The following is a 144,179-nucleotide window of genomic DNA, read 5'->3' as shown; positions in this document are numbered from 1 at the left end:
GGGAAGCTGCTGTTGTGATGGTAAGGTTGCCTACAGATCCACAGTTCCTGACCCTAACAATTCACACAATACCGTTTTTTGGTTCTGCTTCATTATATTTGCAGAACTGAAAGGGTGTCACTCAAAATGAACCCGATAAAATTTTTTTGATGAATTCAACTTGATAAAATAGCTCTTGGTTTCTAACAAGAGAGGCTTGGGAAGGTCACGTATTGGGGGTACTTTGGGCAGCAGTAAGTTTTGGAATTGGATGTTGTCATTTGACCACTGTTTAGCATCAAATGAGTTTCAAGCAAGTGCTTGGACAAACAGTACCCCTGGCACATGCTTCTCTGTTTTCTGGCAGACTGCTTTCTTCTTTGTGTCAATGGAGACAATATTTTCTGCCTTGTTTTCATTTGTGAAACTCCAGTCTAAGACTCAGAAACTCTTTGCCACAACTGTAAAACTTAATAAGCTGAATTTCCATTGCTATTATTTATGTTCCTAGTCTCTGCTGCCTAAACTACACATAGATCAGTGGAGAAGTGTTACTCTTGGGCTCCCTTTGAGTGCAAAAGCTTTCCAAGAGGGATTTTGAATACAGTCTGCACTGCGCCTCTGAGGCTGTAGTCAGAGCCCACAAATCTGTCTCACAGTCAAGCTTCCTGAAGGATCTTGCAATATAATGCTAGGTTTCTGGGGGCTTTGTTGTTTAACTGTTTTCATATCTACTAAGTATTGATAATTCTTGTTGGTTTATGACTGCTGTGTCAATACAAAAATGCCACACAAACCTTATCTGGAATAGTTCTGTAAGTGTAATTGATGGCTATGTAAATAGGATTGTAGTTCCATTGTGCATGAGTCCTTCACCTCCACAGCTTGACGGGTTACAGCAAAAGGTGCACCTCCTTCCACGTGGGGATGGGCTTCTGGCTTTTTGCATCTCACAAGTCTCCATGTGGTGAGTGAAGTGCCCCTGTGCTCCCGAAGGCTCGCACTGCAATCGCTGCCTGGGTGTTTTAATTAAGAGGCTGTGCTGTGATGTGGGATATATAACAAATCATTTAACAGCTCTCCTCTCACTATTGCCCTAGTGAATATAGGACCTGAGTTCATCTCACCCAAAATATCTTCTGCTCAGGTGGCAACTGACATTAGCCACCAAACGGCTGCAGAGGGAAAGGCTAAGAAGATACTCAGCTCTTGAGTCTAAAATTGAACTGTTTGGCAAAACAATAGCCTGGTAAAGTCAGCTATTGTCTTAAGAATGGATTTTCCATATTCATTTATTTCCACTTTTGCCATGTTAACAACTGGGCTTGGAGACCCTGCTTGATAGAACACTCCCTTTGCTGTTTAGAAAAGCCGTGAAGGCTTATCTGGAGACAAGAAGAAGGCAGGATGTAAGAGAAATAAAAGAAAGGTCTCTTCATGTTTGCGGCAGGAGAGAAAGCGGGCAGAGGGAAGCATAGTAAGCAGTGCAGTGTGGCCCAAGTTTCTTCCTTCTCTCAGCTCAGCTTGGGCCTGCAGTGGGGCAGCAGGTGCCATGTTGAACCACCACCACCGCAACAAAACCCTGGGATCCCTGGACTGAGAGACTCAAGGCCTTCCTGGCCCGATGTTTCCAAGTTAGTGTCTCCTATCGGTGCCTCATAAAAGCTTTTTGACAATGATAAAATCAAACTTAGGTATTGTCTTCAAGCAGAACAAGATTAGGACCCTTTGACAATGTATTAACCGTGATATACGTTTTGGTGATTTTCCAGAATAAATGAAACAAGCTAACTTCAGGTTCAGTCTCTTCGCTGTATTGGCACCTCGACATCTACCTTATTTAGCTGGTAACCTGTGGCTGCCTTAAAAAGAAACCTGATGTCACAAAATGAAGAGTAACATTAATTTTTTAACTGATTGTTACAAGCCACCAGGGCCACAGCAGGACATAGAGTTGAGCTCAGAACTGATGATGAGGCTTTAATCATTTAAACTGAGAGCAGGTGGTAGGAGTGTGAGTTAAGGAACCGACAGAGGATGTTGAGATCCCCAGAGACCATCAATAGCGGGTGGCGTCCTGAGCTCTAGGGCTGAGGAGGCGGGTGAGGAAATGGGTCACAGCAGGAAGCCTGAGGACAGCCCTAAGCCTTCTGTAGTTGCAGAGAAAGGCCCACATTGCTGGAGGCTGACAAACTTGAACTTTACCCAAGCCCTGGGATTCTGGAAAACAGGAAACGTTAAGAAATCTTCTACCCTTCGCATTCTGGGAAACTGCTTACTGCAAGCAACTACCCTTCCCCGCATGACCTAGATAAGAATCAAGGGAGTCCCTCCTGCCCCAGCCACCACCTTGTTTGCCTGTGACAAGGCCAGACACAGACCCCCCAAATTCCCATTGTTGGCCTCATAAATGATTAGCCGAACTACTTGTCCTCACTGATCAATGAGAATAAAACGTTTGTTAATCAAACTTTGGTTAAGCTTTTCCCTTCCCCCAGGTACCTGAACATTGGCCCACCCTCTGTCTGAGCCAGTCTTCAGCCCCTCCAGGGACAAGGCTGGCCTTGGAGGAGAGCATCCGTGAGTCACTGCCCGTCACGTCACCCCTTCATCCCACTCTCCCGTGCTTGTTTTTTCCTAGCCTTGTTTCCTCCTCCCTATACAAGAAAATCTCCTTTTGCCCAACTCCGGTGATACTTGGCGGATGTTATCATCAGAGCTTTCTGACGTTATCATCAGAGATTTCTCCCAGTGCGATAGTCTCCCCACCCCGCAATACTTCTTTAGAATAAAATCTTTCCTTACTGAACCTGATTTTTACAAGACACAGCGCTAAGACAGTAAGGAAGAAGGGAAGAAAGACCCTGACCCCTCTCTTCTGCTGTTCAGTTCCCTGCCAGTGCCCCATTGACTGAAGCCAACAGAGATCTACAGGGAAGCCTTTCAGGGAAGGCCAGGATAGGGCTGCACGGAGAAGGGGTGGCATGTGGTGAGGGCTGGGGTGGTACAGGGAGAGGAGACGGCACGCTGTTACTTAGGTCTCTTTTATTTTTTGTTTTTATTTACTTATACTAGGTTGGTGCCTCTAACTGTTTTTACCATCCTGGATTGGTTCTTCCAGTTCACACTGCCTATTTCTATGCCTCAGCTCCTCCTGAAATTTCCTCATACTTTTCATATTCAGAAGTCATCACTGTAAAGAGTGATGAATTTTCCTTCAGATATGTGTGCATGTATGCTGCATGGACATATATACCTAGGCATATAAATAGTTTCTTAAGAAAAATAGTATCATGTATCTAGTTTGGCAACTATCTTTTGTAGACTTAATAATAATAATGTCTTGAATGTCTTTCCATGTCAACATATTTAATTTTAATTTTTCTTCGTTGATAAAACTTTAATTGGTGCTTTTTTTTTTTTTTTTTTTTTTTTGAGATAGAGTCTCACTTTGTTGCCCAAGCTGGAGTGCAGTGGTGTGATCTCGGCTCACGGCACCTCCAGAGTTCAAGCGATTCTCCTGTCTCAGCCTCCCGAGTAGCTGGGATTACAGGCGCGGGTCATCACACCCAGTTAATTTTTGTGTTTTTAGTAGAGACAGGATTTGACCGTGTTGTCCAGGCTAGTCTTGAACTCCTGACCTCAGGGGATCGGCCCCGCCTAGGCCTCCCAAAATGCTAGGATTACAGGTGTGAGCCACTGGGCGCAGCTATCAGTTCCTAATTTTTTCATCATTATAAACCATGAGGCAAAAAAATGTTATCATTCACATTTCTTTGCATATTTGTGTGTGGAAAAGTTCTTAGATGTGAAATTGTTAAAGAATATGAATATTAAACATTTTAATAGATGTTTCCATTTTTCCTTCCAAAAAATCAGCCCAATTTTACACTCCCACTCACAGCACATGACAGAACTTGTTTTCCCATGTTCTTGCCAATATCGGGTATTATTAACCTTTTGACCACTACCAATTTGATAGTTGAAAAATGATGTTTTATTGTTATCTGAGTTTAATTATTTGTGAGTTTGGTCAGCGTTTCCAATGATTAATGGCCACTCGTCTTGTGTCCTCCGTGAAATGAATCCTAACACTCCTTGCCCAATTAAAAATGAATCTGATACCTTTCCTTGTTGACTGAGAAGAAAATGTCATCGTATCAAGGAGATTTACCTATTGTCATATAGGCTATAAATATTTATTTAGTTTTTTCTTTTACTTCTTAAAGTTTACTTATTTTCTGATGTAGGTGTTAATTTTCTATTTATAATATTATATGTCTATGTATTACATATCTTTGTGTACAATAGTTATGTTTTTCTCTTTCTATGTGTACATTTACCTTTTACTTTATAATTTTTGCTTTGAGCTGAGAAAAGCTGTTGTTGTATTTTTTCTTTTGAAACAGTGTCTTGCTCTGTTACCCAGGTTAAAGTGCAGTGGCATGATCACTGCAGCCTCAACCTGTGGAGCTCAAGTGATCTTCCCTCCTCAGCCTCCCGAGTAGCTGGGACTACAGGTGTATACCACCACTCAGCTAATAACTTTTTGTTTTAATGCGTTGCTGGTCTCAAACTCTTGGGCTTCAAGCAAGCTTCCCACTTCAGCCTCCCAAAATGCTGGAATTATAGGCGTGAGCCACCATGCCCAGTCAGGAAACATGCACTGTGGCTAAAATTATACAAATATGTAAGTGATTTTTTTCCCCATTATCTTAATGTTTTACCTTTAAGTGCTTGTTCCATTTGGACTTGATGTTAGTGTTAGAAGCGTGGTAAAAATACAGATTTATTTATTTATTTTTCAAATGGCCGGTGAGTTCTGCCAACACTGTTAATAATAAATGTCTTTCCTCCCATTCATTCGCAGTCCTGTCTTTATTATGTGCTATATCTACCTATGTAGTTGTTTCTGATGTGAGCTCTATTTTCTTCCAGCACTGTTTCTCTGCATCATCACCCTGTCACTTTAATTATTATTTTAAATGTTGCTGTTCTCTTTGTTCCTTAAAAATTTTCTGAGCATTTGAAAATATACCCTTCTAAATAAACTCTGGAACAATTTTACTAAATTCTAAAAATGTTATTTTAGAAATGTGATTCTATTCACACTTAACCCAGGTATTAATTAATGGAGAATTTTAATCTTTTATAACACTGAGTGCTCCCACTGTAAACAAGTCATAACCCCGTATGTCATGCAGTAACATTGTATCATGTGTTTCTCATAGTTTCTTTAACTTCCTCATAACCCGAGACTGGGGCGATTTATAGAAAGTATTCGGACATGGCAGCAGAATTGAAACGGACTTGAAGATTTCACTTCTAGCAGTTTGCAATATTTTCTTTGTATAAGGTGGTTCCAAGATGATTTAGAAACGATGATTTTCATAGGTGGGTCCACTGTATGGTTTGACATAGAGTTTATCTTGCGTAGGAGTGGTTCCTAGGTGCACTCCTCACCAGATCAAGCAGAACGGTTGCCATGGACTCATCAATGTGTTAGCCATATCCAGCAACACAACTTTCTCCCATCCATCATGCCCAGGCATGAAGGGAAGGGTAAGGATAGCGATCCTCTAGGGAGAAGGGGTTTACTCGGTGGCAAGCTGAGAGATGTGCTAACTATTCCTAATGTAGAATGGAAAGCAGAGAGAAGTTCAATACATAGGAAAATGGAGACAGGAGGTCACTTTTCCAGCTACTCAAGACTTAGTGGTCCTTGAAACAGAGATCTGTAATTCTGTTCAAATGTTACGAATCACAAGAACCTCAGACACATGCACATTAAAATGTAAGAGTGAATTTCCATTCCAAATTCAGTTATATTTTGGATTATCCACTGTCTTTAAATATTTCCACAACTTCACTCCACTTCCAGCTCCTTCATTCCCATTTCCCTACCTATAATTCTCTTTCATACACAAACATTAAAATATGTGCTCTTTCTCAGAAAAAAAGTTGGCTTAAAAAGGGTGAGTGAATAATTTTTCTTTTCAAGCTGCTCCTAAATTTCTATTGGATTACCCTTGTGTATCTGTGCCAACCATTTACCAGTCTATCTACACTGCAAAATCCAGTACCATTAAAAAGGAAATTACTTTGAAAATTCATTATAAATTAGACATATTTTGTGCTGTCTTCTTTTAGTGTGTGATGATGTAGCAGTTCATCTGCTCTTGCTAGGTTGTTAATTCCAAGCCAAAATATCTTGTGATGAGAAGGAAAAACAAGATCATACAAAATATGAGAGATCACTTGAAAGGGTTTCCACACTCCTCTGAACCACTACCCTTTTTTGTTGCCAATAACTTTCTTTGCCAAAATAGACTCTGATTATGGCAGTAAATTTGGATAACTTATGTTGTATTTTTTGGAGGAGAGAAAATTCACAAAAAAATAGTTTACAAAATTAAGAATGACTTGGAAACCACAATATGAAAAATATCAGAAAGCCTACAAGTGCTATATTTTATATCACTTGCCATTGGTTCTTGAGAGATTAGTTCCTACAATTTTATCTCCATAATATAGTTTGTGGTTTACTAGCTTACACATTGCCTATAAAGTAATTCAATAATTGTCAAATAAGAAGGATGTTTTAAAAGTAGAAAAAAAAAAGAAAATAATGATTTTAAAATTTTGGTGTGTCATTAATACAGAATAACATAGGCAATGATCTGATATTAATGCCTGTTTTTTTGTATTTGTATGTATCATCTTTTCTTTGAAATAATTTTTAAAAATACTGTTTTTCCTTAAAACATGCATTTGGATCCGGATCTTTAAAAAATTGACAGACTAAACTCTTTTATTATAAGAATTTTGTTGCATTCAGAAGGAGAGAAAATTACAATAAATCCTCAGAAAAACATGTGTTAGTTTCCTCTAGATGTTATAACAAATCACCAAAAACATGGTGGCCTAAAACAGCAGAGGTTTATTCTTTTACTGCTCTGGACCTGGCTGAAGTCAGTGTGTTACCAGGACTGCACTTGCTGCTAAGACCCTCGGAGATAATTTGTTTCTAGCTTCTTCCATTTTCAGGTGGTTGGTGGTACTACTCGGCTTGTGACCACACCACTCTGATTTTCTTTCTTTATTTTATTTCATTTTATTATACTTTAAGTTCCAGGGTACATGTGTACAACGTGCAGGCTTGATACATAGGTATACATGAGGCATGTTGGTTTGCTGCACCCATCAACTCATCATTTACATTAGGTATTTCTAATGCTAGCCCTCTCCCAGCCCCCTACCCCATGACAGGCCCTGGTGTGTGATGTTCCCAGACCTGTGTCCAAGTGATTTCATTGTTCAATTCCCACCTATGAGTGAGAACATGCGGTGTTTGGTTTTCTGTCCTTGTGATAGTTTGCTGGAAATGATGGTTTCCAGCTTCATTCATGTCCCTGCAAAGGACATGAACTCATCATTTTTTATGGCTGCATAATATTCCATGGTGTATATGTGCCACATTTTCTTAATCAAGTCTATCATTGATGGACATTTGGTTCCAAGTCTTTGCTATTGTGAATAGTGCCACAATAAACATATGTGTGCATGATTTATAATCCTTTGAGTTTGCTGGATTATACATCCAGGGATTGCTGGGTCAAATGGTATTTCTAGTTCTAGATCCTTGAGGTATCACTACACTGTCTCCCACAATGGTTGAACTAGTTTACACTCTCACCAGCAGTGTAAAAACATTCCTATTTCTCCACATCTTCTCCAGCATCTGTTGTTTCCTGACTTTTTCATGATTGCCATTCTAACTGGTGTGAGATGGTATCTCATTGTGGTTTTGATTTGCATTTCTCTGATTACCAGCAATGATGAGCATTTTTTCATTTGTCTGTTGGCTGCATAGATGTCTTCTTTGAGAAGTGTCTGTTCATATCATTTGCCCGTTTTTTGATGGGGTTGTTTGTGTTTTTTTTCTTATAAATTTGTTTGAGTTCTTTGTAGATTCTGGATATTAGCCCTTTGTCAGATGGGTAGATGACAAAAATTTTCTCCCATTCTGTAGGTTGCCTGTTCACTCTGACGGTAGTTTCTTTTGCTGTGCAGAAGCTCTTTAGTTTGATTAAATCCCATTTGTCTATTTTGGCTTTTCTTGCTGTTGCTTTTGGTGTTTTAGTCATGAAGTCCTTGCCCAAGCCTATGTCCTGAATGGTATTGCCTCAGTTTTCTTCTAGGGTTTTTATGGTTTTAGGTCTAACATTTAAGTCTCTAATCCATCTTGAATTAATTTTTGCATAAGGTATAAGGAGTGAATCCAGTTTCAGCTTTCTACTTATGGCTAGCCAGTTTTCCCAGCACCATTTATTAAATAGGGAATCCTTTCCCCATTTCTTGGTTTTGTCAGATTTGTCAAAGATCAGATGGTTGTAGATGTGTGGTGTTATTTCTGAGGGCCTCTGTTCTGTTCCATTGGTGTACATATCTGTTTTGGTACCAGTACTATGCTGTTTTGGTTTGGTTACTGTAGCCTTGTAGTGTAGTTTGAAGTCACGTAGCATGATGCCTCCAGTTTTGTTCTTTTTGCTTATGATTGTCTTGGCAATGGGGGCTCTCTTTTGGTTCCATATGAACTTTAAAGTATTTTTTTCCAATTATGTGAAGAAAGTCATTGGTAGCTTGATGGGGATGGCATTGAATCTATAAATTACCTTGGGTCATTTTCATGATATTGATTCTACCTATCCGTGAGCATGGAATGTTCTTCCATTTGTTTGTGTCCTCTTTTATTTCACTGAGCAGTGGTTTGTAGTTCTCTTTGGAAAGGTCCTTCACATTCCTTATAAGTCGGATTCCTAGTATTTTGTTTTCTTTGAAGCAATTGTGAATGTGAGTTCACTCATGATTTGGCTGTCTGTCTGTTATTGGTATATAGGAATGCTTGTGATTTTTGCACACTGATTTTGTACCTGAGACTTTGCTGAATTTGCTTATCAGCTTAAGGAGATTTTGGGCTAAGACAGTGGGGTTTTCTAAATGTGCAATCATGTCATCTGTGAACAGGCACAATTTGACTTCCTCTTTTCCTAATTGAATACCCTTTATTTCTGTCTCCTCCCTGATTGCCCTGGCCAGAACTTCCAACACTGTGTTGAATAGGTGTACCACTCCAGTTTTCAAGACCAGCATCTTCAACTCTCTCTTCTCTATTTTCCCATCACTTTCTCCACTGTGTGTGTTTAATATCCCTCCGCCTGTCCTATCAGGATACATGTGATTGCATTTAGGGCTGACCAGATAATCCAGGATAATCTCCCATGTCAAGATCCTTAAACTAATCACATCTTCAAAGACCTCTTTTTTTGGGTACATAAGGTAACATTCACAGGTCCCAGGAATGGCATGTGGATATATTTTGGGGCACCAACCATTTTTGAGCCTACTATAATACTACTACCTAGATCTAATTGAGGCAGGAGAATAGGGTCTGGAGGTAGGGTCTGTAAGGCTGATTCACACTGACTTTCTAGAACTGAATCCAAAGAAACCGCCCTCCTCCATGCCTAAGTATGGATCAGAGGATCAGAGGCTACTCCCTTTGCAGTCATCCCCCTACTTTCCACTGTGTGGCAGAGGAAAAATGGAAAGTATTTCTCATTGGTCTCCTCCTGCAACCAGTCAGAGTGGTCTCAGGCCACTCGTTCATTTACATAGGGTATAGCCAGGTAACCAATGGGAAACCTCTAGGGGGTATTTAAACCCTAGAAAATTGCTTAACCAGCACTCTTGACCCACCTGATTGAGCTCGCTCCCGTTCTGTGGAGTGTACTTTTGTTTCAATAAAGCTCTGCTTTTATTACTTCATTCTTTCATTGCTTTGTTTGTGCGTTTGGTCCAATTCTTTGTTCAAAATGCCAAGAAGTTGAACAACTTGTAGTCAAGACCCTCCACAGGTAACATAATTTTTGACCAATTGTTTTGCTTTGTAAGTTAAGTTATCGATAGCTTGGCATTTACCCCTGAATATTTCAGGTGTATTGCAGAGAAACAAGAATATGTACCTCATAGTCATAATCCACAATGTGGAATTAACACTAATTTCTTAGAGTATCTAATATTCAATCCATAACCACCTTTCCCTAATTTGCTCTTGAAATGTCTTTTACAGGTTTTATATCACATTGGAAGTGGATTCCTCTGTGCCTCCTTTTTCCCCTTTGACATTGATATGATGAAGAGATCTAAAAGATTACCTGTGTCCTCCTTCTGGATTTGGATGATCAATTCTTCATGGTAATGTTTAACTTGTTAAACACTTGCTTTTCTGTCCCCCATATATTCAATCGATTGGAAGTAGGTCTACGAGTTTGATTGCATTCACGCTGATCATTTTGGCAAGAGTGTTTCATAGATGATGGTGTGTATCCCATACTACATCGTGTAGGAGGCATATAGTGATAGTGGCTCAGCATTAATGATGCAAAGATTAGTCATTCCATCTGATGGATTTGTTTTAACTGTATTTCAGTCTCTTCCTTATCTAAGACTAATGAATAGAATATTATCCTTGGCATCATCTGATTAAAAGATACTTATCCAGTTGACTTTAAAAAATAAGTTATTTTGATTGTAAAAGTAATAATAGTTGCAAACATTCAGAGACAGAAAGGATGTGAAGAAGCCATTGGAAGTTCCATGTAATTCCACCATTCACACTGTTAGTGTTTATTAACCACTGTGTGTGTGTATTTCCCATAAAGTGGGTGGTTAAATTGTCAAAATTTTTGAACTACCAGCTAACTATGAGTTTGAATCTCATGGATTAGTTCTTAAACATTGTTGACATCAAACATATAAATAATACTTGATATTAATTAGAAGAAGGTTTTTCTTGGTGATACATATGGAAATACATTAATATTAATATTAAAATTCACTCAGTTTTTTTTCTGGACTCAAAAATCCCTTTGGGGTTGTTGCTCTGTCACTTGGAAAAGAGCACGGATTCGAAGGGAAACATGGTCCCATTAATTTAGAATAATAAGAACCATTGGAAGCAGATGCTAATTATGCTAGGGGAAGAATGAGTACATGACAGAATAAAGGAGACAAGAAGAAGTGCCGTTTGAGACAGAGCATAAGGTGAGAGAAATGGTGTGTCAAACTTTAAATGAGAGAATGGCTGAAAAGGTCTTTTAGTTAGAAAAAAGTTATGTACAAAGGCAGAAAGATTTTTACCTTTTAAAAATGTTTTTATTAGAAAGAATTCTAAAAAGAAAACAATGTATCCAGCTCCAGTGTATCCATCTCTCAACTTCAACAGTCATCAACCCTTGCTCAGTCTGGTTTCATATATATCCCATCCACTACTAACTCTCCTCATGCTATTTAGAAGCCAGTCCCAAACATTAGCTCATTTCATCCTTCAATCTTTAAAATGTTTCTCTAAAAGATAATAAAATAAAAAACAAAGCATTATTACTCAGCTAGAGCAAATAACAATTTCTTAATGTCATCAAATATTTAAGACTATTTCCATTTTTATATATACCAATATATAAGGTTTTAAAAAAATTAACTCAGGATCTAAATAAACTCTATCCACTGCTATTAGTCAATATGTCTTTAAGAGCCTTCCTCTTTTTTAATCTGAGAAATAATTACATACAGCGAAATGAACAAATCTTGAATGTGTGATTTGGTTAGTTTTACAAATATATTCACCCTCCTAACCTACACCTGATCAAGATATAGAACCCTTTCTTCAACCGAGAAAGTTCCCTTATTCATATCTGTCTCTTGCCTTCACAGGCAACTACTGCAGAAAATGGAAAAAACAAATCTTTCCAAAAAAATGAGACAGGAAAAACTCCATACATTTATAGATAAACAGTGCCTCAACTCCTACTTCACAGAAACTTTCTAGGATTAGTGTCTGCATGGTGTGTTAGTCCCATGATTCTACTTTTAACCTGTGTCTTCATGTTAAAGCGTGTCTCTTACAGATAGAAAATGATTGGTTTTTGTGCATTCCACCTCCCTCCTCCACAGTCTGCAAATCTTTGCCTTTCAGTTGAGTGTTTAGTTCCTTTACATTTAATGTAACTATTCATATAGTTGGATTTATGTCTATGTTGTGATGTGCTTTCTAATTTTTGTAACCGTTCTTGATTTTCCTGTTTCTTCTCCCTGTCTTCTTTTGGGTTAACTAAATATTTTTTAGCACTAATTGTTAATTTCTCTAATAATTTTTAAGCTGTGTCTTTTAATGTTATTTTTTAGTGCTTGCTCTTGGGATTATAATATTTATATTTAATACAGTCTAGAGTTAATATTGTAACATTTCACAAAAAAAATGTAATTTTTTTACAACTATAGAGTATTATTTGTTTATACCATAGTTCCCTTTGTTGTTTAGTCTGTTGTCATATGTCTTACACTGAAATACATTAAAAGTGCACAGTGCAATGTTAATATTTTTGCTTTTAACAATCAGTTGTTCTACAAGGAGTGGGGGCTTAAAAAACCAATTGTCTGTGGAAACAACTAAGAGAAAAAAGTAGTCTTTTATATTTACCCATGGTATTTACATATTTTAGTGTCTTCATCTTTTAGTGCAGATTCAAGTTTCGCCTAAGCCTGAAAGACTTCCTTTAGCAATTCAGGTTTCTTGGTGATACATTTTGCCAGATTATGTTTATCTGAAAATGTGTTTATTTTATCCTCATTTTTAAGGGTTTTTTTTTTTTTTTCTGGATATAGAATTCTGAATTGATAAGTTTTCCCCAATACCTTAAAGATGCCTTTTCATTATCTTCTGGCTTTCTTTCTTTTTTTTTTTTTTTTTTTGGATGAAAGTCAGTTGCCATTTGTATTATTATTCTTCCGTTAGTTAGGCATTGTTTTTCTCTGAGTGCTTTCAAAATAACTACACTGTTTGTTAGTTTGCTGTGGCTGCTGTAACAAAATACCAGAGACTAGGTGTCTTAAACAATAGAAGTTTTCTCACAGTTTTGGAGGCTAGAAGTCAAACTCAAGCTGTCAGCACGGTGGGTTTCTTCTTTTTTGAAATTTGTATAAGTATATGGGGTACAAGTGCAATTTTGCTATATGCATAGATTGCATGGTGGCCAAGTCAGTGCTTTTAGAGTATCCATTACCCAAATTACCTACAATGTACCCATTAAGTAAGTTCTCATCATCCGCCCCCTCCACCCACTCAGTCTTCCAAGCCTTCACCCTCTGTATCATTAGGGTGAGTTTGCTCCAAGACCACTCTCAGTGGCTTACAGATGGCCATCTTGTGGTTGTGTTCTTACATCGTCTTCCCTCTGTGTGTGCACATGTCTGGTGTCTTTTTTGTGTCAAAATTGCTTCTTGTTTTAAGGACACCAGTCATAGTAGATTAGGGCTACCCTGCAGATCTCATTATACTTTACCTCTTAAGATGCTCTGTCTCCAAATACAGTCACATTCTGGAGTACTGAAAAGTAGGACTTCAGTATATAAATTTTAGAAGACAGCGGATACAGTTTAGCTCAAAACACACACGTAGGCATATTTAGACGGGAGTCTTTCTGTTGTTCCCCTTTGTCACTATTAAGAATGCAAAAAACTCATGCCAATAAGAAATGCTTATAAAACTTTTAAAAGAGCCACACAAATGTAATTTTGTTTGTGCAATGTCATGATAAAGGAATGAAGAATGAATAATTTAATACTTCACCCCCAATCTGTTTCACTTACATAACACCAAACATCACTGCGTTTCAGATTTCTCTATCCTTCCCTTTCTCCTCTTTCATATTTATGTGTCGACCAAACATCAAACTGACAGAATATATTTTTTCTTTCGAGATGTTTTGACAACGGACATACACGTCACCAAAACGGGCTCAAATATTAACACGAGACCCTTTTCTCATTGTAATTGTGTTCAGTGATGGTATCAATGAGTGAGTAAATTTCTAATTATCTGGAAGCTTGACCGTGTGTATTCCAGGGGACTGCACTCTTACAGGAATAGGTGTTCTGTTAGAAAGTCTGTTCTGCATACTGAATAGGTCAGAAATGGGGGGGGGGGAAAGGTCCATAATTTGTTTTCAGTATGCCACAGTAGTGGACATTTAACTGGGTTTGTAAATTCTCTTTTTGAAATGCAACGGTCCTAGGAGGGTTAATCTCACTAGTAATTTACATCTTAAGACATCTACTCTAAAAAGACAGCTTTCCTCCAAAGAACCTTACTGAGCACAATTGCCCTGAGCAGAAAAGTTGAGGAAAAGGTGTTGCCAAGAACTGAGTCACTTGCAGGTTCTTGGAAGAAGGCAGGTGTGTGAGCGACAATGTACTGGGCTTTGTGTATCCAGATGCAAATATGATGGTTCTGAGTATTTGGAGAAGAAGCAAAGAAATGATTCAGGAAATACTTTTGCCCAGGATCCCACTGTATCTGAAAATCATATTTTGTGTCACTATTATTTGAGACACACCAAGCATCTGAATAATTGAATGAGTACTGGAGTTTCCATTGATATGTCTGGCTGTTTGGAGTTTCCTATTGTTCAGAAAGCACTATGGAAAAAGCACTATGGAAAGAAAACAAATGAAATATTTGATTCCTACTCTTCAGGAACTTTGCCTATGCTAAAAAATGGAATCTGGGAAGTTTGTAGAAAGGTTTAACAAATTCAACTGGTTTTTTTGTTGTTGTTGTTGTTTGTTTGTTTGTTTTTGAGACAGCATCTCACTCTGCAGCCCAGACTGGAGTGTAGTGACACCATTATGGCTCACTGCAGCCTCAACCTTCCTGGGTCAGGTGATCCTCCCACTTCAGCCTCCCAAGTAGCTGGGACCACAGATATATGCACCACCATGCCCAGCTAATTTTTTGTATGATTTTTTAGACACGGGGCTTTGCCATGTTGCTCAGGCTGATCTCAAACTCCTGGGCTTGAGAGATCCTCCTACCTCAGCCTCTCAAAGTGCTGGCACTACAGGTGTCAGCCACTGTGCCAGGCCACATTCAACAAGTTTTGATCTAGCTCCTTTTATGTGTAGTCACTATTTTATACTCTGGAGATGAATTGACAAATAGATAAACATTCCTACCTTTGCAACTCCTATTCTAGTGGGTGAAATAGATTATAAACAATAAATAACTAGAATACACAGCATGTTAGAAATTGTCATTTCTATTTAGTATGTTAAAAACTATGTACTCTGGTAGGTGTTGTTAAGTGCTATCAACAGCGTAAGGGTAACGGGAATATGTGGTGAAGGTGAGATTCTGTTATTAAGCAGGAGTCATGAAGGGGCTCACTGAAGGAGTGTCATTGAAGCTAAGACCTGATGGAGGTGGGGGAACAAGTGGTATAGATTTGGTGTGAGTGTAAAGAGCATTCCAGGCAAAAGGAACATGCAAGAAAGAGCAAAGGTTGAAGTATGCCCAACCACAGTAGGACAAGCAAGTTGGCTGATGCTGTGGAGTTGGGTAAGGAGGGAGATAGTTAAGAAGAGGTGGTAGCAAGATAATGGGGATAGACTGGGTAGGGCTTTGTGGGTCATTGAAAAGAATTTGGAGTATTCTCTGAATTAAATGAGAAACCCCTGGATGGTTTTAAGCAGAGGAATTACAGCAGTGGTCACCAACCCCTTTATGACACCAGGTGCCAGTTTCGTGGAAGACAGTTTTTCCACTGACTCAGCTGTGGGGGCGGATGGTTTCTGGAGGATTCAAGTGCATTGTGTTTATTGTGCACTTTATTTCTATTATTGTTACACTGCAATATATAATGAAATAACTATATAACTTACCATAATGTAAAATCAGTGGGAGCCCTGAACTTGTTTTCCTGCAGCTAGATGGTCCCATTTGGGGGTGATGGGAGACAGTGAGAGATCATCAGGCATGAGATTCTCATAAGGAGCATGCAACCCAGATCCTAGATTCCAACCTAGATCCACAGTTCCCACTAGGGTTTAAGCTCCTATGAGAATCTAATGCCATGCTGATCTGACAGCAGACGGAGCTCAGGTGGTAAATTCAAGCCATGGGGAGGGGCTGTAAATACAGATAAAGCTTAGCTGGCTCCCTGGCTGCTTACCTCCTGCTGTGCAGCCAGGTTCCTAACTGGACATGGACTGTGACCCAGGGCTCAGGGACCCCTGAATTACAAGATCTGACGTGTTTTATGAGGCTCTCTCTGGCTGCCTCATGGAGAACAGAGTGTGAGGAGACAATGACTGGAGGCAGGGAGACATTAGTTGAAGGCCATTGCACTAATCCTTGTCAGAGACTATGGCACCCAAGGATTGCGGCAATGAGAGAGAAGACAAGTGATCGCATTTGGATATATTTTCAAAGTGAATTCAACAGAATTTTGTTTGGTTTTGGCTGTAAAATAGGAAAGGAATTGTGTAGTCAGTGGTGATTCCAAGGAAGCTGAGGAGATGGAGTTACTGTAAATTGAGAGGGAACGTTCGGGGAAGCAGGACTGGAGGTCAAAATCGATGTCACATTAATTTTGTTTTTAATATCCGTGTAAGAAGTGATTTGGAAACAATCTCAAAAGAACTAAAATTAAGGAAAATGTGGCCCTGTTTGGACAAGCAAACACATCTGTGTTTGGGATATAGTGAGCTATCTTTTGATGCATCTTGATCTGTGGTATTCTCTGCCTAAAACCTCAGAGTGACGCTAAGGTCTTTGTGGTCAGTTATGAAATGTTTGCGCTTGTCGGATTTATTTATCCCAAGAAAACACAAAAACATATTAAATTGAAGGTTATCCATTCAGTGGTAATAATTCACGAACTGAAATTTTAAATTTCAGTATTTCAACACTGTATAATCTCTATGAGGTCACGGCAATCTGTTGAGTTCTGATAGATTTTGTAATATCTGCATTTATTTCTGTTTCAGGAATACCTCAGAGCCCTAATTTTGTGCCCAGTTCCTGTAACTCTCCTTATACTCACCATCTGCTATCATCTTTCATTATCTGCTCCATGGCCTCTAATTTCCATCTTTACCATTCAGAAGATTATATATGCACATTTGAATTTCAGCCATTTCCAATCCTTTGGAAAAGTCGGGTTAAGTTGAATAAGAAAAGTTGACAGTGTATCCAACATATATTATGAATAACAGACTATTTGGAGTTTTTGCATGCTTATTATCATTATTTTGGTATGATTAAATTCTATTTTCAAATCAGGGACCAAACTATACATTGAGATAAATTTCTAACTGTGGAAACACCACATTCCCCGGGCTCCTCAGGATGTGGTGCTGGACGGGCAAAGGGACTCAGGTATGGGGAGCAAGAAAAAGGGGGTGGATTCGTTTTCTAAGGGCTAGCATAATGAATACTACAGACTTGGTGGCTTTGATGATAGAAATTGACTTCTTCATCATCCTTGCGTGTCAGTGGGGTTGTTTCTCCTGAGGTCTGTCTCCTTGGTTTGTGAGTGGCCTCTTCTAGAGTTTTCACAGGGTCTCTTCTGTGTGTGTCTCTGTCCTTACCTTCTCTTCTTATAAGAGCAGCAGTCACATTGGATTAGGGTCCATGCATATGCCCTCATTTTAACTTAATTATCTCCATAAATATCGTGTGTTCAAATACAGTCACATTCACAGGTTCTGTGAGGTTAGGACTTCAACATGTACATTTTGAGGGGACATAATTCGGCCCATAATATAGGGGATAGGCGTGAAACCTTTCAGCTTCAGTGAAAAAGAGCCCTCGGAAATGAAAGCCCACAGCTCCAAAGAGGAGCGCATGACTTTAGGATTGTCAGGACGTGTCCCCTGCCCTCTAACGCCTTCTGACACCAATTCTGAAACCAGCAAATCAGGGCACTTCAGTCCATTTTTGAGGGACCTCTTTTGTGTTTAGAGATCAGAAAGCACAAAAAAAATTCAGTAACAAATGAAACTAAGGGATGACCTTGTATTGATGCCAATAACGAAAATTCATAATTGGTGAAAAATGTGTTTTGTTTTGACAGTTTGGCATTATATCTGTGATTCCTCCTTCAACATTAGCCGTACATACATTGTCACTGTTTATACTTTCCCCACGATTCAAGTAATATGATATTTTTAAGGGTATAATAATCTATCTTAATGAAAAAACTACTTCCTAAAACAAAAAATTCATAAGAAGAAGGGCATTTTTTACATTTCTGCACAACTTTGTGATATTGGGCTTCATTAAAAGGCTGCTGAATTCCCACATGTGCTTCTTCAATTTGTTGCAGTGTGTTGCTTTGGTTAAAGTGAATGAAGAAAATCCAGCCTTACAAATGTGTGTTGGGAAGGAGGATTACAATGCCTTTCCTGGTAGTTAGGGATTGTCCACTTTGATACTACACCAAAACTCAACAAGTGGTTGTTATAAAGATTAGTTACAATGTGGAATCTGAAACTATACGAAAGGACTTTTGGGGGGGTTACATCAAAATCCACTGGTCTATCTTGTACTGTGAATGAATCTTTGACCCAATTTAAAAGTAAAAGTTATTTTCCACAAAGAATACTAAGTTAGTCCACTGCTTTTTCTTGAGACAACCATTGTGTTTGGATATGCAACAAAAGTACTGTGTGCACACTTCCCATTTTGCCATATGGAATATTTAAAAAGGCAGAACCAAGGGTCGAGATTTAGAAAATTAATAGTTGTGTTACTCGATTAAGGCTATCTTAAAATGAAACTGGTGTTTTTCTTTTATTGCCAAAGCATGCTGGTGAGGAACGCCGTGTCTGCTAGCACTCTAGCTCTAGGTAGGTCCCACTGGCTTAATTCAGGCCAAGATGTTAGCAGTTTTATCCATCATTGTTTTTGGTTCATCAGAGCAAATACCAACACAATGTATATTAGTCTGTGCTTTTATTGCTATAAAGAAATTTATAAAGTAAAGAGGTTTAACTGGCTCCCAGTTCTGCAGGCTGTACAGGAAGCATGGGTAGCATCTGCTTGACTTTAATCATGGCAGAAGGCAAAGGGCAAGCTGGTACTCCTTACATAGCTGCAGCGGGAGGAAGAGAGAGAGAAGGGAAGTGCTACACACTTATAAACAACCACACCTTGTGAGAACTCTGTCAGGAGAACAGCACTAGGAGGATGGTGCTAAACCATTAGAAACTGTCAATCACCTCCCACCAGACCCCACCTCCGACAATGGGGATTACAATTCAACGTGAGATTTGGGTGGGGACACAGATCCAAACCATAGCACAGTGGAAAAGATAAATGATACATTAGTATTATTATGAAGACAGTTTTATCTCCTGACTCCCCTAAAAGCATTCCCTGAGCGATGTCCAGGGATCACACTGATTTCTGTAATACTGGTTTACATCAGACTCGATATGTGCAAGGTAAGTGTTGTGCATAGATCACATTATCGAACCTTCAAGACAAACCCAGGAGTCTTCTGCTCTTATGACTTTGCAGATGAGGAATCTCAGGCATAGAGAGAATCTCAGGCATTAGATTGCAGGGCTCAGGCAAGGGTGCACGGCTGGTAAGCGTAACATGTGCACCTGGGATTGGAGTCAGCCCTCTGGTTTCAGCGCATGTGGTTTGCATCTACACTGTCCTTATCTGCCTTTTGCTTATCTCCCATTAACTAATAACAGCTTATGTTCAATTATGATGATACATTCTCTCTCTCAAGCATTATTTTAAAATGACACCTCTTTTCAAAGAAATGAGAATGCTGTATTCACAACGTAGCTTTTAAAAATTGTGTCCAGGTTTTCTAACCACAATTACTAAGTTTTGATCTTTTTAATACCTAGTTAACCATGCTCTTTGTATTAATATATTTAGAGAGAACATGTGTTGAACCATTTGCTTTATGGCAAACTACATTTAAATGTATTTGTAAACAGATCACACAAACCCATGAAGAGAAGGTTTGGAATTCCTCATTCCACCTGGAATGAAAGCATTTCACCTGGATGTGAGATAAAAATAAAGGGAACAAGGATCCTGGTGGGAGGCCTGGGTTGCAGCACTCCCTCAGCAGAGAGTTAAATGCACGTCTCAGCAGAAAAGGTGACTATCTTGGCACGGTCTTTTAATTACACATTTCTGTTTTTCAAAGGCTTAAAGATTTTATTTTATTTTTTCCCTTTGGCAGTGGACAGTTCCTGAAATCAAAGTGCTCAACCCAAGATCAGGAGTATTAGAGGTTCTTCCTCCTTCAACCGGGGAAGGAACACTGGGCTGAGGGAGGTTTTCGTTGCTTCCTTCCTCTAAGGAGCATCAACAAGGGTGCCCACTAATCCTCCAGCCCTGCAGCCTAATGCGTCACCAAGGTGCTATTGTGCCTGCCGTGCCAGCTTAGGAGGATTGGGCAATGGGGCTCTAGGCTGCCTGGACTCTGGGGAATAATAGCTGCAAATCCTCCTCCAGTGAACTCAGCTTTCAGACATCCTTTAAAAATCTCATTGCATCTTCACTGCCATGCAGGAGTCCTGTGCTGAGAGACACCTTCATTTTAAGGACTCAGGTTATCCCTTTAAGTCAGTTACTAAATCCTGCTGCCTGGCGCGATGAGTTTCTCAACTTACAATGAGGACATGCCCTGGAGCTCCTCTGCCCACATCTGCGGAGGAGAGTCAGCTGAAATACTATCCTTGGGCAGGCAGCATGGAAGCAGATGGGTGGTGTGGCCCCGTTTTCTGCCTGGCTCTCTTCTGTACACTCTCTTCACCGCTGCTGTGCCCTGCAACCCAATGACTTCTGCTCTCATGCATGGCCTTGACTCCAGTAAACCTTGAGATCTGGCTGCTGGGTCTTCACCTTGATGGTGCCTGGAGCAGCCATCATCTCCTTGACTCCTGGCTGCATCACCCGCTCTGTCAATACGGATTATGGTGCTGATGTGTACATAGCTTTTCTCCTGTCTCATTCTTTTATTTGACGATCCCCTCTTGCTGCTAATCATCCACCAGGGTGACACTTAGCAAAATAAAATATGGCAGCATTTTCTGTTAGAAAGCCTGAGGGTATAATGCTAGTGATTCTAATGTCAGTGATACTGATTTTGGTAGGGACAGAAAACACTTTTACCCTTTCCAGTTCTTCTGAGATAAGCATATAGCAGGATGTGTCTGCTCTCACTTTAGGTACACACATATACACACGTGTGCACACACTCACACGCATATCACTCGTTCTATCATTATTGGTAATTATAACTCATCACATCCAATAGAATTTTAACCTGTGATTCAACGTAGTTCCTTATATCTTATGGATAAAAAAATAAAACAGATTAAATAAGGAAAACAAAAGATCTCTGATCAAAAAGAGTTGATTAATACTGGCATTCTAAATAAGCAAATGAACTTACATAGAAACATGATGGATCTTATCTTCATTTAATCAGGAATCCTTTCAGTCTCGTTTTCCTTTATGACACAAATTCATTTTTGCATTTTATGAGATGTCAAACTTCCTCGAGTGGTGTGAGAAATAGCTAGAAGGTTTTGAGTAAAAGATTTCGGGCCATGATTGACACAGTGCAGTGAGGGCATGCGCTTTCCTGACAAGCTGTAAATTTGGCAGTGAGTTACAGTATACAGGTGCTCCTTAGGAAGGCTCTGACTAGATAATTTGTGAATATCAGTCTATATCTCAACGGTGGGAGCTTGCAAATGGCCTCGGTATTGGATGCAGGAACATCTTTTCTTTGAGAAGATGTGTGTGTGGTTGTGACAATGAATTATAGCAGCCAATGGGAGGGAGGATTATGGATTATGCTGATGAAAAGTGCAACCATCACTCAAGCCAGCTTTGACAGAGCCTTCCAATCAAGATTCCACTTCCTGGCCCTGGTGGATTAAGCTTTTAAAAAAGTGCTTGAAGTTCCATTGAGAAGCAAGTCACATCTTCATAAATAAACCTTGACAACAAAGGTGCTTCAAAATATATGCTCTTCAAATTTAACAATGTAAATCACCAGAGAAATATCTCTCTGTGGACTGCAGTGTCCTGTCTGAATGCTGTCTTCTTTTTGTTGATAAGAACTTGTTCTGTTTTATTTTCTTGTTAAATATAATATTTCTTGCCTTACCAGGATTTAAAATAAGACTGGGTTTCAAATCAAAGAAAGGTGGGGGAGTGAGGCGAGTGGCTTTATTAATAATATGATTCTAAAAATATTTTCAGTAACTTTTTATTTTAACCATTCATATGACAATCTAGTCAAGGTTCTTCCTCCACCTCCCCCAGGTACTTAATTGTATTGTTTATTTCTGTCAATTCTTTGTGGTTTGGATTAGAACCTTTAAAGACATAGTCTATTTTCTCAGATTCTTATGCTATATGTGAAAACTTATGACTATTTCCTTGTGATTTTCTTTTCATAATTGCTTTCCTGGAATCATATCTAATGACTTTACAACAAGCAAAGAAGATATGCGTTAAAAAAAAAAAAGAAAAATTCCAAGGCTGAGTGAGGTGGCATGTGCCTGTAGTCCCAGCTACTAGGGAGGCTAAGGTAGGAGGATCCCTCAAGCCAAGAAGTTGGAGGGCGCAGTGAGATATGATTGTATCTGTAAATAGCTGCCACACCCCAGTCTGGGCAACATATTGTGACCTCATCTCTAAAAAAACAAAAATTTCCAAAGATATATTATTAGTTGAATTCCCCTTCCTGCTCCCAAGAGGCATACAACATCAGATTTTTTCCATGAAGTATATACATCCCCATATGATACATTAACATACAGTGTGGAGGCAATTAATATTTTATTTTTTCTTAAATAAAAGCCATTATCATTAAACTGAGTTCCTTTTGAAAGGCTAATTAAATGCAGGCAAATAACTAAAAAATTAAATAGAAGTTTCCATTATTAAATAACAAGAAGGAAAATATGGTAAACTGTTGATGTATTAGAAAAAGTCATTTTTATATAACTGATTAGTTGCATCATTTTAGAATAAAATCGTAAAGAAAAAGAAAAAATGATACACGGCAAAATCAAACTGTTCAAAATGTACTTAGTAATTTTTATTTCTCTCTTGGATTTTTATATTAAGAAAATATAATGTGGCTCATAAATTTATTTGTTCTCTTTGTATGCATTATGCTTTATATAAAACAAGTCTACAAAATAAATGAGGAATATTTAACATGAAACTTTAAATATATCTGGGAACATCATTTATGAGGTTAGTCATGCTCTGTTACCAATTTTCTCTGAGCATTTATTAAAGAATATCTTTTGTTTTAATTTGGCCCAGTCAAAGCAGTTTAGAGACATTTACAGTGATGAGGAGGGAGCTTCAATTAACTTTCATTGCTGAGATATTTTATGTGCATGTATTATAATACAACAGGGCAATTACCTAATACCTTTTGTGAAAGAATTCTAATAAAGAAAGAAATTGATTTATACATAATAAAATTCAAGCTCTTCATTTCATTTCTTATCTAATTTTTATTATTACAATAATTGTAAACTCTTATTTTGAGAGCAGTGGAAAAAGCTTCTAACTTACATATAACATTGAAAAAATTTCATTATAATAATTTATTTTAAGATGAATTTATAGGCAAGCTACAGTTATAAAATTACATACTCTTCAAAGATATTATATACAATGTAGTGCTGAGTTTAATTTATTTTCTAAAGAGATTAGATGAAAGGTTTTAAAGTTGATTTATATATGTCTAATTCTAAATACTATTGAATCAATGGGAAGATATTTTCTGGACTTTTCTGTTTACTAAATATTAATTTTTAATCTGCCATTTTAAATTATAATCAATGAGCTGCTTTTAGTTTAGTAGGAAATATGTATTTCTTCCTGAAAGTAACTGATGAAAAAATAAAGTGAATGCTTTTAAAATCACTTGAAAGTTTGGAAACCTCAAAAGTTGTTTTGAATTTACGAGAAGTTAAAGTTACTCTCAAGTTGTTCTTCCTTTTCTTCTCTGGCTCAGGGAAGAGCCAATTAATGTCAACAGTGTTGGCTGTATTTGCAGCATGGACTGTTGTCTTCTTGGAGCCGATGTGAAGTGAAGGCTACTTTAAGTCAAGACTGTGAAAGAAAAGAGATTTGAACATATTTGCTCTCTCCTCATGGATTTGTTTCTACCTCCACCCCCTCAAGCTTCAAGGAAGGTGTGAAGAAAAAGTATATTGTTTATACCGGATACTTCAGAGCAAGAAGGGAAGCTGAAAATAGCAGCTTAAAAAATTGTGACAGTTTTCCCTTAATGTAGATATTTAAAACTAAAATTTCCTCATCAGATTTTTATCCTCCCCCTATTAATTAAGGTAGAATAATTATTCTTTGTGTTTATTTAATGCTAACAAATCACAATATGAACACGCATGCACACACACACATTCCACACACACATTCCACATCTAAAATACGTAATAATAATGATGAAAATATATTATTTTTCAACAAAACTTCCGTTTCCTAAGCGCTTATATATAATCAACATATACAGTGTTATATGTATATAACGTGTGTGTGTTATATGCATATGTTTTCATTTGGTAATTTGGCAATTGTATGAGTAAAACCTTAATGGGAGATTCTAAAAATAATACTTGGAGTAAAATTAACATCTGGTTAGGGTTTTTCCACACTATCTTTTCACATTGGCAGTACAGCTAAGAATCTGCATGGACTAGAAGCAAAAGGAATGCCATGACGTGTAGTATAATGATCAACGGCAAAGAAAGTGGGCATTGGTGCTGACGAAGGTGGCAGAGAAAGCCCCTTCAAAGGGATCAGAGGTGACATCCTCTCATCGTGGCTCCCCTGGCAGACCAGCAAACACCATTGTACTGATTCTTTCTTTTCCTCTCCCTCATCACCTAAAATACCCCTCTCTTTTTCTGTCTTCTGGATACCAAGGTTTTGTTTTACTTCTTCCCTCTCTGGGCACTCTTTTTCAGTCCCTTTCATTAGTTCCACTTCCATTGTTCATCTCTGGAATGCTGGGAGTTATTAACTATTTTTCTGAGAGTTCTTCCATTACCCAGCTATACTTTCTCCATGGACAATTCATTTGCTCCATGAATATCTGTAGCAAACAACCCCCAGCTCTAAACCTTCAGTCCAGACTTTTTGTCTCAGTTCTAGGCTCTTGTGCTTGAGGGTGAGCTGAACATCTTCACTTGGCTGTGTCCCTGAATGTGTCATTCTTCATCCTTCTCACCTCCCCTTCTCTCATATAGTGATGCTCACCACTTCCTGTTGGTTTTCTCTCCTAAACAATTCTTGAATCCGTTCCTGAGTTTTTATTCCCCTAGATGAGCTGTCAGTAAACCCTGACCTGAAGATCAGATTTGACCTGCTTGGCACCTGTTTTTGTGAATAAAGTCTCACTGTAATATGGCCGCATCCATTTGCTTATGTATTGCCTATTGCTGTTTTCTTTCTTTCTTTCTTTCTTTCTCCTTCTTTCTTTCTTTCTTTCTTTCTTTCTTTCTTTCTTTCTTTCTTTCTTTCTTTCTTTCTTTCTTTTTCTTTCCTTCTTTCTTTCTTTCTTTCTTTCTTTCTTTCTTTCTTTCTTTCTTTCTTTCTTTCCCTTCCTTCCTTTCTTTCCTTTCTTTCTTTCTTTTCCTTCCTTTCCCCCCTCTCTTCCCTCCCTTCCCTCCCTCCCTTCCCTTCCCCTTCCCCTTCCCTTTCCCCTTCTCCTTCCTTCCTTCCTTCTTTCCTTCTTTCTTTCCTTCCTTCCTTCCTTTTCTTCTTCTTCCTTTCTTTCTTTTTTCTTTCTTTCTCTCTTTCTCTCTCTTTCTTTCTTTCATTCTTTCTTTCTTTTCTTTTCTTTCCTTTCTTTCCTTCTTTTCCTTCCTTTCCTTCCTTTCCCCCCTCTCTTCCCTCCCTTCCCTCCCTCCCTTCCCTTCCCTTCCCCTTCTCCTTCCCCTTCCCCTTCTCCTTCCTTCCTTCCTTCCTTCCTTCCTTCCTTCCTTCCTTCCTTCCTTCTTCTTCTTTCTTTCTTTCTTTCTCTCTCTTTCCTTCCTTCCTTCCTTCCTTCCTTTCCTCTTTCTTTCTTTCTTTCCTTCTTTCTTTCTTTCTTTCCTTCTTTCTTTCTTTCTTTCCTTCTTTCCTTCTTTCCTTCTTTCTTTCTTTCCTTCTTTCCTTCTTTCCTTCTTTCCTTCCTTCCTTCCTTCTTTCTTTTCTTTTCTTTTCTTTTCTTTTCTTTTCTTTTCTTTTCTTTTCTTTTCTTTTCTTTTCTTTTCTTTTCTTTTCTTTTCTTTTCTTTTCACTCTGTTGCCCAGGCTAGCCTGGGCTTATTGCAATCTCTGCCTCCCAGGTTCAAGTGATTGTCCTGCCTCAGCCTCCCTAGTGGTTGAGATTACAGGTGCCTGCCACCTTGCCAGGATAATTTGTATTTTTAGTAGAAATGGGGTTTTGCCATGTTGGCCAGGATGGTCTTAAACTCCTAGCCTCAAGTGATCCACCCACTTCGGTCTTTCAAAGTGCTGGGTTTACAGGCGTGAGCCACTGCGCCTGGCTCTATTGCTGTTTTATTGCTACAACCACTGAGCTGAATTTTGGTGATAGAGAACATGTGGCTCACAGAGCCTAAAATACTTACTCTCTTGCCTTTTAAAGAAAATCAGGCTTGCTGCATTCTGATATGGAGAATGCTCACACACAGGGTCACCACAGGGACTCACCTTAGTGATTTCAACGCCCTCCTAGAGAGACTCCCTGCTTACCTTCCCAAATTCAGTTCTCCACAACACAAAGAGAGTCATTATATCTAATTTTCACCATGTCACTCATTAGCCCTTCAATGACTCCCCCTTTCCTTTGGGATAAATATCCAGACTTCTCAGCATGGTCCATAGACCCTTGTAGGAGCTAGTCCTTGCCCTGCTTCTTGCGCACCTCACTGTTCCAACTGCATCAGGCCGCTTACCTCTGGACTACAGCCACATATTTCTTTGCTCCAACAGAGCCCCTAGATCAGATATCATGCCTCTAGAAACCTCCCATGAACACCAACATCTGAGATCGGGGCTTCTCTTCTGTGCTTGGACAGCTCTGTGTGGTTTCTTCAGTAGGCCCTTCGCTCTGAATGGAAAATGCCTGCTTGCCACTTGTGATGGTTTATCTAATGTGTCAACTTGGTTAAAAGCACTTGGTTAAACACAGATACTTGGTTAAACACCAGTCTAGGTGTTGCTGTGAAGGTATTTTTCAGATGAGATTTACACTGAAATCAGTAAACTTTGAGTAAAGCAGCTTACCCTCCCCAATGTGTATGTGTGTGTGCCTCATCCAATCTGCTGAATGTCTTCAAAGAAAATAGGTTGGCCTCCCCTGAGGAAGAGGGAATTCTGTCTCCAGATTGTTTTGAAACTCCAACGGCAACATCAACAACATCAACTCTTCCCTGGGTCTTCAGCCTGCCAACTTACCCTGCAGACTGTAGACTTACCAGTCTCTAGAATCGTATAAGTCAATTTCTAAGTATCTATTTCTCTCACTCACTCTCTCCATCCTGTTGCTTCCTATTCTCTGGAAAACCTTCACTAGTCCCCCCTCTACGCATGTAGAGTATATATTTCATGCAAGCAGGGGCATGTCTGTCTTGCACATTACTAATGCATGCAAAACTACCATGGTGCCTAGAATATAGTAAATCCATTTTCTATAGGGACATAGTAACAGAAAACATATGGTAAAGAAGGAAAATGGATACAATGAGAAAAAAAAATGGATTTATATGTAATCTCAGAGCCACTAAAGACAGGTCTCTGTGGAGGCAAACTGGGGTCCCTGAATAGACTGCAGATCCCTGGTGAGAGAGGTGCTCCACCAACACCATTTCTCAGGATACAGCCTGAGCGTTGGGCCCATGACAGTGAGGAACCATGAATGAAAATCTTTCTATCTCTCACAATAGCACGAATGAGAGAAACAGACCTATAAGACGTGGGTTTTGCTCACTGCATGCACTAATGTGCACAGTGAGGTGGAGGTTTTTTTTAAAAAAAATACAAATGGGTCTTGCTATGTTGCCCAGGCCTCAATCAATCATAAACTCCTGGCCTCAAGCAATCCTCCTGCCTCAGCCTTCCAAAGTACTGGGATTACTGGCCTGAGCCACCACGCCTGGATGTGATGGAGTGTTTTATTGCTGCAGTTATTGTTATTAGTAAAAATGATTGCTCTAACACCACGGTAGGAACATTCGTTGGCAGGTCAACTACTCTCAGAAGCGTTAGTGACGGGCTCCACTGACAATGGCCATATTCCAAGAAGCTGATCACCTGGCGAACTGGATTAAATACACTGACATGATGTTAAATTCACATGGTGCCATCGTAATTGTAATTTCCATCATGACGTGGAAGGGACGTACGTTAATAGGGACACTATATTGAACAAAACATATTCACAGTGTCCCTGTGAACATAGTGTGCCTTCCACGCCATGATGGAAATTACAATGAGCATGTGGTCTCTAAAATAAGCTCCCAATTTATACACACTTTTCTGTTTGTTTGATTTTCCATATCTGCTCAAATCTGACCTGCCCAGGTCCTCTTAACAGCTATTTTCCACCCAAGAATTTAACCAGGGTATTTGCCATAAGAGACGCATTCTCTGGGGCTCCATTGCCGTAGAGATCATTCTTTCAGACTTTTGCTCATCTGATTTAATCACTTACTTCATTTAATACACACTTATGCATGGTATTTATTACGTACCAGGCATCGTTCCAAGTATTTTACTAAAGATTAATCAATATTATTTATTACTTAGCAACACCACTAGATAAACACCACAATTATTCACATATAAAAGAGAAAAGTGAGGCACATAAAAGTCAGGTAAGTGGTCCAGATTCCTGCAGCCAGTAAGCAGGAGAAGCTGCATTCATCCCATGGCTGGGAACCAGAGTCCAGGCTCTAAGGAAGCCCCCTAGGCTGCCTCTTTGTCATTTGGCTTCAGCTCTATGCCTCCTTCCAGCTAAACTGCAGCAGATCACCCTTCTAGCTTTGTCTGGGCTGGACTCTATGGACCTTTGTGGCATGCCCAGTAGCCTTAGGCCAAGTCGTCTCATTTCTAGGCCTTTCCATTTAGACCTAGTCCTGGCTCTCCTACTTGGCTCACTGGTCAACCCAACCAGCTGGCCACACTCCAAGATAGGGAGAATGGTCCTGTGGGTAGTACTTGGCCATGTCAAAGAAAGTAAGTTATTCTCAAGAAAGACAGAGGGACATGTGATGAAGGAAAATCACCAGAACTTACGTTGAATATCTTGAGTCACATCATTGAATGAAATGGGGTTCATTTGGAAGTTGAAGTATTTGACAAATCAGGCTGAACAATCACTTTCACGTCTAAGAAAGAGACAGAGCCAGGATATCTCTGTTAATGGGTGTTTAATGTCACAAAGACAGAAAAAATCTCAGCTGATGTAGTGACCCAGTGACCATCAGTGTCCTGCCAGGCTCATGACTCAGACCCACTAAGGGACCCTGACCGCCTTCCTTTCCTCCCGGCGCTGCCAGCAAATCTGTGGCTGCTCGGCCTCCGTGACTCCTGGATCCTCCCCACCCTCCCTACCTCCTGCTTTCTGTTTCCTGATGTCTTCCACTTTCCCAGGCTTCACATGAAATGTTAAATTGGCTTCTGTTAGGGGAATGAGACTCTGAGTCACTCATTTTTTCTACTTCTCTCAACATTCTGCACTTTATTAGGGGAACATATATTCTATTTTATAATTACAGAACCATTGGAACACGGCAGGGGCGGTTCAATAAGTACGCTTATTCTTTGCATCAGGCTGTGTACGTGACCGTTCCCAAATATTTTCAGAAGGAATTCTAGATTATAGATTTCATTGCTAATACTTGGAACTGAAAAAAGTGGAATCTGACCAGTTTCACCAGATTGAACCTTATTTATCTCCCCTGTCCTGAGCGTTAACTATCTTTCCTCCAGGTTTCTAGGCTTCCCTTGAGAGAGCCTGGAGGAGGGGCTCTCTGACCCTGAGACAAAATCCATCGCAGCAGTGCACTGTGCAGATCGCAACATTGCAAACACAGCGCTGTGGTGAAATGAGGCGGCTCTGAAGAACTCCACTGTTCGTTTCAGTTTCTCCTGCCGCTTTCAAGAATCCACAGTTTCCTTAGGCTTTATAGCAAAAGAGTGCTGCAGGCAACATACTGTGGTTTTTTTAAAATATAAAAGAGTATGCCCACAGAAACATTTTCATGCACTTTATATTTTTTATTCTTAAAATCAGTACTGGGATGTGTTATGTATTTATTGGTTTGCTTGCTGTGTGTGTGTCTTACCAAAATGAGAATGAGGCCTTTTTTCACTATTGTGTGCCTGGCACATAGTAAGGGCTCAATAAACACGCGTGTATGTGTGTGTTGGGGGGGAATTAGCTAATGAGTATAGATAGGCATCAAATCAGCGCACATTCTCAACGAGATAGTATCAGTTCTTGGGAGGGGAAAATCGTCTGTTGACGTAGAAAGTACAGATATACATACAGTAAATAAATACACAGCATATCTGTGGCATTAACATTTCATGGTGGAAAATGATTAGGAAAAAAATACCTGAAATGGCTCCTTGGGGAGGGGGAGTGGCGATAATGACAAAGCGGTTGAGAAAAACATTGAAATAGAAATTGAGATGAATGTATTCTAATGGCTTTCTTTTCTTGTTAACCTGCAGATGCATTCATACCATATACAGTCTTATTGTGGAAGTAAGAACTTGATTGCAATTTTTAACCAAAAAGTTTGGAACTTTATATTTTCTTTAAATGTGGAGAAGTAATTTTCATTTCAAGGACAAATTAATTATAGACCTGCTATAATTTTCAGGGAGGAGCTTTATTTTCCTTGCAAAGCTCTGGCATGAATTATACCTAGCAATATCAGGATTTTAAAGTGTAACTTAAAAGGATGAAAGAGGGGTGTTTTGGTGGCTTCTCTTTCCCTTATGTATCTCTCTCATGTACCACATTCCTATTAAGCACAGTATTCTGAAGATCACTCACTGTTTTCTATTGCAACCTGCAGTTTGAGAGTTAAGAAAACGTCCTGTTAATTAATTTCCTAAGCGCCTCTTATCAGTACACAGGCAAACTGTCAAGCTCATTTTAAAGAAATATTTTTGTTTCAGGTATTAGTCACTTCATTGATTTCCCAGTGTATCTTAGGGAATGGTGGAGTATGATAACTCTAGTTCTGGTAGATATCTAAGAGGCAAGAAAGTGGATTAGGCAAAAGTGATGAATAAAAAAAGAGAAGACAAGTTGTATGATTCTAATTTCATATGTGCACAGAGAAAGAATAGGCTTTCAAAATGGAAATGGAAATGCAAATTAAGTAATGTCGTAGGAAATAGGTTCTAGTAGCTTTCTGGAGTCTATAATTTACTTAGAGTGCAATGTCCACACGTGTGTGAGTGTGTGTGTGTGTGTACACAGGCCTGCGTACAATCAAATGCCTCAGAAGACTTCTCAGGTATCGATAACTCATAAACAGGTGATCTTGCGGTGGGGAATATTGTTCTTGCAGTATGCTCTGGCTTATTGATAGCTTCTACTTTTTGTAACTGGGGTAGTTAGAATACTCCCCAAAGATGCTCAGGCTCTGCTTCCTGGAATGTGTAAATATGTCAGGTTACAAGGCCAGGGGACGTGTAGACTGTAGATGAAATTAAGCATGTTAAGGGGCTGATCAGGAGGATAATCTTATCCTAGCATATCTTAGATTATTCAAGTGGGCCCAATGTAACTGCAAGGTCCTTATCAGTGAACGAGGGAGTAGGAAGAAAGAAGCAGAAGGAGGCTGGAGCTTAGTCATCTGGTGGTAGCGCCAATGGAGCCAAGAATCACAATAAGGAGATGGGAAGATGCGACTGGCCATGCTGCCCTAAGGATGGAAGGGGCCTTGAAGCAAGGATCCGCAAACATGACAGGTGGGAAAACAAATTCTTCCCCAGGCCCTCCAGAAAGCAATGCAGCCCTGCCAACTCCTTGCTTCCAGCTCAGCAAGAGCTGTGCTAACCTACATAGTTTTCTCAGTGATTCTTCCCGCAAGAATTATGGCAAGAATTATGATGTCCACTTTACAAATGTGGAACCTGAGACAGAGATTTTAAGTTGCTTGTCCAAATACTCAGAGCTGATGTCAGTGCCGCACTGAAACTCAGGTGTGCCTGACTTGTGGAATCTGCCTTCTCTCCTCTGTAGGGCAAGCTTTCTTAGATGAAGAAGCCAGACATGGAAGACACCATTGGAAGTATTTGATACACACATGCCTTTCTTTGAGACCAGTTAACAGATTTGTTGAGTTGTTTCTTTATTAATTTATTTTTCAATGCCAGTTTATAGGGTACTTAAATACAATAGTTGCTCAATACATGACTATCGGAAGAATGAAAATATAAATAAGTCAGTGAGTACATTTGGTTGCTTCTCCAAAGAGATAAGGTCTTATAGCCAGAATCTCTGTGATTCTCAAGAATCACAGAGAACAAAATGATTGGATCTATGAGTCACCAACTTTCTGAAATTTCCTGAGTTATTCACTCATGTATGTTATGATAGTTCTGAAATTTGCTGAGTTATTTCTGAAATTTCTTGGGTTGTTCACTCATGTATGTTACAATATCTCTGAAATTTCCTGAGTTGTTCACTTATGTACGTTATGATACTATATTTTAATGCTTCTGAGGGAGCTTTGGCTAAACACATATATGTGTGTCTCTCCTAGATTTTGAATTCCTTGAGGAACTGGACCACTTCTTCCTTATTGCTGGGTACCAGGTACCTCGTATGCATAATATGAGGCAGCATTACAGCAAAGCCTTCAGGAGTTATCCTTTGCTCTGAATAACACCAGAAAGAGCATCCAGTGGAAAGATGTTGTGTGACTCTTGGAGTCAAAGGAAGGACTGACCAACCAGGCCATGGGAAGCCAGCCAGAGCAGCTTGGAAATCTCGCCACAGGGGTTCTTTGGCTCTGTTGATGCTACCACCGGATGATGAAGCTCCAGCTTCTTCCTTACCCCATGGTCTTTGCTCAGCATTCAAATTCCCAGGAGAACACGGCTCTTGCAGCTTGGGTTACAAGATACCTCTGGGACCATTGGCTCTATCATGTGGAAGGCGGAAGACATAATTTTCCACGGAAAGTGGGGATACCAGAAGAAAAGGCAAATAAGTCCTGGATAGATCAAAATTATAAATGTTTATTGGAGTATGGGAAATACAGATTCAAACTGTACCTTTTCTATCCATTATTTGTGTAACTTTAATTTACTTGAGATTACTTTCTCCCACTCTAAAATGAAAATTATATTAGTTTCTTCCTTATAGTGTTGTTGTGAGAATTAAATGAGATAATAGAGGCAAATCTTGGAGGTACTGTGGGTTCAGTTCAAGACCACTGCAATAAAGGGAATATTGCAATAAAATGAGTCACACAACTTTTTTTTGGTTTCCTAGTGTGTGGAAAAGTTTGTTTATACTATACAGGAGTCCAATAAGTGTGCAATAGCATTATGTCTAAAAAACCCAATGTACATACCTTAACTAAACAATATTGCTAAACAATGCTAATAATCATCTAAGTCTTCAATAAGTCATAATCTTTTGGCTGGTGGAGGGTCTTGCTTCAATGTGATGACTGCTGACTGATTGATGTGGTGTGTGCTGAAGGTTGTGGCAGTTTCTTAAAGTAAGAAAATAACAAAGTTTGCTGCATACATTGACTCTTCATTTCACAAAAAAATTTATCTTAGTGTGTGATACTGGTTGATAGCATTTTAGGCACATAGAACTTCTTTCAAAATTGGAGTCAGTCCTCTCAAATCCTGCTGTTGCTTTATCAACTATTATACACTTGTGTAATAGAAATTCTTGGTTGTCATTTCAACAATGTCTACAGTATTTTGACCAGGAGCAGATTCTATCTCAAGAAATCCCTTTCTTTGCACATCCATAAGGAGCAACATCTCATCCATTTATATTTGATCATGAGATTACAGCAGTTTAATTGCATCTTCAGGCTTCACTTCTGCTTCTACTTTTCTTGCTATTTGTACCACATCGGCAGTGACTTGCTCCACTGCAGTCTTGAACTCCTGAAAGGCATCCATGAGTTGGAATAAACTCTCAAAATCCTGTTAATGTTGATATTTTTACCTTCTCCCATAAATCATGAATATTCCTAAGAACATCTAGAGAGGTGAATCCTTTCCAGAAGGCTTTCAATATACTTTGCCCAGCTCCATCAGAGGAATCACTATCTATGGCAGCTAACGTCTTATGAAACATGTGTCTTAAATAGGAAGACTTGAAAGGTGAAATTATTCCTTAATCTATGGGCTGCAGAAAGGATGTTTTCTTAGCAGGTATGAAAACAACATTAATCTCCATGTACATGTCCATCAGAGCTCTTGGGTGACTAGGTGCATTGTCAATGAGCAGTGGTATTTTAAAAGAAATCTGTTTCGTAGCAGTATGTCTCAACAGTAGGCTTAAAATATTCAGTAAAATGTACTGTAAACAGATATGCTGTCATCCAGGCTTTGTTGTTTCACTTCTAGAGCACAGGGGGAGTAGATTTAGCATAATTCTAAAGGGTCCTAAGATTTTTGAAATGTTCAGTGAGTGTTGGCTTTAACTTCAAGTCACCTGCTGTGTTAGCTCCCAACAAGAGGGTCAGCCTGTCCTTTGAAACTTTGAAGCCAGGCACTGATTTCTGCTCTCCAGCTATGACAGTGCTAGATGGCATTTTCTTCCAATATTAGGCTATTTCATCTACATTGAAAATCTGTTGTTTAGGGTGGCCACCTTCATCAGTGATCTTAGCTGGATTTGGATAACTTGCTGTAGCTTCTACCTCAGCATTTGGCTGCTTTACCTTGCAGTTATATGTTGTGGAGATGGCCTCTTTTCTTTTTTGAGATGGAGTTGCACTCTTGTTGCCCAGGCTGGAGTGCAGTGGCTCAGTCTCGGCTCACTGCAACCTCTGTCTCCTAGGTTCAAGTGATTCTCCTGCCTCAGACTCCCAAGTAGCTGGGATTACAGGCGTCTGCCACCACATCCAGCTAATGTTTTTTTTTTGTTTTTTGTTTTTTGGGGTTTTTTTCATATTTTTAGTAGAGATGGGGTATTACTGTGTTGACCAGGCTGATCTTGAACTCCTGACCTCAGGTGAGCCACTCACCTTGGCCTCCCAAAGCACTGGGATTATAGGTGTGAGGCACCATGCCCAGCTGACTTCTTTTCTTAGATCCTATTAACCTACCTCTGCCTGCTTCAAACTTTTTTCCTGCAGCTGCTTCTTCTCTCTAAGCCTGCTTAGAATTGAAGAAAGTTAGAGCCTTGTTCTGGACTGGGCTTTGGCTTAAGGGAATGTTGGATGATATGATCTTTTCTCTAGATCACTCAAACTTTCTCCGTATCAGCAATCATGCTGTTTCACTTTCTTATCATTCATGTGCTCCCTGGCATGACACTTTTAATGTCCTTCAAGAACTTTTTCTTTGCATTTGCAACCTGGCTAACTGTTTGGTGCAAGAGGGTCGGCTTTCATTCCACCTGGCTTTTGATATATTTTCCTCACTAAGCTTAACTGTATCTAGCTTTCGATTTAAAGTGAGAGATGTACAACCCTTTCTTCCACCTGAACACTTAGAGGTCATTGTAGGGCTATTAATTCTCCTAGTTTCAATATTATTTTGTCTCAGGGAACAGGGAGGCCTGAGGAGATGGGAGAAGGAGATAAGAACAGCCAGTTGTTGGAGCAGTCAGAACACACACATTTATTAATGAAGTTTACTGTCTTATATGGGTGTGGTTCATGGTACTCCAAAATGATTACAATAGGCACATCCAAGAACACTGATCACAGATCACTGTGCCAGATATCATAATAATGAAAAAGTCCAAAGTATTGTGAGAATTACCAAAATGTGACCCAGAAGAACAAAGCGAGCACATCCCTTTGGAAAAATGGCACCAATAGACGTGATGGACGCAGGACGTCACAAATCTTCTATTTGTAAAAATGCAATGTCTGTGAAGTGCCATAAAGTGAAGGTCGGTAGGACAAGGTCCCCGCATGCCTATGTCCTCGGCAAAGCGCCTGACACTAAGTGTGTGAGCGATGGCATTTGTAAAAAGAGGAGCGTCATCTGTTAGGACGCAGGGAATCATGTCCTTGACGATGAATTGGGGAAAATGACTTCATTCTTTTCACTGTGGTGACTGGTCCTGTGGTTTTCAGTTGGTATGAATAGCCAGTGTTGCCCAGTATGGGGACAGAGGTAGGGTTTTCTAGTAGCCCCAGGTGGCCTGGGATTTCAGAACCACACAAAAGCTGACGGTGGGTAAAAGATCAGATGGCACTGCTAACCCACAAGTTGGTAAATCTGCCCACAGATAAAATCAAGTTGACTGTATTTGCTTTTCATCAGTCTCTTTTTAGTTACTAAAATTTGCTAGCTAAACACAGGCCAGTTTCAACCTGCTTAATTTATGAAAATTGATAAGATCACAGACCATTATTCAGTGGCTTCAGTGGTGCAATTTTCTTTTCCCATATTCATTCAAGTTGTTTGAATACCATGTTATTCTTGTCTTCATCTTCCTTTTCATTTTTTTCTATTGCTTTGTTGAAAAACCAAAGCAAAAGCTTTTAGTTAGCTGATCTTATTCTGTAGAGTTGACAGTCTCATAAGGTTAGAATTGTTTTATTACAAAAGCAAACATTTGAAACCCCAGATATACAGCTAAGAATGTTTGACAGAGCAGGTGACTTCAAAGATGAATAACTAGATATATGTCTACAGTTTTCAGGTTTTATGAAATGAAGTGGAACCTTTTTTTAAAGAGTTTTTTTAAATGTTTTTTTTTCTTTTCCCTGATGATAGGATCAGTATTGCATATCAAAGAACTTGATTTCAAATAGGCACAACTACACATATACCACAATCACTTGTTTTAGTTCCTTTATTCTTTTTGAAGAAGCAAATATTTTATGAGTCTTAAAAGATCAATTCTCCGTGCTCTTGAACCACATCAAGTTGCCCAAGTGGAAGGGGAGTCTCATTGAAGGGTTTATGCAAGGAGGCGGAGATGTTGATTTCAAGGCCTCACCTCGCTAACCATCTTAATTGTGTTGATGCTTTTGTACCTAGGCAACAAATAGAGAACATTTTAAAAGTCTGACTTCTTAATTAGAGGAATACCAGACTAGATACTTATTACAAAAGAAAAAAAGCTACATTATGATTTTTTTTTTTTTGCTAAAATATCAAGTCCTACATTTGATTAGCTGCAAGGATGAGATTCATTATCTCCACCATGAAAACAAACTCTTGAATAACAGAGGCAGTGGGAAGACATTGTCAATGATCTCCACACCATTGATGGCAGCTGATTGTTCTCTAACAATTATTAGAAATAGTGTGATATGAGACATATAACACATGCGGCAAGGATGGTGCTTCTCCTGTAGTTAATCCTCAGTTCACAGGCCTTATTCATCTAACTTGAGACAAATGTAAAGAGTTCTTTGTTCCGCGGCACAGTTAACCTTTCCTCTGACAACTTGGAGCAATAGGAATGTGGCAACTGAACATCTACAGGTGAGGCACGAAAGCAGAGTCAAGACATACTTAGATGTGGCCAGGGTCTGTGCTGCCTCAGTAAACCTCAGTAGAGGTATAGGAATATCAGTAGAGTTTGTCTCAAGAATCACCACAGGTATTTTGTAGTATTTGCATCTTTCACTATAACAAAGTCATTCAGATTCAGTGCAAGTTTCCACCTCTTGCTGCGAAACCTGAGGTTAGCGGCCGCTCTCCCCCGGAGTCTGAACAAAGCTGGCACCTAGCTATAAACTGCGTATTTCTTACCAGAGTATTTTAAAAGTACTAAGGAATGTTTAACTGCAAATAAAGGGGAAAAGGCACATTGGGAACATCTTTTTCCAAGAAAATGTCAAAAGCTAATTCAGTTAATTAAAAGTCTGAATTACAGCACCTAATTTTTTTAATTGAATGAGAATATTACAATAATTGAAGACAAACAATGTTTCTAAGCTATTTAGGATTAACATTAAACTTAGAAATTCAATATTCTACAGTAGAATCTATAGTAGAATTGATCTTTATTTCTGCACTTAAAAAATCTATGTCCTATGTTTTTTAGGGAGGTGTTCAATCTAATAAATTAAATTTTATAGGCTACATATGTAGAAAATGACCTGAACTTCTCCATTCTCGCTCTTAATAGCTATGCATTGTCATCCTAAAAGTAATCCTTTACAGCGTTCTGTAGAACATGTTGAGAAACTTAAGTTATTCTTTAGGAGAGGAAACTTTTAGGTAATACAGCTATTCCCATAATGGCCTAGATTCTCTCTTGTCTAAAATTCTTTCTGGGAAGTCATTGAGAAGAATGGTAGGCATTGAAAAGGGTATGTATTACAGGCCTAAAACTGCTGAATCGAGTTAGCAGGATGTGGAGAGGTGGTCTAGACTTCACGCTGCTGCTCGCCGGAGGCAGGTGGTGAAGGGGGAAGAGTTCTCTGCCAGCCTGGAGGGGGATCCACCAGCAGCTCATCTAGTTGATATTTGCAGCTTGAAGTAGTAAGTGCCATCCATCCCAGTGGTGAATGGGACTTGAATGTATGAGTATCTCACATCCTAGCCATTGAGACATTGTATAAATTGATCACATTCACAGCTTTAAGGAAAGAAGCCTTCAAAAGTGCCCTGTGTGAGCTTTTGAGGCGGTGATGGGTGCTACGCGGGAAGAGAACTCACCAGAAAACCTGGCTCCTTGCAGTCCTCACCCTTTTTTTCCTACATATGAGTGGGAAAAAGAGTCCTCGGCTTGCTTCCTAGGTTTGCTGGGTAGATGTACATACTCATGAAAGTAAAATGTTAAGTCAATAGAAAGGACACAAACTCAGCCCTGAATGTGTAGAGACAGCTCGGTTTCTCCTGTTGGGCCTGGAGGGAGGAGTACTGAACTGTAATCTCTCAGTGTGGGTTTCGGCTGACAACCACCTCATTCACAGTGGCAAGCCACTCAGGTGCGGCTTAACTTCCACACTTGGTGGAGAGGTACGCTAAGAAGAGTTCCATGCAAAGCCTTCTAACCAGGGGGGTACAAAACAGCAGGGAGGAAGGAGTTGGTTTCCCAGGGGGCTTTTAGAGGTAATCTTGTTAAGCAACGTAGGAAGATTATTTAAATACCTCTTAAGCAGCAGTTCCTCCCTCTTGATATTTTCAAGGCTGGTAATCTGGTCTTTGTTTTATTTCGGTGCTGCCAGTCCGACTAGTGATAGGGTTGGCATGCAGCTGATATTGGCAGCGCGCTCACTGTCATCAGATGCCAGCTTAAATGGATGCTGCACAGAAAAGCCAGCATCCTGTGCTTCCAGTGCCAGCCCTGATTTGTATGAAACCAGCAGGTAATTTTCTTTGTTTGGAGCAGTGATTTTTTTTTTTTTTTTTGCCCTTTTATGATTCACAATTAATTTTCTGGCTGGAAAATAATCTCTGGAAATACTGTGTCCATTATACATCGGTACATAAAATAGGCACAGAAGGAGAAAATCGGTGAAAAATGCATTTCAGTGACATTATTTGTGTGAGTGTGAGATTCCATCTATGTAGGTTTGGGTGATTTTGTTCAGGTAAAAATTGAGCCTAAAGGGCATAATGGCAAAGGTTAGTGCTTTTCTTACTGTGTCAGTGAAATAGGAAAAGCTGCTTAAATATTCAGTTATGATCTGAAAGTTTTTCTACAGTGCATTCCAATTTAGCCCCCATCATGTCCATCAATGAACAGAAGCGTGTGTAATAAATAGAGAATAGTAATTTATTTTTCAGATAGGAGTGAGAATCGAAGGCATAGATTTGTCTTCAAACAGGTTGACATGACTCACTAGGGTTTGGCGTATAACTGCTTCCTTCTTAAGTAGTCAGCTGAAAAACCTTGTATTATTCATCATCTTTTTTTTCCCTTTCCAGAGAAACCTGTAAAACATGCTGACTATATAAAGCCATTCTCAAAATACACGGTCATTTTCTTGGAAGAAGCAATGGTATTGGGTTGTTGATTGTGGAATGTGGATTGTAGTCAGTTATGCTAACATTTCATTTAATCCCTCCAAAATTAAATAAATTAAATGCTAATAAAACTCTTTTACTGAGGTGTCTACTAACCCTGTGAAGGTCTCAGAGGGATACCTACAGCTGCATTTGGGGTTCCAATAAAGTGTAAGATTATTTTCTCAACTTTCAAGCTTAAATAAGCTGAAGATTTTGTTGATTCTGGGTTGAGGTCGGGGGTGGTTGTGTGAGGATTAATGGAGCCATTTTGAAAACCATTGCTAATCAGGTTAAAATGAATCACACATTTATAGGGATGTTGGCTTTTTTGTATTTGTGTGCACAGCAGACACAGTACTCTCAGTATCTGCTGTGAACTTATTTAAGTCAGTAGTAATTCCTCGATAAATATCCAAATCTTTGGGGAATCAAGCTGTAATCCCAAATAAACTAATTTTGGAAGGTCACAAGTATCTGACTATTATGAACTCATGTGAAGTGGGTAGCAAGGTGATTAGAGTTTCCATGTGACGACAGCTTCCTATAGCCTAACAGTTCCCTGATGGCAAAGCTCATTTTAAATAAAAGCATCTGAGTTATTTTCTGAAGATTTGAAGGCATTTTATTTTTCTTTGAAATATCTGAAGCAAAACCGGTTTGGAGAAAACACAAGAGTGGCTGCTAAATTAAAAAAGGATATTAGAAAATATTTCTGTGTTTTTGAATTTATTACTTTTTATTATATTTTTCAAGGCATGATGAACATTGTTTTCATGTTCTTACATGTAAAAAAGTTAATCCAGTAATCAAATCGGTTGGGTAGAAATGGCTCCTTCAGATAGGTGCTTCTTTAAGAATATATTCTAAGACAATAATTTCTAGAAAATTCTGTTTCTGTGGCCTAAAAATGGATGAAAATGTTCAAAACATAAAATCCTTTGCTTGCCAGTAGCTGTAATCACTTGAAATAATGTGATATGCTGGCTAATCACAGCAAATGTGAAATATATTTAGTTTCACAAGTAGAATCTGCACTTTAACCACCATGTGTGATTTGGTAAGGAAGCCGGGGCTACGTGGGTGGGGTAATTGCACCCACCCAGCTCTGCTCCACCCTGACTGAGGTTGTGTCCTTACCGAAAGCATGTGTCTCAAACTAGCCTGTGTCTTCATTATGGCAGCTGTTACTCTGGTAAAGAGTAAAATATGTTATCTTGGTCAATGGTTCTGCATATCTGAGAGACAATTTTAGTTAATGGCTGAGGTAGTTGGATTGTGTACAATTCTTAGGCTCTGGGTTGTTTTACACTAAACTGATGTGACTGTGGCTGAAACTGCTATTCAGCATTCTGGGTTAGGAGGCAAGAAGGGGCTGACATCTTGAATCCTATTTAAGCAGGATAAGAGCAATCCAAATAAACTATAGACTAGTTTCATCAGTTGGCTGCCTGGAAGTGGTTATTATGCCTTATGTTTTCAGTTGGAGATTCGTGAATAAACCTCACATATTTGTTTAAACCTTGGTGAAGGAGAGTGGAATTTTGCTCTAGATAAAATTTATGCTTAGGTTTGTAGGATAGGAAAACATTTTATAAATTTGGGAGCTCCAGTGTTAGGTGCGTATATGTTTAGGATTGTGATATTTTCCTGTTGGACTAATCCTTTCATCATTATATAATGTTCCTCTTTGTCTTTTTTAACCATTGTTGCTTTAAAGTCTGTTTTGTCTGATAGAAGAATAGCTACTCCTGCTTGCTTTTGGGGTTTCCATTTGCATGAAATATCTGTTTCCGTCCCTAGGATAGGAAAACATAAAGGCTCCCCCTTACCCTGGCTTTTGTAGACATTCAGGAATTTGATGAGAAAATTAAATGAATTTCTGTTCGTTGAAGAGATATGGTACCATGCAGTAAAAACCTATCCCAAGGCCCTGGGTGGAAGATGCCTCACTATTTTGGTATGTAGCATGACAACCTTGCTTTTTTTTTTTTTTTTTTTTTGAGACAGAGTCTCACTCTGTCGCCCGGGCTGGAGTTCAGTGGCCGGATCTCAGCTCACTGCAAGCTCCGCCTCCCGGGTTCAAGCCATTCTCCTGCCTCAGCCTCCCGAGTAGCTGGGACTACAGGCGCCGCCACCGCGCCTGGCTAGTTTTTTGTATTTTTAGTAGAGACGGGGTTTCACCGTGTTAGCCAGGATAGTCTCGATCTCCTGACCTCGTGATCCGCCCGTCTTGGCCTCCCAAAGTGCTGGGATTACAGGCTTGAACCACCGCGCCCGGCCAACCTTGCTATGTTTTAAAACATGAGTTGTGGGCACAAGCACTCTGGAGAATCTTAAAATACAACTACAGGGAAAAAGTATCTTTAACGGCACAGCTCCATCTCCCCTAACTGCATTGCTACTGTGAATTCAAATTTTCTATTGGGTAGCAGGTCCTTGGCAGTGTTGTTAATGTCAACATTTTTTTCCATGTGTCCAACCAGCAGGCACCCTTGATTTTTAAAGTATTATTTTTGAGGTTATTCATACATGTTTGTTCAACATTTAAATTGGAAAATGTTTTAGTCATTCCTGGTCAGTTGTATGTTTTCGAGACTGAGGTATCTCTAACATAGAGATATCCTGTATCTCTAACCATGTGGAAACACTGACTTGGAATAAGACATAAAATAAACGTTGTCTTCCCTAGGACTCTCCAATGCAAATTTGACGATGATCAAATACTGACCATGTTTCCTGTTTTTATTTATATTTGAACAAGAAGTGATGACAGAGTTAATCTCTAGAGTTACCACAAATGTGACTTTGATGCCTGGATCTTCCCTATGGGTTACACACGCCACTGGTACTTTGGTGAATGACTTCGACCATGCTTTTCCGGGCGCATTCCTGTTGGGTGCCTGCAACTTCACGTGGAATGGGAACTGAGCACAGTCTAATTCTTGTTGCCTATCACTGGATGGGTTTAATCTTGACTACTTGTGTAGTCATAGGGTCATAAAAATCTTAGCTTTCAAAGGGTCTTTGAAGGTAATTTTAGATCAATCCCCTCCTTAGCAGTTCTTTGCACGTTTCTAATAAATATTTTGCAGCGGCTGAGGTTGAAGCCTAGCGAGGTTGAAGCGTAGCAGGGCTGAAGGGAGCCACATGCTTCAGAGAAGCAGTGGGTGACTATTAGCAAAATACCAAGATTAAGTAAAATGTATCAAAATACAAGTTGTTGAGCACTGAGCAACCCAATAACAGAGATGGCAAATGGGAACTCAAGTTAAGAGCCAACAGCAGCAGCCTCGATTTCAGGAGGAGGGACCAGAAGATGGAATAGGATTGATTTGCCTTAATTCCAGCATCTTTGGTCTTGGATGGCTTTGAAAGAGTGAGATGAATGTCCTCCTGGTCACAAATCGGACTACTAAAAAAGTAGTGCCTTGTAACTGATGTAAAATGCTAGAACTTACTTTCAATTAAAAATAATTATTAAAAATAATAAAATGACAATATATCTTAAATAATTTATATATTTATATATTAATATATATCTTAAATATATTAATATAATATATCTTAAATATAATATATATTTATATCTTATAATATATCTTAATATATCTTAAATATATTAAAAATAATAAAATGACAATAATATCTTGTAATGGTATTCGTTCTGATTTCACACATTATTTTGTTAAATTATTACAGGCTAATGAGAAAGTCCTATTCCTTCAGAAAGTAGCAACTTACCAAATAATGTTGCATCCACACATGTGGTTTATTTATATGGGCATGTTTACATTTACAATAATAATTAAGAATGATTGAAGTTTAAAAACTTATGTGTTTTCTCTTTGGCCAGAAAATATTTGCTATCAGAAACGGTTTTGAGAGATTTTGAGATCTAGAAGAGAAAAGGGCAGTCCAAGTAACTGAGAATAAAGGAATTCAAACTAACATTTTAAATAGAAACTTCTTGTGAATGTGGAGAAGATTGTGGTGTTTAACCATTCAACATGTGTTGGACTGCCGCTGTGTTTTGATTGTAAGAAACAGGTGAAAGATTTGCCAGTAGAAAAACAGTCAAGAAACATTAATAGAAAGTTACAAGGAATGTAAAGATTGATAAATTAGGGAATGGAAGGGGGGAAATGACAACTGAAAACTAGCAGTGTTTTGTTATTTCTGCTTAGCTACCTTTGGATAATTTTCTCCTTGTGATAGTAAAGCTGCAATAGCACTCGATCGCACAGATAGCTGGTGGGGCTACAAATTACGTGATAGTGTTTGTCAACCACTGAGCATTAGACAGTGTTTCCAGCCATCCCCTCATTCACAGACTGTGATCTCCATGAAATCTTTGTTTCTGAAAATGCAAGCTAATGTGGTTACGGTAGATGTCCTTTCATCTATAGCTAGTGCACACTTGAGACTCATGAATTGCTTTTTTTTTTTTTTTTTTTTTTGAGACGGAGTCTCCCTCTGTCCCCCAGGCTGGAGTGCAGTGGTAAAATCTCTGCTCTGCTCGCTGCAACCTCCGCCTCCCGGGTTCAAGCGATTCTTCTGCCTCAGCCTCCAGAACAACTGGGATTACAGGCACATGCCACCGTGCCTGGCTAATTTTTGTATTTTTAATATAGATGGGGTTTCATCATGTTGGCCAGGTTGGTCTCAAACTCCTGACCTCAGTTAATCCACCTGCCTCAGCCTCCCAAAGTGCTGAGATTACAGGCATGAGCCACCATGCCTGGCCTATGAATTGCTTTTGTAAGGACGCTTTGTTCAGGGGAAAGGCTGTCCTTGCTCTCCGAGGTGCCAAAGCTCTTAGGCACGCAAGTGTCCAGTGGACAGATGGTCAACCCAAGTACTCAGCCAGGAAGTGCGTGTGGACAGAGGAGTTGCAGGTGGAGTTCCCGTGGGCTGACCATGCTACTACAAACGGCACTGCCCCTGTGTCTCTGGGGCAGTTGGGCCCCCGGAGGGAAACAGGAGGACAGCCGGCTCTGTAGCTCCGTGATTCCAGTGGACCTTCTGGAGGAACTGCCTCAGCTCAGCTTCAAGGTGACCCTGCTGCCTCATCTCTGACCACATGCTTGTTCTTTTTTTTTTTTTTCCTGTTTCCCCAGGCCACTGTCATTTAGACCTAGCCATGGAGAAACAGGCTTTAAAAAAAAAAATGTTGTGGTTTTTTTTGAGACAGAGTCTCTGTTGCTCAGGCTGGAGTGCAGTGGTGCCATCTCGGCTCACTGCAGCCTCTGCCTCTTGGCCTCAAGTGAATTTGTGCCTCAGCCTCCCCCGTAGCTGGGATTACAGGTGTGCGTCACCACACCCGACTAATTTTTGTACTTTTAGTAGAGATGGGTTTTTGCCATGCTGACCATGCTGGTCTTGAACTCCTGACCTGAAGTGATCTGCCAGCCTCAGCCTCCCAAAGTGCTGGGATTACAGGCCTGAGCTCCCGTGCACAGCCTGACTCTTGAAATACATCTCTGAATCCTTCTGCTTGGAGCAGCTCTCACAGATTCAGTGTTTCCACAGAGGATGACCAAGCCTGTCGATGAGAAGGGGTGATGTGAGGAAGAGATACACCTAGAGCATTGTCTGTGGGGTAAGGAGAGGAGAATGAACAGTGAAGTTGATGACAGCTGATCCCATCACATGTCCATTTATAGAAAAAAATTATTTTTCTTTCTCGTATTACAAACCCACACTCACATATTCAAATGACTGCCATTTTTATATCAAGATGACAGTATTTCTACTAATGTGTGGAAATGTTTCTGAAAAAACTGAAGTGTGCCTAACATTTCTTTTGACAGTATACATTTGCAGATGGTTTGTTAGTTTGTGCCTGTAACCACTGTTTCGTCGCACTCTGTAATGTCAAAACTTTTTCTTAGGCTCTTTTGAACGCTACGTTAACTCATTCAAACACAGAGTCCGTAAAAATAATACAATTGACACAAGTTGAACACTTACTGTATATCAGGCACCGTTGCAACTTCTCTTCATGCATGAATCATCATAGTGGACTTGTCTTGTCCCCATTTCACAGAGGACCAACTGAGGCACAGCTAGGAAATGATTCTTGATTCAGGCCACACAGTTTGTAGGTGGCAGGGTTGGGATTTGAACCCCAGAAGACTGGCTGTAAAGTTGACAGCACTTACCAAATACTATGTTGCCCTTTAGTTTGTCAACGGGTATCCCAATGGTCAGCCATAATTAATACTACTCAACTGGAGTGAGAACCAATGTTTAGTCTACTCAGCACCTTTCTTTTCTTGAAAATTGTCTTCCTTTTTTTTTTTTTTTTTTTTTTTGAAGAACTGCCCTTTTTATCCTATGAAATCTGAACGGGTACTAATAAACTTTCATGATAGTACAACGGTAAAGCCTCTGCCCCTGCACCCTTCCGCTATGATTGGGAACCGGACATAGTTGGATGAAATGAAATGCTTCCCTGGAAATTGTGGAGCTGGGAGTGAGAATGAGAATCCATTCTTTCTCCGCCAGGCTCAAGTGGGAACCGGCACAACTTCAACAGTATCAGCACCGTGTCTTCTGCCATGTGGACCGGGGAAGTGAGGTAGGGCAGCCTGACAAGAGAGAAAAGGCAAAAACACGGCAAAGGTGGAGAAGGGCAGAGCCAGCGCTTGCATCCCACATTCTATCCCAATGGTTCTGAAGTCTCAAGTCTCCTGGATTTCTGAGAGATATTTTTGTATCCTTTCACAAACATTCTGTTTGACTAACCTAGGTTGAAATAATTTGTTACTTTCAATCAAAATAATTCTAGTTAATAGAAAAACATGAAATAATGGCACTGTATTCATTCATTTATTGAACACATATTTGAAGAGTGTCTACTCTTTGGTGCCAGGCATTGGTGTTGAGTATACCATGGGAACAAGACTGACAAGGTCCTTGCTCTGATGAAGTTCACATCTGTACCCAGAGAGCTCAAAGAAAGAAAGAAGTAAGGAAAAGGAGAATGTTTCAGAGGGATAATAAATTAACAGAGTGAAATGGTGAAGCATGAATGGATAAGGCTAACGTTTGCTGTGTGGTCTTGGGGTGGTTTTGTAGAGGAGGGGATATGGAGGTTGAAGTTTGCATGACCAGAAGGGAGTGGCCTCACAAGTTCTGGCTTCTGGAATGTTCCACGTTAAAAAAAAAAAAACCAACAGTGAGGGCAAAGGATCTGAGGGGAATTTGTTTGCCATAGTCAAAGTGGAAATTGGATAAAGAGTTGCAGAGATTGACTGATGTCAGTAAAGGAAGAGAAGCTGAGAAAACCAGATTTTGCCCGGAGAGAAAGATAGGCTAAATAAAAGAAAACAAAACAAGTAAAAAAAGAAAAAAATTGGAAGCTTTCTCAGCTCATGTGATTGGAGAAGGAAGAGAAAAAGGTAAGTAGTACATGACCCCCAAAAGACTATTTTTTTCTGAATGAGACAGAAAAATGAAGGGCAGTAGGGCTACATAGGCTGTGATGATAGCAGCTGGGGTGTGCTTTGGGTTAACCAGGATATTATACTAGTTCTTTTCTATAACGGGAGAATTCAGCTTGAAAGAGCTGCCACCACCTTGAAACCATTTTATGTTTTAAACATTTGATTGTAAATTGACAAATTATAATGGTATGTATTTATGGGGTATGAAGAGATGTTATGATATGTGTATACAAAGTGGAGTGATTAAATCAAGCTAATTAACATACTCATCACCTCAAATGTTTATCATTTTTTTAGGGTGAGAACATTTGAAATTTATTCTCTCGGCGATTTTGAAATATACAGTATGCTATTATTAACTATCATCCCCAGGCTGTGCAAATGATCTCAAAAAACTTATTCTCAAGTGTAACTGAAATTATGTATGTACCCTTTGTCCAACATCTCATTCCTCCTCACGATAGATAACAACTATTCTCCTCTCTGCTTCTATGAGCTTGATTGTTTTAGATTCCACAAGGAAGTGAGAACATGTGGGATTTCTCTTTCTGTGCCTGGCTTGTTTCACATAGCATACTGTCCTCCAAGTTCACGCATTTTGTCACCAATGACAGAATTTTCTTCTCTTTAAAGGCTGGATTGCATTCCATTGTGTTGATATTCCACATTTTCTTTAACCATTTATCCATTGATGAACACTTAGGTTGACTCTCTAACTTAGCTATTGTGAACAGTGCTGCAATGAACATGAGAGTGCAAATACCTCTTCAATATGCTGATTTCAAATCATTTGAATATACACCCAGAAGTGAGATTGCTAGACCATGTCCGGATTCTATTTTTAGTTTTATTGTGGAAAAATACTCCATACAGTTTTATACCATGGCTGTTATATTTTTTAACTGAACTTAAGGTTCCTTCTCTAGCCTAGTCTTCTTTACCCTGCCTTCGTCATCGGTACTTATGGAGGTTGCTCCATGATGTACAGAGGTGACTCTCAGATCTATCACATCAAAATCTTACGGAGGGCATGTTAGAACACAGACTGCCAGGTCCCATCTCAAGAAATTTTTACCCAGTAGATTTGGAGCTGAGAATTTGCATCTCTATCAAGTTCCTGGGCTGTGGCTGCTGGCCTGGCCACGCTTTGAGAACACTGACGTGGAGAAGGCTTGCTGGGGCTCATGTCAGCATCGCCTGGGGTCTGGTCTGGATGGAAGAATGCCTATTGATGTAGGACTTGCTGGTAACTAAACTATTCTAAAGTCAACTCCTGATAGATTTAGTAATGCCAACCAATGTTACATTCAAGAGCAGCTTGAGGAGAAAGTGAATTATGAGGCATGCACAAAAGCTTCAGTGTCTTTAGTGAGTAGGTATTGGTGGGAGATGGTGATGGTCATAATTCCTCTCAGATTGCTCTGTGGGAAAAATGAGTTTGCATTTTCAGGAGCATCAATTTGACACAATTCAAAGCCTTGGCTTCACTAAATCACAGCTATATTTTCATTTTGAGGTCTTGGATTTACATATATTATGATCTTAACTAAACTCCTAAATTTATAACATATTTTTCTTCTTTCACCACAATGGCAGTCTTTTAATCACTTTGTTTTTGTAAAAATCTGTTTAAAGTATTTTGCATGAAAAATTATGATTATGTAGTCTCCACTGCAAATTTTTTGTGCTAAGTGAAATGATTTTTTACTCTAAGGACTCAAAAAAATACTTGGGAAGCATACTAAATAGTTTCTTGTGTCACACCACAATAGCACATAGTTTTAAATTTGCAGTTAATTCATAGGTGACAAGAATGCTATTCAGATTGCACATTTCGTATTCTAAGAGATTTACGTTTAATATGAGTAACTGGCATACACCGTAAATGAAATAGCAAGTTTTCTTTATGTTTGATAATAGACCCATCTTATGCTAAACAAACATTAAAAAAAAAGAGGGGGACCAGGCGCGGTGGCTCATGCCTGTAATCCCAGCACATTGGGAGGCTGAGGCGGGCGGATCACCTGAGGTCAGGAGTTCAAGACCAGCCTGACCAACATGGTGAAACCCCAACTCTACTAAAAATACAAAAAAAATTAGCTGGATGCTGTGGCACATGGCTGTAATCCCAGCTACTTGGGAGGCTGAGGCAGGAGAATTGCTTGAATCCGGGAGACGGTGGTTGCAGAGAGCCGAGATCACACCACTGCACTCCAGCCTGGGCGACAAGAGAGAAACTCCATCTCAAAAAAAAAAAAAAAAAAGGTGGGGGAAAAAGGGGCCCAAATGATATAGACATTATACCTTTATGCTGAAGCAGGGACTAGGATTATTTTCTAGTATATTTTATAGTTTTATCAGAGAAGAGAAGAATATGTGCATAATTTACTAAAAGGTTCTATTTATCTGCTTACCTAGTTGTTCTACTAAATATTCCACTAAATTCTTACACTTAGTATTTCATGTAGAGGCTCTGGCTTTGCCATTTCTTATGCATGGCTGAGGTTAGATACACACATCATGGCAGATTCAGAGCCTCCCTGTCTTGAAATCCTGGAAAAGGCCTCCGTCTCGAGTGAAGGGCCCTGCAATGCGTTCACAGAAAGAAACAAGGAAGTTCCAGAAGGAAAATATAATCGTATGAAGGGGACATCTCTCCTAGCTGCCCCGTGCTCATGTGTGAGGCCACCTTTTTATTCTTACCCCTCCCCTGTGGCTATAGGTGGAAGCAGCACACTCAGGATGCAAACCTGGGGATTGCATTTCTGCTGTATGGGTGCAGTAGAAATTGTTTTGGGTTTTTGCTTTACAAATAGTTATGGGATGGATTTAATCCTATTGTCCCACCTGGTCCATGGCTAATATCTTTGTGCACCTATGGCCCTAGGCCTTTTGGCCAATTGGAGGCCATCCTTCCTTCTGGGGTTCGTTTTTCACAATGTGAACAAATCAGTGAAATTCATGCTTTGTTTGCTAATTGGTTGATTAATATGATGTAGTCCATTTTCTCAGTTATTATCACATCCTTAGGCAGCTTTCCTTATGGTATAGGCAACATGTTAAGAACCAGGTACACTTCCTATTTTTGACTGGACAAGAACAATCTCCTTTTTTCTTTTCCCCCCCGCCCATGTAGTATGTCTCAGATTCCTACTGCTTAAAGAAGTTGCCAAATTCCCCTTTGGCCATAACCAATCTCTTCTTATGTTCCACCTACATGTAGGTATATCTCTTGTTTTATGTTCATATTGGGTGAAGGATTAAATTTTGATTTACAAGTTATAGTCGTGAGAAATCTATGTGTTAAACTCAATTCTTACCAAACTTGCAATTTTTTTTTTTTTTCACTTTCTCAGCACCGTTAAAGCTTTCTCTTCTCTTACTCTTGAGCAGTTGTTGCTCTTTCCCTTATCTTAGTTAAAAAATAAGTAGACTGAAAGAAAGGAAGGCAACAAAGAAAAGCAAATTGACTGAGTGTCTTATTACTTGGGCCATTTAAAGATCTTGTGCTAAATTTCCCTTGAAAAGCTTATCCTGATTGAATTCTAATTTCAGTTACTATCTCATACCTAAAATTCCACAATGATAGCATATTGATTTTGTTCCTTTGTTTTATTTCTACATGAACTTATCTGATCCAGGGAATAACATCAGCAACTCTCCAATCAATAGAGCCTTTCTTTTGTGTATGTTTCTTATGAAAGAACGGGGCAAATACAAATTCATTTTTAAAAGGTTTAAAATCCCTCAGTATAAACTAAGTGTTGCCTGGATGGGAAATGTTGAGGTTTGTCTAGTTTTTGGCTTATAGATTAAAAATCCTTTTTTCATTTGGTGTGAGGCTTTGCTTTGAATGGGCATAATAAAATCTTAGTTTGCAACTTACTTACTTTTCATATTATAAATCTCTTAGCAGGAAAAAAACAGATTTGAGTTCATTTATTTTACATTTTAGTTCTATGACAAGCATTTAGATAAAAGACAATTCTCTTCTGAATATTAAAGATTGATTTGACTCATATATTATTGATGAAAAGCACATGGAAAAACCAGGAGTAAACATCCCTGAAATGTAAATTGTAGGCTATAGATTATTTTATATATTCTTGATAGTAAAGGAATTATACTTTTTAAACTTATTGTATTATTATTATTATTATTACTATTATTATTATTATTATTTTGAGGCAGGGTTTTGCTCTGTCACTCAGACTGGAGTGCAATGGTGCGTTCATGGCTCACTGCAGCCTCGACCTCCCTGGGCTCAAATGATCTTCCCACCCCAGCCTCTGGAATAGTTGGGACTACAAGCCTGCACCAGTATGCCTGACTAACTTTTCTATGTTTTGTACAGACTGGGTTTCTTTATTTTGCCCAGGCTGGTCTTGAACTCCTGGGCTCAAGCTATCCTCTCTCCTCAGCCTCCAAGTGCTGGGATTACGGGCTCTAACTTTAAATCTGTGTGACTCTGGAATCCTTCACTTTGGCAAGTTTTATTTAGATTTGTCAGGAGCTAATTGCTAATTATAATTTCAAAAAACCTTGTTTTTTATATTAAATGCACTTTAGAATAATGAAGACAAAAAGAGAAGTACTTCAACTTTTCACTTTTAATAATATAATTTATATGTTTAAAAAAGTCCAGTAGGTATCTTCCGTTAAATAATCCTCATGAATTTTGTCTACTTGTCCAAAAGTAAATTAAGAAAGGGGATACTTTTATCCCCCTCGGTGAATACATTTCATGACACTTGTCTTGAGACAAAAGACCTTTTTTTCCACATCTTTTTCATGTACTGAGTGTTACTGCAGAGTTCAAGCCACGGAATGGAGCACCTTGGATGGGTTCCTGCCACGGCCAAGGTATTGACATGCTTCTAGATCATGCTGAGGGATTAATTTTTAAAATTATGATTGTTTTCATTCCTAGATTTTAATTAAATATGCTATCTTTTAGAATGCATCCTGAAAAACAAGCAACACAAAAAGTAGAAAACAATGCAATACACACATCCAGTTTTGTAGAATTGTTTCCCACTAGAATGAAAACCTATTTTGAAGTATAGAAATATTTGATAAACATTGATATTCTAGCCCTAGCCTTCCCAAAGAAACTAATCAGATAAAACTAGGGTTTGACTGCTTACTGTCCCTTTGAAAAAAACTGGACCTTCAAAGAGAAAACTTCTGTAAAGGCTGGGGCCACAGCATTAAATACAAGTGGTCCATACTTTGTGGAATGCATTGTGCACAATGGAAAGTAGAATAACACCTCTCTACATTGCAGTGCAGTTAGAATGTGTTATTCCAGTCAAATCATCTCATTTTCCTTGGCATCTCCTTAGAAGTTTGAATAAGTTTCTGTGGTTTATTAAACCAAATGAATTGCTATAGAATGTTAGGCTCATAGATTGTGGACAGGTAGTGAGTCTCAAGGTATGTACCTTTCTATTTCCTGTGGACGTGTCATGTCGGAACAACGAACTGTCCATCATAGGGGGAGTGATTACATACTTTTCCTTCCCTTCAAATGTAATTTCTGTAAGACTGCATCAATTGAAGCATACAGCTAGGAACTTATGTTTTCCCCACTCTCTCCCTGCCATGCTAATTCCTAGATAGGCATTTTAACTGCATATGGTGCCAACACTGGCAAAAGCAAATGCGTCAGCAAAGTGAGCTGATGGAACCCAGTGAGTAGTATTTCTTAAAGAAGCTCCTTGAGTTCTGAGACAAATATATATTTTTGTTCAGATCAATTCTTGGCCTTACTTTATAATTTTTCTTATATTCATGTGTTACTTTGTTTAATGGGAGACTTTTGACTAGCTCTCGATAACTTCAGTGCTTTAGGACAAGTTGGAGCAGTATGCAGTTTCTAAGAGTCTTTATGATTTTTAATGGGCTAGACTGGTGAATAGTCATAAGACTTAGTAAAACATTTGGCAGGAAAAGTTAGAATTTCTCAGGGAGATTAATGACCATTGCAATTTTTCCTTGGATTGTCCCAGATGGTGCTTCTGGCCTTAATGGAAACCAAGTGAAAACTTTGAGCCAAAGTCTAGAATCATTGTTAGTGCCTTTTTCATGTGATCAAATAATTCTAATGCAGATTTGAGGCTCTACTTCTTTCTGTAGTTGATTAGTTTGTTCATTCATTCACTGAATAAACACACCTATGATGTACCAGGCAAGAGGATGCAATGAAACATAAAACCATAATTGTTCCCTGATATCTTATAGCTACAAGGAGTGACAGGTGTGTAAACCCATGGCCACGCCACAGTAAAAGTGAAGACAAAACATGGTGGAGATTGAAATGGAAAAAGTCAGTTTTGCTTGGAAAGTAGAGATGCCTTCACTGAGAGGGAAGTTTTTGAAGCCTCAGTAGGAATTTCCTATGTTGACTGAGCATGAAAGAACATGTCGAATAGAGAAAAGTGTTTGAAAACGCATAAAAGCAGAAAACAGCCTGATGTGCTCACTCACGATGAAGGGCTTGATGTGGCTGAAGTGTGGAGCGCAGGGGTCGGGGCCATGCAAGGTGGACAGTGGGAGATGGACCCAGAGGAAGAAGAGAGGCCGGGTGGTCACAGCACTGAACAGTAGGTTAAATGGATGGAAGTTTCAGAGCCTCTGCAGGCCATGAAAGCATATTGTGATATAGTAACCTTACATTTTTGAAAGATCACTGGGGCAGAAGAGGAGAGTGGATGAGAGGGGCTCAGGCCAGAGGCAGGAAGGTGAATTGGGAGGAAAATGGAAGAAACCAAGAGGAAGATGAGGACGCGACACAGTCACCTTTATGACTTGTGCTGTGGCAGCACAGAATACTTACTCTTGAGGTGGAAGGTGGAAGGAACCATGGCTCATGGGAGGTGGTGAGCCTGAAATACTCGAGGGCTCTTGGAAGACAGAGAAGCAGCTCTTCCTCCTATCTGGAGTTGACATCTTTGAGCAAAACAAAGTCAAAAAATATGTGTTGAATTATTAACACCATTTGCATGGGCCTGTCAGGCTTAGCCATGTCACTCAACAGGTTTCTCACAGGAGAACATAAGACTTCTTAGAAAAAGAACATTGGCCTGGAATGAAGAATAATACACTATTGAGCAGCATGATACTAGTAAGATTAACTAGGTTGGTGAACATGTACACTGTAAACCAGCATACAAATATTAGATGCTACTATTGTTTTCCACATGTTCATAGGAGCCAGATATTAGCCCCAGTCACTGTAACGTACGGATGTGTTTTTTCTCTTCCACAGCTATAGAATTTAAACTTGGACAAAATAATCATCTCATCAATGCATCATTCCAAAGCATGCGTCTTGTCAAGAATATGGCATAAGCATTATCTCCATGTATAAAGAACAACACACAAGGAATTTGATAAACTTTCCTGGAGTCCCTCCATGTCTTGGGTAGAGTGCTATCTCTGGGAATCCAATAGCAAATGAAACCCAGCCCCTGTTTTTCCTCATCCTTACTCTAGTGGAGGAAACAGCAGCTTAGAGGGCAAATTCAAGTACAGAGAAGACGAGGGAAAACCATGGTATCCAGACTGCTGGGTACCTGGGGAGCAAACGGCCAGGCTTGAGGATCCAGGAGGGAAGCCGCAGCTAAGATGATGCCTGAGAAGAAACAGACTTTGGTCCAGGAACAGGGGCTGCCTGCTTGGCACAGAGGAAGCAGCACGTCTGGACAGAGAAACAAGTCACTGCAGAGCTGATAGAGTCTTGCATGAGGGATAAAGGCAAGGGACATTGGTGGGTAGGATAGAGAAATTTAGGAGAGAGCAGTGGCATGGCTTGGTGATGGATGGGATGAGGCAACCAAGAACAAGGGAGGGGCCAAGAGTCTCCAGATTTGTGCTTTTCTTTTTTGTTTGTTTTATAAAATGGATTATTCTGCATATCATATTCTAAAATTTACTATTTTTTTTCTGAACAAATGTATCAAGAATTTCCTTGCAAATATTGATAAATCTATCTCAATCTCTGAAGGCATGAAGAGCATTATTCCAGAAGTAGGCACCATAATTTGAACAATTGAATCCTGCTGCTGAGCTTCAGGTTGGTTCTGGTTTGGGGTCATTACCAAGAAGACCGGAATGAGCAAACTTATCCGTGTAATTCACAAGATGGTACTTTGATTTTTGAAGGATAAAATAAGCAAATGAATAAGAAAAATAAAAGTGATTTGATATATGTATAGGCAAAAAGACATGATAAGGGTAGTTACAGCAGAGAAATTGCAAATGACAAATACATTTCTGAAGACGTTCACGTCACTAATAGGGGTAGTTACAGCAGAGAAATTGCAAATGACGAATACATTTCTGAAGATGTTCATGTCAGTAGCCAGAGAAATGCAGACACACAAACCCAAACAGAAAAACAAACAAACAAACAAAACTCCCCAAATACCAGTTTCACCAATTGGCAGAGATGAAATATATTCGTAATACCCTGTGGTGGCGAACGTGTGGGGGAAATGGCGTTGTCAACCGTTATCAGTGGGATGGTAAGTTAAGTTTTTGAGAAACAATTCATCTGTATTTAATGCAATTAAGCATGCATAAACCTTTGACTCAACAACCCTACCCCTGGAAATTAAACTGGGATATTTTCGCAGAATGTCTAAAATCATTCGGGAAATGGGTGCCATGGGGAATGTGTTCCCAACTATTTTTACTGATAAAAGGAAAAGCAAATTTCAGTAGCAACTTAGGGCAACTGGGAAGAGACACAGAGAGCTATTGTCTCGGTATATCAATATTGATCCTACTCTGCAGACATTTCCACATCGTGTTTAATAACTCCTTTTGGAAAAAATAAATTGATATGTACTGGAGTTTTCGAATCTGTTCAAAATGCATGCATGAAAGGCATCCATTACTTCTGAACCAATCAATTAAGTCTTACTTCAGGTGAAGGGGCTTGTGAAGCCTTCTCTGCCGCTGGTGGAAGTGCTGCAGATGAGGCCTGGGGTGGGGTGGGCAGGGGCCAGGATCACCAGACTGCAGACAGGACTGGTTCTCCATGCCCAGCCTTGGGCTCTGGATCTGTTTGTAATCTAACTCGTAAATCTAAGTCTATAATTTTCATTATACCTGAGGACATGGCTGTCAGGGAGAAGGGGTGCTGTGCAGGCCAGAGGGACACTCAGAGCTTTGTGCGCTCAGTGAAAGGCCGGCTAGGAGGGCCTCTCACTTAGGGAGGTGCTCGTGGGGTTGAGGCGGTGCCTGGGGGCTGCGAGCAGCCAGCGGGGATGAAGGAGACACAGGCAGGAAGGCTGCATATTCTCCGATGGCAGGTGAGTGACATCGGAGGCAGCTTCTGCAGACGTGGCCTCAGGTGGGGCCATGAAAAGTGAGCCGCAGAGCAGATGTTCTGGACAGAGCCACCTGCAATGTGCGCGCTGCTCTCCAGGCAGAGTTGGGAGGTCTTCCCTGGAAGGTCCTTCTGAATCTCCGGTTCAGAGCAGAAAACTGGCTTGTCAGGGGGACTAGACGTAACCAATTTAACACACCCAGCTATATCATTTTCCTGTGCCTGCTGTAACTAACTGCCACAAAATGGGTGGCTTAAATCAACATGATCAATTCTGTCTCAGTTCTGGAGGCCAGAAGTCTGAGGGGGGCGGGCCGTGGTCTCTCTCTGAGCTTCGGTGGAGGACACTGGCGCTCCTGACCTGCCACTGCATCACCGCAATCTGCCTCCATGGCCACAGGGTGCCTTCCCCACGTCTGTGTCTTCGTGGCTGTTCTGCTCTCTGCGGTTTCTGCGTCTTCTGATGACGACTGTAGTCACTGGAATAAGAGCCTCTCTACTCTAGTACTTTCTCATCTTAGCTGATATTCTAATGATATCTGCAAAGATCCTGTTTCTGAATAAGGTCACATCGATAGGTACTGGAGGCCAGGAGTTTACGTATCTTTTGGGGCCACAATTCAACCCACACCCCCACACCAAGCATGAAATCGGTAGTGCCTCTTAGGTGCTGGCCTGCTTGGGGGTGGTCATGATGATACAGAAAGGCGGGGCTCCGGGCTAAACCCACCCTTAAGCCCGGAACTGCAGCCCTAAGTGAAAACAGTCGGCCCCGTTTTTCCACCCAAATGTTGCCTTTTTGGCCTGCCATGCCCCTATCCTGTGCCCATACAGAGACTTCAGCTGGCACAGCAGCACAAATCGCTGAGTGCTGGGGATACAAGTGGCTGAGCGGCGAGCAGAGAAGCAGCAACTGAACTCTAGAGACTACAGATAGATGCAGCTAACTTCAGACGGTGAGGCTTCAGGGAAAGAACACCTTCTTCCCGAACCATCCCCTTTCCAATTCCCCATCCCACGGAGAGCCACTTTTATCACCCAATAAAAGCCTCTGCATACACTAATCTTTAATTCTTTCAAGTGACCTGCTTCTTCCTGGACCCTGGACAGAACCCAGGTGCAGAGAGAGCAGGGGCTTGGATGCTGCTGTGGGGCCTGCACAGAGCCTGCTCCTGCAGAGAGGAGCTAGGACTGGTTCCAACATTCATTCCCTCTGGTTCCGCACTCATTTGCTTGCATGCTTCCTCTCACCAGGAGTGGCCAGCGGCGGCTGAGGGAAACGAGGCACTCCAGGTCCTGCCCCATGAAGGGGGTCAAGGTCAAGGGAACAATCCTGTCTCATCAGTAGTGGAGAGACTTGTTCTAACAAACATGCTTCTCTAAAAGTAGGCCAGGCGCGGTGGCTCAAGCCTGTAATCCCAGTACTTTGGGAGGCCGAGACGGGCGGATCACAAGGTCAGGAGATCGAGACCATCCTGGCTAACACGGTGAAACCCCGTCTCTACTAAAAAATGCAAAAAACCTAGCCGGGCGGGTTGGCGGGCGCCTGTAGTCCCAGCTACTCGGGAGGCTGAGGCAGGAGAATGGCGGGAACCCGGGAGGCGGCGCTTGCAGTGAGCTGAGATCTGGCCACTGCACTCCAGCCTGGGCGACAGAGCAAGACTCCGTCTCAAAAAAAAAAAAATAAATAAATAAAAATAAATAAAAGTGGGACCAGGGGAGACCTTATTGATCACTAGACATAGATTCTGCAGAGAACCAAGCCCAGACAAACAGTAGCGTTGGGTTGCCACAGCCAGCAGCTGTTACATTTTATTTCAGGGGAGCAAAATCTTCCACAGAAATGAACTGCAAAGACTCAGTTTGTACCTATTGTATTTTCTGCAAGTACCCAAGCAATGGCTGAGGACACCACCCTAAAGGAAGAAGATGCACACCAGCACAAATGGCAGTGACCAAGGCAGTGTGAGTCACTCAAGGAGCACCAAAATGAACCGTGCAGAAACTCAGCGCTTCCATACAATTCAGGTTTATCACCAGCTGCTTAGAAGAGCCGTCCAACGCTGACATGAAAACCCAATAAGTGCCTTTTATGCATCATTATTCACAAAAAGAAATAACTCTATATCTATATCCGTATCTATATCTCCCTGAGTTTTAGACTTAGCCATTTTTAATCATAACTTTTTTTGTCTTCTTTAAAGCTTGTGTAACATCCTTTGCAATTGTTAAATTTAGTACCTGAACTAGGGGTATCCTACTTAACTTTTAAAGTTATAATTCTGGAGCCCGAAATGTACAAAAGCAAGTTAGCAACTTGCTGCCCAAATCCCTGCTTTATCAAATGCTATTTTAACAAGTTGCTCTTCTCTTAAGTCATGATACATGTTACACAAAATATGTGCTCTCATTCTGGAACAAGCAAGAGGAGAGGCAGAAAATGGCAACAAGTATGGCACAGAGAAGCCCAGTTACTAGAACGTGGATGCAAGATTAAAGCAATACCAACAGTGAAAGTGGACTTAGGCATAGTAATCATAAGGAAAATAACAACACCAGTGATAATAGCAGCAATTTTTAGCTTGTCAGGCATCTTGTTAGATGCTTCTATATTATTGATGTTACTTACAAAATCTCTGCAACACCAGCATTGTTATCCCCACACTTCAGATAAGAAAATGGAGGACCAGTATCTTGTTCAAGTTTGTACAGCCAGTTAAAAGGAGAATCTGAAAATCAAAGCCAGATCTACCAAACTCCAGAACCCAGGTCTTTACAAGCTCTTGGGACTTGGTTCTAGAGCTGAGGCAGAGAACATCTTGCAGGGCAGAGGGGCAAGTGGCCTTAGTCATGGGCACTGGGGAAATGGCCAGTAGAGTATGCACTGGCTTTGCTGGCATTCGTAGAGCATTACGTGCTAATAGTTGACCACTCACAGAAGGGGATGGGAATAATCTAGAAGCAAGAAGGAGAGTTTACATAGCCACAAAAGGTGATTACTTACAAGAGGATTGAAGAGTAGATGTACACATGTTAATTCATCGAATCCTCCCCACAAATCTATGAGTTAGACTCTGTTGTGATTTTCATTGTATGCACAAGTCTTGGGGCAGAATGGCCAGTAGAAGCGGGGGTGTGAACATTCAGTACAATGGTCCTGGCCCGGGGCCTGGATCATAACCATGATGTTCTCCGTCACGACTTGGGGCTTCTTGGAACATTCACCTCTGCTTCTGGTTGGCTTCCTTGAGCAATTCTTCCCAGGTATCCTGTTTACCAGATTTTGAACCCCTGCCTGCTTTGTGCCCGGCTGTGACAGGTCCATTATTTCATTCATGATAGTGCCTTATAGGCTGTGTCCCTACTGTACTTTGTGAGCCTGAAGTGAAATAAGAGATGTAAAAGAGCTTCTGAAACAAATGGGCCAACTAAGCATAAACGGCTAATTAGTTAGTGTCACATCTTGGGAACTGGTTTCTTGGCCACAATACCATTACCTGCCACTCTTCTGACAAGTTCCTTTCTGAAATCCACTGCATTCTGCAACGTTGGGTGTCACTTATTATTTCCAAGTACGTTCACAAAGCATTTTAATGTTTGCTAAATATTTTTACAGTTGGTAACAACACAGAAAGAGAGGTGATAAAATGATGTATATGAACCACTCACTTAGGAACTCATAATGAGCCTTGAAGCCTGGTGGTGGGAGTTCCCCCTGGCTTCTCCGGGAATGGAGGTGGAATCAGGCCTGATGATTCTGTTTGCCTTCACTGACGAACTCAGCTACTTCAACCCCTTCCAACACACCATTCACTCTTTTGGCTGCTGGGATGATTTTTCTCAATTTTGCAATCTTAGGATTCCTCCTCTACCTCTGTCTTCTCTGTGAGCTCTAAACCAGCAGATTTCAAGAGGGGCAAATCATGCAAGATAAGAAAAAGCTTTGAGTCAGAATTTTGCCCACAAAATTTGAAATGAGTTCCATCTGCATTCCAAAGTATTTGCCTTAATTTTAATGTCATTTTAGATCACACTCTCCCAGAGACCCCCTATAGAGACCTACAGGGTAGCCTGGGGTCCTCTCCGTTTCCAGGAGCAGATCTAGTGGGGTTGAGCCATTGTCTCCCTCATCGTTCATTCTCTGGACATTAGCCCTGCCATGGAACACTTAGAAGTGGAACTTCTAAATTGTGCCATATTCATGGTAATTTCTATAGCAAGAGTAAGAGGTGTTTGGTGTAGATTTAGTGTCAGCAATAACACAAATCTCTCCCACAGCACTCGCGAGTAGAACTAGTTGATGATATGGAGAATTTATGACTTGGGAGACCATTTATTTCAAATAAAATTGGAAAACCCAGGCACTACTTTGGGATTTTGAAAATCTTTACTGTTCTATTCCCAAAGCTGAAATATTTGAAATACAGAAAGTGTCACTTCACCAAGGAACAATGGATTAATCTGTACCCCTGGATTAGAGCCTGGGGAAAGAATACTGAAAATGAAGAAGTCACTCTTGGGGACTATCAAACCTAGGTTTCTTGCTCCTGGAATAAGCACGCACTCACCTAGATATACAAGGCAACTTTGTCATCTTTTGATGTCATCGTTTTCTAGCCTGCAATAGAGATATATAATAATGATATATATCATTAATTGAGGGTTTACCAGTTTGTGCTAAAGGCTATGCTTTGCTTTATGCTACATTGATTTTCTATAGTCTTCACTATCATTTTATCAGGTGATACAATTTTTAAAGGTGAGAAAACAGGGAAGTTATACAACTCACTCAAGGTCATGTAGCTTGCAGTTCAAGGGCTAGGATTCAGACTCAGGAGTCTAGATAGTTTTAAAGTCTGTGCTCTTTCTAAAATACTGTGACATCTCCCTCAGAAACTGCTATCGGAATAAAGCTTTTTCTGGGCGATAAGCTTGGAGAAGGACATTTACATATAGGAGTGCATAGAAATATGAGTGAACAAGATGGTGGCCATTTAAAAACCATGACATGAGAGGAAAAGTTCAAATTGCAGAAGTTAATTAAGTCAGTGAAAGAGTCACATAAGAAGAATGAAATCTTTTTTTTGAACTACTTGGAGAGCTTTCATGCATAAGGATGGACAATGTCTGTGGAGCAAAAGGGTCATAGGTGAAAGTTGAAGGAGGCAACTTTGACCCCCAAAGAGCCAAAGCTTTCTAGAGAGCTTGTCCAACAATGGAATAAGGAGGAAGTTGATGCCTGGGGGTGACAGAAATGATTGCTTCTCAAGGTAGTGAAGAGAATGCTGATAATTAAGTAGACGGTTGGGCTGGATGATCTTGGGTACGTATTTTAGGTCTGAGATCACATAAATGCCAATTCACAGCCTCTTGGTTGTGGATAAGTTTTTCAGCTCCTTCTGTTTATGACAGGGCAAGATTTGACAATGTGACAACATTGAATGCCTGGAAAGAAAGAAATCTTGGAGATACTTTGCCTGTTTAACAATTTCTCTTAGGATTGACCTCATATTGACATTTTCCATCAAAAGAGGAACAGAGGAGTTCCCATCATTGATTTTCTCAGAAATTCTCTTACTGAATCTGAAGAAAGATACGTCTCAAATTTCTATAAATCTAATGTTATTCATAATGGATTTGGAAGTTCATCTGACTAGGTGTTTAATGGGTTACGAAGACCCTGGAGTAAGGTTTTCCAGGATGGGAATGTGTATAATTGAATTGTGATAGGAGATCAGAAAGGACTCATGGGTGATTCCTTGCAGGCAAGAATAACTTTCCCCATGAACTCTGAATGTCAATAATGTGTATATTAAATAGTAGTGTTGCTATATTAATATATTGTGTTTTGAATATATTGAAAAAACTGCAATTACTTTTGCACCAACCTAATATGTTAGAAAAGTACATTATTACTGTTTGTGAAATGAATGTTACGCTCGTAACATTTTTTAAACCCCGAAAGGAGTGATATCCTGGAAAACGTTAAGAAAGTCTTGGCAAGAAGTCAGGTTTAATTAAACTATGGGGACTACATCATTTTAAAGCATGATTTTATCAGATTAAGAAAACCAGCCATGGTCCTCCTCTGGGAAAACGGGATGGTGGGGAGACATGAACTCTCCTAACATTGATCATTTATTCATTAATTTGGCAAACACTTTTAACTAGTCTGACTTGATTCATCAACTGTGGACATATGTGATTGCATGGCTCTTTCTCCTGGTTATTCTCTTGAGCTCCAAATGTCTTCCGCCTGCTGAGGTTTCCAAAGGAACCAGTGACTCTTGTTTCCAGATGTGAGGGATGGCTTATCTCTTATGCAGTGTTCTTTGGGGGCACTGGCCCATCCCCAAAGGACTCCTGTTTATTACTGCGGGGAAGTCATGGCTTGTTCAGGCACTGGCCGGAAGCTACCTCTCAAGGTAGCCCCAAAGATAACCACTCGCCACTTAGCTCTTCTATGGAATTTGAGCCACCAATGCCGATAAACTTGGGAATTTATTCCAGCACTCGCGCTGCCTTTTTCTGCCAACGAATCATGATCAGGGCCACCGTTACCTACCTAAACAATGCATGCAAACTTCACCGATCAGAGTAGTGTTGAGCTGGCCCTGTGTTCATTCCACAGTGGGATGCACCCTTTCCTCAGTGGTTAGTTTTGCCACCAATTGATGTATACCTTGATTAGTTAGTAAGAGGTCTGTTACACCCTATTCCTTACCCTATACTTATACTTACATAAGTCACAAAATATAAATGTTATACAAATACATGCACATAATATTCATGTGAGAGAGGACCATTCAAGTGCTCTTTTCAGAAGTAAAAAGTTATTATTCAAGGTGACTATATATATTAGGTTGGTGCAAAAGTAATTCTGGGTTTTGTCATTAAAATAATTACTTTTGCACCAACCTAATACATAGACCATGGATGAGATTGGCTTCAATTTTAGTAGCTCCTTTGAAAGGCATTCTACTTCATTTTAGCCTTAAATATTACACATATGTGGCCCCAGTAATACTGTCGTTAAACATTTACTGAGTATATCCTATACAATAGGCTCTACAGTGAATGTTTTCCATACGTTAGAGCTTTACAACAATTAGATGTAGAGACTGCTATTCTCATTTTACAGATGGGAAACTAGGTTTGTAGTTGTTAAAAGCCACAGCTATTGTACATGTCAGGAATCGAAATGAGGCTGCTGGAGTTCAATCTTCCCAGGCTTAAGCGATCCTCCCACTCAACCTCCCTAGTAGCTAGGACCACAGGTGTGTACCACCATGCACTGCTAATTTTTTTTTTGTAACATTTTGTAGAGACAGGATTTCATCACTTTTCCCAGGCTGGTCTTGAGCTCCTGGGCTCAAGCAAACCACCCACCTTGGCCTCCCAGAGTGCTGGGATTACAGGTGTGAGCCACCGCGCCTAGTCACAAAATCAGATTTTCATTAGACAGAAGGTACGTCTAATTTAGGTGATTGGTGTTACTATAAAGACTAGATTCTCCAACTAAAAATTACCGTGACTATTTGAAACTGGAGGATATACATACAAAGCTGTATGTTTTCAATGAAAATATGTTTAATATACCCATACAAAACACCAGCAATCATACTTTGTAACAATTATAATTATAATAAAAATAATTTTAAATGTTCACTTAGAATGTGTCAGAGAGCACATTATTTTTCAAGACACGTTGAGGAGGAATGTAAAAAGAACATGGGCAGCACTGGTGAGTTGGGATAGGAAGGCAGCGACCATGGTGGTGACAGCATTGAGGGGGCAGTACTGGGGTCAGAAACATCCCGTGTTGCAGAGAAAGAGATCTGCAGGCCTCTGAATAATTTGGGGTCTCAGAGAGAGACCAAAAAAAAATAAGTCTGGATGCCATATGCTTAAATTTTTTAAAGTTAGGAAGCAGACTTAAAAAAATGCTACATAAAAGATGTTTTATTCTCTTTTCTTGACAAATATATCCTTAGAATGTCAAAATTGAAAAATATGTCCAAAGTTGTGGTTTTTAGACAACTGAATGCTGGCAAAATGTGACTGAACTCCATGATCATTGCTTCTCAGGGCGTTCCACTGAGAGACCAGTGATGTTTGAAGAGTGTAAAATGATGACACACACACACTTTATGCATTTATTATGTACCCATAATTTTTTGTGCATCTTAAAGTAAGCAAAATCACTTTGTTTTTATAATAAAGATCTTCACAAGGCTTTTGTTCTTTTGAGATTAGTGATTAAAGGATAAAAAAGTGACTGTATTCAAAATCTGAATAGATTTTGTTTAAAATATGAAGTATTACAAAATGAAAGTTTCAGTTATTTTGATCTTTAAATTTTTTCTAAAAATTCAGAATTGCCCATTAAACTAAATATGAAGTTATAAATTATAAGCAATGATGATGAACATTTAAAATACATTTAGATAAAACTGAACTTTAAAAGTTTGATTTTTGAAAAACTTACATTTGCTTTTTTTCAAAAATCTACACCAAAATACACACATATTCAAGTGTAACTTAAATTGTTCCATAACATGAGAGATTCCTCAGCTACCATGTTCAGGTGGATCAAATAAATGATGAACAAGAAAATAGATGCCTGTCCCCATCAGAATGCAGCACTTCATCAATACAGGACAATAGACAACTGTCTATTGCATTCATATGCCATTGCAGAGGAAGAAAGTCGTGTGTTATTAATTTGTTCTTCATTTTCCTAAGTGCTTCTGCTGGCTCATTTCTCCCTGCACCTCCAAGCTTTGTCCTTCTTGGATGTGAGCAGAAGCATAACCCACAAGCCACTATGACATTCAAACAAAATTCACATCTGCTTCCAAAACACAGGCGACAAGTGTGGAAAAGAGTCTCCAGGGAGCTGGAATGGTGCGACTCATGGGGCGAATCCCTGGTAAGGAGCAGCCCACGTGCATCCCTGTAGAAGTAATCTTGGTGTGTGTGTTTGTGAAATGCAAGGCCCAGGGCTGGAGTCCACTTTTGCCAGGCTTTGAGGGCGGCACTGTTCTCGTTTTCCTTTGCTGGTAGGATAGCTGGGTCTCTGAATCAGGGAGTGGACAATAGAGGGGTTAAGGGTGGTAAAAGAAAACATCAGACAAGTTAAATTTAATGGAGTTTAATTAAGAAAAGAAGAAAGGAAATGAAAAGCAATGATTCGCTAATAGGGCAGCCTCCAGGATCACAGCAGATACAGAGCAACTCGAGGTGCCTCGTGGTCAGAACAATTTTATAGACACAAAAAGGGATGTGACGTACAGAAATTGGAAGTGAGGTACAGAAACAGTGGGATTGATTATAGCTCAGCATTTGCCTTATTTGAACACAGTTTGAACACTCAGCAGTCTATGAGTGGCTGAAGTATGGCTGCTGGGATTGGCCAACACTCAGCTATTGTTACCGGTGCATACTACTAAGTTAGGTTTCAATCTTGTCTGCCTGTTAAGCTAGGTTGCTGCTCCTCCATGAGGACTCAAATATAGAAGTATGGAGTGTTTCTCAGGCCATATTTAGTTCACTTTAACAGGAGACACCTTGTTACTTTTTTGGAGGTTTTCTTTGCTATGGTTACTCTTACTGTGACCTGTGATGAAGGAAAATGATGACATTCCCGTAAAAGAATCAAACATTTTATTTTTTTAATTTCATTTGCTTATTTGGATTTTTAGTAGAGACAAGGTCTTGTGATGTTGCCCAGGCTGGTCTTGAACTCCTGGGTTCAAGCAATCTGCCCACCTAGGCCTCCCAAAGTGCTGGGATTACAGGCATGAGCCACCATGCCTGGCCCAAACTTTTTAAAGGAAGTTGGGGATTAGACGTGGAATATTTGATACTTTTTAAAAATTTAGAAGTAGGGGCTCTTTAAAGACATTGTGATATTTTTTCACAAGAAATGCTAAAACTAATTTGTAATGTCTTTATTAAGAATGGCTACCGTTATGTTTTATATGCTAATCTGCAATGAAGATTCTCAAAAGCCTTACACTCTGATTGTTTCTTATTTGATTACTTTTTTATTGCTAGTCACCAACCTTTAGATATTGCTTTAACTATAAAAAATGGCGGTAAATTACTATGTGAATCTGTTAAACAGCATTCAGAGAACTGAGAGTCAACTAACAGGAGTTAGCACGTACTAGAAGAATATCTCTATTTAGAGGATAGTGACTAATGTGAAATAAACACCTCTCAATGGTTTCTTTTATGTATCTACTTTGCAGTTTACAGTTTATTATCCATCTATGGTATATATGCAAGAGTCACTTTTAATTCATTTCTGTATAAATTGTTGTTTTATGCAAATATTTTTAGATAATGGCTTTCTAAAATAATAATCTCCACTGTGCAGAATATGTCACCCAATCATTGTGACCCAAATCATTGCAAACAGGAAGCAAGGGTCAATGATCAGTCAATAGAAAGATGTTAGTGATAAGGATGTAGTTAACAAAAATACTTAAACATTTCAGAACATCATAAACCATTCATATTAAGGATTAAAAAAATTAAGGACTTAATATTCTTTTTTATATAGAAGGAAAGCCTTAGAACTTTGTCAAGTGATCAATAACTGCTCTTTATTCCCTCTCATTTTTCTTTACCTACTAATTAAACATCTTAGAATATAAAAGAGACATGTGATTTTAATAGTGGGTGAAAGAAGACTGAGCCAGAGTTGATTAGACTAATAAATATATTTTTAAAAACCCTTCATTTTGAAATGAGAAAGCCGACTCTCCATTTTTTCCTTGAGCATTTAAAGAATGAAATGGTTTCACTGTCCCAGCAGGCTTCCATAATTCAAAAAAATAAAAAGGACTGTGATTGGCTTTCATGATTGGAAATTGATCTAATTTTTATTGTTTGCACTTAACATTATGATTTAGGACTTTTCTAAGATAAGTCATCCTCATGTTTAATTTTTTCTGTTTGAGATGACTACTTCACACAGATTTTTTTGTGTTATTTTTTGGTATCACTTTCTTTTTCAAGGAGTGTACTGTATAATCACTGAACTCCTCTGTAATTACATGGCAAAGACTATGTAAATACGTAATTATGTTCATGCAGATTACTTGATAATTATACTTCCAGTTACCAAGTAATGAACGGAATAATCATCATGCACTTTGCAGCTCTTAGATTTTCAGCTTGGTCTTTGTTTTAAAGAAGGAGAGAACTGGATAATTACTCTATGGTTACATGGCACTTACATTGTCAACAGCCATGCGTTCATAGTGCTATTACATGGTTATTTTTTACCTTGTAAAATAAAGTGGTACTGCCTTTTAAAGAAGTCTTTTCCTGCTCTTTTCAGTAGGAAATTCATGTCTCACACGACTGAATGGCAGAGCAGAGCTTCTCTTTTGTACACAGGGTGGCACTGAACTTGAACTGGAAAAGTCTCTGAACTTAGTCTTTGCCAGGATAAAAATAAAAGGAGAAAAAAATATATATATACATATGTCAAGCTTTCACAGTGGAAAATAAAAAACATAGTTATTAATCCTAAATCCAGGAGACAGATTTCCTAGCCAACGATGAATTGTATTTGTTTTGTTTAGCTTATCGACATTACTATTTAGCCGCGGTTCCCTCTGTCTGGAGTATGCGTCTTTCTTTATTTCAAGAATTAGCTCTGTTGGGCATCCTTTGTGTGTACCCTTGCTCATTCCTCTGTCCCTCTGTACTTGTGGCTCTGCTTGTGTTTTACTGTAAAGACTTTACTCAGTGTCTTCCCTTCCAGCCTCTGTGACTGACCTCTTATCTTGTGTTTTCCACAGTCTAGTAGAGGGCATAGGTATAAATAGTTTATGAATACATCTTTAATGAACAAACTAATTGAAAGACATGTTTAAAACATTAGTTAGATGACTGATTAATGAATTCCCAAATCACTATTATATATCAAAATATTTTGGAACATTTATATTAAAAGTTTACTTTTTCAGAACATCCTTTGTCTTTGCCTTTTGAAGCTTAATAAAGTTTCACATAAAAATATATGGCACTGGTGGCGTGCAACGGCTCACACCTGTAATCCCAATACATCAGGAGGCCAAGGCAGGTGGATCACCTGAGACCAGGAGTTTTAGACCAGCCTGGACAACATGGTGAAACCCCATCTCTACTAAAAATACAAAAATTAGCCAGGTGTCGTGGCGCACACCTGTAATCCCAGCTACTCAGAGGCTGAGGCATGAGAATACCTGAACCCAGGCAGCAGTGGTTGCAGTGCGATGAGATCGTGCCACCGAACTCCAGCCTGTGTAACAGAACGGGACCCTGTCCCAGTATTGAGACCCTCTCTCCATATATATATATATATATATTTATATATATTGAATTCATGCATTCACATAATTGATCTGGCATTTATGTAGCACACATACAAATAGAAATACACACATCATATTCAGTGTTCCGTGATTGGCACAGAGGAGAGTCAAAGATAAATAATCTACTTTCCTATCTTAACTAAAGTCACGTGTCATGGGAGAAAAGAGGAACATCTATCTTAAAACGAATGATGATACGAGGCAGAAGAAACTGGAACTGTAATAGAAAGCAGCAGAACTGTGATTAGGGCTTTCCCAGTGATTTTAAGGAATGTTTTATTTCACTGGCTAATTTTATCTTTCCAAAGCAAATTGACCCATGCATATTCAAAAGAAATTAAACTTTCATTTTGCTTGACCCATATATGGAGGATTTACAATTATTTTTGCTAATTCACATGATTTTCTACAAAAAATTGCAAAACATACCATTATGTTTCTGTGTTAACAAGCATTAAGTGATAGTAGCCATTTCTTTTTTTTTTGTGCTTCAAGAAATGTGGACTTGTTTTTAAAAAGTTCTCTATAGTTTTTGAAGCTAATTTTATAATATGATGATTTAATGTCCATTTGGAATTTGTATGAACCCTGCTAGAATCTTTTTAGTGAAATTTTAAACTCAAATGTATTGGTGACATCTCCAGGTGTTAAATACCTTTGTTATTTCACATAAGAAAATTAACAAATTGAAAATAAATAACAGCCATGAATTTATGCACGAATAAAAAAAAGAAGAAAAAATCCAAATAGACATGAGAAGTTAGCATATAAGATCTGCATTTAAATAGTTATGAGAAGATAGCAACTTGAAAAAGAATAAAACTAGATATCAACATTACTTGTGACAGCAATACAAGTTAGAGCTCTCTTAAATACTGAACGCAAGAAATGAAAATACAGCTAAAGCAAAATATATAAAAGAGCTAATATTATAGTGGAAAAGTCATGGTAATTATGACCATAACAGAAAGTTAGAGAAGTTTGATTATATAAATATTCATAGCATAAAACAAATTAATTTTTATTGTGTAAAAGCATTATAATTCAATAAAAAGATTAACAATATGCAGAGTAAAAGAAGTTTATGGTCAGAGAGAAAAACACACACACACTCATATACAAAACTGTCAAAGCAGCAAAAAGATACTTTTAAACTAGTCAGAGTTAAAAATATATAAACCAAATTAGAGTGCATAGAACACTCTATTGACAGTGGTCTAGAGAATCCAGCCATTCGTAAACACGTATTTGGTGTGTAGCATGGTGGGTACTATTCCCACAGCACGTCAGTCTGTCTTACATGGCATCTGATTTCCAAGAAAAGGAAGCAGCTTGTCCCCCGAAAGCCTCAGCCCAGAAAGGGACTGTTGTGCTTCTGCCATATTCTGTTGTTTAAAGCAGTTTCAGGGTCAGCCCAGATTCAAGAGATAAAGAAATAGACTGCACTTATGCGTGGAGGGTTAGCAAATAATCTGCAGTCATCTTCCGCCTTCTCTCTTCACTTTTTCTTCCATTCTATTTTTTTCTGTTTTTTCTATTGAACAACGTTAATAATGTCTGCCTCTGGGAAAAGAGACTGAGAAACTAGAGATTTGAGAGTAGAGGGAGAGACTTTTCATTTTTTTCCCTTTTATACTGTTTAATTAAAAAATTACAATGCTCATGCTTTATATGGTTAATTTTTTAAAGACAGCTTATTTTCTTCTTTTTTACTTTATGTCTTAAGTTGACGTACAATAATTGTACACATTTATGAGGTACCTAGTGATGTTTTGATACATATAACATATAGTGATCAGATCAGGGGAATTAGCATCCCCATCACCATAAATATTTATTGTTTCTCTGTGTTGGGAACATTAGCTATTGTCCTAGCTAGCTGCAGACTAGTTAACTGTTTGAAACTAGATATTATAGTTAGTTATATTCATCCCACAGTGCTAGGTGACACTAGCACTTGTTACTCCACTTATTCCTCCTATCTAGCTGTAATTTTGTCTCCTTTAACAAATCTCTCTCTATCCCTCTTTTCCTCCACCCTTCCCAGCCTCTAGTATCCTCGGTTCTGCTTTTTACTTCTATGAGATCAACTTTCTTTGGTTCCTCTGGCGAGTGAGAACATGCCGTGTTTAACATTCTCACCTACTGAACTTCGTGTCCTCCAGTTCCATCCATGTTGCCGCAAATGACAAGATTCCATTCTTTTTCCTGGGTGAATAGCATTCCACTGTGTACACACACACATTTCTTTATCCATTCCTCTGCTGTTAGCCATCTAGGTTGGTTCCACATGTTGGCTACTGTGAATAGCACTGCAATACACATGGGGGTGCAGAGATCTCCTTGATATGCTGATTTCATTTCTTTTGGATAATTGCCCAGCAGTGGGATGGCTGCATCATACCGTGGTGCTAGGTATAGATTTTTGAGTCACCTCCACACTGCTCTCCATTGCGGCTGTACTAGTTTGATTCCCACCAACAGTGTATAAGAGTTCTTTTACCTTCACATTCTCACCAGCATTTGCTATCTTTTATCTAAAATGACAGTGTAGTCTATATGTTATGAAAGCTCTCCAAGACGTACTATAAATTTTAAAAGTAGGAAAATACAGTGTATAATGTGTTTAAGATATACACAGAATTTTTTTATTTATCAAGATTTGGATCCTGATGTCTCATTTGTATACATGTACGTGTGTGTGTGTGTAAATGTGAAATGGAGTAACACATTGTAAACACGCACACACTGACAAGCAATGCCTATAAGCAAAGTCACAGGGGTAAACAGAAGAAAGAGCAATGTCTTCTCCATTGAAAGTATCACAAACATGTGAGTGTTGGGCTAAGTCTTCTCCATGTGGATTTTTACTATCTTCATCAAAACTCTTGTAGTGGTTTCAGACTTGTGTGCTGCAAAAGATCAATGAACCTTTATCTTCTGATGGTGTGTTGTACGTGCACCGTGGAGGCCGATAGCACGCAGAACCGGTCTGACTCAGACCATAGCTCATTTACAGCGTGGAGATATAACACACAGATACCCTTGGGCACTTTCTACAAAAATGTTAAGTCTGTTATCTGTATTACTGGAAATTTAAGCTTCTGTCTTAAAGTTAATTCTACTATCAGTTTCTGGTTTGAGAAGTGAATTCAGGTCCATACAGATTCCTGAGAAATCCAGGTTATACAATTCAATGATGAGGAAGATATCTTCATTCCTGTAATCTACGTCTACAAACTTACAAATGGACAGTGAAGACAATCTCATTTGCTGAAGGGACTTGCAGTTCTTCCCCAACCCAGACAATTAGGCCGTATCTTTGTGGGGTCTGTTGTTTTAGATCAGAGACTAAAGATGAGTAATTCATTCTGGTCCTTAATCACTGAAGCACTGGTACTTGCAATCCCAGTTCAGAGCTGGTTAATACTTAGTTTTAGGCCAAGAAGAGAAAAAAGATCTCAAATATGACATCAATTCTGGCATCTTCTGACACTGAATGATGCAGCAGTTCTGTGGAGATTTCCATTTTCAGACATTGTCTCCACTCCCCTCACCACCACTTCACACTACTTTTTGTCTCGGCCTCCTTTCCTTAATTGTTATGATTCTTTTGCCTGTGAGGATTCCAAAGTTATTGTTTATATGGAATTTTCAGATCCTGGGGAATGGAAAGAACTTCTCATTCCTTTCAGGAGCTATGGATAAAAGAGCAGGATTGGCAGAGCTTCTCCCACACGCATTACATAAAAAGGAATATGTGTCTGACAGTTCCCTGAAAATGTTCTTTGCCTATTCAAATGCTTTGGGTCAATGAATTGTTTAATAAATATTGGTCAGTGAGCTATGAAATCTCCCGTTATGCTCTAGACCCTTAGTAAAAGTGAAAATATCCTAAAATGTTAGTGCCAATATTCTTGACCGAGGATCTATTAAGGGCTACAATGAGTCACTAAGTTTCCAGCGACTATGTACACAATGTGTATTTGGGGTTTTAAGTGATTTTTTGGAGAGGGGATCCCTAGTTTTCAGGAGCTTCTTAAGTGGGACAGTTGCTCCACAATAGGTTAAAAGCATTTTAGTAAAGTATTTTATGCTTCTCTATTATTTTTGACCAAGTGAAATGACAGGCTTTAAAATGCTTGGGCAGGACAAAGACCTAGACACTCTTTCATTATAAGTATTTATGTAGGGTGTGCATATGTATAGGGGGAGGATGTGCTATTGGTCCAAAAACTGCATTTCCTTCTTGTGTGCAATTCAGCTATGAACAGTGAGTGCTATTACTTGTTGTAGGAACTATTTAGTGTGATGACTTAACTCACCCACCACATCTGATGGAATTCAGACATGAAAAAATCTGTTTTGTCGCTTCTAGGAGCAGTTTGAATGTAAGACACAGGATTCTGCTTAGCCAGGCATATTACTCATGAGAGTTGTCTCCATTTGTTTTCACATTTTTCAAATTTTAAATATCCTGTTTGTTTCAAAAAATTCGTAACTTCTCATTTAAAAAATAAAAAGTTCTTTTCACTGGCCAGCAAACTAGTTGATACTATTGGGTTGAGGGCTTATTGGAGGCAAAGCGGTGACTAGGCCACATTGCACACATTATTTTTATTTTTTAAAAAATGAGGTTATTTTAGTTATAGCGGCATATGTGCAAGTTTGTTACACAGATAAACTCATGTCATGGGGTGTGTTATACAGATTATTTCATCACCCAGGTACTAAGCCTATAGCCCATAGTTATTACTTTCTGTTCCTTTCACTCTTCTCACCCTCAACCCTCAGAGAGGCCCCAGCATCTGTTGCTCCTTTCTTTGGCACATGTTATTTTAAAAGTCTGAATACCAAAAGTGCATCACTTCAGACAGACTCGGTTATGCTATGATTAAAAATCAACCTCTGGTACTTCGTGGCTTAAAATAGCAGTGATGCTTTTCTCTGTTTTTTTTTTTTTTTTTTTTTGCTCATCTCTATGTCCATTCGAGTCAGCGCTCTGCTGCATGTCGTTTCCTCCTAGGGATGCGGCTGACAGAGGGTCCCTCACCTGGAACGTTGCCCATCACTGTGGCAGTGGAAAGAGAATCAGCAAATTGTGCGGACTCTTAAGTCGTTGCCGCCTTGAAGTGAAACATGTCAATGTGCTCACCTTGGATCCATCCATTAGTAACATAGTCACTGACTCATTCCAGGGCAGTGGGAAGTACAGTCAACCCTATCATGTGTCCAGATGGGTCAAGTGGAACATTGCTGAGCAGCCAAGGGACTGACACTCCTCAAAACAAGATTATCAAATGGCCAAAAATATGAAATTAATTAATTATTTAATTATCAATTCATATGAAAAAATACTCAACATTATTAATTCTTAGAGAAATTCAAATTAAAACAACAATGAGATACCATCTTACCCCAGCCAGAATAACCATTATTAAAAGGTCAAAAAACCAATAGATGTCAGCATGAACGCAGTGAAAGGGAATACTTAGACATTCTTGGTGGGAATGTGTATTAGTAGAACTTTTATGAAAACAGAATGGAGAGCTCTCAAAGATCTAAAAGTAGATCTACCATTCAATCCAACAATCCTACTACTATCTACGCACATGAAAATAAGTCTTTCTATCAAAAAGACACCTGCATGCAAATGTTTATCACAACACAATTCACAATTGCAAAGATGTGGAACCAACCTAAGTGCCCATTGACCAATGAGTCGACAAAGAAAATGTTGTCTATATGTATACACCATGGAATACTACTCAGCTATTAAAAAGAATGGAATAATAATATTTTGCAGCAATTTGGAAGGAGCTGAAGGCCATTAATATAAGTGTAGTAACTCAGGAATGGAAAACCAAATACCATATGTTCTCAGTTATAAATGAGCACTAAGCTATGGATAAAATGGACATTGGAGACTCAGACGGTGAAGGAAGGGAAGGCGATGAAATATAAAAACTATATTTTGGGTACAATGTACACTACTCAGGTGATGGGTGCATTGAAATCTCAAACTTCACCAGTATACAATTCATCCTTGTTACCAAAACCCACTTGTACATCCAATTAAAATTAAATTTAAATTTAAAAAATTAATTTTTTAAAAAAACTTAGATGCTGTAGGAACTCCAATTTTGCATTTGCATGTGGTTGTGCTTTTGGGGGCTACTGACATATGTAGAACTGTTTACCTGGAAAATTCATGTCCATGAGAGAGTGTCATTGTAAAGATCTACTAGAAACACTGCATTCTCCTGCTTCTTTTATGCTGCCTTGTTCTACACAAAATTTTCTCCCATTAAGGGAAAAAATAGTTTAGTGGTTTTTTGTGGAGTGAATCAGGCGGATTTAAGTAATGAACTTTTTTTTTCATTTAGGTTTTTAAAAATGTAACATTTGGCACAAAACTGAAAAATATTTGTCAGAAGGTTAACCTAGGTATTCTCTAATAAATTAGAATTTAGAAAAAAACTTTTTCATTTATAATCAATCTTAGAGCATATGTTATTTATTTATTTATTTGTTGTATTTTCAGACCAAGTCTCACTCTGTCACCCAGGCTGGAGTGCCATGGCGCGATCTTGGTTCACTGCAACCTCCGCCTCCTGGGTTCAAGCCATTCTTGTGCCTCAGCCTCTCCAGTAGCTGGGACTACAGGAGCCCACCACTAAGCCCGGCTAATTTTTTTTTGTATTTTCAGTAGAGATGGGCTTTCCCCGTGTTAGCCAGGATGGTCTCGATCTTGTGACCTGGCGATCCGCACGCCTCAACCTCTCAAAGCAATGGGATTACAGGCGTGAGCCACCGTGCCCAGCCTATATGATTAATTTTTAAAAGACAGCTGATTTTCTTATTTTTTACTTTATTTCTTAAATTGACATACATTCATTGTACTCATTTATGAGGTAACTAGTGATGTTTTGATACATATAACGTATAGTGATCAGATCAGGGTAATTAGCATCCCCATCACCATAAATATTTTTTGTCTCTGTGTTGGGAACATTAGCTATTGTCCTAGCTAGCTCCAGAGTAGTTACCTGTTTGAAACGAAATATTATCATTAACTAACTTCATCCCACAGCGCTAGGTGACACTAGCACTTATACTCCACTTATTCCTCCTATCTAGCTGTAATTTTGTCTCTTTTAACAAATCTCTCTATATCGCTCTTTTTCCTCAACCCTTCCCAGCCTCTAGTATACTCTGTTCTGCTTTTTAGTTCTGTGAGATCAACTTTCTTTGGTTCCTCTGGCGAGTGAGAACATGCCGTGTTTAACATTCTCACCTATTGAACTTCGTGTCTTCCAGTTCCATCCATGTTGCCGCAAATGACAAGATTCCATTCTTTTTCCTGGGTGAATAGCATTCCACTGTGTACACACACACATTTCTTTATCCATTCCTCTGCTGTTAGCCATCTAGGTTGGTTCCACATGTTGGCTACTGTGAATAGCGCTGCAATACCCATGGGGGTGCAGAGATCTCCTTGATATGCTGATTTCATTTCTTTTGGATAATTGCCCAGCAGTGGGATGGCTGCATCATACCGTGGTGCTAGGTATAGTTTTTTAGGCGCCTCCACACTGTTCTCCATTGCGGCTGTACTAGTTTGATTCCCACCAACAGTGTATAAGAGTTCTTTTTCCTTCACATTCTCACCAGCATTTGCTATCTTTTGTCTAAAACGACAGTGTAGTCTATATGTTATGAAAGCTCTCCAAGATGTACTATAAATTTTAAAAGTAGGAAAATACAGTATATAATTGATTTATGATAGAGCCAGAATTTTTTAATTAATCACAATTTGGTGATGCCTCATTTATATACATGTACGTGTGTGTGTGCGCGTAAATGTGAAAATGGTGTAACATACTGTAAACACACACACACTTACAAGCAATGGCTATAAGCAAAGTCATACGGGTAAATAAAAGAAAGAGCAATATCTTCTCCTTTGAAAGTATCACAAATATGTGAGTGTTGAGCTAAGTCTTCTTCATGTGGATTTTTACTGTCTTCATCAAAACTCTTGTAGTGGTTTCAAACTTGTGTGCTGCAAAAGATCAATGAACCTTTACCTTCTGATGGTGTGTTGTACGTGCACCGTGGAGGCCGATAGCACGCAGAACCGGTCTGACTCAGAGCCACAGCTCATTTACAGCGTGGAGATATAACACACAGATACCCTTGGGCACTTTCTACAAAAATGTTTTATTTGTATTACTGGAAATTTAAGCTTCTGTCTTAAAGTTAATTCTGCTATCTGTTTCTGGTTTGAGAAGTGAATTCAGGTCCATACAGATTCCTGAGAAATCCAGGTTATACAATTCAATGATGAGGAAGATATCTTCATTCCTGTAATCTACGTCTATAAACTTACAAATGGACAGTGAAGACATCTCATTTGAAGGGACTTGCAGATCCTCTTTCCCTCCCCAACCCAGACAATTAGGCAGTATCTTTGCGAGGTCTGTTGTTTCAGATCAAAGATGGGTAATTCATTCTGGTCCTTAATCACTGAAGCACTGGTACCTGCAGTGCCCATTCAAAGCCGGTTAATACTTAGTTTTAGGCCAAGAAGAGAAAAAATCTGAAAATATGAAAATAATTCTATGCATCTTCTGACACTGAATGATTCAGCAGTTCTGTGGAGACTCCTATTTTCAGACACTGTCTCCACTCCCCTCACCACCACTTCACGCTACTTTTTGTCTCACCCTCCTTTCCTTAATCATTACGATTCTTTTGCCTGGGGCGTTTCCAAAGTTATTGTTTGTATGGAATTTTCAGATCCTGGGGAATGGAAAGAACTTCTCATTCCTTTCAGGAGCTATGGATAAAAGAGCAGGATTGGCAGAGCTTCTCCCACACGCATTACATAAGAAGGAATATGTGTTTGACAGTTCCACAAAAATGTTCTTTGCCTATTCAAATGCTTTGGGTCAATGAATTGTTTAATAAATATTGGTCAGTGAGCTATGAAATCTCCCATTATGCTCTAGACCCTTAGTAAAACTGAAAATATCCTAAAATGTTAGTGACAATATTCTTGACTGAGGATCTATTAAGGGCTACAGTGAGTCACTAAGTTTCCAGAGACTATGTACACAATGTGTGTTTGGGGTTTTAAGTGATATTTTGGAGAGGAGATCCCTAGTTTTCAGGAGCTTCTTAAGCGGGACAGTTGCTCCACAATAAGTTAAAAGCATTTTTCCAAAGTATTTTGTGCTTCACTATTATTTTAGACCAAGTGAAATGACAGGCTTTAAAATGCTTGGGCAGGACAAAGACCTAGACACTCTTAAATTTTAGTATTTATGTAGGATGTGCATATGTGTAGTGGGGAGGATGTGCTATTGGTCCAAAAACTGCATTTCCTTCTTGTGTGCAATTCAGCTATGAACAGTGAGTGCTATTACTTGTTGTAGGAACTATTTAGTGTGATGACTTAACTCACCCACCACATCTGATGGAATTCAGACATGAAAAAATCTGTTTTGTCCCTTCTAGGAACAGTTTGAATGTAAGACACAGGATTCTGCTTAGCCAGGCATATGCCTTAGGAGAGTTGTCTCCATTTGTTTTCACATTTTTCAAATTTTAAACATTCTCTTTGTTTCAAAAAATTCACAACTTCTTATTTAAAAATAAAAAGTTTTATCACTGGCCATCAAACTAGTTGATACTATTGGGTTGAGGACCTATTGGAGGTAAAGCGGTGGCTAGGTCACATTGCACACATTATTTTTATTTATTAAAAAATAAGGTTATTTTAGGTACAGAGGCATATGGGCAGGTTTGTTACACAGATAAACTCATGTCATGGGGTGTGTTATACAGATTATTTCATCACTCAGGTACTAAGTGTATGGCCCATAGTTATTATTACCTGTTCCTTTCACTCCTCCCACCCTCAGCCCAGGGAGGCCCCAGAATCTGTTGTTCCTTTCTTTGGCACAAGTCATTTTAAAAGTCAGAATAACAAAAGTGCATCACTTCAGATAGACTAGGTTATACTATGATTAAAAATGAACCTCCAGTGCTTTGTGACTTAAAACTATCTATTGGGTACAATGTACACTACTCAGGTGATGGGTGCATTAAAGTCTCAAACTTCGGCAGTATGTAATTTATCCATGTAACTAAAACCCGCTTGTACCTCCAATTAAAAGTAAATTTAAATTTAGAAAATTAATTTTTTAAAAAAACCTTAGAAGCTGTAGGAACTCCAGTTTTGCATTTGAATGTGGTTGTGCTTTAGGGGGGTTCTGAGGTATGTAGAACTGTTTACCTGGAAAATACATGTCCACGAAAGAGTGTCATTGTAAAGATCTACTAGAAACTCCTACTGCATTCTCCTGCTTCTGTTATGCTGCCTTGTTCTACACAAAATTTTCTCTCATGATGGGAAAAGATAGTTTAGTGGTTTTTTGGGGAGTGAATCAGGTGGATTTAACTAATGAACATTTTTTTTTTCGTTTAGGTTTTTAAAAATGTAACATTTGGCACAAAACTGAAAAAAAATTTGCTAGAAGTTTAATCTAGGTACTCTCTAATAAATTAGAATTTAGAAAAAATTTTCTCATTTATAATCAATCTTAGAGCATATATTATTTATTTATTTATTTATTTATTTATTTATTGTATTTTCAGAACAAGTCTCACTCTGTCACCCAGGCTGGAGTGCAATGGCGCAATCTTGGTTAACTGCAACCTCTGCCTCCTGGGTTCAAGTGATTCAGCCTCCCGAGTAGCTGGGACTACAGGCACCCGCTACCAGCTAATTTTTTGTGTATTTTTAGTAGAGACGGGGTTTCACCATGTTAGCCAGGATGATCTTGATCTCCTGATCTCGTGACGCGCATGCCTTGGTCTCTCAAAGTGCTGGAAATACAGGCGTGAGCCACTGCGCCTGACTTATATGATTAAATTTTTAAGGCAGCTTATTTTCTTACTTTTACTTTATTTCTTAAATTGGAATACAATAATTGTACACATTTATGAGGTACCTCGTCATGTTTTGATACATACAACGTATAGTGATCAGATCAGGGTAATTAGCATCCCCAGCACCATAAATATTTATTGTTTCTCTGTGTTGGGAACATTAGCTATCGTCCTAGCTAGCTCCAGACTAGTTACCTATTTGAAACGAAATATTATCATTAACTAACTTCATCCTACGGTGCTAGGTGACACTAGCACTTGTTACTCCACTTATTCTTCCTATCTAGCTGTAATTTTGTCTCCTTTAACAAATCTCTCTCTATCGCTCTTTTTCCTCCACCCTTCCCAGCCACTAGTATCCTCTGTTCTGCTTTTTAGTTCTGTGAGATCAACTTTCTTTGGTTCCTCTGGTGAGTGAGAACATGCCGTGTTTAACTTTCTCACCTACTGAACTTCGTGTCCTCCAGTTCCATCCATGTTGCCGCAAATGACAAGATTCCATTCTTTTTCCTGGGTGAATAGCATTCCACTGTGTGCACACACACATTTCTTTATCCATTCCTCTGCTGTTAGACATCTAGGTTGGTTCCACATGTTGGCTACTGTGAATAGCGCTGCAATACCCATGGGGGTGCAGAGATCTCCTTGATATGCTGATTTCATTTCTTTTGGATAATTGCCCAGCAGTGGGATGGCTGCATCATACCGTGGTGCTAGGTATAGTTTTTTAGGCGCCTCCACACTGTTCTCCATTGCGGCTGTACTAGTTTGATTCCCACCAACAGTGTATAAGAGTTCTTTTTCCTTCACATTCTCACCAGCATTTGCTATCTTTTGTCTAAAACGACAGTGTAGTCTATATGTTATGAAAGTTCTCCAAGATGTACTATAAATTTCAAAAGTAGGAAAATACAGTATATAATGTATTTACGATATATACAGAATTTTTTTATGTATCAAGATTTGGATCCTGATGCCTCATTTGTGTATATGTACGTGTGTGTGTGTGAATATGAAAATGATATAACATACTCTAAACACACAGACACTGACAAGCAATGACTATAAGCAAAGTCACATGGGAAAATAGAAGAAAGAGCAATGTCTTCTCCATTGAAAGTATCACAGATACGTGAGTGTTGGGCTAAGTCTTCTCCATGTGGATTTTTACTGTCTTCATCAAAACTCTTGTAGTGGTTTCAGACTTGTGTGCTGCAAAAGATCAATGAACCTTTATCTTCTGATGGTGTGTTGTACGTGCACCGTGGAGGCCGATAGCACGCAGAACCGGTCTAACTCAGAGCCACAGCTCATTTACAGCGTGGAGATATAACACACAGATACCCTTGGGCACTTTCTACAAAAATGTTAAGTCTGTTATCTGTATTACTGGAAATTTAAGCTTCTGTCTTAAAGTTAATTCTGCTATCTGTTTCTGGTTTGAGAAGTGAATTCAGGTCCATACAGATTCCTGAGAAATCCAGGTTATACAATTCAATGATGAGGAAGATATCTTCATTCCTGTAATCTACGTCTACAAACTTACAAATGGACAGTGAAGACAATCTCATTTGCTGAAGGGACTTGCAGATCCTCTTTCCCTCCCCATTGGTGGTCCCAGACAATTAGGCAGTATCTTTGCGAGGTCTGTTGTTTTAGATCAAAGATGGGTAATTCATTCTGGTCCTTAATCACTGAAGCACTGGTACCTGAAGTGCCCATTCAAAGCCTGTTAACACTTAGTTTTAGGCCAAGAAGAGAAAAAAAATCTGAAAATATGACAACAATTCTATGCATCTTCTGACACTGAATGATGCAGCAGTTCTGTGGAGACTCCTATTTTCAGACACTATCTCCACTCCCCTCACCACCACTTCGCACTACTTTTTCTCTCAGCCTCGTTTCCTTAATTGTTATGAGTCTTCTGCCTGTGACGATTCTGAAGTTATTGTTTATATGGAATTTTCAGATGCTGGGGAACAGAAAGAACTTCTCATTCCTTTCAGGAGTTATGGATAAAAGAGCAGGATTGGCAGAGCTTCTCCCACACGCATTACATAAGAAGGAATATGTGTTTGACAGTTCCACAAAAATGTTCTTTGCCTATTCAAATGCTTTGGGTCAATGAATTGTTTAATAAATATTGGTCAGTGAGCTATGAAATCTCCCATCATGCTCTAGACCCTTAGTAAAAGTGCAAATATCCTAAAATGTTAATGCCACTATACTTGACCGAGGAGCTATTAAGGGCTACAGTGAGTCACTAAGTTTCCAGCGACTATGTACAAAATGTGTATTTGGGGTTTTAAGTGATTTTTTGGAGAGGAGATCCCTAGTTTTCAGGAACTTCTTAAGTGGGACAGTTGCTCCACAATAGGTTAAAAGCATTTTACTATAGTATTTTACGCTTCCCTATTATTTTTGACCAAGTGAAATGACAGGCTTTAAAATGCTTGGGCAGGACAAAGACCTAGACACTCTTTCATTATAAGTATTTATGTAGGGTGTGCATATGTATAGGGGGAGGATGTGTTATTAGTCCAAAAACTGCATTTCCTTCTTGTGTGCAGTTCAGCTATGAACAGTGAGTGCTATTACTTGTTGTAGGAACTATTTAGTGTGATGACTTAACTCACCCACCACATCTGATGGAATTCAGACATGAAAAAATCTGTTTTGTCGCTTCTAGGAGCAGTTTGAATGTAAGACACAGGATTCTGCTTAGCCAGGCATATTACTCATGAGAGTTGTCTCCATTTGTTTTCACATTTTTCAAATTTTAAACATCCTGTTTGTTTCAAAAAATTCGTAACTTCTTATTTAAAAATAAAAAGTTGTTTTCACTGGCCAGCAAACTAGTTGATACTATTGGGTTGAGGGCTTATTGGAGGCAAAGCGGTGACTAGGCCACATTGCACACATTATTTTTATTTTTTTAAAAATGAGATTATTTTAGTTACAGCGGCATATGTGCAAGTTTGTTACACAGATAAACTCATGTCATGGGTGTGTTATACATATTATTTCATCACCCAGGTACTAAGCCTATAGCCCATAGTTATTATTTTCTGTTCCTTTCACTCTTCTCACCCTCAACCCTCAGAGAGGCCCCAGCATCTGTTGTTCCTTTCTTTGTCACATGTTATTTTAAAAGTCACATTACCAAAAGTGCATCACTTTAGACAGACTAGGTTACGCTGTGATTTAAAAATCAACCTCCAGTACTTCGTGACTTAAAATAGCAGTGATGCTTTTCTCTGTGTTTTTATTTTTTATTTTTATTTTATTTTATTTTTTTTGCTCATCTCTATGTCCGTTCGAGTCAGCGCTGCTCCATGTCATTTCCTCCTAGGGATGCGGCTGACAGAGGGTCCCTCACCTGGAACATTGCCCATCACTGTGGCAGTGGAAAGAGAATCAGCAAATTGTGCAGACTCTTAGTTGTTGCCGCCTTGAAGTGAAACGTGTCAGTGTGCTCATGTTGGATCCATCCATTAGTAACACAGTCACTGCCTCACTCCAGGGCAGTGGGAAGTACAGTCAATCCTATCATGTGTCCAGATGGGCCAGTGGAACATTGCTGAGTGCCAAGGGACTGCTGTAGCAAAGGAGGGATTGTTTTGTTCGTTTCACACATGTTGGAGCTAAAGAGAAGAGAGCTTCAGTAACGTGGGTAAGATCAATAGCCAGAATGTGGGCAACATGTTGCATTATGAAGAAATATTGCTATGGGGAAAGGATTATTGGAAAATATGAAAATACTATCAAAGTTCCAATTAACTTAATGACCTAGAGGATGCTTAGGAGGACATTGAATTGTTCAGATTTCTAATGCAGCAATGGTCAGTCCCGGAGCCTATGATAAGGTCCCTCAGGACATATGAATGATTGACCCCTTTTCCCCCTAACTTCCTCCCAAGTAGTTCTGTCATCTTGGGCAATTGTCTAACTTTGCTGAGCCTTGGGTTCCTCTTCTTGGGTAAAGCTGCTGGGTTTGCAGCTTTCTACACTGACAACCTAATGTACTCAGTTGAATGCTTGGTTTCCGATCAGCTTTGAGTTTATATAAAGTTTATGTGTGTGTGTATATATATACCTATATATGTGTATATATGTGCATATATGTGTGTGTATATATACATGTTTTTATATATACGTAGATACGTGTGTATATATATAAACACACACGTATATATTTGTGTATAAATATATTTTAGACAGAGTCTTGCTCTATCGCCCAGGCTGGAGTTCACTGGCACCATCTCGGCTCCCTGCAACCTCGGCCTCTGACTTGGAGTCCTCCTTTTTCTGTTTGATAGATGAACCTGAGACCCAACAAGTGGATTCTTAATTTAGACTTACTTGAAATTCTAACATTACTCCTTAGAACTCCAGGTTTTTCAGATAACCTAAAGCAGTTTCAAAAGTTTCCCACACCTCAAAGTAATCTTCCTCGTCAATGATTTTTATAAATGCAATCCAAAATTAAGCTACTGTTTTTGAAAGCACTTAGTCATTATTGCGACATGATATGCTGTTCAACAAGCAACTTTTGAATATCTCAATATGTGGAACTACCATACTGAGTGTTGGATATGGACCACTTTCTACCCTTAAGGGCCTTGGTTCATCATGCAGAAATTAAGACAAAATTTCACAGAGTTATCACTTACTTGGATAACAAAACATTGCCTTTTGAGCGAAAGATTTTAGATTTAATATAGAATAAAAGCAATTTTGAAATACACACACACACACATACACACACACACACACATCTTCGGTTTTCACCAAAACATTTTTAAGGCATAGTTTAAAAAAACATCTTATAGAAGCAAAATAAACTAGAGATAAAACATCAGAGCAGAAATGATTATGCGTTTGGGTTATCTTAAAGTCAAAATCTAAGAAGAGCGTAATACAGAACTATGTTTATTTTTTCCCACACTTCTTTACAGCAAACATCTTTATCGAGTCAGTACTGTACAGCCTGATAGTCGGTTTCTCCCACTTTCATTTGGAAGAAATAATGGTAATAGTCTCTTCTGCTGGTCCATTTCCCTATACTAGCGTCCACAGAGGAGACCTCAGCCCTCATCACCTGGCAGGGGATCAAGTAACTGAGAGCTTCCTGGTGGCCTGCCAGAAGGTCCTGAGTCATGCTGATGCCTTTTACATTAGAGGCAGGACCCTTCTGTCTTCATCAGCAATGATATATAGCCCCCGGGTAAGCATCGCGTGTTCTGGGGAAATGCACCAGGAAAGAACAGTGCCTCAAACAGGCAACTTTTCAAATGGCCGTGCTGGATGTGCAAATTCCTGAAAGCTCATTGGAGTTTTTACTTTCAAGACAATATCAGAAAGTAATAGGGCAAGTTTTTTGCATTTTGCATTTTTAAACATTCATTTCAAAGACACTACACAGTAACACAATGGCCAATCCAAACACATTAAGATCAGAATTAAATAAGACTAAATGAGGTAAATAAGTGAAAGTGCTTAGTAACTATTGAATGCTACACAGCAGTTTAATTTTTAACTGTTATTTGATTGACAGTTTTGGTTTCATATCTCTTTAGAGGTGACACCCTTTGGCTGCAAGCAAAGAAATTTTTCTCAATGTGTATAAAAGGCTACTCAAGAAGCTCACATCTACTGAAGTAAAAAACAATGTATTGTCCAAGCAAGAAATACCTTTTCAGAGTTGGCTCAAAGAATAATTTTGTCATGATTGTGATTAACAAACTCAGGTTCTCTCGCTCCCTCTTGTTGCTATTACTATTCCGTTGTCTTCGCAGAGAACTCTAGAGTTCACTAAGCAATTTCCTATTTGTGGTTTTATTTGAGCTTCATGATAATATGTTAAGAAAGATGGGCAGGTGCTGTTATCCCCATGTTATAGATGAGAAAATTGACTCTTAGTGAAGCCAAAGGACGAACAAAGATCGTGCAGATACTAATGAGTTGGTAGCAGGTCAGATTCCGTTATCCTGAACTCACAGCTAGTACTCTTTCTAGTAAAAGACTGGTGAACCATGAGGATAAGCTTCATGGAGACAAAGATCATCTGTCTGGTTTCTTCTTTGCTGTACTTCCACAACTTAGCATTTGACGACCCAGAGAATGCACTGTGTAAATGTGAACTGATGCATTGATGATGTTCAGATAATTTTCTTTCTCTAATTCTATAAAATTAAATGTTTTTGAGAGGGAAGAGACATCATCATTAGGGAAGTACTTATCTCCAGGGAAATACTCAACTTATCGAAAAAGGTGCTGGCACTCCAATACATTGTAGTTTTTTTTATTCCATCAGATATTTTATCATCAAGCTATTCTCTTGAAAAGGGGCTTTTATACTGCAAAACCCAGGAAAGAAAAAAAGTATATCATCTGTCACTGAAACATCAAATCGAGCCTGAGTTTCAGTTCACATTTGCCACTTTAAAACTTTCCTGAAAATAAATAAATAAATCAACAATTATACGTAAAGATGAGAAACAGCTTAACTTTGAGGAAAAAATAAGCATCTGTTAGGAATTTGGATTCACTGTCTCTTTCTTGACCTATCTGTATCCTATCCCTCCCTCCCGGTCACCTTCTTGCTCTAGCCACAGCTGTTCATCATTTATAAGCTCCTCTGACACGCACACATTGTCTACACTATATGGTAGGCCAGAACTGAGACTATATGTGGCTGGGATAAGCTAAGCCTATTTTCCGGAAGGGAAAAGAGCAGAAAGTTAGAAGAACCTGCGCCACCGAGAATATGGGGAGGTAGACCCCACAGGGCCATGATTTCTAAGCCTGGGATATAAAGCGAGAGCTTTTTTCTTTTTTTCTTTTCCAGAGAGATCAACTGCTGAGTCTGTTTCTGGGAACTAGAACAGAAAGTATGGGAAAGATATCCTCTCTTTCTTCCAACTTGATCTAACTCATTGTGGAGATGCTGAGATCCCAGACTGGGACTTCCTCATGTTCCTGATGGAGAAATGAAGGCCCTGGAGCCACGAGGCAGCAGTGTGTGGGGAGGGGCAGCACGGATCCCTGAGGATCCCAGAGGTAGATGCTTACCAGGGCTCTAACCTGTACTGGATTTGGGACACGCTGGTGCCTATCACAATAAAACCAGCCATTTGGTAAAGCGAGGCAGAAGGCGAGGGCCTGAACTTAGCTCCTCCAGCCCTCTTGCAGTTGGTTGGGATCCAGGAGCTCATGGTCTTTGGGGACAGTTGTGTAAAGCAACCGATGATGCTAGTTGGAGAGCTTGCTTGGGGCATCACTATAGTCACAGAGCATGGGGCTTGTGGGCTAGGGATGGCATGAGATCTCAGGCAGACTTGGGTGTATGCAACAGGGCATGCAAGCCTTCATGGGGGCTGAGCCAGTGGGTGCCCAGCTGATTTAGATCCAGTCCAGAAAGAACAGGCCAGAACTCACAAACTGTAGGCATCCCCAGCACATGCAGGCAGGCAGAGCCATGACCACAGCACCAGGGACATTTTTGCCTTAAAGGCCAGTGAGGGCCGGGCGTGGTGGCTCATGCCTATAATCCCAGCAGTTTGGGAGACGGAGGCAGGCAGAACACGAGGTCAAGAGCTCGAGACCATCCTGGCCAACATGGTGAAACCCCGTCTCTACTAAAAATAGAAAAAGTAGCTGGGCATGGTGGCGCGCACCTGTAGTTCCAGCAAATCAGAAGACTGAGGCAGGAGAATTTCTTGAACCCAGGAGGCAGAGGTTGCAGTGAGCTGAGATCATGCCACTGCACTCCAGTCTGGCAACAGAGCGAGACTCCATCAAAAAAAAAAAAAAAAAAAAAAGAAAGAAAGAAAGAAAAAGAAAGAAAAAAGAAAAGAAAAGAAAAAGAAAGGCCAGTGAGGACCCAGAGAAGAACATGCATGAGACTCCCGGTGGTGGCCACAGCAATAGCTGCTATTGTTGGGAGCTGTGGAGGGGTAATGCTTTAATGCTTTAAGACATTGAACCTGTACCTGAAAGGTTATAAAATAAGAGGAGATGGAATCATAAGCCTGAAAGGTATGACTACCTGGTAAATTTGTTTCCTTGCCCTCAGTGGAGTGAGAGCACGCAAGGAAGATGAAATCAATTCTAGAAAAAACACAGAAACCTCACTTGCTTTGCGCATATGAGTATATTAAATTCATTTGCATCATGTAACATGTGTACTCCTTTCGAATTAGAAAGTGAAATGAAGGATTTTGTTTTAAACCTTGAAAATATTATCCTTAATCCTGTAAGATCTCAGAGGACTATTAACCCACTTTACAGATTGTGCCAATGACTAAAAGAGCATTGGGACTTGATGGTTTGTTTACTTTTCTATGGTTTCCGGAAAAAACATACTTCACACATGGATGGCCTGTGCTGAATGTCTGGGAACTAATCAGCCTACTATATGTGGTTATATTTGTTTGCATAGCTATTATATATGGTAAAAGCATTGAACAATAAGGTGTAGCCCTAGAGCAGAACTGAGACGTTTATCACCAGGGTACAGCTTTTCGACCCTGGTGCTGTTTCCGGAGTGCCCTCTGCAACTGGATGTTACACCCATGTCTGCTTTGTTCTGTCCACTTCTCCTGTTCACTGCTTTACACTCTGGATGGTTAATAAATTAACAAATTCTAATTAGGTTAATTTAGGCACACCAGCTAAAAGAATCATAATTTCCTTCAAAATAATAGAAAATGTTATTGATTTGCAATGCCTTTTAAAAACTCCAGCTTATTAGATGAAACAGTAAATATCTGGTATGTGAGAGGGAGGACCTACATATTAGAGAGATTTTTGATTGATATCGATAAATGCTACTACCATCATCATGGATCAATACTTATGATTTGCAAATGAAAGTCTGTCTATACCAACTTAAGGTAAGTTTTGCACCAGTAAAAACATAGTTAAAACTAATGAATAATTCTGCTTTTACCAATCAAGCCAGTTTGCAGGCTAACTAGCCTGAGTCACTTGGTTAGATCAAGTCACATCATTCAACTGAATTAGCATTCCTATTACAAGTAGAGATATTCCTTCAAATGCCTTTCACCAAAAGGCTGCTTTATTCATATTGGGGTGACCTTTATTTTCCCTTCCTTTCCAGGAGAGAAAGAAATAAAAGAAATACGAGTTGGCTTGTCCATTCTGCCCTGGCGGATTGCTCCCCATTTGCTGTGAGCTGGAGAGCTGCCCTCGCTCCAGCACACCAATGCCTCTGTCACACAGAAGCAAGGCCAGGCAGGGCAGCGTAAGTGAGTCTGGAGATTAGCGAGGGATTTTTAAAAGCACCAGAGAGGTGTTATTAATCCTTTGAAAGTGTGAGCCTTTCTGATATGGCAGCCGGACTCCTGGGAGAAATTGCACAGGCTTCTGTGTACTTGATAAGGAGCACATAAAGTAAAATGCGATGAACTTAATGACCCAGAAATTATTATTAGAGGAAATTAATACCATCTTCAGGAGATTTGTGGCACTTAACATAGCATTTTGAAAGAAGTAAAGATTCTTTTATATCAAGCTGCCTTTCATTTTAAGTATAAACGTGTGCATTTGCATTCTGTAATATGAAGATTAAAGGTCTGGCTTGGAATTAGCAAAGACTAGCGTTGGGACGGGAGCTCACGGGGCAATTGTGGGGTGGGTTTCTGAGATACGTGTGCATTCTTGAGATCTTCTCTGGTTCTCTTCTCACCAACCATTTTATATTGTTGGCTATATTTTTCATTATTTCCAAAGATTTTTTCAGAATTGGATTTTTTTTTTTTTTTAAACAGGAAGAAAGTTTTAGTCGATTACTGTTCTACGTGGCTACTGCAACGCAGCACAGTACACACACATCCCTGTCCCTGAAGCCCATTCGTCCCCTCCACTCAATGTCAGTTCATCCGTTGAAAGAGGTGACAAGAAGGGAGGATGTGTAGAAGATATGATTTCCCTTGGCGAGTTTTCCCCTTGTCAATTCTATCCTTTCTGGGCCCTTTGAGTAGCCAGTGTTTTGTTTAATTTAATTTAGGAGAGCTAAATAATTAAACAGGAGGCCAAAGTACATAAGAAAGCGGCAGCCTTTTATTGCAAATATGCACACACTCTCCGAGGAGGTTCTCCGGTCCTCAGGTATGGGGCCAGGGAAGTCGCGCAGGCGCTCTCAGGTGACGTTCTCCGGTCCACAAGTAGGAGGGGCCGAAGAAGTCACCCCCGCGCTTACGGTGGCGGACTTTTATGCCTGGGAGCTGGAAGGGGAGGAGGGGAGGAGTTTGGGGCGTGTGTGTAGGAGTGGCTTCTTGAATTTCGGTGTCCCCGGCTTGACGTCACTCTGCGCATGCTCAGTTGATTTGGTTCGTCCCCAGGCACGGGAAAATCTGTGATGAAGAACCCGGAAACAACACGGACTGCTCCATCTTGTTCACCTTCCTCCATCTTGTCCCTTCTCCCTCACCCAAACAGCCAGTACCACTTTCATTGGTGCTGAGAAATGGAGCTGAACGTACTTCCATTTTTTTCTGCTGGAGATGGAGGCCACGGTCCTGCTGTAATTTTCCAGTGAGTGCTCCCCCCTTGTGGCTGGTAAACCCTCCCTGGCAAACAATCCACCTTATGCATGGAAGCATAAAATTTTAGAGCGAGAAATAACCTAAAACATAATTTAGTCGGAGCCCTTCATTGTCTAAAAGAGACTTAACCAAGAGAAATTAAGTGAACTACTCAAAGTCACACAGCTAAAGGCAGAAAAAAGGAGAAACCAGATTTTTCTTATTCCATCAAAATTTATCATTTAAAGAAATTTTTTTTTCTGGGACTCTACCCTTACTCAGTTTCAATTAGCCTTTTCCAACAGGGTGACTGAAATTATTTTAAAACGGTAGAGCTATATAACAATTTTCTGTTGTAGAAAATTATCTTGCATTTCTTTACTTCCAAGAGACAAGATGGTGGTCAGGGGAAGGAGCAGCAATGAGCAACAAGGACAGTCATAGGTCCTGAAACTCTTCACCCAAGAGACTCAAGTGTCTTTTTGCTGTGAAATCCACCACCTAATTCATTTCCTAGAGGCCTTCATTCAGAGGGGAGATTAACAAACCCCAATGACCCTTCATCCTTTTTTTATTCTAGCATAGCTAAGACCTGCAAGTCTGATGAGAGGATATGGGTCTATTTATTATACAAATTAGCTAATTTCTTCTTCATGGAATTTTGTAGATTCTAGGAGTGAACTCACATGGAATAGAACCAAGTTTCTTGCTAAGGGGTCTGAAGAGTGTCTTTGTCAAACAAAATTAAGCCAACATATAATTGTCATTTGCTTTATTCTTATGGAAATTGAACATTAGCATGTGCATAATTGATCTGAAGTCCAGACACATCAAAGACGTTAATCTATGTATGTGTCTATGTGTTTTTAATCTAATTATAAGGAGCTCCATATGTTATTACTCAAAACTTGCTTTTGCTTATTTTATTTTATTTTTTTGATTAAAGGAAATGTCTATTATTCTATGCCCCTGTGTCTGGCTTTTAAAAATCTCTTTCCTTTTTTCCTCAAATGACCAGAGCTGCAGTCGTCGGCCTCTCTAGGGCCCTTGAACTGAACACTTATTCTTTTAAAAATCATCAACACGGGATCTGTTGCCAAGAAGAGAAGCCAATTCTTGTCTCCATGCTCTAGGAAGTGTTTTCTTTGTAGTACTGTTGGCATGGAGGTGAAGAGCCTGGAACTCGATACTGAAATCTCAGCAAGAGAGCTGCCATTGGGTACAGTTTGTTTTGGAATTAAAGCAAATATATCCAGAAATTGTACTCAGGATATTCAAATGTAAGTAATGAAATATTGTAAATGTAACCACGACTATATCTTATGGGAGATCAATAGAGAACTAAGTGTATTTGTTCTATTATCACAAAGTATACATAGATACACTATTATATCAATAATTTTACTGAAGTAGGAAAGACTATTCAGAAATTAGAACAAAAAGTTAACTGTAATTGACCATAAACTATTTTAACTTCATAAAACCCCATATATTATCAGACCTAGTTAGATATTTGGTTCTTATTTCTTCTGATTATTACAGATTAAATAAGAATTCTTATTTTAAAAAGATAATCAGAAAGAGAGATGTATAAAAGAGGGGCTGAAGAGAGTTCTAATTTAACCTGAAGTGTTGTGGGTTCTTTTATGTATTTGGTATGTGTATAGCTCTGTGTTTTATGTATACATGATGTAGAGAAAGTATGTGTTTCTTTTTTTTATTTTTATTTTTATTTTGAAAGTATATGTTTCTAATGTTACCTGTTAGTGCTCAGAAAAAAGTGTTACAAAATATGGCAAAACGTTCTTGCATGTGTATAATTCTGCAAAAGGTGAACAGATGCTTGTTTTTGTAGATTTTCCCTGCTTTTGCCGCTTTTAGCATCATTCATCTAATCTGCTTTTTGTTTTAATAGATGTTGCTAAAGTTTTCTAAGATAAGTGAATTAGTATTTTCTTTTTCTATATGGATGTTAAAGCTGTCTTTATTTGAAAAGGGAAGATTTATAAAGTTGAGATGTGTTACTGGAATTACAGATGAGATGTTTTAGGTTGTGTGTGCTTGGATGTGTGCAGAATGCTTTTTGCTTTGGCACCTAGGCAGTTGTTGTGTATTCATGTATGTGTGCTTATGTGTGTGCATGCATGTGTGTACATGAATGTGTGAGTGGAAAAAAGAAAGATGTTTCTTTCTGGGACCATATGCCAAGAACGATTTTAATGATAGCTTTTATATGAACATTTTGCATTCTTACAACGAATTTAAAAAATCTGTGTTTGATCCCCAACTGGATCACACTGTATGAAGACTTTTTTAGTAAAGTATTTTTAAAGTTTTAAACCAAAAAAAAGTTTGCTACCAAAAAACAGTCTGTGTAGCCAACTGTCTCTTAAGAAGTCTTATATTACAAACCTAAAACTTCAAAAATAGGACACTTGATTCCCCTACAGCCTGACCCTCCTGTAATCTTCACCATCTCAGGAATGACACCAGTGCATTGTTCATATGTATTTTTAAGTATACGTTTTGTGTATGTGTGTGAAGGGGAGTGATCTGATGCACAGTTACTGAAAGTTTATCATAATGTGGTCACAGTTTTCACTATGAAGTTTCTCTAAAGGAAGGTCTTTGTGTGAAGACAGACTACTAGAAAGTTTTTCATGACTGGTGGTACTGATTTGCATACTTTTGTGTAATCATGAGTACAAAAATATTTATTGATGGCCTACTAAGTTTCAGGCACTCTCCTGAGTACTGGGAATACATCTGACAATTGAACTTAAAACATACTAGCTTTGATGCAACAAAACCAAATGAATGAATTTATACACTCTCACTATAGTCAACCTTATTACTACCTTTCATGTTGAGGACACACCAAAATATTGCAAAATCTCTTTCTATTATTGAGAATGTTTTATTTTGAATAGAATAAACTTAATAAATTTAAAACATTAAATGAGTAGGAAATAATCCAAAGCAATCTGTAAACAAATATAAGCTAGCATGGTTATGCAATATATCTATATGTACATGTGTCAGGAATTCAGAGTAAATGCAAGAAGATGCCAAATTGGGAGTCATTCTTTAAACAAACATTGAGAGTTGGTTTTCTACACTACATGCATTTGGCATGCCTACCTGTTGGACATAGTCATGACAATTTCTTGTTTCTTTCACTCAATACATGTTTATTGAGTGCCTATGGCGGGCACTAGGCAAGGTGCTGGGAAGAACGGTTGGGTTATACACGTTCTTGCCCTCCGGGACTTCATGCAGTAGTTGTTTGATTTCGTTATAGAACCATTTTATGGGTCATAATCTACTTTTCAGAAGCAGACATTTCCTGTTGCTTGTAGGATGACCACCTCATATGCACGGTCACAGTTACAAGTCATCATCCACCAAGCTCAGGACAACCATCTCATCAGGCTCCATCTAAAAAGAAACTGTGAGAGCCCTTGTCTTGTGAGTTAGCTGCCTCTTCAGCAAGATCTCTGGTCCTGATCCTGAACACTGGCCTCACTGGGAGGTGTTGTGGGTGTTCTGCTCCTCCTACTTCTGAGGCTCCTTTGCCTGGATTCTCAGAAAACCAGGCCTTAGGCAAGATGTGACCCTGAGCTGTGCGGCCTTACAGTAGCAGCCCTTACCTTGCCAGGATTTAATGTCCTCCTGTGTCCAACAAAGAATTTAAGGCATTGTAGGGATTCCTAGGTTCCTTAAAAGGTACTTCCTGTCTTTCAAGGAAGTGAAAGGAAGATGCAACCCTGTGAAGCTAAGACGGTTTCCAGAGCCTGGGAGCCAGGCGTGCGTTCCCACGGCTGCCTTGTGTCACATGCTCATGATGAGGAGAGTGTGATATTTTCACCAAAGCCCTTTCCCACCTCACTGCTAGGCAATGAAACGTTCTTCTTGAGTTCATCACAGCAAGAGCAAGAAGGGATCTTAGCAATTAATCATTCATTCATTATTTGATAGACGAAGAACTTGGAGTCTAAAGGGATTCAGGCAGAATAACTTAGCTTTTGACAACCAATCAGCCTTACTAAATTTAAACAAATAGGCTAGGATTTTTAAAGTGTAAAATAATTTATGGAAATACCTTTAAGAGTATTATTCTCTGCTTTGTTTCTTAGATCAAAAAGTAACACACTTGCTTATTTTTGATATCTCAGGGATATTCTGTTATGAATGGAATGTAGTTGTGAACGGTACTGTCTCTGGAGATAGAGCTGGGTTCACGTTGTGGCTGTATCACTTAAATTAGTTTCGTGATGTAGGCCACAGTATTTAATGTTTCTGAGCCACAGCGTCCTTGCCTGCAGAATGGAGGGAATAGTGATTGGTATCAATCTCAATGGGAAGTTGTGAGAATTAAGTGATACAATGTGCATGTGAAACAGTAGGATGCCTGACATGTAAGGGGGATTGCTACTGGATGTTTTTCATTGTAATTACTACTATTATAATTTGGATGTCACTTGGAACTTCTCTGCCTCTTGGGGATTTAGTTTGAAGATTTAATTTGACAGCTAGTGGAAGCTGAAGTTTTTCTCATAATTCCTGTTTTATTCCAACCCTACATTCCCTCCTTAAGGTGCGTCTGTTTTTTCTCTTCTATTGATGGATACCATCTTGTTTGGGTTGAATTTACCTTGTACACATTCACAGTGAGCCAAGCCTTTCATAAAAGGGTCCCTTTACTGAAGACATGGAAGTTCACAGAAGAGGGATTGTACCACACTGTGTGGGTCATGACTTTCTTCCTTCCCACTCATATTCTGCTTCTTCCAGGGCCCACATGCCAGCATGTGCCTTAGCCACTCCATGTAGTTCCTGAACGGGTAATTTATTCCCTCTGTCTGACAGTTTTCCTCTTGAAGAGTAGACCCAACCAGCAGGACTCTCTCTTTTGGTCCCCTTGGAATGCTGGTGAGTAAATATTTCCTGTTGTTGTCTTCAGTTCTGTCTTTAGACTGCACTGCACTTCAGTGAACCACATTAAACTACTCAGAACTTAGTGGCTTCCATATTTGCCCCTACTCCAAAGAAACACCCTGCTTCTATTTCAGGAATTTTCTTTGTCCTCTGTTACTATCAGCCAGCTACTTGTTGATGTGAGTGTGCTATCCCTTGGGGTGACCCTTGCTATCTAACATGATACTTTCAGCCTTTGGGGCAGCAAAGGTCGAGGGCATTAGAAATGTGCATAAAGCTCTCTGAATAGGAGCTTCTGCTCCCTCCTTCAGGACAGAATAAATAAACCTTAGTACCTGGGTTTTATGGCAATTCTTTTGTTGGCTGAGTCACAGTTTTTCTTTAATTCTTGTTTTTCTCTATCACTCCAGCTAGCGGAGGTTGACAGATCAATGTGGTGTTAAAGATATGTAACAACATTTGTCTGGCACTATTGGAAAATGAAGTGTTTTCTATAAATAAATTTTCCAGGTAATGGGAGCTCATCATTTTAGATACTGAAACCTTTAAACATTTTAGGAATGTTGGGTGGAGTGCTAAGACATAATATGGCTTAAAATCTAGAAAATAATTGATCCATACAAATAGGAAGGCAGAATAACAGTGGATAAGAATACAGACTGGAGTCGAGCTTGATTCACAGGGTTCTGTCATTTTTCCATCCCAAATTAAGGGCACAGCATTGAGCCCAGTAATACATCTTGTTTCATACGATTGATTTGAAGATGTCATGCCCCTAGATGCAAAGTCTTAGCATAGTGCCAGACACTCTTTACATGCTTATTATCCAGCTATTCCTGGTCTTATTGTTACTATTAACTTTTTGTTGTTGTAGTTGTTGTTGTTTTTGAGGTGAAGTCTCGCTCTGTCATCCAGGCTGGAGTGCAGTGGCATGATCTCGGCTCACTGGAACCTCTGCCTCCCAGGTTCAAGCAATTCTCCTGACTCAGCCTCCTGAGCAGCTGAGATGCTATGCACCACCACACCCTGCTAATTTTGTATGTTTAGTAGAGATGCGATTTCTCCATGTTGGTCTGGTCTTGGACTCCCGATCTCAGGTGATCCGTCTGCCTTGGCCTCCCAAAATACTGAGATTACAGGCAGGAGCCACTGTGCCTGATCCAACATTTTTTATTTTTATAAATCAACAATAGGCAACAAGAACAACAACAACATAAATAACCTACCAGGCAAAGAGTAAAAGTAAGTAATTCGGGAACTAAATAAAACATGGTAATCATTTAAAAGTTTATTCAACTTCACAAATAATCAAATAGTTCAAATTCAAATAAAAAGATGTAATTCTTCACCCACTAGAGAAAACGTCCAGATGGGATTGAAAATAGATGAGCCCTTGGCTGGGATGGCATTATTGATGGATAATTTGACAGCATTTATAAATACATTTCTCTGACCCGCAATTCAAACTCTAAGACATTATTCTAAAAGTGTTCCTGCACAACTGTGCAAGGTGTGTATAAAATATTCTCACAGCCAGATTGATTGTAATTACAAAATTGTTTCAGTTTTGTTTCATCATTATAAGGAAGGCATTGGTGACGTATAATCTGGCATATCTATGCACTGGAATATTATGCAACAACAAAAAGAGATAAACATGTATGAACTGAATGTATATTTGCCCATAGCATGGTAAGTGAAAATAAAAACCAAATCGTAAGGAAAGGTAACTTTATGTGCAAAAGGGAGTTTTAAGAACATTCAACCCTTATTCAACCCAATCAGGGGTCACCCTTGGAAATGAGCTTCAGTGCTTAGATAGGGAATAGACATTTCACTTTATATAGCCTTGTATTACATTTTTTATTCTTTAAAAAATGTACACGTTTTTATTCCTTTTCTATGAACCTATAACATATTAGAAATAAGCATTCATGCTTTATTGCTTTAAAGAGATGCTATGTTTTTAAACATGGTCATTCTTGATATTGTGTATTAATACAAAAAATATATGACTCTTTATTTTTACCCTAAGTTGATGCTTTCCCAAGTCTTCTACATACCACAGCTAGTTATTAGAATGTGATAATCTTGGAGCAAATATATTGAGGTAAGAATTTTTTTTTTTGAGATTAGGGTATTTCAAAGTCAATATCATTACCACATGTTGTAGATTATACTGTGGGAAATCTTTCACCTGGTTACTGCATCTGTCTTGGTAAGAGACAGTATGATTCCTAAGAGCATTTCCTTATCCAGTTGTGTTCTGTCTTCATGCTTTGTGTCTATTGAACTGCATCAGGTTGACTCGCATTACAACTGTTTAGAAAAGGTGCCAAGTTTTTGTTGACTCTTTCCAAAGGTTCTAGATATTTGGACTCAAAGTGAACCCTAATATCATAAGGAGATCTTTCTCTAACGTTGCTTTTAACATTTGAAGAAACTAAGCATGGGAGCGGGTCGTGTTCACAAACAGGAAGGCTCACGGTGTCCCAGTGATGATGGTGGCTAAAAGAATGTGAGTCCATTCTGTGCATTTGGCCTTGAAAAGTGCTTCTTCATGTTTGTTCTTGAAATTTAAAAAAAGTCAATAGTATAGAATCAATTTACTTCATTAATAAATCATGAAATTCAATATCTCACAAGAGAGCCTGACTCTTGATTATTAGACTGTTTGTACCACAGTTAAGTCATCTTCAGGAGTCTTGATATTACATCCTTGACAGTTTTTGTTACATTTTAACTTTAAAGAGATAGGTTCAGACTACTAAAGACACTGAATACATTAATATGTTGCTGGAGCAAATGCTTGACATCATAGAAAAGATAATGAAGAAATGTTTTGGTTTCATTATTTGCTTAAAAGATTGGTGTGCGCACTTTGATTGCAGATAGCAGAGCTGCTTAAAACCAGAGTTTCTCGTAGCTGATTTATTCATATATTAAAAAGCAAAGAACAACTGTGCATTGACTGGCTAGATTGTATTTTGAATTTTATTGTTTTCTCCAACACAGATTTATTTTTGGATCACTGTCCATCCTTTGTGAATGGTAAATACTATGTAGATTGGTATTTGATCCAAAACGTCTATGCATGAAACAGTGATCTTCCTTACACACTTAACGTTTGAAATTCAGTTGTAGCAATCACAGCATATTTTTTCTAATTTGTACCTTGGCCCGTAAAGGGAACTCCCATTTATAAAACCATCAGGTCTCGTGACTTTCCTCTGCATTAGCTAAACGAAATATCTCTTCTCATGCACTACAAGCATTCACTGAAAAGGTGAACAAAAGTTTTGAGCACTTTTCTCTCACATATTTGCTACACATAGGCTATGACATAATTCGTAATCTACACATCGGTGTGTTCACCCAATTATGAAGCAAAAGGTATGCAAGCATGTCCTGAGAAAATTGTCACTCTTTTGCCTTAAATGCTGTTGGCCTCATGTGGCTTTCGACAATATCATGTAAATGAGAAAACATGCAGTGGTTCCCTCTGCTTTCTCTCCGAGCATATTTGTCATTAACTTTGTTACTGGGTCTTTGTGTTTCTCCTTAGTTACATATTTTTTTCTGTTTTTGAAGAAAACTGCAATTCGAAGGATGTCTGTAATTTGGGTCTCTTCTGCTTTTAGCAAATGAGTCAGTTTCATACAAATACACAGCATTTTATATTGGTTCTGCAAAACCTTGCTTGGCTTACTTAAGATGTCACTCTGAATTTATTTCTCCTTTGAAAATAGCAAGAAAAGTTTCAGTGATTTCGTGTCTTTATTTTAAATGTCTCTTAGCAGGTAACATACTAAGTAGTGGGGTAAAGATATGATTCCACAGGAATTCCCATTCCTTAATCTCTCTTTCCTTTTAGCTGCTTTTATAAAATCTCACCTGTTGATTTACTTGTCCTAGTATATTGAAATTTATACTTCATGTTCCCACTGGAATTTATTCCCCTTTTATGCTTATGACATTGTTTTTAGTTGTAAAACCAATGTTTCTACTTCTATTGGTACTTGTCAACTTTAGTTTAAGCCACTGATACACTCAATAAATACATTTCCATAGTAACAATTAAATGCAAATCTGAAAAATATAACATTTATATGCTAATGATATGAGATGTTAAGATGAGATTATGTGCTTTATACACAACATTAGCTGAGATAATTTAAGCGAGGCCATTTTTGTAGTATATGTGCCATATACGTGTGTGTGTGTGTGTGCAAGTGTGTTGTGTTTATAGCTTTTAAAAATGTGCTGATTCTAAAGAACTTAAAATAATTTTTGAGAGAATGATAATCATTGTTGCACTGATTTAGATTTGGGAGGTATATACGTATAAAATAGGCTTTTCCTCTGCATCTGCCAAACCACCTACAAATATTTTTCACAGGCTGAAGGTGTCTGTGGTCACCATGCCAGAAGCAGCCACCAGTGTCCTGTTTCCTTTCCCCCATCTGTTGTCATTTTCAGTTGATTGCTCTTCATACTGATTCCTTTACTTCCTTCTAAACTTCTATTCTGTATCACTCAATGAAAACTCAAGAGAGAGTTAGCTATCGGAACTCATAAGTCTTATTTTATATAACAAGAGAGAGTATGCTGTAACTAACAAGTAAAGCAAAACTTGCATGAGGCATGTACCACATATGCTTTGTGCCTTCCTTTTTTTTTTTTTTTATGATGCTCAAAGCCTACGTAACTTTATGTCAAAATGCCGGATTTAATTTCAGTTACCTTTGCTGGAAAGCTGAATTCCAGGAAATGTGAGTGCCACTCTCTCTTTGTGAAAATGTGCCTACCTAACATCCAACTGTTGTTCTGCTAAACTTACCCTTCATTCAAGTATTTACTTCTCAAAAAACTATACTGTTTACCATTGTTTTACAGGTGTTAGCTCATTTCACTACCAGAATAAGCCTATGAAATAGGTACTGTTATTCTGACCATTTTACAGATGAGGAAGCTGAGGCATAAAGATAGTAACTAATTTGTGCAAGTTCATACATGTAGTAAGCGAAAGAACAAAGATGTGAATCCAGACACAGGCTACAGAGTACATCTTTTTTTTTTTTTAACTATTATTTAATGTCATGTTTGTTTAGCAGACTTTTTTGGAGGGTATATAGTTATACAAATAAATGAGCAAAAAATGAGAAAAATTATATAAACGTATCAGTCACTAAAATTCACTGAGGTATAGGACACGAATCATAATAAATACGACACAAGTAACTGGAGAAATGTAGAGTTGGAAGGGAATGAAAGGATTGGGGAAAGTTTTGGAGTCTGTGAGGGCCATTGGCGTTGCACGGGATTTGACGTCTTATGCAAGGGTGATGATAAAGCTAAGAGCCACTGTTAGGACATATATTGGACGATCTTATTTCCTCTGTTTTTTCATTAACAAAATAATGACCTGCTTAGAGGCTGTCAGCCAACACACACACACAACAGTTTCTAAATGAACAAGTGGGAAATCTGTTCTTAGCTGATAATGTGTCCCTGCTACCTGCTACTGCTGCATTTGAGCTGTCAAACATCACAACTCCATCTTGGGATCCACAGCAGCACAATAAATGCCTTTACCCCCAATAATTGAGACAGCTTGTAATAATAAAAAGCCTCATTTTCTAAAAATGTTTAAAAATTCAACTTCAGAATTGTTAAATTGACAATATTTCTCTTTTGATAAGAATCCTTTATTTAAATATATGTTTGTATGTGTGTATGTGTGCCTATTAATTGCAGAAGGACTCTGACAGAAACTGTTAGGAACCAATGCAACCTATTACAGAAAACAGTTTTGACTATAATAAAATCCTGTTAATTGAAACCCCAAAAGATAACTTTTATTTTACCAGCTTGATTTTTTTGTATGAAAACCAAATAAAGAGATCAATTTCATTTAGAATCATTTAGAATTTCATTTAGAATCACAATTTTATTTAGAATCAAAATAATTCTATAAAATGATTGTGAGTAGATATGTCCAGTGTGTCATTGGCTGCATGAGCTAGAAATTCAGAGAAGTCTGGGCTAGAAATATGAAGTGAGTGGCCCCTGGTATGTAAATGGTATTTTGAGCCATGTGAATGGATTAGATAACTCAGAAGGAATGCTGCCAGGTGACCCCACTTCATAAGTCAGATTGAACCAATCCTCCAATGTTAAGTGGACTGGCTCAAAACAGGTCTACCTTTAAGGAAATATCATTGTCATTGACTTCAAAATCTGTAATTTTCATCCCAACTAAATAAGGATCATAGAATATTTAAAAGTTTGCCAAGTGCTTAGCATTCTGATAATGGCTGATATTTCCAGTGACTCGAGAGCTGGTATTGTTCACAATGAGGGGCAGATGATAAAAAAAACTCGCTCATTTTCATTTTTAAAACCACATTGCCAATAAAATGTGAAATCTAAGTGGTGTTTAAATTTTCAGGTCAGTTCAATAACTAAATTATACACTTCTAAATGTGTTTACATATTACCTAACACTTGTGATATTTACACCTGTGGAGAGAATGAAGCTCAGAATTTACCTACAAATGCAATAATAGATGTGAATGTGCTTCCAATATGACAAAGTGCTGTGCAAAGGTATTCTTATTAGCACTTTACTCATAGTTTAGAGCATCTCCCTAAAGCCCATTGGGAAAAGTCATTCTGATTATTCATATTAAAATGTCCTTTTGTGGTAGGCAACATGTCATCTGTTGACTGTACAAGATCAACAGTGTATTTATATAGAGTTCTTTGTAGTCAGTGAAAAAAAAGGATAGCTTGTCTAAAGAGCACTTGAACCCTGCTGAGCAATAAATGAAAACCAAGGTGAGACCTTGCTGTTCTGAAAACAGCGTGAGGGAGAAGAAAGCACAGGCGTGCGTTAGAAGCAAGGTGCATGGAGATTCTGCAGTGGGATGCAGTGTGGCCCAGTGGGATCTGTACCTTTTCCTGCCTCCACGCTGTTCACCTGTGAGACACTCCCAGTGGCAGCAGCATCTCTCATTATGAACCTTGGCACTCAATGCTGTGATTGTGCAGCGTGGCAGAGGTGCTGGGGGAATCACTGATGTGAGAACACTGCCTTGCTCTGGGTGCCAGCCTATATTTTAAGGTGTGAATGCAAACTCGTCTCCCTGTTTTTTTGTTTTGTTTTGTTTTTGTCTCTGCTGCATTGCTGTTCAAATTTGAAATGCCTTTAGCTTGGAATTCAAGTTAGCCACATGGCCCCAAAGGTTGGAAAGATAAGCCTGCCTTCTTCCGGAACTAGGGAAAAATAGTGTGAGCTTTGTATGAATGTGGGCTATGGCCCAAAGGGAGGTCAGCTTAGACTGAGGGCAGAAATAAAAATTAAAATAGATATTTTTTAAGGAGCAAGGCCAAGAAGAGGCTAGGTTCTAATGACTGGGTGGATATGTCTAGTGCTGAGGAAACAGAGAATGATGTGTACCCTGAAAAGCCCATAACCCATGGCATACTTGGTTTTGTGCATTCTGTGTGTGGCAAAGCCTTAGAACTAAGAAAGCGTTTGAGGGAGATTCAGATGTTATTTCTGTAGGTCCCAGGAAGCCATCTTAGGATATCTGCCAGGTGGTGGCAGGAAGTGGAGAAAGCCTGAGATTTGTTCAAACCTCTGAGAAATTCTCACGTCTATCAGGGGATGCTGAAAAGAATGCGCAGGAGACCAACTCACTCCACCAGCTAAATCGGTTTGGAGGCACTAAAATCTAATAAAAAACACATCTGAGTATCCAATCCTGGACCCACTGCCAGGAAGAGAAGAGACCTTGGTAAGCCGTCATGTATTACCCTTCAATTTTCTAATCTAAAATGGGAGTAATACCCATTCCTTCTTACTTTGTGAACACGTTGTGTAGATTAGCATGATGGCGTTTGAAAGGTGTTATTTAAATATAATATGTCATTAAAGTATTATCATCCTAGTTGCTAGTGATTATCTAGAAAGCTTTAAATCACCTGGCTATTTCCGGGATTCAATTTTCATTGTCGGATGCTATTTCTCCTTTCAAAGACATAATATTTCTTTGTCAGATAGCAGAGACTTTACAGTTTTGAGTTTTGGACTTGTGATTACAATTCTATGTTTCACTTGAATGCATTCAGAATTGGGGTGGCAGGGTTTTTAGATACAGGTTGTGTCATAATTTGAAACAGAGAATATAGGGCATCTTAAAATGAGTTTTCACCTTGTCTGCAAATTTTTATTTTGGGAGGACAAGGTAAAAAATTTGGTCAAGGCCAATTTAAAGTATCACATCATCATTTAGCCAGGGGTACAGTGAAATATGAAAATCCAGAGATTTGCAACATAGCAATTCCATATGCCTGGCACATGTCTGCCTACATTTTCCCCATTGGTCTATTTATTTCCCAACTTTTTATATTACATGCCATTTCCCAGAAGTTCTCTTTTCTTTACTGTTTTCTTTACAAATATTTCTCATTCAGTAACTCTGACCCAGATCCACTTTTTTTTTTTTTTTTTTTTTTTTTTTGGTCACAAAACTGTATCTACAGTCAGTAGAAACCCCCATAGTCAAGGCCGTATAGAAATCTTTGTAGTCCATGTGACACAAATGTTGCTTTTTCTGAACTTCTGTTGCCTTTTGACCCCTGTATAATCAATACTGAATTGTTTTCACTTTAACTTATTTGGTTGTTGAAAGAAATGTGATTGAATGTCTGTTTACTTCCTGAGCCGAGATATTTCTAGTTTGTTATACAAGTCAGTGGTTAATGGAACATGAGGTAGGAGATGAAGTTGGGATGGAAAATGATAGCACAGTTTTTACTGGGAGTTTTAGAAAGTGTTTTTAATAGTAAAAGTTTAGAATAGTCTGAAAATTTTTTCCTTAATTTTACTATTACATTCTTGACAAAGAATCAAAAGAACATTCCCACTTTTTGACTTTAATATCCACAGCTGCTATTCCTAAAAGTATCACTGCATAGCCTTCAAAAATGCCAGCTACTTTTCTCCCTCCTGGAATCTTTAATACATCTTGAAACTCTAGTCACTTTCTTATCATTTGTGATGACTTAATGACTTGCTCAGCAGATGTATAATTTATTAACTTTGAGAGAGCTCTGTCTTAAAAGCGCTACTTTTGTGATTCTGCTGCTTGGTCCATGTACTCGTTGACAATTTACAACTAATGAATTTATTTCGGAAGCTATAAATCTAAAAAGTGATTACTTTTCATTATTATGTACTTTTGCCTTTTCATTTTAAACATACTTATGCATCCTTTCTTTAAGCAGAGCTCTCACTCTATTAATAACTTTACATATAAATCACTTTAAAGAAGGTTTTCCACTGTAAGTTTTCCATTAAAAATTATTCTGGCTTTCTGTGCTAATTAGGGTAAAAGAAAAAGAGAATCAGATTTTAGTAGATATCTAGAGTGCTGTTGCTTATACAGTGCTTGAGACAGACAATGTTGTGGACAAACAAAGCAAATGGTGAAGGATTATGCCGAGCACTGTACAATTGCACCCTCTTCTTACCTGTTGGGTAGGGCCTTCCTATCGGGTGGAATTGTGGGCCTGGGCATTAGGTAGCATTCTCACGCTGCTTCTCACATGAACAGGGGAACTATGATACATTCTCTCTCCTTCTGTAGCTCACTTTTGTTTTCTACCCTGGTATTCAAGTTCCTACCATGCCAAAGTTTTCAGTTTCTACTGTGAGTAGGAAAGAAGAACGCTGAGTATTACAGCTATTGTTGAAAGGTTTAAAATGGCTTATGGAGATTAATTTGAAATGACACTGTGGAGCGCAACAATTCATGATGGCTATTTTCATTTATTTGACAATTTTGCATGCTTCTTGCATGAAAAGTCTTCCTTGGGGAATGACCCTGTTTTATTGATTGTTATTCTAAATGAAATAAATGTCAAAGCACATGATGAGTGGACTCTAACTGAAGTGTAAATTACTATGCCAGGAACGTTTTCAGTAAACAATTACTGGTGAATAATCAAGAAATGCAAACTTATAAATGATGCAATATTCAATCAGTAAATACTTTCCCATTATTCCTTTGCAAACTATTTTTCCTTTCCATGTGGAAATACCATGTCAATGAATTAACACTCACTATTTGATTTAATTGGCATGCCCACTTACCAACTGTTGCTCATAAATTAGGATTCATGGAATGTTTCTAAAAACCTGTCAAACTCTCCATTTTTAGCAGGCAAGAGTTTTTTGAGGCAAACTTGAATGCTCAGTTTACTATGTGAGTTGAGACACAGAAAAGCTGGTGTAGTGTCATGCCAGCTGCTGTGGGCTGCTATTTATTAGAAAATTGTGAGGATATGTGTGCTTCTAAAACTGTCTTTTCTCTTTTTAAAATATACTGTTGTTTAAAAAAGAAGTACTTTATACCCTCAGTGTGAAAGCTTTGTCATCTGAATATGTGACAACCTATAAAATAACTAAACCTACACCATTTCTCTTGCACGTCCTTGAATCTCACCTCACTTCTTTCTCTTCCACATTCTCTATTCAAAATATGGATCTTAAAATGTGGATTCCAAAATAACAGTTACCCACTATTTTATCACAATAGCCCACCAATAAGTTATGTTTTGTTCCTTCTAGCTGAAATGGTAAGACCTAAATAAAAGATTTTTTTTTAAGTGTCACTCAGTTGTTTTTTTTTTATTTCCACTTGATGCCAAATATCTAGATACCTGCTATTACATATACAGTCTGAATGAGTGACACAATTTTTCATTTCATCTGGACATCAAGGTTGGAGGGAGGGAGAGCAAGAGCGCATTTGTGTATGGGGATGCCGGCCCCTCTGTGTGTTATTCTTAGAGGCCTCATCTTGTTCAAGCAAATTACCTCATCCCTTCCTTGGCTTCCTGTCTGTTCTTTTCCATCTCTTTGATGTATTTTATTATTTTTTCTGGAAAATCACTGAATGATCAATCAATTAACAAATTCCAATTGCTTATTCAACCTCTACAAAATGCATAACACCGTAGAAATCTGTAAAATGAGGGAATCCTGACCTGGTGAAGTTTATATTTTTAGAATACAATTATTGAAACATCAAATAACTCAATAACTTGAAAATATTGCATATTTATGAATGCAAAAGAGTGTAACTTAAGCCGAATACATAAACACAAATATGGAAGAAGTTTGGTTTAAAACAATTTTTTTAACTTGCAAATTACAGTAATCGTTGGTTAAAGGCAGCTGAACAGTCACTTAGGGTGAAATTGAATTTTCAGTCCCTAGAAGTTGGATTGAATTATTGTTATTCAGAGAGAAAAAAAGACAAAGGGACTGAAGTAGTTTTAATTATTTTCTTTGCTAGAGTGTGCAAGTAAAGTCTATAAAAGTATTGATCATGTTAATTATCTGATCCAATAATATAAGAGTCGTTTACCAGTTTGCTTAATGTCTCTAGTCATGGAATTGGGTAGAACTATCAGTACTTTTCTCTTGTTACTGTTAGGAGTCCAGAAAGAAGTATGATTTGTTGTTATTGTTGACTATCTGCTCTGAGAATCTTAACACAGCAATATGGAGTGAAACGTATACAGTGCCAGTGAACCAATCCTTTGGGCACCAGGTTTCAGGATTTTGTTTTTAATATTAGTTTGATGCAAAAGTAATTGCAGTTTTTGCTATTAAACTTTTCAAAGCCCCTCCCTCTTTCCTTCCCTCCCATCCTCTTTCCGTTTCTCTCTCCTTCCCATTCACCCTCCCTTTTTCTCTCTCTCCCTCCCTCCCCACTTCTTTCCTTCCTCCCTTCTTCCTTCCTTCCTTCTCTTCCTTCTTCCCTTTCTTTTCCCTCCCTTCTTCCCTCTTTCTCTTTCCTTCTGTTCCGTTCATTTATTCTCAAATGAGCTGGAGCAGAACTCATCACTGAATACCACCTCCAGCCCTTTCTTCCACATCCCTCAGCCTATTTTCACAATCAGTTTCAGTAGGAACAAAAGCGATGACAAGTTGCCAATTGGGTGCTTATTTTCAACAAGGGAAATTTTGTGATAGTTTTATTCTCTAAGTTAAATAGAGAATGCTCATTTTATCTTGCCTAATGTGTATGACGTATTAAGTCTAAGAAATGTATCTCATATGTCTGTGGTACTTGTCTTGCAATTTGAAAACATTTTATGGCTCAGGCTTTCCTTAAAGGACAGAGCAAGTTATTTTTAGCTGTCAGCAGCAATCTATATTGTAATACTTTAGATACAATAGTCTCAACTCTTTCCTAACATCTCTCATCATAGCAGTAGGAGTTGTTAGACACTCAACCTATTGCTGGGCAGAGGAGTGGAATTTCCTTGCCTGATGACCTCAACAGTCAGCAGGGTTGTCACCTCACTGACTTCCCTGAAAGTAGGAAAATGTCCTGGATGAAATCTAAGGGGCCCCTTTCCTTTGACGTTCTTTACATCTACTTAAGAAAGTGAAATCCAGTCAGAACTTATGATCAGTCTGTCTTCTTCATTTGGGACCATTCGAAGACTTATCTCTTGGGTAAATTATAATGAAAAGGATAAAGGTGGCTATTCTCTCTCTCTCTCTCTCTGTGTGTGTGTGTGTATATATATATATATATCCAATTATGTTTCTGTAAGCCCAGTCCTGTAATCCTAAACACCTTTGTTGAGACACTATAAACAAGATTATAACTTCTGACAGATCAAAGTCTATTAAAGAGTGGTTCAGGTTAAAGACTGTAAAACATGCTTATGACTCTGTTTCCTTTCCAGTGATCTCTTGTCCAGAAAGTAATGTCAACACCTTGAAGATCTACCAAAACTGGTGGTTTTGTCAGTACTGAGAAAACAGAATCTATCATCTATCCGTCTGTCTGTCTCTCCTCCTCTCTCTCTCTCTCATCTCATACATTTGTAAAGGATGAATCCGCCTAACCATTCTTATTTAACCAAATGAACAGTAAAAAACACATTACAAAATAAGTGGATGCATGTTTTTATTTTCCAAGAATTAATGTATAAATTTCTTCCTATAGAGTGGGAGAAATAAATTTCTTAAATTAAATATATATTATCTCTAACACTGTGAAATAGAGGTTGGCTCATTCCTCGAAGAAAATGATGTGTTGTGTTAGGACAACAATCTGGATAGCTTAGATTTGATCATATGTGACCATAGGACAACTGTATAGTTTTGTGACATCCTTGTTAACTTTTTCATTCAAAGGGACAGAGTTGCTGGCTGGTGGATTATGGTACAAATAGAAGCATACAGAGAAATGAAGTGAAAAAAACAAAATGAAACACCTGAGGATTAATATATCTCAGAGACAACAGACAATTGACTTTGCAGTTTACTTTCTTTTGCGTTTCTTCTGACCTTTTTTCTAACCACATTGTGCAAAACAGTGAAGAATCATTGATAGGACAAAAATGAAAAACTTCATAAAATAAATAAGTTTGAAGGAGGATTTACAGGAGTTTTTCAATAGCAGGGGGTGACTGTTCTAACAGCAGAACATTTTTGGTCTTCTTTGAGTTACAAGACTATAGAGACGTACAGATAATTTTTGTTTTAAAAAGCTGTGGGATATCCCTTTTAGTTAAAGAAAATCATGCATACAATTATTGACAATTCCAACCCTTACATTTTATAGCAGAGTAAATATATTTATAATTTGAGGAATATTATCTTTTTCCATTTGGGGGGTGAGTTATGAGACCTTAAAGTTTGAATTATGTGAAAATGAAAAATTGATTTCTTCATTATTTCTTTCTTCTTAGTTTCTCCTAAAATGCAAGTGGATTACAGAGTAGGGAGTTATTGGTAAAAGAAGGCATAAATAAATTCTTTGAAAGCAATCTCCTCACAGTTTGATGTCAGAGAGCAGCACGTGGACTTCAAGGACGTTGTGCTGGTTCATACCACAAGGAATTGTCCCTGGGGTTCATAAATTCTTTATTATTGTGGTACTGACTGCCCCTATTCAATTTTTACTTAATTTTCTATGGAGACATGTATTTTGACCTTCATTATCATTCTTCATTGAATTTTACCAGTACTTGATAGCACAACCGATTGGTATTTCATTTTACAGCTGGAGAAAATCCAAACAACTTTCAGACTCACCAGGAAAGCCCCAGTTTAATGCTTATTGTTAATGAACACTCCTGTGCACCTGGTTTTATGGTTGGTAAGAAATCATTTCTCTCAAGGGTCCAATTTCTGTAAACCTCCTTTAAACTAGTAAGAAGATAGTATATCGACAAAACTCAAGTTACTCCAAATATTTGGTCTAGAATTTGCTTTTGAAATCCAGAGGATATTAGAAGTAAGAATTTGAAATCCCCTGGGTACAATTGGTTACTATTAAATCTGTGAATGTTTGAAAAGGGTTTAATTCAGATAAAAATGCTTAATTTTAAATTCATATCATAGACTTAACCTTAAAAGGTTAACCGAATTACACCATGTCCTTGACCATTTGAAAAACAAAATGCATTCTTAAACAGTTTTTTTAAAAACAAAGTTTAATAATGATAGCATCTGCTATTTGGAGTGGGGATTCCAAAAAGCAATAGGTTGAATTTACTGTCGAGCTTTATTCTCTCCAGTTGATTAAAAAGTGCTTCTTTCAGTGGCAGATGAAGCTCAGCTAGAGAAGTACAGAAGAGAAAATAGCTCTTGGCCCAGCATGTCCCAGAAACCAACTGTTCTCATTTTAAAAGAAACTTTTGTGGTCTTTGGTTCAAATTAATGCCCCATAGGTAGGGGCTTACATTTGCTTTATTTTTGGTTAAATACAGCTATCAAGTTTGAAATACAAAAAAATTCCTGAGAAAAACTTGTAAAATCCTTTGGGCAGTGCTGCTGCAGTGAATCAGAAGCAGATGGGTTCAAATTTCTCTGAAAACACATGGCTGTATGTGTGTGAGAGGGTAATGTGGAGCTTTGCTGAACCCCAAACTAGAGCTGTGTGGCTTCAGGACAGAGCTTCAGATGTGTGAGAGGCTTCTCTGTGGAGTTTTGTTTCCTCATCCGTTATACCCTCATTAGGAAGATCTGGTTAATATTTCTCTGTTTGAGGGAAAAAGTATGGTGTGAATTTATTTTTCATGCCACAAGTGGTCTTGGTGACTGCCACAAAAATTTTGGATTAACCAATGTTGTGCCCTATCTTTCCAGTGGTGAAATATTTCCTGCTACATTGAGCCATTTGGTTTTCCAGGGATTTTGCAGTTCACAAAATGAAAGATGCAATTTGTTCAATGGGCCTGTTTTCTATTCTGTCATGAAGTGAATGAGCTATGCTTGACTACAAAGGCTAGTTATGATTCAAAGATAGTGAGAATAATGTTTCAGATGTAAGACGGTTGTCTTCAACTTATTTTACTATTAAATCAGTAAACAAGCAGTGCAGAAACAATTAGGGGCATAGACAAAAGTGAGTGTATGCCGCTGTAAGATGTTCTTTTCCCTCGTCATTCTTAAAGAAAGTGGTCATGAAGTTTGTAGTTCTAGCTTTTGAAGAGGAAAAAGCTCCAGAGACGAAACAGAAACTTGCTGCTTTTCATAGTCACCTGATGGGGATGGAGGGGCACAGCCCACACCAGCCATCAGTGAGTGGTCTATCTTATTCCCACATATGAACATTCCTGCTGTGTCATAGTTACCTATTTCACATTTTATTTCTTCCTGTGTTAGGGAATCTACCCAAGGTCTCTGTGTAGCAGGTTCTTCCTTGGTCTACTAGGGTTTAGATTACGTTTTTAGAAAATAAAAGTAAGTTTCTTTCCAGATTTAAATCCCGAATATACCTGAAATTATGTCATACTATGCCGCCTGAAAGCCTCTTAGTCAAAAATCATGACATTCGCTCACAGCGAGGCAGAAAAACACGTTCCAGGAGCAAGCGATGTTTCGGTAAGGGGGGTGGTCCTTGCTCCCAGAGCTCCCAAGATGGTGGTGGGTTACTTCCAAGATAGTGGTGGGTCACTTCCAAAATGGCGGCAGGCCACTTCCAAGATGGTGGCAAACCTCGTGTTTTCTGACTTGGGGTTCTTGGCCTCACAGATGCCAAGGAATGGAATCTTGGCCCATGTGGTGAGTGTTATAGCTCTATTAGATGCCAGTGGGTCATGGAAGAGAACCATGGAACCCAGTGACTAATGTTCAGCTCTATTAGGACGAACCCAGGCACCTAGCCCTGCAGGAACAATGGCAAGCCTTTAGCCCGATCGGGAGTGGCAATGGGCGCCTCACTGGATCAGGAGCACAGCGGACACCCTGCCAGATCTGGAGGGATAGAAGTCAGCAGCAGGTCTGCGATGGCAACAAATAGCAGTGGTGGACGGTGAGTGAAAGCTCAGCTCCAGCTGTAACAAAACACAGACCAGAAGAGTGTACTTGCAAGATTTAATAGAGTGAAATAGAGTGAAAACAGAGCTCCCATATAAGGGGAGGGGACCCAAAGGGGGTTGCCATTGCAGGCTGGAATGCCTGGGTTTGTATCCTGATCATTGTCCCTCCCACTGTGTTCTCAGGCAAGAGATGATTGGCTATTTCTTTACCTCCTGCTGTTGCCTAATTAGCATTTCAGTGAGCTCTCCTTACTACCTGGTTGGTCCTGTGTGAGCTAAGTTGCAAGCCCCGTGTTTAAAGGTGGAAGCGGTCACCTTCCCAGCTGGGCTTAGGGATTCTTCGTCGGCCTAGCAAATCCAGCTAGTCCTGTCTCTCAGCGACATTTGCGTTTCTCAACAAGCTGGCAAAATGTGATTCACTGAATTCTGAGTATGTTTTCAACTGGAATGTCTCACCGGAAGGATAATGACACTTGGTAAATTTGCCACAGAAGAGGAATTGAGGTGCTCCACAGAAGAAATTTTTCAGATACTGAAAGTATCATCACTTTTCCTTTTAATTATCTTTAGGAAAGGTTTTATGAATGGATTTAGTGCTTCTATAGCATCTTTAGTAGATGGAGCACAGCTTGGATTTCAACTTGCCAGGGTCACGGTTACAAATACATTGAAAATCTGAACATCTATGGAAATTATTCAGTTATCTCAGTTCGGTGAAACAGAATACAGAAACTCAAGCTGGACATGGCGGCATGTGCCTGTGCCTGTGATTCCAGCTACTTTGGAGGTGAGGGTGGGTAGATCGCTTGAGTCCAGGAGTTGAAGGTTACAGTGAGCTACGATCATGCCATTGCATTCCAGTCTGAGCAACAGAGCTAGACCCTGTCTCAAAGAAGAAAGAAAGAGACTCAGAAACTCATTCTAAGTTTTTCTTTGTGGTTTCAGCAAAAGTTCTTCTGCCCATCTTGAGGAAGAATGAAAATGTTTATTAGGAAGAATGAAAATGTTTATTTTCTTCTCTGAGGAGGAGAAACTGGTATTTGTGTTTGCTATGGCTTGGGTGTTTGCTGTGGTTTGGGTGTTTGTCCTCAAAACCTCCTGTTGAAATGTGATCCCCATGTTGGAGGTGGGGCCTAATGGAAGGCATTTGGGTTGTGGGGGCAGATCCTTCATGAATAGATTAGTGCCCTCCTGGGGAAGGCGTACTTAGTGAGTTCTAGCTCTATTAGTTCTTGGGAAAGTTTCCCTGAGACCTGGGAACAAGAACCTGGTCCTTTCCTTCTGTCTGCAGCTTCCTCTCTCACCCTGTGATCTCCGCACATGCCAGCTCCCTACCACCTTCCTCCATGAGTGGAGGCAGCCTGAGGCTTTTACCAGTCGCCCAGTCTTCCAGCCAGCAGAATATTGAGTCAAATAAGCCTCTTTTTCTTTATACATTACTCACTCTCAGATGTTCCTCTGTAGCAACACAAGAAGACTAAGACAGTGTTTCTAAGGTTATATATTAGAAATATAACATCATTCAACTAGATTAGCTCCTAAGATGCTCTATTTCCAAATACAGTCATATTAGCGATTAGAGCTTGCACATATGGACCTGGGGAGGCAGGTACAATTCATCCCAGAGAAGGAATGCTCCAGCACAGGAAGTGCTGAGTCAATAGGAACCCTGTGCAAGGCACAGTGCAAATGTCCAGCGGTTATGGTGGGTAGAAGAATGATTCACGTTAGAGTGCAGGCATTACTTGTGATGGCCAGCTGTCGGGCAAGTGAATAGGTGTAACCCTGATGGCCTCCAATAGCCAAGGCATTGTGCGGGTGGGATCAGAATTCTGATTACCCTTTGAGTTCTTGAAAGACTCAATATTGTGAAAATGAACATACTGCCCAAGGCAATCTACAGACTCAATGCAGTTTCTAACTAAACACCTATGTCATCTTTCACAGACTTAGGAAAAAAAAAAAAACACCTAAAATTCATATGGAACCAAATGAGTTCAAATAGCCAAAGCAATTTTAAGCAAAAAGAACAAGTCAGCAGGTATCACATTACCTGACTTCAAATGATACTACAAGGCTATAGTAACCAAAACAGCATGATACTAGCATAAAAGTAGATAGGTAGACCAATGAAACAGAATAGAGAACCCAGAAATAAAGCCAAATACTTACAACCAATTGGTCTTCAACAAATGATACAAAAACATAAACTGGGGAAAGGACACCCTATTCAATAAATGGTGCTGGGAAAACTGGCTAGCCCTGTGTAGAAGAATGAAACTAGATCCCCATCTCTCACCATATACATAAAGCAATTCAAGATGGATTAAATGCTTAAATATAAGAGCTGAAACCATAAAAATCCTAGAAGAAAACCTAAGAAAAACTCTTCTGGATATTGCCCTAGGCAAAAAGTTAATGATTAAGACCCCAAAGCAAATGTGACAAAAATAAAAATAATTAAATGGGACCATATTAAACTAAAAAGCTTCTGCACAGCAAAAGAAATAATAATCAGAGTAAACAAACAACCCACAGAATGGGGAAAAAAATTCACAAACTGTGCATCTGACAAAGGACTAATATCCAGAAAGTACAAGAAACTCATATCAGCAAGAAAAGAACAAATAATCCCATCAAAAAGTGGGCAAATACCATGAATAGACACTCCTTAAAAGAAGATTATCAAATGGCCAAAAAATATGAAAAAATGCTCAACGTTACTAATTCTCAGGGAAATGCAAATTAAAACCACAGTGAGATACCACCTTACCCCAGTCAGAATAACCATTATTAAAAAGTCAAAAAAACACTAGATGTCAGCAGTGGCTGTGGTGACAGGGAACACTTAGATATTGCTGGTGGGAATGTGTATTAGTACAACTTCTATGGAAAACAGAATGGAGAGTTCTCAAAGAACTAAAAGTAGATCTACCATTCGATCCAACAATCACACTACTAGCTATCTACCCAAAGGAAAGTCTTTCTATCAAAAAGACACTTGCATGCAAATGTTTATCACAATACAATTCACAATTGAAAAAATGTGGAACCAACATAAGTGCCCATCGACCAATGAGTCGATAAAGAAAATGTAGTCTATATGTATACACCATGGAATACTACTCAACTATTGAAAAGAATGGAATAATAATAGTTTGCAGCAATTTGGAAGGAGCTGGAGGCCATTAATATAAGTGAGGTAACTCAGGAATGGAAAACCAAATACCATATGTTCTCAGTTATAAATGAAAAGCACTAAGCTATGGATAAAATGGACATTGCAGACTCAGAGGGGGAAGGGAGGGAAGGCATTGAAATATAAATACTATATGTTGGGTACAATGTACACTACTCAGGCAATGGGTGCATTAAAATCTCAAACTTCACCAGTATACAATTCATAACCAGCTTGTACCTCCAATTAAAATTAAATTTAAATTAAAAAAATAAAGTTTTGTAAAAAACCTTAGAAGCTTTAGAAACTCCAATTTTGCATTTGAATGTGGTTGTGCTTTTGGGGGCTACTGAGGTATGTAGAACTGTTTACTTGGAAAATACATGTCCACAAGACAGTGTCATTGTAAAGATCTACTAGAAACTCCTACTGCATTCTCCTATTTCTGTTATGCTGCCTTGTTTTACACAAAATTTTCTCTCATTAAGGGAAAAGAGAGTTTAGTGTTTTTTTTTTGTGGAGTGAATCAGGTGGATTTAAGCACTGAACATTTTTTTTTTTCATTTAGGTTTTTAAAAATGTAACATTTGGTACAAAATTGAAAAAAATTTTGCTAGAAAGTTAATCTAGGTATTCTCTAATAAATTAGAATTTGGAAAAATTTTTCTCATTTATAATCAGTCTTAGAGCATACATGTTTATTTATTTATTTATTTATTTAATTTTATTTTCAGACAAAGTCTCACTCTGTCACCCAGGCTGGAGTGCAATGGCGCGATCTTGGTTCACTGCAACCTCCGCCTCCCAGGTTCAAGCGATTCTCGTGCCTAGCCTCCCAAGTAGCTGGGACTACAGGAACCTGCCACCACACCCAGCTAATTTTTTTGTATTTTTAGTAGAGACAGGGTTTCACTATGTTGGTCAGGCTGGTCTCAAACTCCTCACCTCAGGTGATCCACCCGCCTTGGCCTCCCAAAGTGCTGGGACTACAGGCGTGAGTCAGCGTGCCCAGCAGGAGCATATATGTTTTAAATACTTTTCACAATAGTTGTTTGGGTTGAGCATGCAGGACATTTCCATGTATACTTCTCTACGTGTCAGCTCATTTCATGTGCTGGCCAGTTATATGTAAATTTGTCTGCCCAACTGGAGCAGTGGAGAGTAGGAGATGCCAATTAAGTCCAAACTCTATCTTGATATTCCTCACCACCTCCTCTATTGAAATGAAATGGCTTCAGACTTCAGTGTCTAACATTGAGTCATTGATTCCACTGTCTGTTTTTTCTTTTAAATTTTTAATACCTCTGAAGCCTTTGAATAATAAACCACTGATTTTCCCAAGAATGTTTCCATAGAAATTATACGGAGGACTGGATTGGAGGCAATCTAGGAATGTAAAAGTGAATAAAAGCGACATTAACTAGATACATACTATTTTTGTGGTGGTGGCTCTCCTAACAGAACACCACACGATTTTCTTGCCAGATTCATTTTTTTTTTTTTTTGTAAAACCCACTGACGGATATTTCTGGTGTACCAATTTTTACTTAACAATACTGAGTCTCCCCCTAGTTGGTCCTTGTACATTTCAGTCTTACCAGTTCAGCGAGTACCTCCTTACCAAGAATCCATTGTTGTTTGGTATCCTCCACATTTGGTAAAGCTAGTTGTACTTGATTTGTAATTAAACAATACAATTAAGTAGTACATACAATGATGAAAAACAAGTGCAGAAAGAAAGCATTGTTGTTATGCAAATCAAGTTGAATGCTTTACAACAATTCAGTAAAAACTTGTTACTAAAAATAATTCTTGCTAATTAATTGTAGACAAGTTAAATGAAAAAGGAAAGTCATAAAAGTCTAGAATGATTCTGCATTTAGATGTCTTCACAACTATCTTTGCAATCTCACTTAACTTGAAGAAATAGAAACCTAAATCACAGGTGGTGTGTTAAAGGGAGTTCTGAGTGAGAAAGGTAATGCTGGATTTCACCCAGAGGATTCATATTCAGAGAATGAATCTTGGCCCTACATTCATTGACTGGCAAATGAATATGCATTTGTATATTTTTAGTTACAATGGTTAGAATGTGTCGTTTTCTTTTCTTTTTTCTTTTTCTTTTTTTTTTTTTGAGCCAGAGTTTCGCTCTTGTTGCCCAGGCTGGAGTGCAAGGGCATGATCTCGGCTCACACAACCTCCACCTCCTGGGTTCAAGCCATTCTCCTGCCTCAGCCTCCCTAGTAGCTGGAATTACAGGCATGCGCCACCACGCCCAGCTAATTTTGTATTTTTAGTAGAGATGGGGTTTCTCCATGTTGGTCAGTCTGGTCTTGAACCCCCGGACCTCAGGTGATCCGCCCACCTCGGCCTCCCAAAGTGCTGGGATTACAGGCATTAGCCACCACGCCCATTCTGAAAGTGTCGTTTTCATCCTACTCTTTTTAAATCAACTTTTTCAATTAACTCACCAAGTGCAGGTACCAATCATATTAAGTAGGAGTGCTGCTGCTGTATAAAAGATACCTATATTGTTTAAGCAGGAGGGACAGTTTTGTGTAAGAGGACATTAGGAAAATTCAAAACTATATTGTTAGTCTGGAATTACTGGCTACAATTTAATAAAGTTACAAAAACAACGGCATAATTATAGGATAACAAAAACTAGCTTCCTATCTCTGCAGCTGAATATTTGCCAAAAAGATGGGATCTTGGGTAAAATACGTTATGAACAAAGAGGCACAAAGGTGCATGGCAGTTTGGGGACGCAAGGAGATTTGATCAAGGGGGTAGCTCATATTGGCTGTAAGTGAGATAATGTATAAATAATTCTGCAGGAATAGGAGATGATTCTGTAGGAAATAGGAAGTAATTGAAAACATCCCTAATAAACTTACAAAAAGGCTGATTTCAGTTCAATTTAAGGACATATGTATGAAAGCTGTTGGGGAATGTACAGACTTACGAGATATTAAGTCACTAAAGAGAGTCTGCATCAGGAGTTTTTGGCAGATTTTTCTTCCCTGCATCTCTTTTGGCATACTCTTTTCAAAATCATATTATTAAATGCATAAAATAAAATACTTAGCATTTCAAAGAAAACAAATCCTCTTTTATAATAATTATAAAAATAATTTACAAGGCACATTTTGACATAGCATATATGCTTCGTTGTACATCCACTAAATAGCAACATCTGATACTGGGTCTATTTGATGAGCACGATGAGTATTTAGAGATGTCTGATATGAAAATACAGGTAATTTCAATTGATGACAAGTATCAGGTAGTGCTAGTACAACTTTGGCTCGTTTAGATTCATCATTGAAGGAAGCGAAAAGAAAGGCATAATTTTATATTTTCCCATAAAATTTCAAGGATTTCCTGAATTCCATCCATTGTATAGGTTACATTAGGGCTTATGTGATTCTATAAATTACCGTGAAATGTTTTGATTGACAATAACTAATTAGAGGCATTCAGAAGATTCATTAATATATATAGAGATAATAATATATACTTTTTTTCCCCCAAAGTTTTTAGATAATCTCAGGAGAGAGTGCTTATGAGACACTTTCTCTTTCTGAACATACATTTGTAAAATGTTGAAATGTTTACAATGAGCATGTATTATTATTAGAAGAAAATGCATTTTAAAAATACTGGTTTCTAATATAAATAAAAGGAAGGAAGGAGGGAGGGAGGGAGGGAGGGAAGGAGAGAGGAAGGAAAGAAGGAAGGAAGGAAGGGAAGGAAGGAAGGAAAGGAAGGAAGGAAAGAAGGACAGAAGGAAGGAAGGAAGGAAAGAAGGAAGGAAGGAAGAAAGAAAGGAAGGAAGGAAGGGAGGAAGGAAGGAAGACAGGGAGGGAGGAAGGAAGGAAGAAAGGGAGGGAGGAAGGAAGGAAGAAAGGGAGGGAGGGAGGAAGGAAGGAAGGAGAGGAAGGAAGGAAGGGAGGAAGGACAGAAGGAAGGAAGGAAGGAAAGAAGGAAGGAAGGAAGGAAGGAAGAAAGGAAGGAAAGAAGGAAGGAAGGAAGAAAGGAAGGGAAAAGGCAAAACAGAAGACACAACCTGCCTTTCCATCAATAGAGAAACGGTTAACTCAAGTTACAATCATTTCTACCTATAGAATACTGAATGTGTTTGATAAGATTTAAAAAAAATCAATGATATATACATATTCACTGAGTACTACACTTGAGGTTTTTTGTGCTTTATTGTATGTACATTATACATCAATAAAAAAGTTAAGAACAATCAAACTTTGATGAAAAAAACTTTAGAGGAGAGCAACAAGGATGGCAGGAGATCTCGGAATTGAAACCAGATGTAAAAAGACAGGAAGAACTAGAGAAATGTTATTAGAAAGGGAGAAGAACTAAGGTTTACAGGATGGTTTACAAAAATAATTGAAAGGCTATCTTGCAGAACAGGTGGAAAAAATTAATGTTGAAGACCCGGGCAAACATATTCCAATGTAAAGATGACAATTTATGCTAAGTCAGTTTTCTATCAAAGTAATGATGATATAATGAAATAACAAGAAGTATGTATTTGGTCCTGGCATAGAGCCCCGAGAGTCCTTGTAATTTCTTCATGATGGGGGTGAGAGGAGCATCTTTTGCTGTAATATTTGATCTTAATCTCCAGTTAATGACACAAGAGCTTCTAACACCTTTGGAATCTCCAGAGTGATAAGTGTCTTTTTGTGTGCTGAGATGACTGGTGGCTGGGGGACCCTAGATAGATGTGAGATGGGAACTGGCTGTTAAAAGAACCAGCCCTGTGAGTAGAGAGTTAAACCTCTCAGCCCCATCCCTGGACCTCTGGAGAGGGCAGAGGGGCTGGGGATTGAGTCCAATCACCAATGGCCAATTACTTAAACAATGTTTTCTACTTCATGGAACCTCTATACAACTCCCAAAATGACAGGGTTTGGAGAGCTTCCAGTTTGGTGAATACACTGAGGTGCTGGGAGGGAGTGGCCCAAAGAGGACGGAAGCTCTGCAGCACTTACCCACATGCTTTTTCGGTGCATCTCTTTTTTTTTGGCTGATCTTTGAGTTGGGTCCAGATAAAAGTGATTTCCTGTGTTCTTTGAGCTGTTAATGGCAAATTACTGAACCTGAGGAGGGAGTTGTGGGAAGCCCCTGGCATCACCACCTGTACGTCAGAAGTACAGATAGCCCAGACTTCCACTTGGCATCTGAAATTGGGGAAAATGGGTGGGACTGGCCCTTTCACTTGTGGGATCTGTGCTAATTCCAGGTAGTTTGTGTTGGAACTGAATTAAATTCTTGAATACCCAGATGGTGTCCAGAGAGTTAGAGAATTGGTTATTTGAGTGGAAGAACCTCACACACTGGATATCAGAAGTGTTGGGACTATAAACATATCATGGTAATAATCAAGTATTCAGGGAGAGGCCAGAAACTAAGAGTAACAAGTTTCCAATGATCCTTTTAGATGGAGAGAATCACTAAGATTCTTTCCACTTCTAGCAATCTCTGGTTCTTTGGTGATTGGTGTGAACGGTAAGAAATGTTATTGGGGGCTTTGTTTTCTTAAAAAACCTCATGGTACTCTTGGTATTTGAATTACAGCTTGATGTGTGAAAGAGCATTATAGTAACACACCTCTGACTCCCAGGCTTGTGAAGAAAGTCAGCAATAGCTGTCTTGAAGTCTTGCAGATAGTAATCTTTAAGCAAATATGTATTAAAATGTGAATATAAAATAAATCTCTAAAATTCGGGGAAATTCAGTAAAGCTTGATAGTCAACATTAAGCATTTAGGAATTACCAAGTATTTGAACATATAATTCTAATAATTGATAAAATCCAGTGGTATAATCATTGTATCATAATCGTAATTAAAGGCTGAAAATGTTTCCTGAATGTTCATACCAGCAATGAGTTTCCAAAATTTTAGGCTAGAGATTTATAAAGTGGATATCCAATTGTTTGATGCCGTATTTAAATTGGTTTGACTAATTTGAACTATCTGGTGTCAGTTACATTGTATGAGACTCAGAACAGGTTATATAGTCAAATACGCATGTCAAACATTGAATTAGTTACCTCCTAGATTTGAACTCAAGTTTTTGATGATTTGATTATAGGTCTAGGCATAATAGTGACTTATTTGGGTTAGACACTGATAGATAATAATATAAAATTTTGAAATTCTACTAATGACTGTTTTATTTGCTTATTCATTTAGCTTCTTCAGTAATAACTTAGTATTAGTTCAATAGTATTCAGACTATATTAAATGCAGGCTGAAGAGTAAGGTCACAAGGCTGAGATTCAACATGTGTCAGATGTAAAACCATCAGGAATTTGGGGAAGATGAAAAACCAGGCTTTTGATGTGACCTGATGTAACTGAGTAACTCACAAAGTCACAAGTCAGCTTTTGACTATAAAAGAGACATCTGATCAGATTGTCATGCACTATGGTTAATGGAGTGTTGCAAGGACTTTGACACAAACCATTACCCACTATTTACTTATTCAAAGCAGAAACTTACTGGAAAATTGAGTGAAATTATCCATACTTTAACAGTTTTGAGCAGATTGCATTATTATCAACATTTCTAAAACACACCCTTCTGAACATATAGGTATTAAGTATTACTGCATTCTGTTACAGTACTTTAATTGTCATGTTTCACAAGACTGTTTCTATCCTCAGAATATGAAGTAACATTGCATAAGTGTGGGAGAATTTAATACCTACAGTTAGATCTGGGATTCATCAGTAGCTGTGCTATTTGAAGGATGTGATAGCCCAGAAAGTAGTTTAACTTTCACACTCTTCTTTTCTCGGCAGTCCTGTTTTATTTCCAGATTTCTTTCTCTGCTTTTTTTTTTCTTTTTTTTTTTTTTGAGACAGAGTCTGGCTCTGTTGCCCAGGCTGTAGTGCAGTGGTGCGATCTCGGCTCACTGCAAGCTCCGCCTCAGGTTCACGCCATTCTCCTGCCTCAGCCTCCCGAGTAGCTGGGACTACAGGCACCCGCCACCATGCCTGGCTAATTTTTTGTATTTTTAGTAGAGGCAGGATTTCACCATGTTAGCCAGGATGGTCTCGATCTCCTGACCTCGTGATCTGCCCGCCTCGGCCTCCCAAAGTGCTGGGATTACAGGTGTGAGCCACCGTGCCCAGCCTATTTCCAGATTTCTAACACTAGTTCTTAATTTGGGTTCTTTGGACAAAATTATATAGTAAACCAAACATAAACTTTCTTGTGCTTTAGGCTAATTGAAAGAAACCTTTTCTAATAAGAGATAACTCTGAAACTCAGTGAATAGTTTGGATATTATTATATTTTAAATCGATTGTTAACATTATATGGGACTGGGTGCAATGACTCACACATGTAATCCCACCACTTTGGGAGGCTGAAGCGGGTGGACCACTTGAGGTCAGGAGTTTGAGAACAGCCTGGCCAATATAGTGAAATCTGTTGCTACTAAAAATACAAAAATTATCCAGACATAGTGGCACACTGGCTGTAATCTCAGCTACCCGGAAGGCTGAGGTGGGAGTATCACTTGAGCCCAGGAGGTAGAGTTTGCAATGAGCCAAGATTGCACCATTGCACTCCAGCCTGGGTGACAGAGCAAGACTCCATCTCAGAAAAACAAAAAACAAAAAACAAAAAAACACATTATATGGAATGTGTTTTTCCAATTTCTATTGTGGCCATTAAAGGTAAATTAGAGCTGAGTTAAAAATTGTCTTTTCAAGTCCTGCAAAGTTATAATGCACAAGTAAAATGGGAGAAACTGCCAACAAATATTAATGTTAAAATGTAAGAGTACTTAAACATATTAAGTAAATGTATTCCAAAGCCTCTTTATTCTTAATTAGTTTGTATCTTTTTCTTTTTAACTGACATGTAATAATTGTACATGTTTACGGGATACAGAGTGATATTTTGATGTATGTGATAATTGTATACATGTATACAAATGCAATGATTAAATTAGGGTAATTGTGATATCCATCACCTCAAACATTTCTATTTCTTTGTGTTGGGAACATTCAAAATCCTCTCTTCTAGGTTTTGAACATATATAATAAATTATCATTAACTGTATTCATCTTACAGTGCTATAGCACACCATAACTTATTCCTCTTATCCAGCTATAACTTCGCATCCATTATCCTCTCCCTCTCCTTCCCTTCTTCCCATCCTTCCCAGTCACTAATAACCATAATTCTCTCTCGACTTCTATGAGCTCTTCTTCCTTAACTCCCACACAAAGTGACAACATGTAATATTTATGTTTCTGTGCCTGACTTATTTAACTGAACATAATGTCCTCTAGTTTCATCCATGAATGACAAGATTTCATTATTTTTTATGGCTGGATAGTATTTGATTGTGTATATATACCACATTTTTAAATTCATTCATCCATATTTGGAATACTTGTATTGATTCCATATCTTGGCTATTATAAATAGTGCTGCAATAAACATGGGAGTGCAGATATGTCTTCGACATACTGATTTCATTCTTTTGGACATCTACCCAGTGGTGTGATTACAGAATCATTTGGTAGTTGTAGTTTTGATTTTATGAGGAAACTGCATACTGTTTTCCATAGTGGCTGTACTAATTTACCTTCCTACCAATAGTGTATAAGTGTTCCCCATTCTTCACATCCTCATCAGCACTTGTTTTATCTTTTTGGTAACAGCCATGTAACAGGAACGAAGTGGTATTTCATTGCAATTGCAATTTGCATTTCCCTTGTGATTAGCACTCTTGAGCATTTTTCCTATACCTGTTAATTATTTGCATGTCTTTCTGAGAAATGTCTACTAAGGAGTTTTGCCACTTGTTATTCTAGTTATTACTTTTTCTATTAAGAGTCTAATATATTCTTGATATTACCCCTTGTCAGGTGCATTGTTTGCAAATATTTTCTCCCATTTTTTCAGGTTGCCTTTTCACTCTTTGTTTTCTTTGCTGAGCAAAAGCTTTCTGTTTGGTGTAATCCCATGTGTCTATTTTTGCTTTTGCTGTCTGTAAGTCTTATTTAAAAAATTCTTGCCTACCCCACTATTGTCATTTCCCCTATATTTTCTTCTAGTAGTTTTATAGTTTCATGTTTTATATTTAAGCCTTCAATCCATTTTGAGTTAATTGTAATATACGGTGTGAGGTAGGGGTCTAGTTTTATTCTTCTGCATGTGTATATCCAATTTTCTCAGCACCGTATATTAAAGAGACTGCCTTTTCCCCAATGTGTGTTATTGGCATCTTTGTTGAAAATCAGCTGTAGGAGCATGAGTTTACTTTTGGGTTCTCTATTCTGTCTTACTGTTCTATGTGTATGTTTTTATGTGTATGTTTTTATGTGTTATGTTCATGTGTATGTTTTTATGCCAGTATCATGCTGTTTTGGTTACTGTAGCTTGTAGCATATAGTGTGATTCCTCTAGCTTCATTTTTTGTACAGGATTCCTTTGGTTACTTGGGGTCTTTTCTGGTTCTATATGAATTTTAGGATTTTATTTCTCTGAATTTTGGTAGAATTACATTGAATCTGTAGATTGCCTTGGGTAGTATGGCCTTTTTATCAATATTAATTCCTCTAATCTATGAATATGGGATATCTTTTCATTTACTTGTGTCTTCAATTTCTTTCATTAATGTTTTATAGTTTTCAGTGTGCAAATCTTTTATGCCTTGCTTAAGGTTATTCCTACATATTTAATTTTTTGTAGTTATTATAAATAGAATTATTTTCTTCTGTTACCATATAGAAATGCTACTGATTTTTGTAGCTTGATGTTGTATCCTGAATTTTTACTGAATTTATTAGTTCTACCAGTTTTTTGGTAGAATTTTTAGGGTTTTCTATCTATAAGATCACATCATCTACAAACAGGGACAATTTGACTCCCTCATTTCTAATTAATTTGCCTTTAATGTGTTTCTCTTGCCTAATTGCTCTGTCTAGAATTTCCAGTACTGTGTTGAATAGGAATGGTGAAAGTATGCATCCATATCTTGTTTCTGATTTTAGAGAAAAAGCTCTTAGCTTTTTTCTTGTTCAGCATAATGTTATTTGTGAATTTGTCATGTGTGTTTTTTATTGTGTTGAGGTACATACCTTCTATGCTAATTTGTTGAGAGTTTTATTACAAAAGAATGTTAAATTTTGTCAAATGCTTTTTCTGCATTTATTTAAGTGATCATATGGCTTTTGTCTTTTTGTTAATATGATGTATCACATGTATTAATTTGCATATGTTGTACTATCTTCTCATTCCTGGGATGAATCCCATTTGACCATAGTAAATGATGTTTCTAACATGCTGTTGAATTAGGTTTGTTAGCTTCTTGTTGAGAATTATTGCATCTATATTCATCAATTATATTCTTATTTTTCCCCTCTGTTTACTTGTCAGGTTTTGAAGTTACTGGCCTAGCGAATGCTGGCCTAGCAAAATGAATCTGGAAGTATTTCCTCCTCTTCCATAATTGTTTGAGAAGAATTGGTATTAGTTCTTTAAATGTTTGGTAGAATTCAGCAGTGAAGTTATGAGGTCCTTCACTTTTTTTTTTCTTTTTTTGATGGAAGATTTTTATTACTGATTAAATTTCTTTACTGCTACTGGTCTGTTCAGATGTTCTCTTTCTTCATAATTTAACCTTGGTTGGTTTGTATGTATCCAAAATTTATCCATTTCTTCTATGTTCTCAAAGTTGTTCATAGTAGTCTCTTATGATCCTCTGTATTATGTCTCCTGTTTCATCTCTGTTTTTATTAGTTTGGATTTGTTTTTCTTTTTTCTTATTTAGTCTAGCTAAAGATTTATTGATTTTGTTTACTACTTCAAAAACTATATCTTCATTTTATTGATTTTTTTAGTCACTATTTTATTTTTTTCTCTGAACTTTGTTCTTTCCTTCCTTTTAGCAATTTTGCATTCAGTTTATTCTTGTTTTTCTAGTTCCTTTAGGTGCATGGTTAGTTTATTATTATTATTATTATTATACTTTAAGCTCTGGGATACATGTGCAGAACGTGCAGGTTTGTTATATAAGTATACACGTGTTATGGTGGTTTGCGGCACCCATCAACCCATCATCTACATTAGGTATTTCTCCTAATGTTATCCTTCCCCTAGCCCCCCACACCCTGACAGACCCTGGTGTGTGATGTTCCCCTCCCTGTGTTCATAGGTTCTTATTGTTTAACTCCCATTTATGAGTGAAGTCATAGTCTTTGGAAATAATCTTCTGAGATATATGCTAATCATCTAATGGTGATTCTCTTACGTGTGACTTGATGGTTTTCTATTGCAGCTTTTAGAATTCTTTGTCTTTGACTTTTGACAGTTTGATTATGATGTGCCTTGGAGAGGATTTACTTGAGTTGAATCTTATTGGGAACTTTTAAGCTTCTTGAATCGGGATGTTCATGTCTCTCCCAAGACTTAGGAATTTTTCAGCTATTATTTTGTTAAATAAGTTTTTTGAGCCTTTCTCCATTTCTAACTCCTGTAACACAAATATTTGTTTGCTTAATGGTATTTCATAAATCCTAGTATCTTCATTCTTATTCTTCTTTCTTTTTTTTGTTTTTCTCTGGCTGGATTATTTCCAAAGACCCATCTTCAAGTTCAGAAATTCTTTCTTCTGCTTTATCTAGTCTGTTGTTGAAGATCTCAATTATTATTTTTTATTTTATTCATTGAATTCCTCAGCTCTAATATTTGTTTGACTTTTCTTTATGATATCTACCTCTTTGTTAAATTTCTCATTCAGATCATTAATTGTTTTTCTGATTTTATTGTCTTGTTTGTCTGTATTCTCCTGTGCCTCACTCAGTTATCTTAAGATCATTATTTTGAATTACTTTTCAGGAATTTCATAAATATTATTTCCTTTGATGTCTGTCACTGGAGACTTATTGTATTTCTTTGCAAATTTCATGTTTCCTTGTTTTTTCATGTTTCTTGTGTCCCGACACTGATATATGTGCATCTAGTGGAACAGTCATTTTTTTCTCATTTTATGGAGTAGCTTTTGTAGGAAGAGACTTTTTTTCTTTAGATGGGAATTGGTGGGAATGGTGTATTGGTTGGGTGTTGATTGGGAGTAGGGTGTTGACTGGAAATGGTATGTTGGCTTTTGTTTTGGGTGGACTTAGTAGCATGGTCTCCATGCAGATTGTTCAGTTGTAATCTTTGTCTGCAATGTCTGTGATTGTCTCAGTGGCCTGGGCTGCTGTAGTTTGTAACAGTAGTGGCATGATCCAAAACCTCTTTTAACCAAGAGAATTAAATGTATTTACCGATGAATGTTTTATGTATATTATTGTTATCCATTAATCAATGAATATAACAACAGACTTTGATTACGTTTTTCTGTTTTTTTTTTTTAAGTATTTCAAACAGGATAGATGTTTTCCTTTGCCTTAAAATATTTCCAAAGAAGAGTTTTGCAAAAAAATGAACCAATTTAATAATAAATAACTCCCATAATCTAAAATTTAATCCTGGATATCTTGATCTTTGTCCTAGAACAATCTTTTAATTCTAGTTTTCGTATTAGTTGAAAGTCTGGTACATATTGTAAGATGAAATTAATTCTTTCATCTTACAGCCTAGTGGCATTAAGATGAGGCCTAACGTTAAGCATATCAGTCACATACCTAACTTGAGAAAAATTCCACTGGAAAGCTTTTTAAACATCAGCAATAACATCTGAAGTAATTACAAAGTTCAAGCACCAACTTAAATGAAAGGCTACCTCCTTTATTCACTAGTTGAATATTATAATGTTAAAAATCATTAAAGTACCTGTAAGGTGAATTAATAATGTAGCATTTTATTACCTATATATTCATTGAAGAATTATATTTTCAGCCCAGAGATTTTTACGGAAAGATCATTTCTAAAAACATTGTATGCAAAATTCTGAAAGCTACTGCTTCAAAAAAATTCGCTACTGAAAGGGCAATGAATTCTGAAGGGCCTATAAGTCTTGTTTGAAGCATATATTCTGCTTCTAAAATTACAGTCATAACAAATTCCTCAGACAATGCCACCTAACGAGCCTTCAAATGGTCACTAAAGTCATATTGTGATTTCATCATCAATCTAGTAGATTAAAAATAGACTATCTCTTATTTTAGAAGACTGAACATGAATAAATGAAATAAGTTGAAATATGACTTATATTGGCAGCAAGGTAAGATTTTCACATGAAACAACTTGATAGGTGTTTAAGGGATATGCAATTTTATAATACCATGACAAAACAAACTTCTTTTATCCTTTTAATATAATAGACTCTAGCCAATGGTGGTGTTGCATTTTGTGCCTTGACTAGTGAGAATAAGACAGATGTAAAAAGGAAGACAACTGCAGGCAGAAATTAAACTATAAAACAGGGAAGAAGAAGAGTGAGAGGTATTGCTTTAAAGCTATGCTTGTTGTTGGAACTGTGCTATATAAATATATACCTGTCACCTTTACTGTGTCTTGCATTCCTATCTTAACCAGAAGCTGGGAAAACACCCTTTTATTTACGGCTTGCTGACTGGTGCCACCTTGCTTTTGGTTCTTGACTGGTGTTGAAATTATAATTCAGAAGCTATACTTTTATATTATAAATAATATTTGTCATTTTCTGATTGTGAAAGTAGCATATGCTGAAAATTCAATAAATTAAAAATGGACAATGGCAAAAGAAAATTAAATGCCACCACTAACCCACCACCAAGGGTTTCATCTTGTTGTAATTCATCTACATATAAATTTACATGAAATAGTACTTTTAAGAATGTGTTGTTTTGAGTTTACTAAAAATATGTTGTCTCTTTAGAACAGTGACGGAGGCAGTGAAGGAACTTCAGTATAGGAGATGGCATCTCATTTCTTCACTGTTCTCACAAAGGTGACCAGCTGTGTGACAAATCCTTGGAATCTGGAGCTGACCCCTGAGGGGTGAGTTTTGTTTTTATATCGGGAAGGTTTGTGCATTTGTTAAAATGCTTTTAATTATAAGTAATAATACTTGATTAACTGAAATGTAGACAAAGGCAGCTTACTTTTCTTCACATAAAGAGAAGGCCAGCTATTCACCAGCTATTCATCTTCAGTTGGATGGCTCAGGTTTCTGACTCCTCTTTCAGTCTTCTCCTGATGGTCTTAAAATGCCAGTTGCTGCAAACATCATAAACTTTGATAATCATATCTGAAGGCTGAAAATCATTGGGATGTACAGGAAGGGATGTTTCTGGGATGGGATGGCAAGTTCCTCACCCTGTGGGTCTCTTTTTATTAGAAAATAATATTTTTCTTTTTAGTATTTTTGTTTAATTTCAATAGGTTTTTGGGAAACGGGTCGTGTTTGGTTACGTGCATAAGTTCTTTAGTGGTGATTTCTGAGATTTTGGTGGACCCATCAGCTGAGCAGTGTACACTATACCCAAAGTGTAGTCTTTTATCCCTCACCCCGCTTTCACCCTTTCACCTTAGTCCCCAAAGTCCATTGTATCATTCTTGTCTTTGCATCCTCGTATCTTAGTTCCCACTTATGAGTGAGAACATACAATGTTTGGTGTTCCATTCCTGAATTACTTCACATGGAGTAATGGTCTCCACTTCCAGGCTGCTGTGAATGCCATTATTTAATTCCTTTTTATGGCTGAATAGTATTCCATAATACATATTTACCACAATTTCTTTATCCACTTGTTGACTGATTGATGGGCATTTGTGCTGGTTCGATATCTTTGGACTTGTGAATTGTGTTGTTATAAACTTGCATGTGCAAGTATCTTTTTCATAGAATGACCTCTTTTCCTCTGGGTAGATACCAAGTGGTGGGATTGCTGGATCAATTGGTAGGTCTACTTTTGGTTCTTTAAGGAATCTTCACACTGTTTTCCATAGAGGTTGTACTACTTTACATTCCTACTGGCAGTATAGAAGTTTTCTCTGTTCACCACATCCACTCCAACATCTATTATTTTTTGATTTTTTGATTATAGCCATTCTTGCAGTAGTAAGGTGGATCATGTGGTTTTGATTAGCATTTCCCTGATTACTAGTGACATTGAGCATTTTTTAGGAAATAATATTTTTCTTGGAAGATGCTCAAATGATACCCGCTTAAATTGATCAAAATGGGATCACATGCCTGATCCTAAACCAATAACCGGTTAGGTAAAAAAGAATTACCATAATTGGCTTATCTTACTTTTCTTCCATGCTTTGAGGGTATGAGAGGAGCACACATCCCACCCCGCAATTGGATTTCATTAAACTAAAGAAAAAAGAGCAAAAGTGAGCCTTATAGAAAACTGATAGTACCTACCACATCTTACCATTTCAGCTTAGCAACTGGGCATCACAATCATGTCAGGATTTCTGTCCCTATCATGTTACCTAATCATAAAGCTCATATTTCAGTTTCCTGGTTGATTTTTCTTGACAAATTAGAAAGATCTTCTGGAACTTATATAAAACAATTATCTGTTTCTTATAAAATAATTATCTGTTTCTTTATGGCTTTACATTTTATAACTGTTCTACTTATTACTTAAAAAAAATAAGAATGAATGATTGAAAGACTGAAAGGAACCTCTTATTTCAGAAAAGATTTAAGGTATTTAAAAAAATCTATGTGCATTTGTATTAAGTCAGTCATTCTTGCATTGGTATAAAGAAATGCCTGAGACTGTATAATTCATCAAGAAAAGAGGTTTAATTGGCCACGATGCTGCAGCCTTTACCAGGAGCATGGCGTTGGCATATGCTCAGCTTCCAGGGAGGCCTCAGATGGCTTACAATCATCGTGGAAGGCAAAGGGGGAGCAGGCACATCATATGACAAAAGCAAGAGCAGGTGAGAGACACAGCCAGGAAGGAGGGGAGGAGATGCCACTCACTTTTAAATGACCAAATCTTGTGAGAACTCAGAGTGAGAGCTCACTTATCACCAAGGAGATGACCCAAGCTATTCAAGAGGGATTCGCCCCCATGATCCAGATACCTCCCGTGAGGCCCCCACTTTCAACACTGGGGATTACATGAGATTTGGATGGAGACAAATATCCAAACGATATCAATATTTTATACAATAAAGTTAAAAATTAAAGTGACACGCAAAGAAATGTAATAGTTTAAAAGTAAAATACTACTAGATGCAAAAATAATGTCAGAACACAAAATGTGTGTTATAGACTCCTATATTATTTGCTTGGAATGTGCCGTAAATTTTGCTCTAAATTTATTAGAAATGGATGCCTAGAGGGTTGTCCTATTAGTTACAAGATACACAGTACACATGTTTAAATAATTAATAGTTTGATACTGAGATTGGTATGTTATCTCCCATGGGTTCTCACCGAGCCCACACTGTAGACAATGAACTTCATTCTTGAAAACCTGTGTAGAATGATCCTTACTATAAGTCCCTTTCTTAAGACATCTCCTAAAACGGGGGTTACCATATCCTCCAAATAGGAACCCTTTTGAAAGAGAAACAGTGACACCAACACAACCATAAATTGGGACTGCTGTCAGCACATTGTGACCTACAGCTGCCCTTCTAGGACCAGTGGTGACATCACTTAAAAAAAAAATTTCCAGTCAGTTTTTCTCTCTTACACCCCACAGTAGCTATTTCAATCCTTTCGTATGCTCTTTTAACTCCCAGGTCTTCATCCACCTTGTCATTTTTGGCAAATAGCCTCATCTCTAACTTCAAGTGTGAAACTAAATTTACTTGGCTGAAGCTCCTTTCGCCTGCTTCCCCATCCTCTGAGGTGTCCTATTTAAGTTTCCTTGTATCCCTCTCTCCCATCACATGTGAATGAGCCTTCAACTACTGCCATCTTGTTAAAGAAACTTGGCTGTGAAGGGAAGAACAGAGTTTTCTCTGTTTGTCATCTTCATTTCTTCACTTCCGTTTCTCCACTCTGTCTACTTTCTTGTGGCTTTTGCCTCCAACCTTGCACAGAAAAGACAGGCAGAACCCACCTATCTCTGCTCAGGGGCCACTTTTCAGCCCTTGATACTCATGGCCCCTCTCTGTCTTGTTGCATTCTTGGCCACATGCTCCTTAAAATCCATCCTTTCTCTTCTTTTGCGATACCACACCCTCTGCCTTCCCTCTCTCATCTCTGATGTTTTCTTTCGATTTTCTCCCTTGGATTCTCTTCTGCCCCTCACTTACTTATGTGTGGTGTTCAGCACACATAAGGGATAGTATAGCCTGTGGTTAAAGCTCAGCCTCTGAGTCTAGATCACATGAGTTTGATTGCTGACCATGCCACTTACTATATCTGCACCTTGGACAGACTACTTCACTTATTTGGCCCTCAGTTCCTTCAACTATATATTTAAAAAGGTAATAAAGATGTATTTATCTCATATGCTTGTTATGAAGGTTAAGCAAATTAATATACAGAAAGCATACAGAGCTCTATATGGCCATTAACCTAAGAACAAAACAAACAAAACTCAGGTTTCCCCACTTAATTAGGTTTCCTTCATTGCTAGTCTTTCTAGGTGAACTAATTTACTCTAATGGTTTTTTCTATCAACCGCACACTGATGCACAAGGCCACCTCTCTCCAGCTGCATCCCTCTCCTGAACAATAGATTCAAGCTGATTAATGGACATCTTCATTCACTTCAGATTCAGTCATCCAAAGTGAACTCATCACCTTCCTCACCAGAGCCCATACTCTTCTATTTTCTTTCTTGCCAAAAGGTGTCCAAATGTACAAACTGGGATCCTGGGAGTGAGTTTTCATTCTCCTCTCTCCCAATATCCAGTTAATCATGAAGTCCTATCAGTTACTGACATAGTATCTCTAGTACCTCTTGCCTTCCCTTCATTCCCTGGACCTCTCTTAAATTGGGACACTTATCATGCCACTCCTGGAGTACCGAATCAGATTCTCATTAATCTGGCCTCTGATCTCATTCCTTCACAGAGCTAGGAAGGGATTTGACTTGATTGGGTTCCTCCCATTCTTAAAGTGATTCGTAGATTCCCATTACTCCTCAGGATAAAGTCCAAAGCCTTTAGCATAGCATGCTTCATCCTTCATAATCTATACCCTCCTAGGCCTTCATTTTTTGAAACTTCTTCCCTTGAAATATGCACTTCAACCAAATTGATGTACATGTGGAATCAATATATTCTAATCCTACTGAGTTAACCTCAAGATGATTTTTATTGAATGTTTTCTCTATCCAACATGGTAAACCAAATTATTGCTTGTCTAAATGTTTATGTAGCACAATTGCATTACATACAATTTAGCATTTTGAAATTTTATTGAAATAATATTAGAAAAATGTTTGTGTTAATTTTATACTTTAATTTTATTAAGCATCTTTCTATCATAATACTTTTATTAGTCCATGTTCACACTGCTGATAAAGACACACCCCAGACTGGGTAATTTATAAAGAAAAAGAGGTTTAATGAACTCATAGTTCCACGTGGCTGCAGAGGCCTCACAATCATGGTGGAAGGCAAAAGGCATGTCTTACATGGGGGCAGACAAGAGAGAAAATGCGAACCAAGTGAAAGGGCTTTCCCCTTATCAAACCATCAGAACTCGTGTGACTTATTCATTATCAAGAGAAGAGTATAGGGGGAACCGCCACCATGATTCAATTATCTCCCGCTGGGTCCCTCCCAGAGCACATGGGAATTATGTGCTCATGGGAACAATTCAAGATGAGATTTAGGTGGGGACACAGTCAAACCATATCAATACTGAATGCACTATTTCACAGTATTAACATTCTTAATTCATTTTTATTCCATTTTAAGATTTATATTGTACCTGTCACTTCTATCAAGCCTATTTCATTGTGGGTGAAATTTTGGAGATTAAAATTTTACCATGTCTAGTTTTAGCCCTTATTAAGGTTTTTATTTTGTTCACTATATTTTTTAATACAGTATTACTTCTTATGAATTGGAAGAAAAACTGATCACAGGCATCTTTATTTATTTCAGAAGATGATAAAAAGCAATTCTGTCTGGTATTCCAGGATTGTCCAGAATGGTTAGAATAATCTATTGCATTGACAACTTATTTATTTTGTTTATGTCTTACCATTTTGGCTACCACATACTCGCAGTCTGCGCTCAGTACAGAGTACAGAGCAAGTGACAGGGTTAAAACGGCAGCCTGGGGCGGCAAGGTGGCTTGACTGGTGGGACCCTGATGGCTCTTGCTCATAACTGCTGTGTCCTCACTGTGTTACATTCTTGCCATCAGTGTTGCTCCCTTTTTAGAATGCCTTCTCTGCTAGTCAAGAGTCATTCAGTTGTGAGTGAGCAAAATCTGGTTCAAATAAACTTAAGCAAAGTCTACATTTATTTGTCAACACAGGCCCTTTTCTCTCTCAGCATCTGTGGAAAAAACTCTGAAGGAATATTTATTGACCAGCTTGGATCATGTGCTTATTCTGGACCAATCATAGTGGCCAGGACAGTGAGGCCTTGTGATTGGCTTACCTCAGGTCATGTGCTCATTCTGGACCAATAACAGTGGCCAGGAAGATGGGGCCTTGTAATTGGCCCACCTTAGGTCATGTGCTTATGCTGGACCAATCACTGCAGCCAGGAGGATAGGGCCTTGTGATTGACCTTTCTTGAGTCACATGCTCACCTCTTTAGGCAGGAAAACAAGAGGTGGAAGTGAATCTCCCAGGGATGAGTAACTCTGCAAGCAGAGAGGGATGCACTCTCCAGGAAGAGAGAAGGGAGACTGGAGGCACAGTAACAATTTGCTGCACATTCTGCTGTCTCGCCCATTTGCTCTCAAAACACTTTACGCATTTTTCTCATTGCTATTATAGAAACATAGTGTAATTCTTTTAAAACTTGGTTCTCTCTTCCGTGAGATTGGGCCATCTTTAATGATGGAGAAAGTGCTTTGCTCACTTTTATGCACCACTGTTTACCTGATGCTCAACAAAGAGTAAGCATAAATAAGGCATGTGGAGAACAGGAATGAAGTTGGGATAGGTCTAGAACTCATTATTTAATATTAATTTGTATCTGACTGCAAAACTTATACAAATTAACGAGCTGTACTTTGGAAATCTTTTTCTTCACCTCAAACTCATTTGGTGCACTTGCATTTAATTTAAAGGTGGGGAGTAAAGATGATGATAAAATGACTTAAGATAATAGGAAGAAAAATTAATAAGTAAAGAAAAGCCCTAACTTTGGTAATGTTTGAGCATCAGCGGGAAAGTAACAAAAAAAGATGCTGCAATGAAGAGAACAGAAGTTATTTTTCTTTTCAGTTGGTTGAAATATTATGTACCATGATGATACAATCTTTTTGAAAGATAATCTAGTAAAATATTAAATTTGTGAAATAAATAGGGATAAATTATCACCAGGGTTGATAGAATGCAATGATTATCAGCCATTTTAGACAGAGATAGCATTTTTGCAACAATTTTAAGTCTGTGCCACACATAAGGCGAAGCCTCCTATGGAAATCACAGAGAAAGGAATAAACCTGCCACACTGCAAGATTTACAACACTGCCAAGCAAGGAACTCAAAGGTCACTCCTGAATTAAGTTACCTTTGTATGACTTTCTGTTCTGAGTGTGAAAATACACAGAATGGTGAAATCCATTAAACTACAGTTGACAGCAAGAGGGGTTCATTAATTCTGGAGTGGGAGTAAGTTTGCCTTTCTACAAAAACGTTGTGGGATTTCTATGGATGGTTTGGTTCTTAGAGCCAAATGGAGCATTAAAATAGAAGACGGCTCTGGGAATAAAACTAGGGACCTCTGCCTAAAACCTCTGCCTAAAAATAGTCATTGCCTGAACAGGCCATGTGGTAGCCAGGGAGAAATCCCATTTGTCACAAGGCATGAGAGCTTCGTGGTAATTACATGATGAGAGGAACTGGCAAGCCACTCCCAGAAGACATTGGAGACAGACCCAGGCTAAATACAACGTAATGGAAGTTGGTGCCATCGCCCCAGGTAGTAAACCAGCAACCAGTTGAAGCTGGTGTGGCTTTGTTGTGAGGCTGCAGGCTGCACAGGGCAGAGGACAGAGTTGCCCACACCGAGAAGCAGTTCATTTACTCCTTGAGGCCAGAGATTTGATAATAGCATAAATATGTCACTTTCTCCCCAAAGTGGGATTAGATTGTGCTGCCTCCATGGTTTTAATGTTTTAAGAAATAGGTTACCAATATCAAGAAATCAAGAGGCTTCCAGCTGTCACTGGTGACAAAACTGATCCAGAAGGAGAGGACGCAGCCTGCCTTTGCTCACAAACCAGATCCCGTTTCCCATGGGATGTTCTGGGCGAAGGCGGATAGCAGTGTTCCAACCTGAAAGTGGGAGAACTGGAGTGGGAGTGAGGGCTCACCTTCTGGGGACACCTTCTTGTGAAGATACAACTTTCTTTTTTTTTTTCTTTTTGAGACGGAGTCTCTCTCTGTTACCCAGGCTGGAGTGCGGGGCCGCCATCTCCGCTCACTGCAAGCTCCGCCTCCCGGGTTCACGCCATTCTCCTGCCTCAGCCTCCCGAGTAGCTGGGACTACAGGCACCGCCGCCACGCCCGGCTAATTTTTTGTATTTTTTAGTAGAGATGGGGTTTCACCGGGTTAGCCAGGATGGTCTTGATCTCCTGACCTCGTGATCCGCCCGTCTCGGCCTCCCAGAGTGCTGGGATTACAGGCGTGAGCCACTGTGCCCTGCCGAAGATATAACTTTCGATGTGCAGTTCCTTTGTGGAGTATTACAGTGGTCCTGACCTGCAAGAACTACTTCTTGAATGTGCATCATGGCTTAGCACATGGGCCTGTTGGAGGCAAGGAGTCTGGGGAAAGGGAAATCTCAGAGATCTACAATCTGGAGTATGACAAAGAGGACCTAGGGGAGGAAGTTATCAGGTATTTTGTAATTAGTTACGGCTATACCTGGGGTAAACTTTATCTGCAAATACAAGCTAGTATACTTGTTTTAGCCTGTTGTGCTTGGTTTTGTCCTGGAGAAGGTGGACAAGATGAACAGAATACAGCAGAGCCTCTGATTTATGAACAGAATAAAGCAGAGCCTCTGATTTCTGGACCTGCCGGGCCTCTGTTGGCTAGGCCACTCCATTGGAAAGATTTTTCCCACCTCTTTTTGAGGCCAGTCCCACAGTTATACTATGGCTAGCATCTCTCCGAGGACTCCAGATCTTGTTCCCTCCCAGTTTGAATCATCTCCAGCAACTTCACCACTTCCTGCCTCCTCCGAGTCCTGCTGCTCAACACTCAGACAAGTTTGTCTCTCACTTGCAAAATCCTCTCCTTGATTCTGTTGTCCTTTTCAACTACTGCCGGTCTGCTCAATACCATGAGGTTCGAATGCTGCTGACACTTGCCGCCCTGACAGTTATTGTGTGTGTGTGTGAGAGACAGAAAGTGGGCACATTTTGAAGTCTCAGATATAATCCATAACTATCTGCCATTGTAAAAGATGCTAAACATATGGAAATGCATGTATCCTTCATCTTTGAACATTACTCTGTACCCATTCCTGGCAATATTTCATGCAAATCACTCTGGACTTTTTCTTTCATAAAACATGCAAATGTACATAGATGTGTATCAATGCAAGCACACTTTAAAGACTCCATGGGCTTCCTTTATACATAGTGTTCTACAACTGTCTTTTTTACTTAAAAATGTATCATGGATATCTTTTAATGTCAATAATGTATATCCAGTTCATTCTCTACATCTTTATATACTATGGATATTTCATTATTACTTACTAAATTGGGGTTGTTTTCAATTTTAAGTATTACAAACAATGCTACAACGAACATCTTGGTTCCTCTGTGTGTATACATATATATGTGTATGTGCATATATGTGTACACAAACATTTCTTTTGGCTAAAGTATTAGAAGCATATTTGCTAGATGGAAGGATATAGGAATTAAAATTAAAAAATCACACAAATTGCTCTCTATGAAAGTAAATACAAATTATACTGCCACTATTAGTTGATAATGGAATTGATTTTTTTTTCAGGCATCCTCTGAAACTAGATTTATCAGTCATCTTAATTTGTGCCAATTAGATGGAAGAAAACAGTTTTCCTGTTTTAATTTGCACTTCTCTGTAGTGTGAGAGCTTCTTTTTATAGGTTTATTTTCATTTTTCCCTTGAATTGCCTCTTCATATTATTCCTTGTACACTTTTTTTTGTGTTGAGTTCTTTTTCCTTTTTTATTTTTTCTCTGTATGTATGTATGTATATATTTATTTATTTTTTGAGACAGAGTCTTGCTCTTTCACCCAGGCTGGAGTGCAGTGGCACAATCTTGGCTCACTGCAGCTTCTGCCTCCGGGGTTCAAGCGATTCTCCTGCCTCAGTTCCAGAGTAGCTGGGATTACAGGCATGAGCCACTCTACGTATTTTGTATTTTTAGTAGAGATGGGGTTTCACCATGTTGGCCAGGCTAATCTCGAACTCCTGACCTCAGGTGAGCTACCTAACTCAGCCTCCCAAAGTGCTGGGATTAGAGGCATGAGCCACCGCACCAGCCTGAGTTCTTTTGTTTTTTTTAATTGACTTGTAGCCATCATCTATGTAATATGAATATTAATTCTTTCTGTTTCATATTCAGATGTATACACACATACATACATATGTGAAAATAAACATTTGGAAACGTGTGTGTGTGTGTGTGTATTTATCAATAATCTATTGTAGGATAACAAACTACCCCCAAACTTAGGGGCTTAAGTCAACAAGGAATTGTCTTATACAGCCCTGAGGGTTGCTGGGCACAGGTGTAAGGTTCCAGCTCAGTGTCTTTCATGTGGCTACAGTCCATTGGTCACTGGTGTAGTCTTCTGAAGCCTTCACTGGGTTGAAAATCCAAGAGGGCTCCTGCGTGTGGTGGCTGTGGATGTTCTCTTTGCATGAGAGCTCAGCTGGGGCTCTGCTGGGGCTGTCAGCTGGAGTGTCTACATGTGGCCACTCTATGTGGTTTGGGTCTTACAGAATGGTGGTGGCAGGCTTTTTAGAGCAAGTTTTCCAAGGAACAGGTTGTAGAAGCTAGCAGGCTTCTAAATTCTGGGCATGGAAAATGGCACAGCATCTTCTGTTATAACGTGTTGTTCAAAGCAGTCAGAGAGTCCATCCAAAGTTAATGGAGGAAACAGGAAGAATGTTAAAAAAAAATTGAACCTCTTTAATTCACCACAATTCATTCTCTTACCACAAATTATTTATAATTTGCCCCATGCAAAATTTACCTTGCATATCCACCTCTCCTTACTTCCTAACACACCCTCCATCTGAAGTTCCATACCCTTATGGCTTTAAGATCAAGTTCTATGGTTCAGAGTTTTATTGTCTAAATCAGGTCCAGATGTAGATGAGCCTTCTCTGGGGTGGGTCTTCTCTGTTTGATGACCTGTGAACCAAAGAGACAAGTTATCTATATGCAGGCACTTGACATAGAGTGTTGGACAGCCATAGAAAAACCACAGATGACATTATCACTTGAAAACAAGGGAAATGGAAGACACATGGCAGTCGTTGGTCCATAGCAATTATGAAATCCAGCTGGGCACACATTGCCAACTCTTTGAGTTTCTCTGTTTCTGAGGAAGGGTTTTTCATGGTTCTGGGCTTGTGTCTTGGTTTCTCATTTCTTCCATCAAGTCATCTTTCTTTTTGTATAAGATATAAGCTGTTAGCATCTGAATGTTTCCTCTGCTTTCTTACTGCTCATTGTAGTTTAGGAGGGTGGGTGGGGATCCAAAACACTTTTTCTTTTGTACTATGACCTCTTCAGTCCAAGCTGATATAATCCTTTTAAAAACTTTATAGATTCCTTGTCTATCAGATTATAATATACTTCTTTACACAAAAGACATATTCACAGTTTACCTATGGAGGATCTTTGTTTAAGCCAAGAGTCAGGGCACTGTGGGACCACACCCTTAAGATCCTCAGAAGCTTTTTTTAGCTGGAAGAGTCTTGAGGCATGCACTTAAGATTCTTATAGTACCTGTTGGCTAAGAGAGAAGGTCTAAAGGTGATGACCTTGAGATTCTTTGAAGCCCTACTAGACACACACTTAAAACATTCTTAACATCATGTCCTCCAGTTAAAGTTCATATAGCCACACTCTTAAAATCATCACCCTGAAGCCATGCTCTACTGAGCATGCTCGGGGTTTGACATTTGCCCTGACATCATTTCTTACTTTGTGGGTCCTTTGCCCTCTGGAGCAATGGAAATGAGAAATAGTTTAATTTTTGATCCCAGTAAATATTGCCTTCAATTTACTTTCTTGAAAATTGTCTTGAAAACTGAACAGTAAAATAGCTCAGCTATCTATCCTTTTCATACATGACAGTTTTTTAAAAAAGCAGTTGGTACATTCCATGTTCTTACTAGAAATGCCCTTAGCCAAAACCATCAGTGTGTTAAATATATTTTCTATTTTTCACATTACCACTGGTGACAGTGTTATCAACCGTTCTGCTTCTTTGTAATAGGGGCTGCCCTTTCTCCAGCCTCCAATAAAATGTTTTCACTCTTATTGAAGCCCCTATGAACAGTCTTCTCAGGATCTTCCATCTTCTGTCCATTGGGCCCCAGGGCCAGTGCCACATGATGTAGAATTTGTTACCACAGGATCTCATACTTGGTACCATATTGTGTTCCATTTATCTTTTCTTTTTTTTTTTTTTTTTTTTAAAAAAAAAACTCTAACACTTAGTTGTTTCAAACCGCAAGTTATTATCTTTCACAATTCTCTGGATTGCCTGGATTCCCATGGGTAGTTCTCATTGGTGGTGTTGTAGTCAGCAGCAGGGATTGGAATTGTCTGAAGGCTTGCTGGGCTGGATGTTGGGATGGCATAATCCCATGGCTGGCATTGACGTTGTCTGTTGGTTGTGGGTTCTTTTATGGCTATTGGCCAAGGCATCTGCAAATGACTTTTTAATGTGGTTTAGGTTTCTTACACAATGTTAACTTATTTCCAATAGCAGTTATTCTAAGCTTAAGGAAGTGGAAGCTACCATTCTCTTAGGGCCTAGACACACAAACTGGTATAACATATTCTAAAGTGTCCTAGTTTTCAAAGTAATAACAGAGCCCTCCAGGATTTGGGGGATGAGAAAAGGGGTCATAGAATTTACCTTTCAACAGAAGAAGTGCTAATAATTTTGGTCATCTTTAATCTGCCACCAACATTAATAATACTTAATCTCAAGCTGTGCATTCCATCTTTTTAAAGAGTGGCTTCAGGATTTTGTGTTTTCTCAGGAACTCATCCATACGTTGAGATTCTAAAGAAAAATACTCCAGCTTTCACTAATACATGGATTCCATTTTTCACTCTGTACCTCATTAATCCATTTGAAATTTGTTTTTGTGTATGGTTTGAAGTAGAAATCCAATTAAGTTTTCCAAAGAAGTAACAAATTATCCAACATCACTTACAGGCAATCTGTTTTAAAATATTTTGATTTTCATGTGATACAATCCTTTGCATGTAAATCAGTTTCTCACCTATTCTGCTCCATTGATTTCTTATTCCTGTACCAATAGTACATTATTTAAATTTATATTGGTTTATATTTCATTTGATTTCAAATAAATCACCCCTTCTAGTGGCCTTTATTAAAAGTTATTCTTCCAGATAAATTTTAGAATTAGTTGCCAAAATTTGTAAAACAAAAATATGATGAAAAGTTTTGAAAATAGTGATTATTATTAGATTTACATTGGATTTTATAGATTAATTTATGGAGAAAAACTGCCTTTAATTTTCTTGTCTGCTTGCTCTTATGATATTTTGCATAGGAATTCCTTCTTCTCTGATCTTAAGTTCAGATAATTTTTTTCTATTTATAATATTTTTTTTTCCATGTTTCTGCCCATTCTCTCCTTTTAGAACACTGCTTGGATGTATGGTTAAACTCCTGGGTGTAATATTTTTGCTCTTAAACATTTCTCTCAAAAAATAATTTTATATTTTCAATGTGTTTTGGAAGAATCACCGTTTCATGTGCTTCTGCTTACTTACATTACAATTGTATGTGCTATAGCTTTCCAAGCCTGAGAAGAATAATTGTACTTATTTTGAAGATTTCTTCTGTTTCTTTCTTTAACAATCCTTCCAGGAATTATTTGCAAGGTATGTGATTAGCAAATATTTCCTATTCTTAATATATAAAAATCTAGTGGAAATCAATACTAAGAAGAATTTTCAGAAGCAAAGTAGGTAAAATGAATGAATAGGCAAATATATCCAGAAGAAACACAAAGAACCAATAAGTAAGCCTATGAAAGGATGCCCAGATCAAATGATGCAAGTGTATATACATTCTAACAATGACTGTTTTTTCATACAGCTGAGCATAAATGAAAAACATGATAATCCTGGATACAGAAAGGGTGTGGTAGTCAGGTACGTTTGTGTACAGTAGGCAGCAGTGTGTATTCTGTACAGCTTTTCAGAGGACTGTTTGACAATGCATATCAGTAAAGTTTAAATGCTCTTTGACTCATTAATCCCACTTACAGGATTTTTATCTTACAGAATTAATCTGATGAGTTCCAAAAGAATGTATGCACCCGGGTAAACAATGCCAGCCTGCCAGTTAAATTTAGAAATGAAAATAAGAGAGAAATAACATAAAATCCAATAATAAGAATTTGGTTAAATATATTTTAGTCTATTCCTTAACAACATTAAAAAGATGAAATAGGCCAGGCGCGGTGGCTCAAGCCTGTAATCCCAGCACTTTGGGAGGCCGAGACGGGCGGATCATGAAGTCAGGAGATCCAGACCATCCTGGCTAACCCGGTGAAACCCCGTCTCTACTAAAAAATACAAAAAACTAGCCGGGCGAGGTGGCGGGCACCTGTCGTCCCAGCTACTCCGGAGGCTGAGGCAGGAGAATGGCGTAAACCCGGGAGGTGGAGCTTGCAGTGAGCTGAGATCCGGCCACTGCACTCCAGTCTGGGCGACAGAGCGAGATTCCATCTCAAAAAAAAAAAAGATGAAATAAAGCCTCACGTACTGACCTGGAAAGATGTGTGTAGTATTTTGTGACATAATCCCATTTAAAAAATATACCCCTATGTGAATATGAATAAAAACTTGTGGGTTTATATAAATCACATCAATTATACTGGTTATTTCTGAGAGTTAGAGTAAGAGAAAACTTTTAATTTTAGTAACTTGTTTTATCCCATTTGATATATTTGTCAATAAACTTACATTATTTTATAATCAGCAAAGTAATCTATTTCCATTAAAATCTCAATACATGCTTATTGAAAACGTGTTCAGAAAGCATATATGAGTATAAAAAAGAAAGTGAAAATGATCGTAATTCTATATACAGACATATCTTTTTAATGGCTTAACACTAGCTTGATTTATTTTCTGATGCATGCACACATAAATATATATTTAACCAGAAGGGCACACAACCAGAAGATCCTTCTCCCCTTTTTTTAAATCTGTGTGTTACTTAGTGGTGTGTGGTATAGGCTGTACACGGTTTCATGTCAATAGAGGCATATTTGTGTCTCCATAAGGTTAAACACATCATTGTCATCTTTTTCGAGGACTGCGTGATATTTTTGTTGTCTGTCATAGCCGTGTGCTTCCCTTTATTTGAGCACTTTCGTCTTCTCCCCTACAGTATTGGCCTCTGCTGGCCTCTTTGCCTCAATGCCATGTTTCATTCATCCCTGTCTCCTCCCTAAGTCCTGAGGGCAGTGCCTGATACATAATGGATTCTCAACATTTCCCGTGGAATGAATGAGCGAGCAAATGAATGAGTGAATCAATCAAAGCCCATTTTACTGAGCTCACAGACACTCATGTGCCTTTGGAAAGATCACACATTTCTCTGTGGTTAGTTGTCCATCTGGAAGCTGAGAGTAAT

This window comes from Macaca mulatta, chromosome 17, assembly GCF_049350105.2.
Source record: "Macaca mulatta isolate MMU2019108-1 chromosome 17, T2T-MMU8v2.0, whole genome shotgun sequence".
NCBI lineage: Eukaryota > Metazoa > Chordata > Mammalia > Primates > Cercopithecidae > Macaca > Macaca mulatta.
Note: the sequence above shows the minus strand (reverse complement) of the source record.